The sequence below is a fragment of the Carcharhinus amblyrhynchos genome, chromosome 23, assembly GCF_965287045.1.
Source record: "Carcharhinus amblyrhynchos chromosome 23, sCarAmb.v2.hapA, whole genome shotgun sequence".
Classification (NCBI taxonomy): Eukaryota; Metazoa; Chordata; class Chondrichthyes; order Carcharhiniformes; family Carcharhinidae; genus Carcharhinus; species Carcharhinus amblyrhynchos.
Genome location: NC_137346.1, coordinates 2,499,773 through 2,621,668, shown reverse-complemented (window position 1 = coordinate 2,621,668; position 121,896 = coordinate 2,499,773). Strand labels below are relative to the sequence as shown.

At 45.3% G+C, this 121,896-nt stretch overlaps 2 protein-coding genes across 2 annotated transcripts; one reads left to right on the top strand and one right to left on the bottom strand.

Annotated features, from left to right (window-relative positions):
- The first annotated feature begins 576 nt into the window (after positions 1-576).
- unc119a1 (unc-119 lipid binding chaperone a1) lies at positions 577-38,604 on the top strand. Its single transcript, XM_080210770.1, has 5 exons — positions 577-902; positions 27,399-27,512; positions 29,028-29,130; positions 33,718-33,890; positions 37,444-38,604. Exons 1-5 carry the CDS (start codon positions 725-727, stop codon positions 37,554-37,556), a joined length of 681 nt encoding a protein of 226 aa, XP_080066896.1. The 5' UTR covers positions 577-724; the 3' UTR covers positions 37,557-38,604.
- Positions 38,605-44,226: 5,622 nt separating this feature from the next.
- LOC145357567 (forkhead box protein N1-like) lies at positions 44,227-78,630 on the bottom strand. The gene is made up of 7 exons (XM_080211043.1): positions 78,526-78,630; positions 71,056-71,192; positions 70,057-70,185; positions 66,143-66,239; positions 52,408-52,615; positions 49,627-50,100; positions 44,227-44,474 (listed from the first exon to the last, which is right to left on the bottom strand). The coding sequence occupies exons 1-7, from the start codon at positions 78,628-78,630 to the stop codon at positions 44,227-44,229; spliced, it is 1,398 nt and encodes a 465-aa protein (XP_080067169.1).
- Between the last annotated feature and the right edge of the window lie 43,266 nt (positions 78,631-121,896).

Below are 121,896 nucleotides of genomic sequence, written 5' to 3'. Positions count from 1 at the left end.
GGTTGACGGAACTGCGAGTTTGGGACAGTTTAGGTTGAGCAAGGTGGGAGGCTGGCCAGGAGAGCATGTAGGTCCTCACCTGAGATCCAAACAGGCACTTGCCAGCAGAGAGGGCAGTGCCCAGTAGTGGGAGCTCTGAACAGGGAGCCCAGATTAAGGCAGCTTGGGCTGCCAGAGATGCCAGTCTCTCCATTTGCACCGTCTTCCACATAACTTGCTGCTATCCTTGCAACAGGCCGCATTTAATTTATAATCTACTTCCCCGAAATGCATTTGCCATCGCTCAGTTTAAAAATCTAAAGTAACAAAATATGAATTAAAGCTGGTTTGTTTTTGAATGAATTCTCTGCCCAGGTAGTGCAACCGGGTCGTACCAATTGCTAGGAGAGGAGGGGGAGCCATTGGAAGTAGCAGGTTGGAAATGTGAGGTATTGATGCTGGAAGGGGGGGTAAATCCCCCTCCATTTACTGTCGGGATAGAATTTTATGAATGGGATGTTTGCGGGGGAGGAGGGAAAGAGGAAGAGTCCATGTGGAGTGCGGGGTGAGTGTGTGTCCCCGGGGGCAGTGGTGGAGTCCGCACTGGATACATTGTAACGGTTTGATATCCGCTCCAGGTAAGAGTGGATCCCCAGCCGGAACCGAGCGGATCCCGCAGCAGCGGCGGGGCAGGCGGCGCCACAAGGAGCTCCGGGCACGGCGTGGGGCAAGGAGCCGGAGAGACATGAGCTTTTCTGGCACCAAAGCCCTGAGCAGCAGCGCCAAGAACCAGGACACAGTCGGCATGAAGGTGAAGAAGGCGCCGCCGAGCGAGGGTCTGGCGGCCACCACCGAGGAGGAGCTGCTTAAGAAGGAGAGTGTGACCCCCGAAGACGTGCTGGGGCTGCAGAAGATCACCCAGAGTGAGTATCGCCGCCTTTAAAGGGGCAAGTTGCACTACAACAGCAAGGAATGGGGAAAACTGCAGGGATAATCAGCCAGGGCTGGGGCGAGAGTCCCAGTACCCCAGAACCAGGCAATGTTAGAAGATGGGGTACATGGTACCAGAGCCCAAGTGCCCCAAAACCAGGTCCCCTTTCTGGGGAGAGTGGGTACAGTCCTTCAAGAAATCCTGAGTGTGAAAGTTTAGGGAGGAGGGATGGAGAGAGATTCTGAGAGTAGCTCAAACCCAAAAGCTTCAGGGGGCCCAGGCTTGGCAGGCTAAAGAGGAGGGGGGAAGACAGGCTTCAGACTATTTGAAGGGGTAAGGGGCTGAGATTAGAGTGACAGGAACCTATGGATACCCCAAATGTAGGCTCTCAAAACTGAGGGATGGTGGGAGAGGATTTACCTCCTTTAAACTCTTCTGGGCAGTCAGATTATTTACTGTTTATAGAGTATTCAGGGACCAACAGTCACAGGACTGAGACGGAATGGGGACCCTCGCAACTGGGCTGAGAAAACGGCCAACTCTGAGCCCAAAGTGAGTGAATCTGTCTGAGTGAAATGACATTGAAGAAATGTGTTTATTCCTGCTGTAACTGCCAGTTAGAATATTCAGGGTATGGTCAGTGTTCTGTGATGTCACCTAGCAAGTATTATTTTTCAAAACCTGACAATTTTGTATGTGTTGATTTACCTTTGATGTCATTCACACTTTTCCTGGAACTGCATCAAGGACCAATTCCTTAGTTACTCAAAACTGCAGCTAATTTATTAAACACGGGGGACAATCAGCAGCAGATCTGGAATCTGGGGCAAAAAAGGAATGTAATCCATGTTGCAGATAATAGGGGAATATGTACCCATTGTCTGTACGAAGCTGGATAAAAACTAGACAGAGAGACTCCAATGTCCCATCATAGTGCCAGATACATTGGTAAGTAAACATTCCAACCTGCATGGTGTGTACTTGATGAGTTTGTCAACACAGTGGGAGTGACTGTTATTCAGCCTTGTCTAATCCTTTAGCTTGTAATTTGAACTATTTTTGATTTCCACACAGTAATTGTGTTTTTTTTCTGTTGTCCGCTATGGTTTGTAACTCAAACTGGCTGTGACCTCTTGAATCCTAGAGTGATGCTCTTGCCCCATCCTTAGACTTAAAGTCTTAAAGAAGAAATATCCAAAAACCAAACATCAAATGGGAGCATTTAGTTTAACAGTTGGGAATGTATTTATCATGCAGCATGGACAAGTTGGGCCGAAGGGCCTGTCTCAATGCTGTAAACCTCTATACTGAATGTGCTCTTACTGGAAGTATCTTGTACGTTGTGACTGATTGCTTATATGCACAGTTATGGTACCCCCCTCCCATACTCTGCCAACTAATCCAACCTGCTTTTCAGCTCCTACACAGACCATTCCATGGCTACAGAAACTTTTGTTAACTAACTTCTCCCAAGGGAGCAGTTACATTCCATGAGCTTGCAGTTAATCAGAAACCCACGCCCCAAATGGGAGACACCTTTGTCTGACTCACTTCCTACCTAAACAGTTTCACCCTTGCCTTAAAAACCATCAGCCAATGAAGTGAGTTAAAACTGTGTTTCATTCAGGTGAAAGCAGCAGAATATGGGAAGTTTACTTTTGCCCAACTCTGTACGGTGTGTATAACCCACAAAGTGGTGGATATTGTGGGATAATTTGGTGTAGCAGGAGAGAATTGTTGGTATTGCAACGCAACTGTGTGATGTCAATGCCCCTTGTATTATCATTAAATTGGGTATCATATTATGGGATGTTTTAACTATTGTTTTCCAACATTAGGATTTAGAGAGAAGTTAGTTTTTTTTAGAAGAAGCGTATTCACTCCACATTTTAAAAAAATCCAGGCACCCAGCCAAAAGGTGATTAATACGCTAATTGCAGATGTATAAGGACCCAGGATTGTAGGCAATTGATTGCCAATATGCACTTTACACACGCTGACGTGGACCTTTGCTAGCCCTGGATGATCAGTGAGACTTTTCTACCAGCTGTGAGTAAAGGCATGTTTAGTGAACGCTGCAGTGCCAGCCAGAAAGCTGAAGATCTGTCAACGAGACAGAGTTTAGAAATGCAGAAGCAGTGTTAGAAATAATTTTACTGAATTGAATTAATTTGGTGAATTACAACATATTCATTTCTTTTACCATGATGTGAAAGTAAGATGGACTGATTGAAGTGAGTCCAATAACAACTATTGTTATGCTCAACTTAACTGAGACATGAACAGTCTTATCAATCCAGTTTGAACCTCATCTCAGCAAGAGTTTGCCTTGGCTGCTGATGGAGAGATTGAAGAAGCCCAGTTGAAGGCTCAAGGCATTAACAAAACACAGACCAAACTTCTGCAGCAAAACTAACAACTTTGTGGGTTAAGTGTTGATAAAGAAGCTGAGATTGTTTCAGCAGCAGAGTCAAGATTATAACATAGAGTTTACAACACAGTGAAATCTCAATCTGTTTGGATTGAAAAAAAGTCAGCAGCACAAGTTTGGATGCTACCATACAAACTTACGTTCTCAGTGCAGAGAATATTTTGGGCTGGCACTGGTGGGAACTGGTCTGTCGCTGTAAAACACTGGAGTACAATACCGGTGGGAACGGGTCTGTCGCTGTATAACACTGGGGTACAGTACTGGTGGGGATGGGTCTGTCACTATAACACTGGGGTACAGTACTGGTGGGGATGGGTCTGTCACTATAACACTTGGATACAGTACTGGTGGGGACGGGTCTGTCACTGTATAACACTGGGTACAGTACTGGTGGGAACGGATCTGTCACTGTATAACACTGGTGTACGGTACTGGTGGGGACGGGTCTGTCACTGTATAACACTGGTGTATGGTCCTGGTGGGGATGGGTCTGTCACTGTATGACACTGAGGTGCAGTACTGGTGGGGACGGGTCTGTCACTGTGTAACACTGGGGTGCAGTGCTGGTGGGAGACGGGTCTGTCAGTATAACATGGGTACAGTACTAGTGTGTCTATGTCCCACTTGTGTCTTTAGCATTGACTGACATCTGGTGTGATCAATGGAGAATTGAATTATTTGTACATTGTTCTGGTTTTATGGTTTGAATAACCCATCCTCGTCTGCTGTAACAGAAATAACGTAGCATTAAGTCTCTGCTCTTCAAGCACCTCTTCCATTTCCCTCCTTGTAACTATTACCACATCCTTTCATTCCTTTCTCATTCATCCTGGTGCTTGTTGAAAGTGTGAGGCAGTCTGCCATGTTTGGGAGCATGTACACATTTTCTGAAACATCTGAATTGTAACTGTGGTATAGTGGTTAGCACTGCTGTCTTACAGTTCCAGGGACCTGGGTTTAATTCCCAGCTTGGGTCACTGTCTGCGTGGAGTTTGCATGTTCTCCCTGGGCCCACATGGGTTTCCTCCGGGCGCTCTGATTTCCTCCCACTGTCTGAAAGATGTGCTGGTTAGGATGCACTGGCCGTGCTAAATTCTCCCTCAGTGTACCTGAACAGGCGCCTGAGTGTGGCAACTAGGCGATTTTCACAGTAACTTCATTGCGGCGTTAGTGTAAGCTTACTTGTGACACTAATAAATGAACTTTAAATTTTCACCAAAAAGAGAAGTATTTTTCTTACAATGTCTTAAAAGTCTGTATAGCACAGAAACAGGCTGTTCAGTCCAACCAGACCATGCTGGTGTTTATTCTCCAAACAAGCCTCCTCCCATCCTCCTTCACTCTCTCTTATCAATCCATCCTCTTTAATACTTTCTCAAGTGTTTATCTAAATTCCTCATTAATGTAGCAACACTATTCAATTCAACCACTCCCTATGGGAGTGAGTTCCGCATTCTACCCCACTCCCTGTGGGAGAGAGTCCCACATTCTCCCCACTCCCTGTGGGAGAGAGTCCCACATTCTCCCCACTCCCTGTGGGAGAGAGTCCCACATTCTTCCCCCACTCCTTTGTGGGAGAGAGTCCCACATTCTCCCCCACTCCTTTGTGGGAGACAGTCCCACATTCTCCCCCACTCCTTTGTGGGAGACAGTCCCACATTCTCCCCCACTCCTTTGTGGGAGACAGTCCCACATTCTCCCCCACTCCTTTGTGGGAGACAGTCCCACATTCTCCCCCACTCCTTTGTGGGAGACAGTCCCACATTCTCCCCCACTCCTTTGTGGGAGACAGTCCCACATTCTCCCCCACTCCTTTGTGGGAGACAGTCCCACATTCTCCCCCACTCTCTGGGCAGATGTGTTTCTCCTAAATTCCCATCGGATTTATTCAATCCCTCCCCTAGCACATCGCCCATCCCCATTCCGGATAATAACCCTCCCTCTGGCATAACACACCGCCTGTCCTATTCTAGTCTGAACTTGTTATAAAATGATGTCTCGGAGGAGGGGATCATTAGGCCCATTATCCCTGTGCTGACTCCTGGAAACTGCTACTTAATTTGTCCCACTTCCTTGCTGTTTGCCCACAGCCATGCGTGTTTTTCCTTTTGTTTTCCCAATCCCTTTTGAAAGGTATTGCTGAATCTAATTTCACTGCTCTGACACACAGCACGTTCGAGATCGCAGCAACTCGCTATGTAAAAATAAACCTCACCTTCCCTTTGCCCCTTCTCCCGGATTCCTTTGCTAATTACCTTGAAGCTGTGCCCTTACTGGCTATCTTGCCTTTGAGAACAGTTTGTCTATATATATTTTAGCAAAACCTTTTGTAAGTTTGTACATCTTTTAAATCTCTGAACCTTATCTGCTGAAAGGGATCTTTCCCAAATCCTTGGTACCATCCTGGTCATTTGCCTGCCTCTTGAAGGCCTTGATTCCCTTCCAAAAGAGTGGTGGACAGAAGTGAGCAGAATACTCCAGCTGAGGCCTGCCCGGGGTTTATGAAAATTTAGCACAAGTTCCTTCCCTTGTACTTTTAGATTGTTTCTATTTATAAAAACCCACAATCTCTCTGGAAAATGAATCATCCTTGTTCTGAACCTGCCCTTCACAACAACTTTTTAAACTGTGTCTATCTCTGTTGCAAAAGGCAGTGAGGACTGGGAGTTCCTGCCTGTTGTAAGAGAGGATATGCAGCTGTGTTCCACAGCAACCTGGTGTTGTCCATGTTTACGGGAATGTTGAAGTTATATTGGAATTATCCAAAGACTATCAACTCAAAGCACATCAGAGAAACAAAGAGGGATTATGAAAAAAGACTGGCAGCCAACAGAAAGAGGAGTCCCAGCACATAGATCGTAAAAGGGTGGTAAAGGAGGAGTAGTGCTGATTAGGGACCTAAAAGGGAATTTTTGCAGGGAGCATGGCTGAGGCATTAAGTGACTATTTAGCATTTGTCTTTACCAAGGAGGTAGTTGCTACCCAGGGCATGGTGACAGTAGAAACTCTGCCATTGAAAAATACAGCATTGTTAAGGAGGTGTTGGATAGACTGTCGGTGCTAAAGTTAACAAGGCACTGGGACCGGATGTGATGTATCCAGGGATATTGAAGGAAGTGAGAGTGGAAATTGCAGGAATGCTGGCCATAATCTTCCAGTCTCCTCTCGACTCAGGAGGTGCCAGAGGACTGGAGATTCGTAAATGTTACCCTTTGTTCAAAAATTACAGACCAGTCAGTTTAATTGGGGCAGCTTTTGGAGTATGAATACTCATGAGGAAAAATGTGGATTGATGAGGAAGAGCCAGCATGGATTTCTGAAGTGGAAATCCTGTTTAACCAACTTGCTGGAGTTTGTTGAAAGTGAGGGGAAGGGTTGATGCGGATAGTATTGTTGATGTGGTGTACATCGACATTCAAAAAACATTCGATACAGTGTCACACAGCAGGTCTGCGAGAAAAGTTATTGTTCATGGAATAAAAGGGACAGGAGCAATGTAGGTATAAAATTGGCTGAGAAATAGGAAACAAAGTAATTGGTCAATGGATATTTTTTGGGCTAGGGGAAGGTTTGTAACGGGGTTATCAGAAGCCGGTATTGGGTCCCATGCTTTTCCTAATATATATGAATGATCTGGATCTTGGTGTGCAAGGGATAATTTCAAAAGCTGGTGGGTGACACAAAACCTGGAAGTATTATAAACTGCAAGGAAGACAATGTAAATCTTTAAAAGGATGTAGACAAGTTGGTGGAGTGGACAGATAGGTGGCAAATGAAGTTCTGAGATGATGCATTTTGGTAGGAAGGATGTAGAGAGACGAAATAAAATAAAGGGTAGAATTCTTAGAGATGCAGGTGCATAGATCATATGTGCATAGAATATTGAAGGTTGCAGGACAGGTGGAGAGAGCAGTCAATAAAGCATGCAGTATCTGAGCTTTATTAATAGGGGCACAGAGCACAAGAATAAGGAGGTTATGCTAAATTTGCACAAGACTCTAGTTAGACCTCAGCTGGAATATTGCGTAGTATTCTGGGTGCCACACTGTAGGAAGGATGTGAACGCATTGGAGAGAGCGCAGAAAAGATTTATAAGAATGGTTCCAAGGATGAGAAACTTAGAGGTTGGTACTAAATTGCTTTGGAAAGAAGACTTAAGAGAAAATTTGATAGCAGTGTTCTTCAAGTTTGCTGCAACACCACGTAGTGGATTGGATCTCAAACAGTGATGAGACAGAGTACAGGAATGAGATAGAGAATCTGGTGAACTGGAGGCAACAATAATCTCTCCTTCAATGTCAACAAAACTTCAACAAGTGTAGTGGAGAACATGTCCCTGTCTACATCAACGGTGATGAAGTGGAAATTGTTGACGACTTCAGGTTTCTAGGTGTCCAGATCACCAGCAAGCAGTCCTGTTTCCTCTACACAGACGCTATAATTAAGAAAGCTCACCAATGCCTCTACTTTCTGAGGAGGCTAAGGAAATTTGACTTTTCCACTACGACTCTCACCAATTTTTACGGATGCACCATAGAAAGCATTCTTTCTGGTTGTATCACAGCTTGGTATGACTCCTGCTCTGCCCAAGACTGCAAGGAACTACAAGAGGTTGTGAATGTAGCCCAATCCATCATGCAAACCAGCCTCCCATCCATTGACTCTGTCTACACTTCCCACTGCCTCAGCAAAGCAGCCAGGATAATTAAGGACTCCATGCACCCAGGACATTCTCTCTTCCATCTTCCGTTGGGAAAAAGATATAAAAGTCTGAGGTCACATACCAACCGATTCAAGAACAGCTTGTTCCCTGCTGCCATCAGACTTTTGAATGGACCTACCTCATATTAAGTTGATCTTTCTCTGCATCCTAGCTATCTCTGTAACACTACATTCTGTACCTTCTTTCCTTCTCTATGATCGGTACGCTTTTTATAACACGCAAGAAAAAATACTTTCCACTGTATGAGAATATATATGACAATAATAAATCAAATCAAAATCATGAGGGGGCTGGATAGAGTGGATAGGGAGAAACTGTTCCTGTTTGTAGAAGGATCAAAACTCAGAAGCACAGATTCAAAATGACCTGAAGAAAGAGAACATTTTATGTGAGAGAACATGAGAAACATGTTGGATCAATTGAGGCATTCAAGAAGGCATTTTACTTGAATAGATACAATGTGCAAGGAAAAGGCAAGAGAATAGCACAAAGTGGTCTAGTGGTATTGTCACTGGACTAGTGATCCAGAGGCCCAGGGCAAGATGGTGAAATTTGAATTCCATGAAATCTGGAATTAAAAAGTCTAATGATGACCATGAAACCATTGTTGAAAAATCCCAATCTCCTCTGGGGAAGGACCCGGTCTGTCCTACACATGATTCCAGAGCCACACCAGTGTGGTTGATTCTCAAATGTCCTCTGAAATGGAGGGCTGTTGGGAATGGGCAATAAATGCTGGCCCAGCCAGAAATGCCCGTATCACATAAATGAATAAAAAGGTAATTTGGAGAGATGGTGCAGATACGATGGATTGAATGGTCTCTTTCTGCGCTGTAACAATGCTGTAATTCTGTGAATTCAAGTTCCTCTGTGGAACTTTGAGACTTTGGTTTCAGTTGAAAAATAAAAAGCCAATAAATGTAACAGGCACTTGGATTATAATTAAATACTTAGTTCCTTTTTAGGGAAGGGAATCGCTGTCCTTGTCCAGTCTAGGTCCAGACATGCTTCCAATCTGATTGACTCTTAACTCCAAGCAAACCGCACAGTTACTTTCTCAGGCCTCTGCACAGCATCTCACAGACCAACAACCATACATTCCGAGAGTTGATTTTTACAAAGTACTCAACATGCGCCTGAGAGACATCAGAGGGACATCAGTCAGGAAAAGTTGAGTGAGTCACCAGTAATTATTGGCCTTTCCTCAGCACCCTGATAGATTGTCATTCTGTAACTGAGCTACAGGGGAGGTGATGGCCTAATGGTATTATCCCTAGACTATAAATCCAGAAACTCAGCTAATGTGGGGCCCCGAATTTGAATCCCATCATGGCCAATGGTAGAATTTAATTCAATTTTGAAAAAAGGTCTGGAATTAACCTACTGATGACTATGAAACCATTGTCGATTGTCGGAAAAACCCATCTGGTCAGTAATAGCCTTTAGGGAAGGAAATCAGCTGTCCTTACCTGGCCTGGACTACACGTGATTCCAGAGCCACAGCAATGTGGTTAACTCTCAACTGCCCTCTGAAATGACCGAGTGAGACACTCAATTCAAAGGCAACTAGGAATAGGCAATAAATGCTGACCAACCAGCAACGCACATGTCCCGCAAATGAACAAAAAAAACACATGGAGTCGGAAAGTTCAAGGTAAGAGGTTCCAGGATTTCCCATGCTGATTATTACATAGTTAAATTCTGCCTGAAAATGAACTTGTGCTGTCCTCTGGTCAGTGACAATTGGTCATCCCAAATCAGACATTCATGGGGTGGGAGGAGGCAGCAGCAACAGGACAGAGGCTCAGCTATGCCCTCAACACTGACTGTTAATGCCTGACTATTTTATACTAACTACACAGGAAGGTTCTGAGGCCTTTTGCTCCTCGATTCAGCAAAGGCTGGGAATTAAACCCGGGCACTGCCGGCTGTGACATTAGCTTATTGAGTGATTGGAAAGCAGTCCAGATCACCTGGGCAGTTGAAGCTGTGGCAGATACAAGAGGAGGGTGGTGGGTGGGGGGGAAGTGAGAAGATCTTCCAAAGGTGGCTGCAAACTTTCATCTGCTCCTTAGCTCAGTGACTGATACATCTGCCTGTATGGGATGGAGAGAGGGAGGGGGTGGAATTGAGAAATAGGTGGGTAAAATCAAGTGAAACAAAGGTGTATGTGTGCGTGCGTGCGCAGGGGAGTGCATGTGTGTGTGGGGGGGGTTGGATGTGTGTGCATGTGGGTGGGGGGGTAGGTGTGTGTATGTGGGTGGGGCATGGGTGGGGGGGTGGGAGTGGATGGGTGGGGGTGTGTGTTTTTGGGTGTGGTGGGGAGGAGTGTGTGTGTGTGGAGGGGGGTTTGTGTGTGCGGGAGAGCGGCTGGGTGTGTGTGTGTCTGTGGGGGTAGGGGTCTGTCTGTGTCTGTGGGGGTAGGGGTCTGTGTGTGTGTGTGACTCCGTTTGGATCAGGGTACAAACAAGGCAGAAATGCTTGTGAATGACTTTCACTGAAGTGGTAAAAAATAAAGCTCCTTTGTATACTGAAGTGGAAAGCTTCAGCAGCTTCTGGGAATGTGAGCAGAATGCAAACTACTCTGCAGCCACTGCCAGAATGTTTAAAGCACTGAGTGACTGTCAAAGGCACAGTAAAGTTCCACTCCTATCTGGCTTGCTCACACCCCATATTCCATGCAAACTGCTGCACTTTAGGTGCTGTGATTGCCTTCTGCTCAGAGGCAGCATCCATTTTGGGCACAGCAAGATTCCACAAGCAGCAACAGCAAATTATTGTCCTTTTTACAAGAGGTGAGTGGGTGAGGGAGTAGTACTGGCGAGGGCAACAAGACAACTGCAGTGTTTTGAGAAGGGACCTGGGTTCAATTCCCAGCTTGGGTCACTGTGTGGAGTTTGGACACTCTCCCTGTGTCTGCGTGGGTTTCCTCCCATAGCCCAAAGATGTGCAGGTTGGGTGCATTGGCCATATTGAATTCTCCCTCTGTGTAACTGAACAGATGCCAGAAAGGGGTTTACACATTAACTTCATTGCAGTGTTAATGTAAGTCTACTTGTGACCCTAAAATTAAACTTAAACATTTCTATCCTGAGAAAAAGATTCCAACTATCCATTCTATCCGTGTCTCTCAATTTTGTAAACTTCCTTCAGGTTGCCCCTCAGTCTCAGACATTCAGGTGAAAACAAACCAAGTTTATCCAATCTCTCCTGATAGCTAATCCCTTCCATACCAGGCAACATCCCTCCAAACCCACCACGTCCTTCTGGTAATGAGCTGAACAGAACTGGAACAAATGTGGAATAAAATTCCAGATTTGGCTAACCTAAGTTCCATAAATCTGCAGTATGACTTGCCAATTTTTATACTCTATGCCCTGACCTGTACCTTCTTGACCACCTTACCCACTTGTGTTGCCACTTTTATGAAACTATGGACCTGTATGCCTAGATTCCTCTGTACGTTAATGGTTCATTTACTGTATACCTCCCTCCTGCATCACCTTGCATTTGTCCAGATTGAATTCCACCTGCTATTTCTCTGCCCAAGTCTCCAGCTGATCTGTACCCTCTGGCAATCCTTACTATTCACAGCTCCCTAATCTTTGTGTCGTTTGCAAACTTACTAATCAGACCACCTACTTCCACCTCCCGGTCAGTTATACATGTTACAATGAAAAGGAGTCCCAGCATCAATCCCCGTGGAATACCACTTGTCACAGATCTCTAGTCTCTGTCATCTATGACCAAGCCAGTTCTGTATCCATCTTGCCAGCTCACTGCAGATGCCATTCTGAATCAGCATTCCATGTGGGACCTTGTCAAAGACCTTGCTAAAGTCCATGTAGACAGCATCCACTGCACTGCCCTCATCAATCATCTTTGTCACTTCCTCAAAAAAGTCAATCAAGTTTGAGAGACATGACCTCCCCCCCCCTACATACAAGCCATGCTGCCTATGACTAATAAGTCCATATTTTTCCAAACATGAATAAATTCTGTTCCTAAGAATCTACTCCAATAATTTCCCCACCATTGATATAAGGCTCACTGCCCTGTAATTTCCCACATTTTCCTGTTACCCTTCTTAAACGAAGGAACAACATTGGCTATTCTCCAGTCCCCTGTGTCATGTGAGTGTACCTTTAAGAAAGGTTTTTTAAATCATAAAGCTCACAGCTTCAGTGATGTCATTGGAGGTGGAGCTCAGCTATGGCAATCAGGTGATAGGGGTTTCAGTTTGGTTTGTGACAGTCAGGTGGTAGGTGTTCTTTCCTTTGGGCTTGCACTTTCATTTTGGGCAGTGTGTTTTTGGAAGTGTGTTAGCAGCAAACTCAGAAGTAGTTTCTTTCTCTCTTTTTTTTCTCTTTGGTTCTGCCTTAAAGAAATTGTGTTTTGGGAAACAGATTCAACTACAACCTCTTCTGAGTTTCTTCACAAGGAACTGTCAGCACTCAACCCAGGATTCCTGTAACAAGTGGGCATTAACTTAAGTTGTATTGTGCTTATTTGGATGGACTTCAGTTATTTACTGATTGGGGATTCTGGGGAGCAGAGGAATGATTGGATAGAGACATTCCAAATTAGAAAGAAAGGGAGAATTTGTTTCCATGGCAGGAGGGTTGGTAAGGAAGGCAGTGAAATTAACACTGGACTAATAATCTAGAGCAAGATCTGGAGACCTGACAGACGGTAACATTTGAATTCAGTAAAGATAAAGGCTAATGATGACCGTGAAACCATTGTCGATTGTTGTAAAAATGCATCTGGTTCACTAATATCCTTTAGAGAAGGAAATCTGCCGTCCTTACCCGGTCTGGCCTACATGTGACTTCAGAGCCACAGCAATGTGGTTAACTCTCAACTGCCCTCTGGAATGGAAGTTGGGAATGGGCAATAAATGCTGGCCCAGCGAATAATCCCATAAATTAATTTTTAAAACCAGGACAAGGATTTAATGGTAATTGGATAAAGACCCAGAGCAGTGGGTGTTGATTCCTTACGTAGTGACTTGTGATCTGGAAGGCACCACCTGAACGAGCAGATTCAGTAGGAACTTTCAGAAGAAAATTGGATAAATACTTAAATATTTCACAGGGGTGTTGGGGAGAGAGAAAGAGTGAAACTCATTAAATTGCCCTTTCAAAGGCTTAGCACAGGCATGCTGGGCTGAATGGCCTGTGATGTGGAATTCTGTGGTTGAAAAACTATATTCAAATTCTCAAACTGCTGAGGGTGATATTGGATTTCTATTATATGGATGACTGCTTCAATAATAGAACCAGTTAGTCACCCAGGCGTCCCTTGCTGATGAAGCCTAGGTTTTCACTACACGAGGGTTAAAGCAGAAGCCCCCCTGCTCCGCCCCATGCCCCATTTCTGTTATCAGAGATACCTTTCCTCCGTATGAGCAAATCCACACCTGCTTCATTTAAGATTAGCGTGAGCAAGGGGATCCAATTTACAAAGAAAATGACTGACAACACTCAAGAGGACCCTGCAGCAAGAGGCAAGATTATTCTTTCAAGTATCGAAGCACCGTGCCAGTACATCAGCATAAACTGATTATACCTCTTGCTCTCAGAATAGACTGAAAGGCAGAGGAATTAACCTCCATTCTGGGCTTCTCTCCAGCTCCCTGTTTATGTTGAGGATTTGGGGTAAGCTGCGCTGCTGTCCGGTACGCTGGGATAGACTGCTCAAGCTGTGTTAATTCTCACATTGATAAACCCCAACCCTGAGCCCCTGTCCTGACAGAAAAAATAATTATTGCCGGGAAGGGAACTTTGGCACGTTGACGTCCATCATCCAGTCACCCTTCCACCCAAACTATCAAAATACAGACAGTTAAAACTGAACAACTCAAATACTCATTCAAAAACTGAGAACTTTGCAGGGTCACCAGCATCTTGAGCATGTTTATTATTCAGTGACAACCACTGGGAGGAAAAAGAAGCTGGAAATATGCAGAACATGAGTATCAAAAACAAAACCATCAGTGCTTCAGAATTTCAATTGTCTCACATTCAATCTCACTCGTGGTTCAGTGGGTTTTCCCATCTCTCGATTCTGTAGGTTGTGTTTTCAGTTCGAATCCAGAGACTTCAACACACAATCACCGAATAAAGTGCTGAGGGAGTGCCGCACTGTCAGAGGGTCAGTGCTGAGGGAGTGCCGCACTGTCAGAGGGTCAGTGCTGAGGGAGTGCCGCACTGTCAGAGGGTCAGTGCTGAGGGAGTGCTGCGCTGTCGGAGGGTCGGTGCGGAGGGAGCGCTGCGCTGTCGGAGGGTCGGTGCCGAGGGAGCGCCGCGCTGTCGGAGGGTCGGTGCCGAGGGAGCGCCGCGCTGTCGGAGGGTCGGTGCCGAGGGAGCGCCGCGCTGTCGGAGGGTCGGTGCCGAGGGAGCGCCGCGCTGTCGGAGGGTCGGTGCCGAGGGAGCGCCGCGCTGTCGGAGGGTCGGTGCCGAGAGAGCGCCGCGCTGTCGGAGGCTGTCTTTCAGTGAAACATTAAATGTAGCCTCTTCCCACTTGGATGAGCTTTAATAAAATATTCATGTTTCTCGAGTGTCTTTCAAGACCTCAAATGAACTGTTGATTTCTCAAAAACCCAGTAATTAATCATAACTACAAAAGGTCGTGAATGTAGCCCAGTCCATCACGCAAACCAGCCTCCCATCCATTCACTCTGTCTACACTTCCTGCTGCCTTGGCAAAGCAGCCAAAATAATTAAGGACCCCACGCACCCTGGACATTCTCTCTTCCACCATCTTCCATCAGGAAAAAGATACAAAAGTCTGAGGTCACGTATCAACCGACTCAAGAACAGCTTCTTCCCTGCTGCTGTCAGGGTTCTAAATGGACCTACCTTGCATTAAGTTGATCTTTCTCTACACCCTAGCTATGCCTGTAACACTACATTCTGTATTCTCTCCTTTCCTTCTCTATGAACGGTATGCTTTGTCTGTATAGCATGCAGAAAGAATACTTTTCACTGTATGTTAATACATGTGACAATAATAAATCAAATCAAATCAAATCAACAGTTACGGATAAATCAAACTGCGATGCCCAAGGAAACTGGGGTAATTATCTTGAGTGCAGCTCACCCATTGCTATTTAAAGACAAGAGGTTGGATGAAGCAGGAATATAATCTGCAGGAGGACTTATTTATAAATAACAAATACTTCTCAGTGAGATTAATCCCCTGTTGTTCTGCTAGGTTAATAGACTGTCGCCAAGACTTAGCAAGTCATGCTGAGAGACTGGCCACACTTTTAGCGTTGAGGTTAGTGTTGTGTCAGACACAGCAAGCAGATTTCACCCTGAATCTACCGCACCCCGCCCCCCCTCACCCCCCTTTCTGTGTCTGTGAGGCAGCAGTACTGAGAGGCGAGAGCTTCAAGTTTTTAGGTGTCCAGATCACCTGGACACCTGATTCCCCCCCCCATGCTGACGCTATAGTTAAGAAAGCCACCAATGTCTCTACTTTCTCATGAATCTTAGGAAATTTGGCATGTCAGCTATGACACCAACTTTTACAGATGCCCCATTGAAAGCATTCTTTCTGGTTGTATCACAGCTTGGTATGGGCTCCTGCTCTGCCCAAGACTGCAAGGAACTACAAAAGGTTGTGAATGTAGCCTAATCCATTACGCAAACCAGACTCCCATCCATTGACTCTGTCTCACACTTGTCTCTGCCTCGGCCATGCAGCCAGCACAATTAAGGACCCCACACACCCGAACATTCCCTCTTCCACCTTCTTCAGTCGGGGAAAAGATACAAAAGTCTGAGATCACATACCAATCGACTCAAGAACAGTTTCTCCCCTGCTGCTGCTTTTGAATGGACCTACCTTGCATTAAGTTGATCTTTCTTCACACACTAGCTATGACTGTAACACTGCACTCTCTCGTTTTCTTCTCTATGAACGGTATGGTAAATATCTATATTTACCATTTATATCGATGATCTGGAGGAGGGAGCCGAGTGTAAGGTGTCAAAATTTGCTGATGATACAAAGGTAAGTGGAACAGCAAATTGTGCGGAGGGTGTAGAAAGTCTGCAGAGGGATCTAGATAGGCTGAGCGAGTGGGCGAGGACCTGGCAGATGGAATACAATGTTGGCAAGTGTGAGGTTATCCACTTTGGTAGGAATAATGGTAGGAAGGACTACTACTTACAGGGCGAAAAGCTGCAGCATGCTACGGTGCAGAGGGACCTGGGGGTCCTTGTGCATGAGTTGCAAAAACCCAGCCTACAGGTGCAGCAGGTGGTCAGGAAGGCAAATGGGATGCTGGCCTTCATAGCGAGGGGGATTGAATATAAAACTAGGGAGGTCTTGCTGCAACTGTACAGGGCACTGGTGAGGCCGCAGCTGGAGTACTGTGTGCAGTTTTGGTCGCCGCACTTGCGCAAGGATATTTTGGCCTTGGAGGGAGTGCAGAGGAGGTTCACGAGGCTGATACCGGAGTTGAAGGGGTTGAGCTATGAGGACAGGCTGAATAGACTGGGCTTGTACTCGTTAGAGTTTAGAAGGATGAGGGGAGATCTCATTGAGAAGTATAAAATGATGAAAGGGATGGATAGGGTAGAGGTGGAGAGGTTCTTCCGGCTCAGAAAGGACAACAGGACTAGAGGGCACAGCCTCAAGATAAGGGGGGGTAGTTTAGAACAGAGTTGAGGAGGAACTTCTTCACTCAAAGGGTGGTGAATTTCTGGAATTCTCTGCCCGTTGAAGTGGTGGAGGCTACCTCGCTAAATATACTTAAGTCACGGGTAGATAGGTTTCTGACAGACAAGGGGATTAAGGGTTATGGGGAGAAAGCGGGAATGTGGAACTGAGCCACTTCAGATCAGCCATGATCTTATTGAATGGCGGGGCAGGCTCGAAGGGCTAGATGGCCTACTCCTGCTCCTATTTCTTATGTTCTTTATATGCACAAGAAGCAGTACCTTTCACTGTATGTTAATATATGTGACAATAATAAATCAACCCAAAAGCTCCCAACTAAATGACAAACCAGCACAAATCAAGAAGAGATTTAAACCATGCAAACCGACCTATCGGGAACTTCTCCCATCCTATTCCACATTTATGTTTCCAGCTTCCTGAAAAGGTTTCCAGCTCTTTTGACATCACGATTCCACCTGAAATTGATATAATCTGTGACAATCAGTCCCTGACGGCCACTACTGAGTGCCACACTGTCAGAGGGTCAGTGCTGAGGGAGTGCCACGCTGTCAGAGGGTCAGTACTGAGGGAGTGCCGCACTGTCAGAGGGTCAGTACTGAGGGAGTGCCACACTGTCAGAGGGTCAGTACTGAGGGAGTGCCACACTGTCAGAGGGTCAGTGCCGAGGGAGCGCCGCACTGTCAGAGGGTCAGTACTGAGGGAGTGCCGCACTGTCAGAGGGTCAGTACTGAGGGAGTGCCACACTGTCAGAGGGTCAGTGCTGAGGGAGCGCCGCACTGTCAGAGGGTCAGTACTGAGGGAGTGCCACACTGTCAGAGGGTCAGTGCCGAGGGAGCGCCGCACTGTCAGAGGGTCAGTACTGAGGGAGTGCCGCACTGTCAGAGGGTCAGTACTGAGGGAGTGCCGCACTGTCAGAGGGTCAGTACTGAGGGAGTGCCACACTGTCAGAGGGTCAGTGCTGAGGGAGCGCCGCACTGTCAGAGGGTCAGTACTGAGGGAGTGCCGCACTGTCAGAGGGTCGGTACTGAGGAAGTGCCACACTGTTGATGGCTGTATCACAGTGAGGTTGAGGGTAATGTGTAATATGTTGAGATAAAACTGGGGGAAAGAGTTTCCAAAGCTCGTGTTGGTGTGAGGAACCGGAACTAGGGAGGGAAATGATGTAAGTTGCTGAGAGTCTGCAGAGTGATGCTCCACTGTCTTGGAGAATCATATCTGGAAAAGCTGAAGAGTGAATTGGAACGTTATGTTCTGGTGGTGTCTTGGAATTTCAATGGGCAGGTTATGATTTCAGGCCAGGCTGACATTCGCCTCGATCCCAGAACAGTGACCCCCAGAAGCCGCTGTCTTCATTTGAGTTTGTTTTCTTTCTATCATTCAGAACTGGATCTCTGTGGGAGTCCGTGGCCCAGTGGGATGGAATGTAAAAGTAAGGAAATCTTGCTGCAATTATACAGTGCATTGGAGCACTATGTACAGGTGTAGTCTCCCCATTAACAAAGGAAGGTTCAATGAACTGATTCCAGGTGTATGTGGAGTCTGCATGTTCTCCCCATGTCTTCATGGGTTTCCTCTGGTTTAGTCCCAGTCCAAAGATGTGTCAGTTAGATGGATTAGTGGGACAAATACATGGAGTTATAGGGGGTGAGGCAGGGGATGGGCCTTTCGGAGAGTTGGTGCAGACTTGATGCCTGAATGGCCTCCTTCTGCACTGTTAGGATTCTTTATCACTGTGGGTCGCATGTAGGCCAGACTGGGTAAGGATGGCAGATTTTCTTCCCTAAATACAGTAATGAACCAGATGGCTTGTACAACAATCGACTATGGAGTTATAGTTAGACTTTTAATTCCAGATTTTTTTTGATTGATTTCACCTTTCACCATCTTCCATGGTGGGATTCAAATCCAGTGTCCCCAGAACACTACATTAGGTCTCTGGATTATAGTCCAGTAATATTACTACAATGCCACTGTCTTCGGAAGCAAAGGTAAGGAACAAAGTTGTTATCGTTCAGTCAAGATCTGATTGGATGGAGGTGTAAGCTTGTGGGGCTGAATGGCCTCTTCCTGTTCCTTATGGAGGAGAATCTGGAAAGTTGTTAGTCAGAGAGGGAGACGGATAGGACTGTGTTTCTGACCTGCAATAATCGCTGCTGTCAGCTGGATATATCACTGCTGCCACTGAGAGAAGAACAGGACAGAGCGTACTTGACAGCATCTTCCAAGCATAGGAAATAGGAAGAGGAGTAGGCCATTCGACCTCTCAAACATTGTCCACCATTCAGTGAGATCATGGCTCACCTTGGATTCTTGTTAGGCAGGGAAATCTGTCCTTAACAATATTCACTGACACCGCCTCAACTGCCTTCTGAGGTGGAGAGTCGCACAACCCTCAGAGAATTGTTTTTCCTCACCTCTGTCCTGATAACAGTGCTCCCAGGTCTGTACTCACCCACAAGAGGAAACATCCTTTATACTAAAATAAAGACAAAATACTGCTACAGGAGAGGCTGGAATCTGAAGCAAAGACAAAAAATGCTGGAAAATCTCAGCAGGTCTGACGGTGTCAGTTGAGAGAGGATAGAGCCAACATTTCGGATCCGGATGACCTTTCGTCACAAGACAACCTACGCATTCCTGTTAGCAATCTAGTAAACCTCCTCTGAACCACTCGCCTTCAGTACATTTCCATCATTCCTCAAATAAGGAGGATTATTGGAGCAGATGGTCAGGTTAACAATCTCATTGCTGTTTGTGGGATCTTGCTGTTCACAAATTAACTGCTGCATTTCCTACATTACAACAGTGAATAATTTAGAAAAAAACCATTGGTGCCCTGAGTTCATGAAAGGTGCTATCGAAATGCAAACTTTTCCTGTTTTGTTGGTACCGTTAGCCTCAGTCTGGTGAAATTAAAAGGACACAGTGTCAACGGCAGGAGATCGGGGTTGGGGGGGCGGGTGTTATTTATCCTTACGGGACAGCCACACTGCAGCACCAGCTTAAACCACTCAGCAATCTCATTATCGCCTCGCAATCTGCTCGGCATTCCAATTGAAGCAGAAACTCAATGCAGGACACGTGATGTGAAATCAGACTTCCTGTCTTCATACTTGGACACACACAGCTCCTATTTCCTCTCCAAATAATGAAATGCCACAGTGTAAATTCCGGATGTATAGCTTTTGCTGGAGAACATTATTAAACAGGCACAAGGATGCACCCACCATTCTGGACAGTTCTGTGTATGTGTGTGTCAGTGTCCATATGGGAGTGTGTGTGAGTCAGTGTCCATATGGGGGGTTGTGTGTGTTTCAGTGTCTATATATGTGTCTGTGTTTCAGTATCTATATGGGTGTGTGTATGTGTGTGCGTGTCTATATGAGGGTGGGTGTATGTGTGTGTGTGTGTCAGTGTCTGTATGGGGGTGGTGTATGTTAGTGTCTATGGGTGTGTGTGTACGTCAGTGTCTGTATGGGGGTGTGTGTGTGTCAGTGTCTGTATGGGGGTGTGTGCGTGAGATTTGTTTTCTTATTGTCACATCTATTAGTATACAATTAAAAGTATTGTTTCTTGCACACTATAAGACAAAGCACAACATTCATAGAGTACGTTGGGGAGAAGGAAAGAAGGTGCAGAATATAGTGTTGCAGCTATAGGTTTGATGAAGAAAAAGATCAGCTTAATATATGATAGGACCATTCAAAAGCCTGATGGCAGCAAGGAAGAAGCTGCTCTTGAGTCAGTTAGAACCTGTTTTCAGACTTTGGTATCTTTTTCCCAATGGAAAAAGATGGAAAAGTGTATATGCTGGGTGCGTGGGATCATTGATTATGCTGACTGCTTTTCTGAGGCAGCAGGAAGTTTAGACAGAGTCAAAGGATGGGAGGTTGGTTTGTGTGATGGATTGGACTATGTTCACAACCCTTTTTGTTTCTTGTGGCCTTGGACAGAGGTTGAGGGGCGACCTGCTAAAAGTCTACAAGATTATGACGGGCATGGACAGAGTGGATAGTCAGAAGCTTTTTCCCAGAGTGTAAGAGTCAGTTACTAGGGGGCACAGGTTTAAGGTGCGAAGGGTGAGGTTTAAAGGAGATGTACAAGGCACGTTTTTTACACAGAGGGTGGTGGGTGCCTGGAACGTGCTGCTGGGGGAGGTAATGGAAGCAGATACAATAGTGAGTTTTAAACGGCATCTGGACAAATACATGAAAATAATTGGAATAGAGGGATATGGTCCCCGGAAGAGTAGAGGTTTTAGTTCAGTTGGGCAGTGTGGTCGGTGCAGGCCTGTTCCTGTGCTGTAGTTTTCTTTGGTCTTTGGTCAGAGCAGGAACCAAACCAAGCTGAGATAAATCCAGATAGGATGCTTACTAAAAATTAGTGAGAGTCGTATTGTAGGCATGCAGAATTTCCTTCACCAACTAAGAAAGTAGAGGTGCTGGCGGGCTTTCTTAACTATAGTGTGCCTTGGACGGACTAGGACAGATTGTTGATGATCTGAACACCTAGAAACTTGAAGATCTCGACCATTTCCACTTCAACCTGATGTAGGCAGGAGCATGTCCTCCATTACGCTTCCTGAAGTCAATGACAATCTCCTTCGTTTTACTGACATTGAGGGAGAGATTATTGTCATTGCACCATTTCAGCAGATTCTGTGTGTGTGTGTGAGAGAGAGAGATAAGGGAGTGTCTGTGTCTGATGGGGGAGTGTCTGTGTGTCTGTCTGATGGAGGAATGTATATCTGTGCAAAGGGGGAGTGTGTCTGTGTGTGTGTATCTGTTTTAATGGCCTTGGAGGGAGTGCAGAGGAGGTTTACTAGGCTGATGCCGGAGTTGAGGGGGTTGAGCTATGAGGAGAGGCTGAATAAACTGGGCTTGTACTCGTTAGAGTTTAGAAGAATGAGGGGAGATCTCATTGAGACGTATAAGATGATGAATGGGATGGATAGGATAGAGGTGGAGAGACTCTTCCCGCTCAAAAAAGACAGTAGGACTAGGGGGCACAGCCTCAAGATAAAAGGGGGGCGGTTTAGAACGGAGTTGAGGAGGAACTTCTTCACTCAAAGGGTGGTGAATCTCTGGAATTCTCTGCCCGTTGAAGTGGTGGAGGCTGCCTCGCTAAATATTTTTAAGATGCGGGTTGATGGGTTTTTGATAAGAGAGGGGATTAAGGGTTATAGGGAGAGGGCGGGAAAGTGGAACTGAGCCACGACAGATCAGCCATGATCTTATTGAATGGTGGGGCAGGCTCGAGGGGCTAGATGGCCTACTCCTGCTCCTATTTCTTATGTTCTTATGGTTGTGATTCTTTAGCCTCTCTGGGATGATTTGGCACAAGCCTGAAATCCACCTCTTGAAATATTGTAGACAACTGGAGCTTAGAAACCTGGCTAATTGATCAGCACGTTTATCCATGGTTACACAACCCACACTCTTTAATTCTAACCCTCAGCAATAATGTATACTTCTCAATCTCAAACTTCACACACAGTTGCTTCAGGGACTGGGAATATTATGGCAGTTTGACACAGTCATGGTGTATGGTTTTAGTGTCTGCAGCCCTGTGCTCTCTGTCATCCTCCCCAGTGACACCACAACAATTTTTATCCATACAGTGCCTTTCAAATGCTTTGAGACACAAACCAGAATGTGGTGATCTGCTCTGGCAACCACCATCAAGGGGAATGAATTGAGCTTGGACAGGGTAAAGCAGGTTCTGATCTGGGGGCTAAAAGCATTAATTTAACAGGTTTAACTATTATTCCCATGAAGCCCACCTACAAACTCCATGACTTGGGCCTCAACACCTCCCTCTGCGACTGGATCCTGAACTTCCTAATCTACAAACCACAATCAGTAAGGATAAACAACAACATCTCCTCCACCTCATCCTCAACACCGGTGCCCCACAAGGCTGTGTTCTTCACCCTCTGCTGTATTCCTTATACATCTGTGTGGCCAAATTCCCCTCCAGTTCAATATTCAAGTTTGCTGACGATACCACTGTAGTTGGTCGGATCTGAAACAATGATGAGACAGAGTACAGGGATGAGATAGAGAATCTGGTGAACTGGTGCAGCAACAATAATCTCTCTCTGTGTCAACAAAACGAAGGAGATTGTCATTGACTTCAGGAAGCGTAAAGTAGAACATGCTCCTGTCTACATCAATGGGGAAGAAGTAGAAAGGGTCGAACGCTCCAAGTTTTAAGGCATCCAGATCACCAACATCCTGTCCTGGTCCCCCCATGCTGACACTATAGTTAAGAAAGCTCATCAACGCCTCTACTTTCTCAGAAAACTAAGGAAATTTGGCATATCAGCTATAACTCTCACCAACTTTTACAGCTGCACCATAGAAAGCATTCTTTCTGGTTGTATCACAGCTTGGTATGGGCTCCTGCTCTGCCCAAGACTGCAAGGAACTACAAAAACTCGTGAATGTAGCCCAATCCATCTCGCAAACCAGCCTCCCATCCATTGACTCTGTCTACACTTCCCGCTGCCTCGACAAAGCAGCCAGCATAATTAAGGACCCCACCCACCCCGGACATTCTCTCTTCCACCTTCTTTTATCAGGTAAAAGATACAAAAGTCTGAGGTCACATACGAACTGACTCAAAAACAGCTTCTTCCCTGCTGCTGTCAGACTTTTGAATGGACTTACCTTGCATTAAGTTGATCTTTTTCTACATCCTAGCTATGACTGTAACCCTACATTCTGCACTCTCTCGTTTCTGTCTCTATGAACGGTATGTTTTGTGCAAGAAACAATACTTTTCACTGTATGTCAATACATGTGACAATAATAAATCAAGTCAAACAGATTGTATTCACTCAAGTTTAGAAGATTAAGGGTGATCTGATTGAGATATTTACAATGTTGTTGGAGTTGATGTCAGGAAGCATCTCTACCCAACGAGCATCATGGACATCTGGAACTCCCTCCTCCAAGATTCTGTGGATCTATTGGAGCTTTTCAGATTGAGGTGAATAGATTCATATCACAGGAGATGGAAGAGAGATGGAGATGAGGTACAGTTGAGCCATGGTCTAATTGAATGGCTGTAATGATGCACATTAACAAACTTCATCAAGGTTGCTGTTCTACTTTCAGTTTGTACTCTGCAGTGCAGAGAACATCGCTTTCAATAAATCTGTTAGTTTGTGTCGAGATGTGCAAACCACATCCTTTTCTTAATTAAAACCCACAACAACTAACATAGTTAGAACATTACTAAAAGAAAATTGACAACAAGCAGGACTTTGTTTCATCAGGAGCATCGAGAAAAGATCCTAATTAGAGGAAAGAAAATCAACGTAGGGCCTCACACTTTGAATATTAGGAGACTGGGGAAAAGCAACAACTAGATTAAAGATTGAAGGACCAGTGAAGGAAGGAAGTCAGAAAAAGCTGACTGAGTGGTTTTAAAAGAAGGGCCATTTTTCCAATCAAAGAAGAGTGAGATTTCAGGCAGTATCTGGCATGTTTGGAAAGAGTGACTGCTTTGCTGTATGGCTGGGGCCTGATTTAGAAAAAAAACAAATTCATCAAGTATCCAGAGTAAAACAGGCCCTGGGAAGACAGTCTTAAAAAATAATATACTGAGCAGTCCGTGCAAGAGAAACGATGGATCAGTTGGAATCCAGGTCCTTTCAGTGAAGATACTGGATTATGGAGTTCCAATGTAGAGCATTTTCAGTAGAACAAGGACAAAGAAAAGTACAGCACAGGTACAGGCCATTCGGCCCTCCAAGCCTATGCCAATCATGATGCCGTAACTAAAGTAAAAAAAACTTTCTGCCCTTACTCAGTCTGTATTCTCCTTTTCCCTCCTTATTCATGTACCCATCCAGATATCTCTTAAATGTTGCTAATGCCCCTGCTTCCACCACAACATCTGGCAGCACGTTCCAGGCACCTACCCCACCCTGCACTTCCTCCACACATCTCCCTTAAACTTCCCCTCCTCCCTTACCCTGATCCTGTGTCTTCTTGTAATTGACACTTACGCCCTGGGAAAAAGCCTCTGACTATCCACCCTGTCTGTGCCTCTCATAATTTTGTAGACCTCTATCAGGTCTCTCCTCAGTACAAGTGAATAAAATTTCAAACTAGTTGCTCATACCAGTTATTCTCGGTACAGTAGGAATTAAAACCTTCAATTTGCTCTGGAGTTTGGTCCATCCAACAAAGCTAGGAACCCAAAACCTGCGATAACTTGACAAAGATCCTTGAAGAACATTACTCCCCAAAGCCCCTGATCATCACAGATCGGTTCAGGTTCCACTGAAGGAATCAAGTGGAAGGTGAAAACATTGCTTGGTTTGTGGCAACTTTTAAAAGGCTGACATTGTAGATTTGGCGAGTTATTAAGAGATTCTCTTTAAGATTGTCTGGTTTGTGGTCCCCAAAATGAGGCTATCCAAAGACAATTGCTCACTGAAAATGCTTTGATCTTAAAGACAGCTGTGGAAATCGCACTGTCAATGGAACTGGTTGCTAAAGAGGCTTCACAATTTGGTGCAGGAATGAAGATCCACAAGTTGGGAACTACCCAGAAGAAGTCAAAACAGCAACAGCATGTTACAGGACAACCCATTAGGATGGAGGTTGAATCTGGTACTGGTGTATCTTTAATTCCTGAGACTACACACCAACAAAAACTGAAGCATCTTCCTTTAAAACCAGCTGATGAGATTTTAAAGATATATAAATGATTGTGCCATTAAGAGGTTATATCATGATCAACGTGGAGCTGAGTGGACAAAAAACAGAGTTGCCTCTCCATATGGTCCGTGATAATTTTTCAGTCTACTTGGGAGATCATGGTTGGGGAAGATAAAGAGATTGTTCCATTAAAAGGTTACATCATGACTAATATAGAGTGGAGTGGATTGATGAAAATGTGGGACAGTGTCAATCTTGTCATAGAATCCCAAGTCCACAATGAGTCCATTCGGCCCATCAAGTCTGCATCGACTGACTGAATATCTTATCCTGCCTGTCTCCCCCATCCTATCCCCGTAACCCCACAATCTACCATGGCCACTCCATCTAATCTATACATCTTGCAACATTAAGGGGCAATTTAGTATGGCAAATCCACCTAACTGATATGTCTTTGGACTGTGGGAGGACGGAGGAAACCCATGCAGACACAGGGGAAAACTCTACACAGACAGTGACCTGAGGCCGGAATTAAATCCGGGTTCTTGGTAGTGTGAAGCAACAGTACTAACCACTGTGCCACCAAGCTGTCCACGGTGCAAGAATATGAAATACGCTATCATTGTCTCCTTTAACCCTAGGGAGTGCCCTAAAGCATCATGAAAACCTTTGCAGGTAGATGATGTTGCAAAATTTCTGACACAGTTCAAACTGACGATGAGCTGGTTTGGTGACGCCATGCTGACCAATTTTATCATCTCAAAATGATCTCTCTGAATCATCTCCAGAAACACCAATTTCTTTAGTTCCTGGTGTTGTGAACACTACCACGGGAGATTTGTTGAATCTAAGTTGCCTGATTATTATTTTTATGTTATTATATCGAGTGAGAATGATACAGAATTGCTTCCAAGAGACAAAGTGTCTGTTGAAGTTCCAGTCATACGTCTAGGATCCAGGACAGCTAAATTCCAGAACATTGTCTACAACCAAAGAGAAAGAGACAGCCTCCTGATTGACTTTCTTATTGACTGTGTATAATGATGGATGACACACCGTACTGTGTTTGGAGAATGATTGACCCTGCTCCCTGACTGGCTCCCTGGGTCATGTGAGCCTTACTCTGCAGACTGATCCTCAAAAACGACAAATCGCCACATCCCTCCCCCTCTAAGTCCTTATTTACAAATCTCAATGCTCAATTTACACACTCCAAGATAATTAGATATTTAGTACATGATTTAACCAATTAAAATGTAATCTTTCAGGGGTTTCTGAATCTTGTGGAGCAGTGTAACTGCCCTGTCTGGGACACTCCCACAGGAATCACAGCGACCGGCACCTCTTCAGGCTCAGGTGGTTCAGTTCTATCTGTTTCCATGGAGAGGTAGGCAGTGTCTACCACAGGACGATGAGAAGCTTCAACGCTAAAACAGTCGGCACCATTTCCATACGGCAAAACTGGCTGCATATCACCTAACTTGTCAATGATCCCAAATCAAGCTCTACTCTGCAATCCCAGGCAAACATTCAAACCGCAGAAAACTGCATTAGTTCAGATTAAAATCAACACGGTATCAATTGTACTGCCTCAGTAACAATAAAGGACACTGGCTACAGACAATACAGTACTGACAAAACATCCTGCAAAAAAAAATTAAAATGCATTTCTTAAAGGCACAGTCCATCACATGTGGGTGAAAAAACATGGGAAGAGGAGGTTCCAGGTGATGGGACCTTGAGGAGCGGGTACTCGGGGTGACGGGACTTTGAGAAGAGGGGGTTTGGGGCAAAGGGGCCTTGAAGAGTGAGGGCCCAGGATGTTGGATGAGAGCAACTTGAGGGTGTTGGAGAATGTGTGGAGTTGGGGCTTTGGCTTTAACTCTGCCTGCACTTGTGCTTTCGCTTTGTTTCTTCCTCTTGGGTTATGATGTAACTGAATAATTTCTGTTTATTTGCCCCCAGATTATTTGTGTGCTCCCGAGGATAACGTTTACCATATCGATTTTACAAGGTTCAAGATTCGTGACATGGAGTCTGGGGCCATCTTATTTGAAATTACCAAACCGCCTGCCTCAGGTGAGTCAAACAGAGATCCCACCAGTCAGCTCTTTACACTAATCCCATCGAGGGCTCATTGGGTATCGGAGTAATGGGATATTTGATGTACCTGGGGATGACGTGGGCAGATGAGCAAGTGGGAAAGCTCGGGGCTGGGGATGCATCCTGTCCGTTAATGATCACTTTCCTAGTGTTTGCAGTTCATTAAAACTGGTTCACAACTGATTAGCAAGACGCAATACCATCTCTCTCCCTCCCTATCCACCTCCCTCTCTCCCCATCCCCCTCCACCTCTCCCTATCCCCCTCCCTCTCCATCTCCCTCCCTCTCTCCCCATACCCCACCCTCTCTCCCCGTACCCCTGCCTCTCTCCCCATCCCCCTCCCCATCCCCCTCCATCTCTCCCCATCTCCCTCCCTCCCCATCTCCCTCCCTCTCTCCCCATACCCCCCTCTCTCTCCCCGTACCCTTCCCCCTCTCCCCATTTCCCTCCCCCTCTCCCTCTCCCCATCCCCCTCCCTCTCTCCCATCCTGTCCTCCTCCCAGTGCTGGTACGGTGGCACAGTGGTTAGAACATAAGAACATAAGAAATAGGAGCAGGAGTAGGCCATCTGGCCCTTCGAGCCTGCCCCGCCATTCAATAAGATCATGGCTGATCTGTCGTGGCTCAGTTCCACTTTCCCGCCCTCTCCCCATAACCCTTAATCCCCTCTCTTATCAAAAACCCATCAACCCGCTTCTTAAAAATATTTAGCGAGGCAGCCTCCACCACTTCAACGGGCAGAGAATTCCAGAGATTCACCACCCTTTGAGTGAAGAAGTTCCTCCTCAACTCCGTTCTAAACCGCCCCCCCTTTATCTTGAGGCTGTGCCCCCTAGTCCTACTGTCTTTTTTGAGCGGGAAGAGTCTCTCCACCTCTATCCTATCCATCCCATTCATCATCTTATACGTCTCAATGAGATCTCCCCTCATTCTTCTAAACTCTAACGAGTACAAGCCTAGTTTATTCAGCCTCTCCTCATAGCTCAACCTGCTGCCTCACAGCGCCAGGGACCCGGTTCGATTCCCAGCTCGGATCACTGCCTGTGTGGAGTCTGCATGTTCTCCCCGTGTCTGCGTGGGTTTCCTCCGGGTGCTCCGGTTTCCTCCCACCATCCAAAGACATGCAGGTTAGGGGGGATTAGTGGGGTAAATACGTGGCGTTACTGGAAAGGGCGTGGGTGGGATCCTCTGCCAGAGAGGTGGTACAGACTTGATGGGCCAAATAGCCTCCTTCTGCACTGTAGGAATTCCAGGATTCCCTCCTCCTCTCTGTCTCCGTCTGTCTGTCTCTCTCTGTTTGTCTCACTCTCTCACTTTCTCTGCCTCTCTGTTTCTCTCTGTCTCTTTCAATGTCTCTTTTTGTCTCTCTCTCTCTCTGTCTCTCTGTCTCTGTCTCTCTCTCTCTCTCTCTCTCTCTCTCCCTCTCTCTTTTCATGTTGTCTCTGTGTACTGAGCTGTTTTCAGTTGATTTGGGAGTCTTTCTGTTACAGAGCGTGATCAGGGTGATAAGAGAGAGGTGGATGCCAATGCTGGTCGGTTTGTGCGCTACCAGTTCACCCCGGCCTTCCTCCGCCTGCGCCAAGTTGGTGCCACGTGAGTTCTGAGAGTCTGGAAGGAGCACGGGGGTGGGGGAGGGGGTGGTGTTCTCACGCATTGGGGGAGGGGCATTCCCACATGGACTGGGGGAGGGGGGGTGTTCCCACATGGACTGGGGGAGGGGGGTGTTCCCACACGGACTGGGGGAGGGGGGGTGTTCCCACACGGACTGGGGGAGGGGGGGCGTTCCCACACGGACTGGGGGAGGGGGGTGTTCCCACACAGACTGGGGGAGGGGGGGTGTTCCCACACGGACTGGGGGAGGGGGGGTGTTCCCACACGGACTGGGGGAGGGGGGGCGTTCCCACACGGACTGAGGGGCGGGGTTTTCCCACACGGACTGGGGGAGTAGCAGTGTTCCCAAATGGGCTGGGGGGGAGGGGTGTTCCCTCACAGACTGGGGGAGGGGGGGTGTTCCCACACAGACTGGGGGAGGGGGGGTGTTCCCACACGGACTGGGGGAGGGGGGGGTGTTCCCACACAGACTGGGGGAGGGGGGGCGTTCCCACACGGACTGGGGGAGGGGGGGTGTTCCCACACAGACTGGGGGGGAGGGGTGTTCCCACACAGACTGGGGGAGGGGGGGTGTTCCCACACAGACTGGGGGAGGGGGGTGTTCCCACACAGACTGGGGGAGGGGGGGTGTTCCCACACGGACTGGGGGAGGGGGGGGTGTTCCCACACGGACTGGGGGAGGGGGGTGTTCCCACACGGACTGAGGGGCGGGGTTTTCCCACACGGGCTGGGGGAGTAGCAGTGTTCCCAAATGGGCTGGGGGAGAGGGGTGTTCCCACACGGACTGGGGGAGGGGGGGGTGTTCCCATATGGACTTGGGGGGGGGGGGGTGTTCCCACACGGACTGGGGGAGGGGGGGTGTTCCCACACGGGCTGGGGGAGGGGGGTGTTCCCACACGGGCTGGGGGAGGGGGGTGTTCCCACACGGGCTGGGGGAGGGGGGTGTTCCCACACGGACTGGGGGAGGGGGGTGTTCCCACACGGGCTGGGGGAGGGGGGTGTTCCCACACGGGCTGGGGGAGGGGGGTGTTCCCACACGGACTGGGGGAGGGGGGTGTTCCCACACGGGCTGGGGGAGGGGGGTGTTCCCACACGGGCTGGGGGAGGGGGGTGTTCCCACACGGGCTGGGGGAGGGGGGTGTTCCCACACGGACTGGGGGAGGGGGGTGTTCCCACACGGGCTGGGGGAGGGGGGTGTTCCCACACGGGCTGGGGGAGGGGGGTGTTCCCACACGGACTGGGGGAGGGGGGTGTTCCCACACGGGCTGGGGGAGGGGGGTGTTCCCACACGGGCTGGGGGAGGGGGGTGTTCCCACACGGGCTGGGGGAGGGGGGTGTTCCCACACGGGCTGGGGGAGGGGGGTGTTCCCACACGGACTGGGGGAGGGGGGTGTTCCCACACGGACTGGGGGGGGGGTGTTCCCACACGGACTGGGGGAGGGGGGTGTTCCCACACGGACTGGGGGAGGGGGGGGTGTTCCCACACGGACTGGGGGGGGGCGGTGTTCCCACACGGGCTGGGGGAGGGGGGTGTTCCCACACGGACTGGGGGAGGGGGGTGTTCCCACACGGACTGGGGGAGGGGGGGTGTTCCCACACGGGCTGGGGGAGGGGGAGGGACATTCCCCCACGGAGTGGGGCAGGGGATTCCCAGGTTCCCATGCTGACTGTATGATGTTCCTCAGAGCCTTTTGGGTTGGTGGGGGGAAGTACGGGGGGGTGGGGTGGCTGAGATACGGCTAAACCTGCTGTGTGTATCTCAAACCGATAGCATCTAATCTGTTATTATTCCAAAGTTAAGGAAGACGTCCATTTCTTTAACACCTTTGTTGACCTGAGCAAGTCCCGTGGCATTTACAGCCAATAGAATCCTTCTGAAGTGTGGTCCCTGTTGTTATGGAGGAAACTCTGCAACCTCTGTGCAGGTCAGTGCACAGAAAGATCCCACAAACAACGATGCGACAGTGAGCAGGAAATCTCATTTTGCTGAGAGATTGCTTACCTCCACCTGACAGGGTAGATCAGACCTTGGTGTAAAGTCCACCTGCAGGAGACAGGGAATAGGTGAAGGAGTCACTGGGATCTGGAACCTTGTCCTCCATTCAGTAAAACCTTTGCCAGTCTGATCGTGAACACAATCCCATCATTTAGCATCCTTTCTCAATTAAAAATCTAACTCCTCCCTGAACAGTCCCTACTGCTTGACTGAATTCCCAAGGGATGGAAACACTTTACCTTTAATCAGAGCCCATTCATTCTGGATACATCCACAAGGGGAAGCATCCTCCCAGCACTGGTTCCTCAGAAACTTGAACTTCAATAAGATCATCTCACATTCTTCTGAACACCACTGAGCAGAGGCCAAACTGAACTGTGAGAAGTCTCACAACACCAGGTTAAAGTCCAACAGGTTTATTTGGTAGCACGGGCTTTCAGAGTGCTGCTCCTTCATCGGATGAATGGAGGATTGGGTTCACAAACTGAGCATACATAGACACAGACTCAATTCACAAGATGATTGGAATGCGACTCTTTACAGTAATCAAGTCTTTATAGGTACAGACAATGTGAGTGGAGAGAGGGTTAAGCACAGGTTAAAGACGTGTGAATTGTCTCCAGCCAGGACAGTTAGTGAGATTTTGCAAGCCTAGTACTGCCCCTCTGACAGTGTGGCACTCCCTCAGCGCTGCACCTCTGACAGTGCGGCACTCCCTCAGTACTGACCCTCTGACAGTGCGGCACTTCCTCAGCACTGACCCTCTGACAGTGCGGCACTCCCTCAGCACTGACCCTCTGACAGTGCGGCACTCCCTCAGTACTGACCCTCTGACAGTGCGGCACTCCCTCAGCACTGACCCTCTGACAGTGCGGCACTCCCTCAGCACTGACCCTCTGACAGTGCAACACTCCCTCAGTACTGACCCTCTGACAGTGCGGCACTCCCTCAGCACTGACCTCTGACAGTGCGGCACTCCCTCAGTACTGACCCTCTGACAGTGCGGCACTTCCTCAGCACTGACCCTCTGACAGTGCGGCACTCCCTCAGCACTGACCCTCTGACAGTGCGGCACTCCCTCAGTACTGACCCTCTGACAGTGCGGCACTCCCTCAGCACTGACCCTCTGACAGTGCGGCACTCCCTCAGCACTGACCCTCTGACAGTGCAACACTCCCTCAGTACTGACCCTCTGACAGTGCGGCACTCCCTCAGCACTGACCCTCTGACAGTGCGGCACTCCCTCAGCACTGACCCTCTGACAGTGCGGCACTCCCTCAGCACTGACCCTCTGACAGTGCGGCACTCCCTCAGCACTGACCCTCTGACAGTGCGGCACTCCCTCAGTACTGACCCTCTGACAGTGCGGCACTCCCTCAGCACTGACCCTCTGACAGAGTGGCACTCCCTCAGCACTGACCCTCTGACAGAGTGGCACTCCCTCAGCACTGACCCTCTGACAGTGCGGCACTCCCTCAGCACTGACCCTCTGACAGTGCGGCACTCCCTCAGCACTGACCCTCTGACAGTGCGGCGCTCCCTCAGCACTGACCCTCTGACAGTGCGGCACTCCCTCAGCACTGACCCTCTGACAGTGCGGCACTGCCTCAGAACTGACTGTCTGACAGTGTGGCACTCCCTCAGCACTGACCCTCTGACAGTGCGGCACTGCCTCAGAACTGACTGTCTGACAGTGTGGCACTCCCTCAGCACTGACCTTCTGACAGTCAAGCACTCTCTCAATACTGCTGTGGGAGTGTTGGCCTGGAATGTGACTCAAACCTACAACCTTGAGATATGGAGGCTCCTCTGTGCTTCCCCCTTTGCCACAGCTGGAGCTGTGTGAAGGTTGGGCAAAGTCTTGGGGGAATTATTCACAGATCCCTGAAGTCAGCAGAGCGCTTGAATAGGTTAAGAAGGCATACGGGACACTTGCTTTTATCTCTCGTGGCATTGAGTACAAGAGTGGGGAGATTATGTTGGAGTTGTACAGAGTGTTGGTTAGGCCACAGTACGAGAACTGTGTACAGTTCTGGTCACCTTGCTGTATGAATTAAGTGATAGCACCAGAGGGGGTTCAGCAGAGGTTCACCGAGAAATATAACTGGGATGATTGAGCTATAGGGAGAAACTGAATAGGCTTGACTGATTTTCTTTAGAGCAGAGAACGTTTAGGGGGGACATGATTGAGGTGTATAAGATTATGAGAGGTTTGGATAGAGTGAGAAGGAAGCAGCTGTTCCCCTTGGTTAAGGAGTCAATTACAAGGGGGCAGAGTATTAGGGTGAGGGGCAAGCGATTCAAAGGGGATCCGAGAAAATATTTTTTCACTCAGTGGGTGATGGGAATCTGAAATGCACTATCTGGGAAGGTAGTGGAGGCCGGAAACCTTACAACCTGTAAAAAATATTTAAATAACATCAAATATAAAAATAATATTCAAGGATATGGGACATGTTGGAAAATGGGATTAGTGCATCTTTAATGGTATTTGTCAATGCAGATTCGATGGGCCTTTCCTGCACTGTGTGACTATGGTACGAATATCAATCACAGCTTCCTTCTGTCTGCAGGGTGGAGTTCACAGTGGGCGATAAACCCATCAACAGCTTCCGAATGATTGAGAGACACTACTTCCGTGACCAGCTGCTGAAGAGCTTTGACTTTGAGTTTGGTTTCTGCATCCCCAGCAGCAAGAACACGTGTGAGCACATCTACGAGTTCCCACAGCTCTCCGAGGAACTCAGTGAGTATGGCTTCAGCCTCAGGAAGCCCTTACACTCTTTGACGTTGGTTACCTCTGGGGCAAGTTTCTGGCTTCTTGTTGGATTAGTGCCATAACATTAATCACTCTGATTCCACATCTTGCAATATCCTCCCAATGACTATCTGTTTTGAAATTTTAAATTGGCCCCATCACCCCAACCATAAACACTTTGTGGGGGGCAGTGGGGGTATATTTTTCCTGACGTTGCCCCAAAATGGCCTGACTCTCATCTTGACCTTTAACCCCATGTTGTGGATTCTCCAACCAGAGAAATTATTTCTCTCTCTCTACCTTATTGAATCCTTTAATTATTCCAAATACTTCAATTCTATCAGCCTTTAACAGTCCTTAACTGTGGGAACACAAACCTTGTCAGTGCACGTGATAGGCCTGTTCAATATCGTCAGGGGTCTGTCTGGACAGGGAGAAACTGTTCCCACTGGTGAAAGGATTGAGAACGAAAGGGCGCAGATTTGAAATAATTGGCAAAAGAAGCCAAAGCAACATGAGAAACTTTTTCACACAGCGAGTGGTTTAGCTCTGGAATGCACTGCCTGACAGTATGGTAGAGACAGGTTCGACTGAGGCTTTGAAAAGTGAATTAGATTGCTACCTGAATTGGGGAAGAATGTATACTGGACTATTTTCTCTAGAGCAGAGAAGGCTATACTTGGTACAAGTGAATAACATTTCAAATGAGTTGCTCGTACCCGCATTTCTCAGTACAACAGGAAGTAAAATCTACAATTTGCTCTGGAATTTGGTTCATCCAGCAAAGCCATGATGACTTGATAAAGATCCTTGAAGACTATTATTTTCCAAAGCCACTGATCATCATGGAACGGTTCAGATTTCACCAAAGGAAACAGGTGAAAGGTGAAAGCATTGCTTAGTTTGTGGTAACCTTAAAAAGGCTGGCACAACATTGTGAGTTTGGTGAGTCATTGGAAGATGCTCTTTGAGATTGTCTAGTTTGCGATCTCCAGAATGAGGTTATCTAAAGAAGACTACTGACTGAACATAACAACAACCTTAAAGACAGATGTAGAAATCAGAGTGTCGCTAGAACTGGCTGCGAAAGAGGCTTTGCAATTTGGTGCAGGAATGAAGATCCACAAGTTGGGAACTGTCCACAAGGAGTCAGAACAACAAGGATGTCACTGATGTGCCAAAATGGGCCATTCAGCAAGTGAATGCTGGAGTAAGGATAGTCAATGCAAGAACTATAGCAAAATGGGTCACAATGTGAAAGCTTGTTGGGCTAGACCACCTTCCCCTGACAGGAATGTTCAGAAGAAGAATCTGAGTATCTTCAAGAAGAATAAGTTACGTGCTGTAAAAAGAATTTACAACATGGAAAAATTATAACTGTGAAGAAGGGATGAAGAGATGAAGATCTCTAACTGAATGTTTTATCCATACAGGGTGGATCACAGAGATTCTGAGTGATTCTAGTGTTAAGTGGACAGTCTATTAGGATGGGGATTGAACCTGGTGCTGCTGTATCTTTAATTCCTGAGACTACACACCAACAAAAGCTGAAACATCTTCCTTTAAAACCAGCTGATGTGATTTTAAAGCTATGTAAATAATTGTGTCGTTAAAAGGTTACATCATGGTCAATGTGGAGTTGAGTGGACAAACAGCAGAGTGCCTGTCCATGTGGCCCCTGGTAATTTTCCAACTGTATTTGGGAGATCATGGTTGGAGAAGATAAAGCTTAACTGGAGTGCTGTCAATAGATTGGTCAATGTCAAAACAGATCTACAGCATCTTCTGGATAAATATAAGAGGGTATTTAAAGATGCTTTGCAGAAATCTGAAGTATTGGTTCACAGAAAGTACAAGCGTTTTTAGTCCCTGGTGTTGTGAATACTACGGAAGACTTGGTTGAATCTTAGTTGCCTGATGATTGTGTCTTTGCTACAATACTGAGTGAGAATTAGCTCCAAGTGAAGAAGTGTCTACTGAAGCTCCAAATCATACTTCTAGGGTCAAGGATAGCCAAATTCCAGAGCGTCACATACAATCAAAGAGAAATAAACATCCTCCTGATTGACTTTCTATTGACTGTGTATAATGATGAATGATGCACCATATCTGAGTCTGGAGTTATTGATCCAATGTGTAACATTGTAGAGGAAAACGATGTTATATATTTATAAGGGTTGCATGAATGCTTTAAGAGCTGATAACATGATTTGATAGTGATGTCATTAGAGTGTTGCACAGGTTGCTCTCTGCCTATAACCTCTCGCCTCCCCATGTCTCTCTGCCTGCCCATGTCACTCTGCCTGCCCATGTCTCTCTGCCTGCCCGTGGGTCTCTACCTGCCCGTGGGTCTCTACCTGCCCGTGCCTCTCTACCTGCCTGTGCCTCTCTGCCTGCCCGTGCCTCTCTACCTGCCCGTGCCTCTCTGCCTGTCCGTGGGTCTCTACCTGCCCGTGCCTCTCTGCCTGTCCATACCTCTCTGCCTGCCCGTAACCTCTCTGCCTGTCCGTGGGTCTCTACCTGCCCGTGGGTCTCTGCCTGCCCGTGTCTCTAGCTGGAAACCTTCCAGCCGGATCTCATGAGCTTGGTTCGCTCTATCTGGCATTCCTTAACATTGGTCAATGTTCTGTAACTACAAAGCTATAAATATAAAACTTCATATTTGAAGCTTCAATCTCACTGAGGAAGTTTTGGGATTATCGACATCCAGTAACCTGCTCTGAAAACTCTGCTGACATTTTGACATCTGTGACAAATTCTACTTTAGCAGCTGAGACCATTCACGGCATTCTAAAAAAGGAAGTTAATGCAGCCCATCACCCACATTAACAATCTTTTAAAACATTCCAGGAACTGGATTCATATCTTCACCAAAGACTAAACTGTCCTTTGAACACCCAATCTGTTTACCATGTTGCATTCATTTGTTTTTGAGATATATTGTTTACAGGTAAACAGATTAACAGCAATATCATTACCTCTACTCACCTGAGGCAGCAATCATTTTGGAAAGATCCAGAGGTGATTTGAGGAAAGAGTTATTTACATAATGAATTTTGGTGAACTGACAGAGCCAGTGGACACCAAATCTTTCAAAAAGTAACTTTCAAAAAGTAGCCATGATGAGGAGATGTCAGTGTTGGACTGGGGTGGACACAGTAAGAAATCTCACAACACCAGGTTAAAGTCCAACAGGTTTATTTGGAATCACGAGCTTTTGGAGCGTCGCTCCTTCACTCACCTGATGAGGGGGCAGTGCTCCAAAAGCTCGTGATTCCAATAAACCTGTTGGACTTTAACCTGGTATTGTGAGACTTCTTATTGAACTTTCGAAAGGGAATTGGATAAATTAATTGAAAAGAATACAAGGCTTTGGGGAAAGAACCAGGGGAGTTGGACTAATTGGAAAGTTCTTTCAAAGGGCTGGAATATGCGTCATCGGCAAGTGGCCTTCTCTGTGCTGTTTGATTCCAGTATTCTGTGAGAAGGTCCTGACGTGATGGATTCCATTTAAATGTAACTTCTTTCCTTTTCCCCACAGTTCGGGAGATGGTGACTCGACCCTACCAGACCCAGTCAGACAGTTTCTACTTTGTAGACAACAAGTTGGTGATGCACAACAAGGCTGACTATGCCTATGGGAATGGGCCATGAGAAGGTGACCAGGTCTTTACTAATTCCGACTCCATAGCATCACCTTGGGAAGCCAAGTCTGCAGAACGCCAAGAGCATCAATGGAAATGCCAAGACTGTGACCCTCTGGTTAACCAAATCTCATTCCTAACTTGACTAACTCCGCTTCTATCTGCGTGCTAACTCAAACCAATCAGGATAATCCTTCAAATGTCGCTCCCATCTCATCGTGAATATTATTTTGAAATTACCTGCATATTAAGATTGAGGGTCTGAGTTTACATTCCAGCACTAACCAGTCCCTCTCCTTCATCCCAGAGTCATCAGCCTGCTTCCCTGCGTGGGGGATAGGGGGATGGCTTCACAATAGCTGAGAGTTTGACCCATCAGTCTCCTCCTATCTCCCTGTGTGTCTGCTGGAAACGATATTCAAAGCCCACCCCTCCCCAAACCTCATTCCTGGAGACATGGGTAAAGAAGGGAAACTGTTTGAAATAAATTACATTTGCACACCTTTAAATCTTAGCCCAGAGATGCGTCTGTTTCCATTCTTGTCTGATCCCAGTTTTGAGGCAAATTTGTATCGAGCATGTCTTTATTTAATTTGGGAATCAGTCCTCGATCAACACTGGGATTTAAACTGAGATTGGTGTTTAGTTCTCCAGTAATCTGGCCAGGAGTGAGCCTGCAGCTTTCCTGTTTGGTGTTCTCTGTATACGTTTGTGTGTTTTATTTAATTTATGATAAACTCGACCCGACAGCAAAGCAGCCACACGAGCAGTGCGGGATCGAGCATTTAGTGTTTTCCAAGTGCTCCGTCGTGACCCCTGTTTCCAGTGCTTCACCTTTGAGACTTGAATTAAATATTTATTTTTTAAGTAGAACTGAATGAGGAGGAAAGAAGTCAGTTTGTTTTCCCAATCCTTTGTGCTGATTGTTTTTTTGTCAGTCCGTGAGGATTTGTTGAGATCTGTAATATTATATTGAATTTCTCGCTCTCTAATGTTAAGATGTTGAATGCAGTGTCATCTGAAAGATTTCTCAACATATGTATAAAAAGAACTTTGAAAAAGAGGCATCATCCAGTGCTGTGTTTTGTAGCTTTGTCTTTATCCTGACTTTCTGTTCAATCTGCATCCCATTGGTGAGGAAGGGCTGAACTCAGGGCTTGGGTCGGGGGAGATCTCTCTCCAGATCACTCCAGTTATACATCAGGAATCCCCCCTCTCTCCCATACTTGGGTTCATGCTAAATTGGGTGTGGTACTCGAGACACACAATCCTTGAAGGATCTCTGAGGATCAGACAGATCTGTGCTCTGTTGACAGTGATAAGACGGTGATAAGGATGTTGCACGTCTGTCTTAACCCATGCTTTTCGAAGCAATGGTCAAAGAAACTGCCAGCATTCGCAATTCAGGTTAATAAGTGCTGGGCCAGACTCTGCAACTGAGACCGGCTCCCTCCACATGGTCCATGGGACAGACTCTGAGCTCTCCTGCTTGGGTTGTGTACACATTCAACGTATAGACTAGTCACTGTCAGAAGTGAGTTTAAATGAGTCCCTTTGACCTTGCAATGTCCCTTTGGCCCAATGATTGCAGAGAAATGACATGTTTCCTAACTCAGTCTTATTGCCAGAGATTTGCCATCTGAATCACACCCTTTAGTGGCCCAGTGGAAACAGCTCTGACGATGAAGGAAGCGCCAAGAGTGGATGGGGAGTTGGATGGAATCTCTCACTCAGAGTCTGTTTCTAACCCTGATGCCCAGCAGGACAGAATTACAATGCATTGGGAATCAGCTCCCGGACTGCGGACTGGAGCCTCCTGTATGATCCCGAAACCTCACCTCCTGCCCGCTGCCGCTACCCTCTGACCCTCTGTCTGGCCTCTGGCCCCCCCTGCTTCCTACTGCAGACATTCCAGGAGAGAAGAATGGGATAATGTTGGGTTTCCTGATCTGTCTTTGCTGCTTGCACTCACTGTACACACGGCACCTCCTGCATCACACATCAAATGGCAAGGTGCAGAAACTCATCAGATTACTGCAGTAAATTAATCACCTTCACCGGGAAATCTTCCTGAATTCTCAACCCCCCGAGAATTAACTAGCTACGAGCAAATTGAAATTATACCACGGGGATGAGCAGGTTAAAGCAGAGGTTTTAACTCACGAAAATAGCAAAAAGAATTTTCAGCTCATTCTGATCCTTGTCTGATTATAGGGGCATCCGTTCCTGCACACATGGACATGGCTGCATGTGTGTGACTGTAATCTTACATCTGTACACAGTTCCCAATCCATTCTGAAATGCAAATATCCTCATATGTAATGTAATCAGGGTTACTGCCCCCCCGTTTGGAAGTCACACAATTCCTATTTTAAATGTGGACATAGGGATTTATCTAAAAATTAAAAATATAGGCAATGTATAACTTTAGGTTTTTTTTATTCGTGTCACAAGCAGGCTTACATTAACACTGCGATGAAGTTGCTGTGAGAATCGCCTCGTCATCACACTCCGGTGCCTGTTCAGGTACACTGAGGGAGAATATAGCACGGCCAATGCACCCTAACCTGCACATCTTTAGACTGTGGGAGGAAACCGGAGCACCCGGAGGAAACTCACACAGACTGTGAGTCAAGCTAGGAATTGAACCCAGGTCCTTGGCGCTGTGAGGCAGCAGTGCTAACCCCTGTACCACTCTTGAAACAAGCTCAATTGCTCTGTTATATTTGAATATTAAATGTTCAAAATTTCTGTGTGAAAGCAGATTAACTAATATATATATCAGTTTAAAAGTCTCTTTCTCCTTTCTAATTGAAACGGGGAAAATCTTTGAAAGGTTTTTGAGGATCTTGTTATCGATTTGTTGTGGTTGCTGATGTCACACATTGCAGCGATGTGTCCTCCACCTGATGGGTATCTTATCCCTAAAATTTCCCTGCTTTATCTTTAACCAAAATAATGAATTAATTCCCATCAGCTTCCCCCTACCACAGGCTGTAACCTCATGGCATTGTTGAGACCCAAACTTCATCCCAAATTCTGGGGCAGCTTGTTTTCTGTGAAATTTCGTACTGTCAGAGTGGATCCATCCAAAAGAGAGGGACAGAGAGCATAATTAAAAAGTTCCACTAGTGTTTTACCCTTATCTCACCGTCTCATCATTCTCTCCTCCCTCCCCCCTCACATTTCACTTCCAGTGACCTTTCACCCCCTCCTCCCATCCTCCCTCCTGACCTCTCCTCCCTCTCACTACAAGTTTGTTCAATGTGGATTTAGTGAATGAAATGATGACAAATATCCCAGAAATTTCCACGTCTGTAAAGTTGGTTCATGCATTGTAGGACATGCAGTTGTACACAGGGTATGATCTTGCACTGTCCGACACATGCAGTTACACATTCATGCAGACATGTACTGTCGCACATGCAGTGTTGAACACACATTCATACATGCACTGTTGTCCTTGCAATCAAACCCCCGCCTGTCACATGCAAAGGTGCACTTTCAGACAGATAGTCACCTAAACTGCCACATGCACTGCCACACATGCACACAGTATACTTGTACAACCACTTGTCTACTGACAAGTGGGGCCAGATTCTCCAACCTCGCCCATGCCTGGGGTTCTCCAGTCCTGCTGCAGTGAATGGAGTTTTGGGTGAGCGGGGAGGGGGTGCATGAACAGCTGGAGAATTCCAGCCATGTATTTTCATTCTGACACACATGCACCTCCACAGACAAGCACGTAAACAATGACACAGGATCAGTTATTTTAGTCTTTATGGAAGACATAGAGAAAACTTTTTCCCAGTAGTAATGTGATAATTGTACAGTGATATGGGGTCCTCATACCTGGGTATAGTGACAGAGTTTGAGCTAACTGCAGATACTGCTCTTACATCTAAATGGGAGTTTTTGTCTATGTAACAGCTGCCACTACATTTTTATGAAGTAGCTTGCTGTGATAGCTGGTCTGTGAGGTTTCAGCAATGTGATAATACACAATACAAAGCATGGACTGAGCTCATCATTTCCCCAGCTCCAAGGTTAACTCTCTAACTTGTGCAGAGAGTGTAAAGGTCAGAAACAGCAGATGGACAAATAGCAAACTTTTGGAGCAGAGCGGGGCATACAACTTGCTGTCATTAATCAGCAAATAGCAACCAATAAAAATAAAATGAGACTTGCTTCTTATACAGGTCAGCTCCCTGTGAAATATCTCAGCATTTCAGACAAAAACAAATACAACGGACACATCAACACATAGAAAGATGCTGCATACTACACAGCAAGATCCCACACATCACAGTAAACTCTTACACACTGGTGAATCTGTTCTTGATGATGTTGTCTGAGAGAGAATTCCAGCTCTACACCCAGAGATTCTTTACGTCCGCTTGGCCGGACAGACAAAGCTTAATGTTTCATTTCAAGAATGTCATCGCGGATCTTGAGTGCATTCAGAAAGTTTATGTTGAGTATTTCTAGGATATTTGTTAACGTAAAGCACAGAACGAGGACTTCTTCCCATAGAATTGTGCTCCAGAAACATGAAGAAGTGTTTCATTATGGAATGTTTTAAATAAACCGTTCCTCACCACCAGTGCTTAAAGCTCAAAGCAATCTTTCCAGGATTCATTATCAATTTTGACCATGTGGGAACTTAAGGACACTTGTGTTAAGGGACTGTTTGTGTAGGAAGCATCTCCAGTCGTCGGAAAGCTCAGGCTTTCTGAACATAAGGAGGGAGCTGGAAACATTAGAGAGGATGAGTGTTTGTGGGGATTGTAGGTTCCAGGAGCTGATCACCCCATAATGAATAAAAGCATCAAGAAGAGTTGGAAGAATCACGATGGAATACTTGATGAGTATTTAATAGCGGTGATTACGAAAGGATACTGACAAGATATTGGCAGAGATGGAAATGGTAGTGGTAATAGATAGAGAATAGAAACGATGAACTGGAAAGACTGGCTGTGTTTAAAGGGGAGAAGTCGCTGGTCTGGATGTCTTCATTCCCAAATTGTCAAAGGAAGTGGAAATGGAAATAACGGAAGGGTTTGCCATAATCTTCCAATCTTCCCTAGACACGGAGGAGGTACCAGAGAATTGGAGAGCAGTCAAGTGTGACACCCTTGCCCTAGAAAGTGTGTAAGGACAGCCCTAGGCCAGTCAGTTTGACATCAGTAGTGGTAAGATCTGAGAAACATTATTTGGGAAAATATCAACAGGTTCTTGGAGAGGTTTGAGCTAACTGAAACTGGATTGAAACCTTTAAGGTGATGGGGGGTATGGACAGGGTGGATGTGGAGAGGATGCTTTCTCTTGTGGGAGAATCTAGAACAAGGAGCCACTGTTTTAAAACAAAGGGTCACCATTTAAAATGGAGATGAGGTGAAATGCTTTTTCAGAGGATTGTGAGCCTTTGGAACTCTCTGAGAACTGTAGAAAGTTACAGCACAGAAGGAGACTACTCAGTCCATCTTGTTCATGCCAGCCCAAGGTCACCCTTTCTAATCCCATTTTCCTCCACCCGACCCATACCCTGTAACTTAGATACTGCAGATCCAGGAACTTTTTAAAAGAGTTTTGGTTCTCTGCCTCCATCACTAACTCAGGCAGCGAATTCCAGACCCCACTCCCCTCTGGGTATAAATGTCTTCCTCATGTCCCCTCTATACCTACTGCCACTTATCTTGAATTGATGTCCCTGATTCTGGAATTCTTCATCACAGGAAGCAATTTCATTTTGTCCACTCTATCTCCTCCTGACAAGGCGGTGGCCCAGGTCACTGAATCTATTCAAGAAAGATCTAGGTGGGGAGAAAGTGGGAATATGGGATTGATATCGAGGATCAGAGATGATCATATTGCACGGCGGAACAGGTTCGAAGGGCTGAATGGCCTACTACTGCTCCTAGTTTCTATGTGAGGGCCCTTGAGAGGGTACGGAGGGAGTCTTACCCAAATTGTTCTATGACTGAAGCATTTAAGATCCTAGGTCAGGGTTGGAGAAGCTGGGGTTACTCTCCTTCGAGAAGGGAGATTAAGGGGGGATTTGATAGAGGTTTACCAGACTGGGATAAGTTTAGATGCAGGAGACAAAGAAAAGTTGTTTCCCTTGGCTGATTTTACACACGAGTGGACATGGATTTAAGGTTCTGGGCAAGAAATGCAAAGAGATTCTGAAGAAGGAGCGAGTAATAATGACCAGGATCTCACTGCGGATGAAGATGATTGAAGCTGAGGTGATTGAATGGGCGGACAAGGGAAATATTCCAGGCGATGAAGAACATTCTGATTGGATTGCTTCACAGAAAGCTTCACCCAATAGGCTGGAGAGCTCCTCATGTGAGATAACCAATCAATCATTCGCTGATTGGTTAGGACTGTGGTCAGTGTGGAGGTCTGAGTGTGGGGGGGAGGGGGAGGGGGGGTGTGGGGGGGTGGGTGTGGAGGTCTGGGTGTGGGGGGGTGGGTGTGGAGGTCTGGGTGCAGGGGGGGTGGGTGTGGGGAGTGAGTCGGGGGGGGTGGGCTGTGGGGAGTGGGGGGGGGGCGCGGTGGTGGGGGCGCAGTTAGGTAGCAGGGAATCATTTATTGTGGATTTGACGATTGCTGGCTAACACTGTGACACTCAGTGCTGTAATGGAGATGTCTGCTCACTGTTGTATTCTCCCCAATCAGACCAGTTCTATTGGTGTGGAGCTGGCTTTCCTGTCCAAAGTGATAGGGCTGGTGTAGATGCCAGTTAGCTGCAGGTTAGTCAGGCTGTGCTCTGGGCTGCTCCCGCAGTTAGAGACTCCGTTGCTGTCAGGCAGGGAGCTGCTCCAGCAGAAGGGAAAGAAAGACAGGCCTTGTGGAGCTGCTGTCACTGGGGCTGCTGGATATGGAGGTAAACTTTCATCTGTCAGCACCTCCCACAGATTACCTGCAATTCAATCAGAGATTCCGTTTGTAAAGCAGCAGAAACTGTCAGCAATTTTCCAGCTGAGGTTCAGACACTGATTATTCCAAACTTCCCACAACATTTCAACTTGCAAAGAATTTCAAATCAATTAGTTTTGTAAAATGAGTTACACAATACTGATTGCTCCTGATCTGCACCACAACTCCCAGACTGTGCTCTCTCCCAGACTGCGCTCTCTCCCAGACTGCGCTCTCTCCCAGACTGTGCTCTCTCCTAGACTGCGCTCTCTCCCAGACTGTGCTCTCTCCCAGACTGAGCTCACTGCCAGACTGCTCTCAGTCTCAGACTGTGCTCAGTCTCAGACTGCTCTCAGTACAAAAAGTCAGCACCAATATTCTGCCCTCGATTGTACAGATACAGCTTAAAGTTTATTTAGTAGTATCACAAGTAGACTTACATTAATGCTGCAATGAAGTTATTGTGAAAATCCCCGACTGACCACACTCTGGCGCCTGTTCGGGTACATTGAGGGAGAATTAACATGACCAATGCATCTAACTTGCACGCCTTTGGAGTGTGGGAGGAAATTGGATCACCCGGAGGAAACCCATGCAGACACAGAGAGAATGTGCAAACTCTACACAGACAGTGAACAAAGCTGGGATTTGAACCCAGGTCCCTGGCAGTGAGGCAGCAGTGTTAACCACTGTGCCACCGTGCCACCCTGTGTCACAAATTCATTTTGAAGCAGACTGCCTGACAATCGATGGAAGGGAGCAGATGCAAAGACTTTTTTCAACTTTTGAATGCAACTTTTGTAGAAGTTTGGCTATCAGTCTATTTAAATCACAGCACAAAACATGACAGCAGAGGCTGGAAGAAACTTTTTTGCTTTTTATAATGATAAATTGGAAAAGTAGCGTGCCTTTGCAGGATATATGCTACATTAGCTTTTATAGAAAGAGGTTGGAACAAAAGAGTAAGGAAGTGCTAATGCAATTGTGTAGGGCTTTGATAAGATCACAGCTGGAACACTGTGTATGGTTTTGATCCCTTTACCTAAGGAAGGATCATCCTGGCTTAGGAGGAGTTCAACAAAGATTTACTGGACTGGTTCCTGAGCTAAGGGACTTTCCTATGAGAAGAGATTGAGTAGAATTCATTGACATTCCCTGGATTTTAGAAGATGAGAGGTGATCCAATTGAAACATGTGAAGTTCATGAGGGGCTTGACATGGTTAATGCAGAAAGGATCTTTTAAGTGACTGAAAAGTCTAGAAGATGGGATCATTCTCTCAGGATAAGGGTTTGGCTGTTTAGGAATGAGAAATATTTCTTCATTCAATTATCGAATGTATTCAAGACTGAGCTTAACTGATTTTTGGACACTAAGGGAAAGAGGAGAAAAGGTGGAATTTTCCCTCCCCATCCCCACAGGGACGGCTCACTATTGGCTGCCAGTGTGACCCCCTGCAGATGTCTGCGCTGTTTTGTACAGCTCACCCTCTGTGGGGGGTCACCTTCAACTGGACTGGAACATCTCACCAACAGGAAGTCCTGAAAATCCCGCTCTCTGAGATCACGTGGGGAAGAGAAGTTGGTGCAGACGTTATCTTATTGAATGGGCAAGTCAAAGGCCTCCTTATTCTCCTACAACAGGGTGGCACAGTGATTAGCACTGCTGCCTCACAGCGCTGGGGACCCAGGTTCAATTCCAGCCTTGGGTCACTGCCTGTGTGGAGTTTGCACGTTCTCCCTGTGTCTTCATGGGTTTCCTCCGGGTGCTCTGGTTTCCTCCCATAATCCAAAAGATATGCTGGTTGGGTGCATTGGCTGTGCTAAATTTTCCCTCAGTGTACCTGCGGGAGCGTCTGGCGACTAGGGGATTTTCACAGTAACTTCATTGCAGTGTTAATGTAAGCCGGCTTGTGCCACTAATAAATAAACTTTAAAAAACTTTATACTGTCGGTTTCAGTCAATGTAGATGGAAGCTTTTGCCATGGCAGCTATAACTATTATGAATGCTTGGTTGGGTTTCAAAAACTATAAATGGCTCATCTCAATATATGGATATTGATCTAAGAATGATTTAAGTTTTAAGAGGCTGTAACAAGAGAGTCTGTCTTGGTTGTGCTTTCTTGTTTATTTATAAACCTAATAGGCATTTAGAGGGTTACAATTTTTTTTGCATTAGAATAATTTATCTTTTCAGTATCAATAATATTGTGTTTGAATCAGGATTCTAATAGATTATTAGAGGTTTAGTTCTTGTTCAATGATTTGACTTGTCTGGTTCCTGAGGACTCTGTATACTGGATGAGTGATTATGGAGGATACCTGGTATGGGGTATTTGGAGGATCATGTGGATTGTGTGGAGGATGAGGGGGTGATCTGGGAGCATGGGCTGGCGAGAGTTATCTGAGGAGGTGGGATGGCATGACAGACCCACCTCTACACCCATATTCCCACTATGATTCACAAAACGCAAAACGAACACTGTGAAAAGACTAGATTCCTGGGGTAAAGTCGCACGTGGACTGGGTGTGTAAAACTGACCAGGTTGGGGTTCTCCCAAGCCCACATCCTTTTGACAGTTTACTTTCTTCCTTGTGACTTTCAGTGGCCTCAGCTAAATCTTTGTGATAGAAAGGGTGTAAATGGGTCAAATATTCATTCCTGTTAGTCACAGCCTGTCAATCCCAAAACCACACCTTCACTCCTATTCTATTTTTGTCTGTTAATCAGTCTTCAATCCTCACTAATATATTACCCTCAATCTCATGAACCCTAATTTTCTGTGGCACTTTTTTGATCAGGGTCTGGCTTCACAACAAAAACAGTTCTTGAGAAGAATCAGGGTTTGGCTGCAGCTGTCCTGGGGGAGTCGATGTTCTCAGTGCAAGTGGTTTTGAGGGACAGATTAATGATGACATTATTTACAGGAATAATCCATTCAAAATTGTTTATAATGATGTTAGATTTACAGAAGGCAGCAGACTCAGGCCCAGAATGTTTGTTAAGGTTCATTATTTATTTGTACCCATGACCTGAGAAACAGGTCATGGGTACAACAGAGAAAATGGTTCCACTTTTGGGGGAGCGCAGAATTAGAGGCTAAAAGGGCAGCACAGTTATTAATAAATTCAACACAGAGTTTGGAGAATGCTCTTCAGCTGAAGAATGCTGGAAATTGGAACCTGCTCTCGAGACAGCCGAGGAGAATAGCTGAGGCCAATAACAGCTTCATTTCGGGAGAATGCTGATAGGCTGAGATGAAGAGGGGGTGGGAGGAGGCTCAGGTGCAGCAGAAACACCAACATGAAACAAGTGGGCAGAATGGCCTGCTTGTGTGTTGGACAAGCTATATAATTAAATGCACGTTAAAAATTAATGGATTAAGGTCAAACTGTTCTCATTTTGGAAACAGGGACAGGGATCCAAACATAATTTAACATCTGCAATTCAATCTTCAACACATAGCTTTAATGTTTCGACTCTGCATTTCAATAAGAGTTCTAAGAATGTATCTACATGATCCAATCATTTGAATAATAATCAGTATTCCAAGAGATTGTAATAGTTGCTGCAGTCTGTCTGATTGAATAAACACAGTAACAATATTCCTCAGACAGTCACTAAGGCACTTGGAACAAACCCTCTTTGCATATTTTAACCTTTAACACTGGCTTGGAGAAATAGACTGTGTGCTCAGCCGTAACGTATTAAACAGATATATCAAGATAGAGCCCGTCATAATCTCTCTCCTTTTCAGTGAAACTACAGCTGAATAATACGAAAATGAAGGTGCACAAGATTAACATCACATCAATAATTATTACAGCCACAAATACTTCCTTTATCGATCTCTACACCAGAATAATAACCAGGCAGAATGTTAGACTTTGCAATTTGTGATTGTGAGAGCTGCATTACAACAACAACTTGCAACTCGAGAATGTCTTTGAAATGGTAAAACCCTCCAAAGCACATCACAGAACCTGTATTGAACAAGCTCTGAGAAGGGCTTTACACAGGGATTAGTTCTGTGGATATCTATCCAAGTACAACTTCAACACTTCCTTTCTTCAACTTCTACCAAAGGTCCTCCCCTCGGAACTCCCTCCTGACTCCCCCAATTCCTGCCAGTAATCCCGACTGCTGGAATCTCAGCCAAAGAGCTGCCTTTTCTGCTTGAACATCGACACTGGGTATTGGGAGGAGGAGGAGATTTGATTTGGAATCCCAATGACTACTGTGATGCTACTGTGCCTTTAAGAAATGTATTTTAATCCTGTTTCTTTGCAGTTTTCTTTAAACAGGCCCTGGTTTGTTCTATTATTGCCATGATGTCTGTTGAAGGAATATAACGGATATTTTGGTTATTTTTAATTTGGGCTTAATGCAGTGTCCTAGAGTTTTATGACCCTTTTTGAATTGTTCGGAGAAAACTGATTGATAGATCAGGTGGTATCTTGAGACAGTCTTTTTTTGTTACAGGAGGAAATCCACAGGTCTTTACTTTCAGTTTGACAGAAGCTGTTGGGAATACAGACAGAAAACAGTGTTTGTGCGTCTCTCCCTGGTATTAGAAATCCAGTTCTTGTCGGCTGGCTTGTTAGGAGTTAGCGGTAAGTGGCGTCCCTGCCTCTTGAAATGTAGTGAAAATTCCAGGGAAGAAAAGCCTCAGCTTTGCAATTCCATATCCAAAGGATTAATTCAGCAAGTGTTGCAAAGCTGCAAAATCCAGCATCACGGGAGCATACTTGCTTTCTGTGCTAAGCCTAGAACAGTATTCTTAGCTGTTAAGGTTTACCCAATGTTATCATTGTGCTTTTGTAATTGGTAAAATTTATTGCTAATTTTCTTATAATAGTTTAACTGTGTTCTGAAATAAACTTTGTTTGATAGAAGCTTTCTCATGGGTCACTTGAATCGTACCTGGAGTGTAACATCTCATGCTTACCCGCGCCAAATTCAAAATGCAAAACCTGCAGTCTAGGCTGACTTCATAAAACACCTTGGAGTTTCTGACCTGGAGTAGAGCATTATTGACTGGCCAGTGATCAGGAAGAGTTATTCTAGTTCCAGACTAGGGCCATTGAGAGATTATCAATAGTTTCTACTATCATTCCCATTGAGAGTCATTGACAGCTGGAGACTGAGAGGCTTACCTTGAAGTTCAAAGTCGACAAGACTAGGATTGAGTGCATCAATATCAGTGCTGATATCTCCTTCTACAGAGATGTCATGTATATCCTTGGCCAGGGAATTCTCTGGAAGCAGCTGGCTGCTGATGTCAGGGATTTTGTGGACTGCTGGTCTCTGTCCTGGAACAGACTCATCTTGCATGGGATTGGATTGTGCTCTGGTTTGTCTGTAGGGATGAGGCTGACAGAGTGGAGGTTGTGATAATGTACGATGTGAGCAATCCTGGTCAGTGTTTACCGGCATTCTCGACTCACTGTACGGCTGAAACTGAGGGTGGGGAATGACGCCTGCAGTTTGAAAGTGTCCCAGTTGTTGGGAGTGTGACTGATCTTGGTGTTGTAATGGAGACAGTGTGGTTTGTGGATAGAGAGACGGTGACAACGTCATTGAAGATTTTGTTTTATCAGGTTTTTCTCCAATCAATCTTTCCAGTTCATCTGTCAAAATAATGTTGAATTTAGTTGGTTAAGATTACACTGTGCGAATCGCAACGTCCAGTCGCTCACTGCCCACTTGCTGCTCACTCCCAGTGTCCACTCATTCCCAGTCTCCAGTCACTCACTGCTCATTCCCAGTGTCCACTCACTCACTGCTCACCCCCAGTGTCCACTCACTCACTGCTCACTCCCAGTTTCCACTCACTCACTGCTCACCCCCAGTGTCCACTCACTCAATGCTCATTCCCAGTGTCCACTCACTCACTGCTCACCCCCAGTGTCCACTCACTCACTGCTCACCCCCAGTGTCCACTCACTCACTGCTCACCCCCAGTGTCCACTCACTCACTGCTCACCCCCAGTGTCCACTCACTCACTGCTCACCCCCAGTGTCCACTCACTCACTGCTCACCCCCAGTGTCCACTCACTCACTGCTCACCCCCAGTGTCCACTCACTCACTGCTCACCCCCAGTGTCCACTCACTCACTGCTCACCCCCAGTGTCCACTCACTCACTGCTCACTCCCAGTTTCCACTCACTCACTGCTCACCCCCAGTGTCCACTCACTCAATGCTCATTCCCAGTGTCCACTCACTCACTGCTCACCCCCAGTGTCCACTCACTCACTGCTCACCCCCAGTGTCCACTCACTCACTGCTCACCCCCAGTGTCCACTCACTCACTGCTCACCCCCAGTGTCCACTCACTCACTGCTCACCCCCAGTGTCCACTCACTCACTGCTCACCCCCAGTGTCCACTCACTCACTGCTCACTCCCAGTTTCCACTCACTCACTGCTCACCCCCAGTGTCCACTCACTCACTGCTCACCCCCAGTGTCCACTCACTCACTGCTCACCCCCAGTGTCCACTCACTCACTGCTCACCCCCAGTGTCCAGTCATTCACTGGTCACTCTGGCTCATTCTCAGTGCTAACTGTGTACTCAATACTACTTTATAGCAGGGAATATAAAACCTCAGTACCTGTAAAGCATGTTGGGATAGGCTGAGTTTATAAAAGGTGCTATAGAAATGCAAATCATTCTTCAGCAAAATAAAATACTGCAGATGCTGAACATCTGAAATGCAAACTGGAAATTCTGGATTTGTCCAGCAGATTTGCAGCCGGTGTCAGCGTATCGATGAAGGCATTGGGCAAAAAGTTTATTGAAATGGACAGAAAACTGATTGGCACACAAGAGAGTAGGAATAAACAGGTCATTTTCCGAATGGCAGGCAGTGACTGTTAGGTACCACAGGGATCTGTGCGAGGACCCCAGCTATTCCCTACATATGTTAATGATTTGGAAGAGGGAACTAAATGTAATATCTCCAAATTTGCAGATGATACTAAGTTGGGTGGGAGGGTGAGCTGTGAGGAGGATGCAGAGATGCTTCAGTGTGATATGGACAGGCTGAGTGAGTGGGTAAATGCAGGGCAGATGCAGTATAATGTGGATAAATGTGAGGTAGCAAAAACAGGAAGGCAGATTATTATCTGAATGGCGATAGATTGAGAGCGGGGAATGTGCAGTGAGACCTGGGTGTCCTCATACACCAGTCACTGAAAGTAAGCACGCAGGTTCAGCAGGTGCTAAAGGCAGCAAATGATACATTGGTTTTTATAGCGAGAGGTTTGGAGTACAGGAGCAGGATTGTGTTGCTGCAATTATTCAGGGGCCTTGGTGAGGCCACACCTAGAGTATTGTGTGCAGTTTTGATCGACTTTTCTGAGGAAGGATGTTCTTGAAATAGAGGGAGCGCAGAGAAGGTTTACCGACCGATTCCTGGGATGGCAGGACTGACAAATGAGGGAGATTGAGTCAGTTAGGATTATATTCGCTGGAGTTCAGGAGAATGAGGGGGGATCTCATAGAAACTTATAAAATTCTAACAGTGTTAGGCAGGGTCAATGCAGGAAGGATATTCCCGGTGGTGGGAGTCCAGAACCAGGCGTCACAGTCTGAGGATACAGGATAAACATTTCAGGCCAGAGGTGAGGAGAAATTTCTTCACCCAGAGAGTGGTGAGCCTGTGGAATTCACTAGCACAGAAAGCAGGTGAGGCCAAAACATTGGATATTTTGAAGGAGTTAGGATAGAGCACTTGGTGCGAAAGGGATCAAAGGATGTGGGTGGGGGGAAGGTGGGATCAGGCTATAGAGTTGGACAATTAGCCATGATTGTAATACACGGCCTACTCCTGCTCCTATTTCCATGTTTCTATATTTCTATATAAACCCACATTTTATACAAAACAGGTTGCTGGGTTGACTGCGATGGCCAACGAGCCGCTACCCACTCGCCTGGTTTCGCCATGCTCTTCCTCACTGCACCAGGATCTTTCCGCCTCCACTTGTGAAGCTCTTCCTGCATCTTCTGGATCTTGGTGGGGTTCAGGGTCCACAGACAGCCTTTCCTCGATGCCCCTCCAGACTTGTTCTCCACTTTCTCAAAACATTTATTCAGGGACAGGTTGTGTCGCACTGAGTTTTTCCAACCATCTGGTGCATTCTGCAACAAGGATAAATATTTATTTCAGCAGTTTCTGCCTCCCCCATTCTGAGGATTTGTGACTCTGAGACGTCAGTTCCACGGGGGTTGCTGCTCCTCTGAAATATTCAGTAAATTGAAGCTCAGAGGGAATGAAGACATTTTAACATCACTGCGGTCCCCAGTCCAGGACCCTGCCCTGTGTCACCAGGAGGTGATGATTGTGGTAACCTACCCGACACAAAGATTTCAGATCAGTGGAGGGAGGGAGGGAGGGAGAGAGGGGAGAAGGGAGGAAGGGAGAGAGGGAGGGAGATAAGGAGAGAGGGAGGGACGGAGGGAGAGAGGGAGGAAGGGAGAGAGGGAGGAAGGGAGGGAGGGAGGAAGGGAGGGAGGGGTCACCGGAATGGTGGCGATTCCCGGTGGGTGGAATGATGGGGAGATGGGGATCTATGATTCTATGATTCACTCAGTGAGTTTATACGGGTGTGTAAAGCTCCAACGTCACAAACACGGTGAAAGCAGCACCAGCCCAGCCTCGCTGCTGGTTCAGGGGGAAACCAGGCCGAGAATGGGATGAAACCAGGACAATCGCCCTGGTGTAGGGGGGGTGGGGGGGGGGATGACACTCCGTCAGCCATTCTTTACACCGCTGGCCAGCGACGGATCCCTTGTCTCGGATGCGAAGGGCCATTCCCGAAACCACTGCACTGCCCTTTTCCCTCCGGATCCATCCAGTGAGAATGCCGATGGAGTTTGGTGGGTGGACCTGCTGCAGGTTGGCCTGGAAGCCACCAGGAAGCTCCATTGCTCTCTCGGGAAGGGAGTGAGGCTGATTTACATATTCAGTACCCGATTTAAATATCATTAGTGAGCCCGGACACAATCTCCTGGGCCTACCTGTCCTTACTGGCTCACCGGTGGGACTGGAGGCCATTGAGAAGCCCCCGGGTGCCCCGTTGGGCAATGCCAGCCTAGGAACCTGGCACTCCTACCCATCAGGCACTGGGCAGTACCAAGGGGATGGGGGGTAGGGCCATAATAGAGAGTCAGGGGGTGGGGAGCACTGTAGGGGTGAGGTGATCTGCATCAGGGATTGGCCAGGTCAGTGATCAGCCGTGGAGTCAGGATTGGGGCAGCTATTGGCTGGAGGAGGGGGGTGAGGGGATGGCTTTGGGACAGCGAGCGGCTGGGGGGGGGGGGCGGTCAGTTGGGGGAGTGCTGAGAGTGACAGCACGGTGCACTGGGAGATCAGAGATTACTGAATAGAGGGATCCTCCCCCTTTAACGTCAGGCACCAGGGGGTGCGGGGAGGGGAGGGGTGGAGGGTGTTGCACACAGCGGGGTGTGTGGGTGGGGGTGGAGGGTGTTGCACACAGCGGGGGTGTGGGTGGGGGTGGAGGGTGTTGCACACAGCGGGGGTGTGTGGGTGGGGGTGGAGGGTGTTGCACACAGCGGGGGTGTGTGGGTGGGGGTGGAGGGTGTTGCACACAGCGGGGGTGTGTGGGTGGGGGTGGAGGGTGTTGCACACAGCGGGGGTGTGTGGGTGGGGGTGGAGGGTGTTGCACACAGCAGTCCCACATAACCATGAACTGCAGCGGTTCACAGTCTGGTGGAGTGTGTGTGGGGGGGGGTATGTGTTTATAGGTTGTGTTCTCGGTGTGTGTTTAGGTTATAGGTATGTTATAGGTATGTGTTTATAGGTTGCGTTAGACTGCGCCCCCTTTTTAGTTATTTAAAATCCTTTGTGATGGTTTTGTTTGTACCTCAGTCACACGCTGCTGACCCCCAGGTGAGGGGGGGGGGGGGGGTGTGAAAGGAGGAGGAGGTGAACCTGGGTGTGGCCAAACTCACCATCTACACGTCCAGCCAGTGGGCGACTGAGGGCATCATCTGACCTGACTGTCTGCCCCTCTATCCTGTGTGTGGCAACTTGCGAATCTTCACAGTAACTTCATTGCAGTGTTAATGTAAGCCTACAAGTCTAATAAATAAATTTAAAGTTAAACCCTCCCAGGCAGTGCATTCCAGGCCATCACCACGCTCTGGGTAAATCTCAGTCAGTGGTTTGTATGGTTAATGTTTTAGGTTTTGCTGGGCTACGTTAACCCTATAAAACCAGCACAGTATAAACAGAGATTTCTTTATGTGGGGGGTCGCACTGAGTTTATTTAATAATCATAGAAACCCTACAGTGCAGCAAGAAGCTATTCAGCCCATCAAGTCTGCACTGACAACAATCCCACCCAGGCCCTACCCCCATATCCACCCACTAATCCCTCTAACCTACACAGCTCAGGACACGAAGGGGCAATTTAGCATGGCCAATCAACTAACTGCACATCTTTGGACTGTGGAAAGAAACAGGAGTACCCGGAGGAAACCCACACAGACACGAGGAGGGTGTGCAAACTCTGCACAGACAGTGACCCGAACCGGGAATCGAACCCAGGACCCTGGAGCTGTGAAGCAGCAGTGCTAATCCTGTGCCACCAGGCCACCCAATGACAGTAAGGCCATCACTGGATCACTTTGTGCCATTCTGGGCTCTGCACAATCAGAAGGATATTGAAAATAGAGAAGTGTGGAAGGGAATTTTAAATTAGCTAGTTAGATTTACTGACAGATGTAGTCTTACAGTGACAGATCGATAAAATTGGTTAAATGATTCTATCTAATGAGTTAATGCTCATGTCTGAATGCAATAACAGTATTAAACTGACATGAGCATGATTTTAAAGTATATCTTGAAGTATTCAATGTATTTTTAATATAAATGTATTATTTGTCTCAGTCAAAAATGGGAATGCAGCAAAATGTAATGGTGAGGTTAGAATTCTCTCTTGGGAATTCATTAGTCAGCAGAAATAAGCATTAGAAGTTTCCAGTCCCCGACAAATAGCTTGTCCTGGGAAATAGAGGTTTACAGCACGGAAACAGGCCTTTCGGTCTAACTTTCCATGTTGTTCTTTTTTAAAAAATGACTAAGCTGGTCTCAATTGCCCATGTTTGGCCCATATCCCTCCATAACCATCTTACTCATTTAACTGTCCAAACGCTTTTTAAAAGACAAAAATTGTATCCATCTCTACTACTACCTCAGGCACTTTGTCCCAGACACTCACCACCCTCTGTGTGAAAAAATTGTCCCTCTGGACACTTTTGTATCTCTCCCCTCTCACCTTAAACCTATGCCCTCTAGTTTTAGACTCCCCTACCTTTGGGAAAAGATATTGACTATCTTGCTGATCTGTGCCCCTCATTATTTTATAGACCTCTATAAGATCACCCCTCAGCCTCCTACACTCCAGAGAGAAAAGTCCCAGTCTATCCAGCCTCTCCTTATAACTCAATCCGTCAAGTCCCGGCAGCATCCTCGTAAATCTCTTCTGCACTCTTTCTATTTGATATTATCCTTTCTATAATAGGATGACCAGAACTGTACACAGTATTCCAAATGTGGCCTTAACAATCTCTTGTACAACTTCAACAAGATGTCCCAACTCCTGTATTCAATGTTCAATGTCTTACAACACCAGGTTAAAGTCCAACAGGTTTATTTGGTAGTTCAAGCCACTAGCATTCAGAGTGCTGCCCCTTCATCAGGTAAGTGGGAGTTCTGCTCACAAACAGGACATATAAAGACACAAACTCAATTTACAGAATAATGGTTGGAATGCGAGTCTTTACGGGTAATCAAGTCTTAAAGGTACAGAGAATGTGAGTGGAGATAGCATTAAGCACAGGTTAAAGAGATGTGTATTGTTTCCAGACAGGACAGTTAGTGAGATGTTGCAAGTCCAGGCAAGTCACGGGGGTTACAGATAGTGCGACATGAACCCAAGATCCCTGTTGAGACCATCCTCATGTGTGCGGAACTTGGCTATCAGTCTCTGCTCAGCGACTCTGCGCTGTCGTGTGTTGTGAAGGCCGCCTTGGAGAATGCTTACCCGAAGGTCAGAGGCCGAATGTCCGTGACCACTGAAGTGTTCGCCAACAGGAAGGGAACAGTCTTGCCTGGTGATTGTTAAGCAGTGTTTGTTCATCCATTGTTGTAGCATGTGCCCTGTTTGTGAACAGAACTCCCACTTACCTGATGAAGGATCAGCCCATCTCAGGAACCTCCAACTGAGAGTGACAAAATGTTAGACTCAGTTCCCCTGGGGTAACAGATAGAAAACCAGCTCACAACCAAGAAACAAACGTCAACTTCACTTTCCCAGGAAGTTCTTTAAAACTCGGAAGGAAGGAGTAACTAATGTTTTGTTCCTTACATGGAGAGGGGGCACATACACATGTTGTACCTTCATGAATGTAATGACTGTGGACCTCTTCAGATCTAGTTGGATTTGGGTGTTGGCAATGATCTGTAATTCCCGCCGGCCATTCATTCATTCAGTGTGTGGTAACTCAGCACTCTCAGCTGGTCACTGTACCTGACTGCAGGCTGCTACCCTGTTAGCCTACATGTTCAATGTGAAGTGTGTGTGTGTTATAGACCTGTCACTTTGAGCTGCAGCTGAAGCAGGGTTGATGCAATATTCTGAGTCTATAATTAGTTAGTAATTTCAGAGAATAGCCAGAGGAGTGGATACTGATTAATTGCATGTAGCAGCTCGAGTAATTATCCTATACTTAAAGCTGCAATGCCCAGAACGTCCAGATGGCAACATTCACACTGACACATGTTCCAGGATAAGAGTGAATGAACACTGTACAACGCTGAGCTGTTGTTCAAATAGGCCACATTACTCACAGATTAACGTTCTGGCCCCTGGTACTCAGCGAATGAGTGAGGGAGCTGCACAGTTTCTCACTGTCTCTACATTTACAACATGTCTTGACACATAACGGCATTGTAGAAATCTTATGACAGGAATATTAACTTTATATTAACAGCAGCCGTGTGCTCCAATCAGTCACTCTCTTACCTGCAAGTCAGAAAGATTGGGGATTTAATTTCCACTGCACAGGTTCGAGCACAAAATCCAGCTTAACTGTGGAGCAGCTCTGAGGCACTGTCAGAGGGTCAGTGCTGAGGGAGTGCCGCACTGTCAGAGGGTCAGTGCTGAGGGAGTGCCGCACTGTCAGAGGGTCAGTGCTGAGGGAGTGCCGCACTGTCAGAGGGTCAGTACTGAGGGAGTGCCGCACTGTCAGAGGGTCAGTGCTGAGGGAGCGCCGCACTGTCAGAGGGTCAGTGCTGAGGGAGTGCCGCACTGTCAGAGGGTCAGTGCTGAGGGAGTGCCGCACTGTCAGAGGGTCAGTGCTGAGGGAGCGCCGCACTGTCAGAGGGTCAGTGCTGAGGGAGCGCCGCACTGTCAGAGGGTCAGTGCTGAGGGAGCGCCGCACTGTCAGAGGGTCAGTGCTGAGGGAGCGCCGCACTGTCAGAGGGTCAGTGCTGAGGGAGCGCCGCACTGTCAGAGGGTCAGTGCTGAGGGGGTGCCGCACTGTCAGAGGGTCAGTGCTGAGGGAGTGCCGCACTGTCAGAGGGTCAGTGCTGAGGGAGCGCCGCACTGTCAGAGGGTCAGTGCTGAGGGAGTGCCGCACTGTCAGAGGGTCAGTGCTGAGGGAGCGCCGCACTGTCAGAGGGTCAGTGCTGAGGGAGCGCCGCACTGTCAGAGGGTCAGTGCTGAGGGAGTGTCGCACTGTCAGAGGGTCAGTGCTGAGGGAGTGCCGCACTGTCAGAGGGTCAGTGCTGAGGGAGTGCCGCACTGTCAGAGGGTCAGTGCTGAGGGAGCGCCGCACTGTCAGAGGGTCAGTGCTGAGGGAGCGCCGCACTGTCAGAGGGTCAGTGCTGAGGGAGTGCCGCACTGTCAGAAGGTCAGTGCTGAGGGAGTGCCGCAGTGTCAGAAGGTCAGTGCTGAGGGAGTGCCGCACTGTCAGAGGGTCAGTGCTGAGGGGGTGCCGCACTGTCAGAGAGTCAGTGCTGAGGGGGTGCTGCACTGTTGGACGGTCACTCCTGTTTTGTGTTGGTGGGCTGTATTGAGTGAGCTCTGAACTGACTTGGAACTGTTTGTTACTCTGACAATGTTGCAGTTGAAAAAAAGTGAAAATGCTGCAAAATCCCAGAGATAATAGGTGGAATTTTACTCCATCCATCGCGTGACAGCTGGAATATCAGATCACGCCCAATTTCACAACTTTGCAACCTTGTGAGAATCGGATTTCTGGTGAGGTCAGTCTCTCACTGGAAATGGGCGAGAGGCTGATTAATTTAAACATATTTAAATGTTAATTTTAATCTGTTTAGTGAGCCTGTTACTCAATTGTTCGGGGTCACTTGCATTTACACCCTCACAGGGAAAGATTCTCTCCAGCAAGGAAAATTCCTGCTCCTCATAAATGTTGGCCCTGCCAGTGGAACTGGAGGCCATAGATGGCCCTGAGGAAGGCTGATGACAAGGGGAGTGCTCCTTGGGCAGTGTCAGCCTGGCACCTTGGCACTGCCTGGTGGGTCCGCTGCACACTCTGCAACAGGATTGGACGGGTGGCCAATTGGTCTGGATGGCGGGGGCTAGATGCCGATGTGTTGTGGGGCTCAGGATCAGGGCGGGGTAATTGCAGTGGGGTGGGGGAGAGGTGGGGGGAGCTGATTGAGGCTACCTGCAGTAGCAGGTGTCTGACAACTCTGTCTGTCAGCGCTCTGCTGTTGCTATTGAGCATGTGCAGAATCAGAGGGTGGTGCAGTAGCGCTCGCTATAGGCTGGCTGGCAAATTAAGCCCCACCCACTGCCTGTGACAGCTGGAAACAGCTGCTGGGAAAGTGGTCTTGATTAAGTGCATAAGATCGGGTGTGAAAACTCACCCAAAAAACCGATCAGGAACTATCCCAATCCCGTAAAATTCTGTCCAGTGTTCCGAGTCTGGATGACTCTTTGCCGGAGGTGGAATTGAGTTGATCAGCGTGTTGAAAGCAGCTTCAAATCTCTAGGAAATATCAGGAGGACCAGGTGGGAAATGTGGACTCGGATTTACCCTTTTCCTGTTGTTTGGTGTTGTGAGTTAGAGCAGAAACATCATCGGAGCGAAAATCCCATAGGTGGCCCCGAGTGATTCAGGAAACCAGGAATGAGACATAAAGCTACATTCTGAAAGCTTCTTCTGTGTAATGGATTCCACAGTTAAATGGAGGAATCTTAACTCCCTCTTTTCTCCTCACCTATCAGTGAGATATTCCATAAAGATTTATCAGATTATTCTATTCTGTAGCAGCGGTGCTGGGTCAGATTTCTTAATTCCTTGTGATTTATATTTTATTTTTCTCTGATCTGAATTCTTGGGTAAACATAAAGATTTGTGATAAACACAAACACAATTGCTCAGGGACTCAAGTTTTGATTCTGTTCCTTTACCCTTTTGATGTCCTTATCAAGTACTGATTGGTAGTTATCGCTAATGGACAGATCTGTGCTTTCTCTACAACCTCTTTACACAAATAAACTGCCACAAGAAATCAATTCAGTCTGCTGAAAGTTTTCTGGAAACAGATGGTTTGGATGTACCGCGACATACAAGTGGGAGACACACTGAACCCTCACACGGTAAACCACGCTACATGTGGTCTTGGGAAAGGACAAAGCCAGCTGGATCTCACTATCCAGAACTAACCACGGCGATGGTTCCAGGAGGAAAAGTCTGGCTACACGTTGATTATTTTCTTTCAAAACAAGCTGTTTCACAGATCAAACTATAACACTGGAACCTGGTGTTTTGATTTCAGCAATATATTTTAGGGAGCGCACTCTTGCTGTGCATTTATACATTGACATATGGACATGGAATTTCTCTTTTACAATGTCTGCCTCTCCTCCCAGGAAGACATCTAATTCCAGTGGTTCCGAAACAGTGAGCATCAGCAGGTACGCAATGGCGTACAGAATAGTCATTACTGAATTGGACAAGTAATCCAGACACCTGGACTAATGATCTAAAGATACAAATCCCAACACATCAGCTGGGGAATTCAGATTCAATTAGACAAACCTGGAATAAAATAATGCTGATTTTGAAATGATCGACTTGTCACAAAAACCCACCTGATCCTGTAGAGGCTTGTTCACCAGATTAGGGAAAACACAACTCATTTATTTACAGTTTAAAACGATGCGGAGGCTGGCAGTTCCCAGGATGACTGAGTCCAGAAGCATGAGAACCAGGATGAACATAAGAACATAAGAACATAAGAAATAGGAGCAGGAGTAGGCCATCTAGCCCTTCGAGCCTGCCCCGCCATTCAATAAGATCATGGCTGATCTGTCGTGGCTCAGTTCCACTTTCCCGTCCTCTCCCCATAACCCTTAATCCCTTCTCTTATCAAAAACCCATCAACCCGCTTCTTAAAAATATTTAGCGAGGCAGCCTCCACCACTTCAACGGGCAGAGAATTCCAGAGATTCACCACCCTTTGAGTGAAGAAGTTCCTCCTCAACTCCGTTCTAAACCGCCTCCCCTTTATCTTGAGGCTGTGCCCCCTAGTCCTACTGTCTTTTTTGAGCGGGAAGAGTCTCTCCACCTCTATCCTATCCATCCCATTCATCATCTTATACGTCTCAATGAGATCTCCCCTCATTCTTCTAAACTCTAACGAGTACAAGCCTAGTTTATTCAGCCTCTCCTCATAGCTCAATCCCCTCAACTCCGGTATCAGCCTAGTAAACCTCCTCTGCACTCCCTCCAGGGCCAAAATATCCTTGCGCAGGTGCGGCGCCCAAAACTGCACACAGTACTCCAGCTGCGGCCTCACCAATGCCCTATACAGCTGCAGCAAGACCTCCCTACTTTTATATTCAATCCCCCTCGCTATGAAGGCCAGCATCCCATTCGCCTTCCTGACCACCTGCTGCACCTGCAAGCTGGGTTTTTGCGATTCATGCACAAGGACCCCGAGGTCCCTCTGCACCGTTGCCTGCTGCAGTTTTTCGCCACGTAAGTAATAGTCCTTCCTACCATTCTTCCTACCAAAGTGTACCACCTCACACTTGCCAACATTAAATTCCATTTGCCATTTCCTGGCCCATTCGCCCAGCCTATCTAGATCCTTCTGCAGACTCTCCACACCCTCCGCACAATTTGCCGTTCCCCCAATCTTGGTGTCATCAGCAAATTTCGACACCCTGCACTCGGTTCCCTCCTCCAGATCATCTATATAAATGGTAAATAGCTGAGGCCCCAGCACCGACCCCTGGGGCACCCCACTAGTCACCATCCGCCAATCCGAATAGCACCCATTGACCCCCACTCTCTGCCTCCTATTTGACAACCAATCCTCTATCCACGCTAACACCCTACCCCCAACTCCATGTCCCCTGACCTTCTGCAATAACCTCTTGTGAGGTACCTTGTCAAACGCCTTCTGAAAATCCAGAAAGACCACATCCACCGGCTCTCCTCTATCCACTGCCCTAGACACATCCTCATAGAACTCCAGTAAATTTGTCAGACACGACTTCCCTTTAATGAAACCGTGTTGCGTCCGCCCTATCAAGCAATTCCCTTCAAGATGCCTCGCAATTTCCTGCTTAATGATGGATTCTAACATTTTACCTACCACAGACGTTAAACTAACCGGCCTATAATTCCCCGCCTTTTGCCTGGCACCCTTCTTAAACAACGGCGTAACATTAGCCGTTTTCCAATCTTCCGGCACTTCCCCGGAATCCAGCGACGTCTGGAAAATAACCACCAAGGCATCCACTATCACCTCCGCCATTTCTTTCAGAACCCTCGGATGCATTCCATCCGGTCCTGGGGACTTGTCCACAATCAGCCCCTCCAGTCTGTCGAGCACCACCTCTCTAGTAACAGTAATGTCATTAAGACCCTCCATTCCTACCACCTTTCCATCGCTAACACCCGGCAAATTATTCACGTCCTCCTCCGTGAAGACAGAAACAAAAAAGTTATTCAAGACCTTCGCCATATCCCCATCCCCTACCACTAGCTCCCCTTTCTCATCCTCTAAAGGACCAACGTTCACCCTAGCCAGCCTCTTCCTTTTTATATATTTATAAAAACTCTTGCTATCCTTTTTTATATTAAGTGCTAGCCCAGCCTCATAGCTTCTCCTACCCTCCTTTATCAACTTCTTTGTCAATCTTTGTTGACATTTAAACCTTTCCCAATCCTCTTCTCGCCCACTGCTCTTAGCTACTCTAAATTCCTCCGCTTTTAATTTAACACTTTCCTTCACCTCCTTCGTTATCCACGGCTTATTACCTCTCTTCCTACTGTCCTTTTTAACCATCGGAATAAATTTCTGCTGAGCACCAAGAAAGATCTCCTTAAAGATCCTCCACTGCTCCTCAGCAGACCTACCTTCCAACACATTCCCCCAGTCCACATTCGCCAATTCTTCTCTCATCCTACCATACTCCCCTCTATTCAAACAAAGGACGCGTGTCCGGGAACCCACTTTCTCCTCCTCCATCTGCACCAGAAACTCCACCATACAATGATCACTCTCTCCAAGAGGATCCTTCCCTGCTCCCTGACTGTCTCCCTGGGTCCCGTGAGCCTTACTCTGCAGACTGACAAATTGCCACATCCCTCCCCCTCTAAGTCCTTATTTACAAATCCCAATACTCAATTTACACACTCCAAGATAATTAGATATTTAGTACATGATTTAACCAATTAAAAATGTAATCTTTCAGGGGTTTCTGAATCTTGTGGAGCAGTGTAACTGCCCTGTCTGGGACACTCCCACAGGAATCACAGCGACCGGCACCTCTTCAGGCTCAGGCGGTTCAGTTCTATCTGTTTCCATGGAGAGGTAGGCAGTGTCTACCACAGGACGATGAGAAGCTTCAACGCTAAAACAGTCGGCAACATTTCCAGATGGCAAAACTGGCTGCTGGAACAACTCTCCATTTCTCAAATGCTCTGTGTTCTCAGACGATCGTTCCTTCTACGTCTACTTAAATGGACCCAGTTTTGGAGACAATTCCGGGGACCCAAGTTGACCCATTCCCAAAATTCCTCACATAAACGGCGTCATCCATAAACAGCCGTGTTGGCTGACAGCAATCATGGTTTGTCTCCTGGCTGCTTTGGCTGCCTCTCCCCTCCCCAACAAATTTGGAAACTTGAAGCTCAGTCTGGTTCCTTCAGCCCCCCACCCTGCTCCCTGACTGTCTCCCTGGGTCCCGTGAGCCTTACTCTGCAGACTGACAAATTGCCACATCCCTCCCCCTCTAAGTCCTTATTTACAAATCCCAATACTCAATTTACACACTCCAAGATAATTAGATATTTAGTACATGATTTAACCAATTAAAAATGTAATTTTTCAAGGGTTTCTGAATCTTGTGGAGCAGTGTAACTGCCCTGTCTGGGACACTCCCACAGGAATCACAGCGACCGGCACCTCTTCAGGCTCAGGCGGTTCAGTTCTATCTGTTTCCATGGAGAGGTAGGCAGTGTCTACCACAGGACGATGAGAAGCTTCAACGCTAAAACAGTCGGCAACATTTCCAGATGGCAAAACTGGCTGCTGGAACAACTCTCCATTTCTCAAATGCTCTGTGTTCTCAGACGATCGTTCCTTCTACGTCTACTTAAATGGACCCAGTTTTGGAGACAATTCCGGGGACCCAAGTTGACCCATTCCCAAAATTCCTCACATAAACGGCGTCATCCATAAACAGCCGTGTTGGCTGACAGCAATCATGGTTTGTCTCCTGGCTGCTTTGGCTGCCTCTCCCCTCCCCAACAAATTTGGAAACTTGAAGCTCAGTCTGGTTCTGAGACGCCGGTTCAGTCCTGCTGATAGGACTCCCATTCTGGTGTGTGAGGTGGACCAGGAGCCCGGAAGGAATGCTGAGATTCTGGTCTCCAGGATTCCTCCTGATTCCTTCTTTAGGGCGGACTTAAAGAATTGGATAAATCATCCAGCTAGTCCGTTCGATTCTGGGTGTCAAAGCACCCTCCTAATGTTCTCATTACCACTGAGGGGAGTGACATTCTGAAACTCAGCCCTCATGTCAAACACTATGACATCAGGTATTCCATGGATGGAAAATCATTGGCGTAATCTTTCAACGGTAGCATGCGATGAAGGAGACTTCACCTCAGAAATGTCCGTCCACACAGAGAGAACATCAACAATGAAGGAACATTGTGCCAGTGAGTGGACCAACATAACCAGAGCCAGGCAGTGGATGCTGTGTACATGGACTTTAGTAAAGCCTTCAATAGGTTCCTCATGGCAGACTGATGCAGAAGGTGAAGTCATATGGGATCCAAGGTGAGCTGGTAAGATGGATATAAAACTGGCTTGGGCATAGAAAGCAGAGAGTAGCAGTGGAAAAGTACTTTTCTAACTGGAGGTCTGTGACAAGCAACGTTCCACAAGGATCAGTGCTGGGGCCTCTGTTGTTTGTAATATATAGAAATGATTTGGAGGAAAATGTAGTGGTCTGATTAGTAAATTTGCAGATGACACAAAAATTGGGGGAGGAGTGGATAGTCAGGAGGATTGTCAGAGGATACAGCAGGATATAAATCAGCTGGAGACCTGGACTGAAAGATGGCAAATGGAATTTAACCTGGACAAATGTAAGGTGATGCGATTCAGAAGGTCTAGTGCAGAAGGAAACTATGCAGTAAATGGTAGAGCCCTTAGAAATATAGGCATGCAGAGGGATCTAGGCGTGTAGATCCACAGTTCCCTGAAGGTGGCAACTCGGGTGGACAAAGTGGTCAAGTAGGCATATGGCATGCTGGCCTTCATCAGTCAGGGCGTTGAGTGTAGGAACTGGACAATCATGTTGCAGCTGGATAAGACTTTGGTTAGGTTGCATTTGGAATATTGTGTACAATTCTGGTCACCACACCACCAGAAGGATATTGATGCATTGGAAAGGGTGCAGAAGAGATTTACCAGGGTGTTGCCTGGATTGGAGAATATGGGCTACAAAGAAAGGTTGAACAAACTTGGATTGTTTTTATTGCAGCGTCGGAGGATGAGGGGAGACCTGATAGAGGTTTACAAGATTATGACAGGCTTGGATACAGTGGATAGTCTGAGTCTTTTTCCCAGGGTCAAAGGGTCAATTTACTCAGGGGCATAGATTGAAAATGAGAGGGGGAAAGTTTAAAAGAGATGTGTGGGGCAGGTTTTTCACACAGAGGGTGGCGAATGCCTGGAACATGCTGTCGCAGGAGGTGGTGGAAGCAGATTCTATAACAACGTTCAAGAGGCATCTGGATAGACACATGAATAGACTGGGAATAGAGGGATAGAGACGACAGAGAGGCAAGAAAATATTAGAGAGGGATCTGTGTGGGCACAGACTGGGTGGGCCGAAGGGCCTGTTCCTGTTCTGTACTGTTCTTTGTTCTTTGTGCAACTCATGGCAGTCCCTACAGCAAACTCTTCATTTTCCGCTGAAAGATTGCTCAAGCTGAAGGCATGCCAAAAGGCAGGCACGTATATCAGAACAATCCTTTGTTTGTTGTGACATAACGCAGGAAGTGTAGTTTGTAAGAAGGATCTTCCTAGTGAGATTGCTAAAACACTGAGGAAATGGGAATTCATATTTAACGTACCTTAAAGTAAGGGAAATGTTCCATCATGAAATTGTAGATCTCACTGACAGGCAAGCTTCCTGCTTTGCTGTTCTTCAAGGCCATGTATATTAAAATGCTGGAGAGAGAAATGTAGAGAATTGTTTTGTTATTTATTACAGTTCAGATTCATATTGCTACTTTAATACAAAATACTGCTCCAAATCTGAATAGAAACAGGAAGTGCTGGAAATATTCAGGTTGGGCAGCACCTGTGCAGAGAAAGCAGCATTAATGGGCAGAACATGCATCTGGCAGGAAACATCCTTCAGCTGTAATCAATAAATAACTAACTTCACAAAGTAAATCAAAGGAAAAGATTTAATAAAGAAACTTCATTGCACCAAGACTCAGGCCACACCCTGGGCCCCACAAACCCCATCTGCTTTCTACTTCTCACTCTGTAGCCAATGGTAACATTGGAATCTGTTACAGCACCTTACCATTGGTTACATTATAACAGATTCCTATGTTACCATTGGTCACATAATCACACAGGAGTTTACAGGGAGTGAGTATCAGTCAGGCTGGTCAGTCTTTAATGTCCAGCGGCTAAAGGAAGGCCAGCAGGAGTGAGGGTCAGAGCAGGTTGGTGATGGGGGAAGGGTCATGGTCAGAAGCAGCCACCAACAGGAGCTGTAAAGAGATCCTGTGGGTGAGATTCTGCTGTGAGGGCTGTGGAGGAGAAGGTAGGAGTGCAGTGCAGAGGCAGGCTCAACCCCGCCAACCCCATTGCTTCTGACACCCTGTGAGCTCATGGAAGCTTTGGCACTGCAAGGGCTGATCAAGCGTCAATCACAATGTTCCAAAAGGTTCCACCTGCAGGTGCAGCAGGTGGTCAGGAAGGCGAATGGGATGCTGGCCTTCATAGCGAGGGGGATTGAATATAAAAGTAGGGAGGTCTTGCTGCGGCTGTATAGGGCATTGGTGAGGCCGCAGCTGGAGTACTGTGTGCAGTTTTGGGCGCCGTACTTACGCAAGGATATTTTGGCCTTGGAGGGAGTGCAGAGGAGGTTTACTAGGCTGATACCGGAGTTGAGGGGGTTGAGCTATGAGGAGAGGCTGAATAAACTAGGCTTGTACTCGTTAGAGTTTAGAAGAATGAGGGGAGATCTCATTGAGACGTATAAGATGATGAATGGGATGGATAGGATAGAGGTGGAGAGGCTCTTCTCGCTCAGAAAGGACAGTAGGACTAGAGGGCACAGCCTCAAGATAAAGGGGGGACGGTTTAGAATGGAGTTAAGGAGGAACTTCTTCACTCAAAGGGTGGTGAATCTCTGGAATTCTCTGCCCGTTGAAGTGGTGGAGGCTGCCTCGCTAAATATTTTTAAGAAGCGGGTTGATGGGTTTTTGATAAGAGAGGGGATTAAGGGTTATGGGGAGAGGGCGGGAATGTGGAACTGAGCCACGACAGATCAGCCATGATCTTATTGAATGGCAGGGAAGGCTCGAAGGGCTAGATGGCCTACTCCTGCTCCTATTTCTTATGTTCTTATGTTCTTATGTAAAATAACAAAGGAGCATTTACAGACAGCTCCATAGTTTAATGATGATGTGCTGTGGGTTCTGTCCACCCTGCTGTCAGCAAGCATGGGATAACAGGAGGAAATCTCCCCAACTGATAACAAAAGTGTGGATGGAAGTGGCCAAAACCATGGAGATGAGAGTTAGACACTGGCTGCAACGCAGGGTAAAGGTGAGTCACATTTTACTGACAATAATGGTGAGTGAGGAAGCTGATAGTGAGATTGTACAGGTAAGGTAAGCATGTAATACGTGTGGGAGGTGTCTACCAGAGAGGGGGATATATGAACCCCTGCCCCCCTCAACACTCTCGATGCCATATGGAGGAATCCCGGCACCCTGCTAGATTCCTTGTGACTGGACAAGCTGTTCTGGGTGAAATACCTACAAGGGGGGCAGTGCAGAAGGGCCAAAGATAATGGTTCATCCAGATATGGAACTCAATCTCCCTGGGGACTACAGGAGAAGAGGGCCCTCCCCAGGCAGCTGGTGAAGGACTGAACTTGGCGATGAAAATAGGAGAGGACATTCTGCATCTAACTAGTCAGCAGTGGGTCAGACTGACTGCAAGGGAGAGGTCAGGGTTCTTGGAAATAGCAGTGACAGTGTCTGGTGGAGACAGGGGATGGGGTGTGTGTGTGTGTTTGTGTGTGTGTGTGTGTTTTTGTGTGTGTGTGTTTTTGTGTGTGTGTGTTTTTGTGTGTGTGTCTGTGTGTTTTTGTGTCTGTGTGTTTTTGTGTGTGTTTTTGTGTGTGTGTGTGTGTGTGTGTGTTTTTGTGTGTGTGTGTGTGTGTGTTTTTGTGTGTGTGTGTGTTTTTGTGTGTGTGTGTGTTTTTGTGTGTGTGTGTTTTTGTGTGTGTGTGTGTGTGTTTTTGTGTGTGTGTGTTTTTGTGTGTGTGTGTGTGTGTTTTTGTGTGTGTGTGTTTTTGTGTGTGTGTGTGTGTGTGTGTGTGTTTTTGTGTGTGTGTGTTTTTGTGTGTGTGTGTTTTTGTGTGTGTGTGTGTGTGTGTGTTTTTGTGTGTGTGTGTGTGTGTGTGTGTCTTTGTGTTTGTGTGTGTGTGGTTACTTAAATCCTCTTCCTCATTGTTGGGTTTGTTATTTCTTCAGCAAGTCACTGGCTTCTCCGAGGGACAGCCCTTTACCTCGGAGAAGGTGAGGGGTACTCGAAGGATGCATCGTCTCATCCTACCCAGCGCCAGCTCAGATACTGCAGTTTGGTGGGTTTGTTCTTCAGATTCCCTGCTGCAATCCCAATCTAAACTTGCAACCTGTGCAACACCTCCCCCCACACCGCCCCCCCCCCCCCCCCCCCCACCCCACCACCGCCCCCTCCCCACCCCACTGAAAGGCCCTGGAATTCTCTCCTTAATCTCCACCCTGCCATCTCTGCAACGGATGGTGAGCATTTAATAAGGTTGTTTAATGGTAGTTTTTAAAAAGGAATTTGGTAAATACTTGGAGAAAACTAACTTCAGGGCTTTAAGACACGCTGGGAGAATGGAAGTAACTATTCTTCAAAAGACTCGATGGACCAAATGGCTTTTCTGTGCCACATTAACCTATGGATCCGCACTGTTTAAATGTTGGCTTCTTTTCAATCCTTTGCAGTTAGGTACAAACTGGAAGCAGGAGGAGGCCACTCAGCCCTTTGAACCTGCTCCACCATTCAGCTTCATCATGGCCGATCATCAAATTCAATATCCTGATGCCCTCTTCTCCGCGTGCCCCCCACAACCCCCAAATCTCTTGATCTGTTTAGCCCCAAGAGCTACATCTAATTTCTTCTTGAAATCAAATGTTTTGGCCTCAACTACTTTCTGTGGGAGTGAATTCCACACATTCACCGCCCTCTGGGTGAAGAAAGTTCACCTCACCTCGGTTCTAAAAGGTTTACCCCTTATCCTCAAACTCTGACCCCTACTCCTCCCACCACTGGGAACATTCTATCTGAATCTACCCTGTCTAATCCTGTTAGAATTTTATAAGTTTCTATGAGATCCCCTCTCACTCTTCTAAACTCCAGTGAATATAATCCTAACCCACTTAGTCTCTCCTCATATGACAGACCTGCCATCCCAGGAATCAGCCTGGGAAACCTTCGCTGTGCTCCCTCTATAGCAAGGACATCCTTCCTCAGATAAGGAGACCAAAACTGCTCACAATACTCCCAGTGTGGCCTCACCAACACCCTGTACAATTGCAGCAAATCATCTCGATACAATTATAGTTACATAGAATAGCCCAGAAATAGGCTATTAACCCCAAATAGCCAGCACCATCATGTGGAGGTCAGGCTTCTGTGTTGCAATTAGAATCAGCTATCACACAGGAAGGATTTGAAGTTGGTGCCTGGGTACAATGGACTTTACCTGTATGAGTAAATGGGTTTAGGGTAGATCAGATAGTGTGATTCCTGGGCCATGTGAGAGGTCATCCTCTGATTGGGGAACTGGTCAGAAGGAGGGCAGCTTCGGGGGTACTGCAAAACAAATACAACACTGTGAAGAAATAATTCTGGGCTAAATAAAATGACTTTGATCTGCATGGATCCGTATAACACGATTCTCAACGGGAATCTCAAAATCCTTCACATACAACAAATGAGTCACTTTGAAACCTCGTCTATGTCTTTGTTATCTCCAGATGGCACCATTCAAATGCCCTCTTGGCCAACCTCCCATTTTGCCCACACTAAGTTTGAGATCATCCAAAACTCTGCTGCTTGGATCCAACTCACACCAGGTTCCATTCACCCAGTGCCCACCAGGGCCCGGGAGAGAAACCACGGGCCCCAGACTTCTCCAGTTTCCACACTACCCTCTTCAATCATACATGAGGACAGAGATAATGCTCCAAGTTTCTAACCAGGAGACCCTGTTCTCTCTCCACAGAAGCTGTCAGAGCTGCTGAGATTTTCCAGCATTTTCTGTTTTTGTGGAAGTTGGTGCCTGGTAACAGGTCTGGAATGGTGAGGTATCTGGGAAAAACTTGCCAATGTTTTCATGGTGCAAACATCTCCTGGTCCTTGACCAATCTTAGACTGATGTCTTTAGATAGATGTAAACTATTCTGAGGGATTTTAACACCTATTTGTGGCAGCCATCGAGCCTGTTTGGTGTTGGATGTAGTTTAGGTTCCCTTGAACATAGAATGTGGAAAAATGAAATTGGATTCTTGTGATCCTGTTTCAGGGAGAAACAGATGGAATAAGGTTCAGATTTTCCCTCAATTTGTTCCAAATTTCCAAAATGAACATGATCATTTTCACGGGCAAAGCCAGCAGAAAAACTGCAATTTTTTCTGACTATTTCCTAAGAATATCAATGGGTTGGGATTGGCTCCTTTGCTCCTGGTTTCCACTGGATGACCATACCTGCTGCTGGCTAGGCGGAACAGAGCAGTAGAGATGCTGTGGTTGTGACTGATGGTACAGCATCTTGTGTTGTCCAGTCTGCTCAAGCACACACCCTGGTAGGCTGTTGGCTTCATACTTGGGGTTCTGTATCTGTGTGAGACCAAGAACAAAGAACAACCAATAACCAAGATAGAGGCCGATTGCCTGATTAATGAGAGGTCTTTCCCCTGAGGAACGGATGAGTCAGGGGGCAGTACTTTCATTAATGTTTCTGTACCACCGTTATGTATACATTGACAGCCTCAAGGCTGAACCAAATAAGGAGACCCCTGTGTTTTATATCACACAATTACAGCAGCACAACAGGACAGCTTTGACTGAATTCCAATAGCTTAATTTCTCTGCTCTCCCCCTTTATCCCGCACCAACATGGTTTGTGGGCTGCCTGTTAGAGGTAGAATTATCGCACTGACCTCTGACCATCCACCAGTTTAGCAGCTTGTGTCTGAGGTCATAAGATGATTGGCACATTCACCCTGCTCCTCGAGAATCTTACATTCCTCGTCAAGCAACCATTTCCTTAGACTGCCTGGAACCACTTACAGAAATATATCCCTCCAGATTAGGTAACACAGATCATTGTAATCTTTTACATTTTCAGTTTCTTGCCAAAGTTTCCAAATGCTCTCCAGTTCAGAATCCGTACTAAACGCATCTCCCATTAAATTCTCTACATTAAATACACTGAGAATGGCCTCATAGTAACAAATATATAACCTGCAGTCTGCCCCAGAATGACCAGCAAAAATATGATGTGAATGTTTCAGTGCTCTATCCAACGGGGAGCATAGAATCCCGTAGAATCCCTGTAGGCCGTTTGGCCCATCGAGTCTGCACCGACTCTCCAAAAGAGCATCTTACCCACGCCCACCCATTATCTCCATAACCCTCTGGACTGTGGGAGGAAACTGGAGCACCCAGAATAAACCCACACAGACACAGGGAGAACGTGCGGCTCCATACGGACTCCACACATTCCTAGGCTGGAACTGAACCCAGGTCCCTGGCACTCTGAGGCAGCAGTGCTAACCACTGTCACCACAAGTCAATAGTTTTGGGGATGTTGCAATTACCCATCAGTTGGCTGTATATCAGTTTCTCTTCCGATTTTATTGGATTAGCTTTCACCACATTCCCCAAATTTTGGGACTTATCGGATTTTCCAAAATCACATGGGCCAGTGACAGCTAGTTAGGATTGGAGCTGGATTATATAATTTTACAATGTAACGGCTGGGTTCTTTGATTTGTTCTTCACTGTTACTGGCTTGGTTCCCATTCCGGCTGATACAGACTTGGGACCTGCCACCTTACCCTGACTCGGAAAATGGAAGCTTGTGGCAAACTGTTATATTTTATTTTCTTTAAGAGCCAATTATATGATTTGACGGTGATGTTACTGGGGTGTTGCACAGACTCCGGTTTAGGTTCACTTTGTATTTTGTACAGGCAACAATAAACTGTTGTCATTTTGAATCTGTGTGTGTGTAAATACATCTTTCTATTTCTGTCTAAAACCCACATAAAAGAAGACAAAAAATTCTGTAGCCTCTCTGATCTGCAGAGTGTGTTGCAGTGTGGAGCGGCAGAGCCGGAGACTCACTATGCAGTTGAACTAAAGAGTAGAATTTCTGTGTGTGGTTTTAAGGAGAGGTTTTTTCTGGTCAGCGAAGGCTGAGATTCCAGGCAGTAGCTGGAATATTTGAAAAGGGATGCTTTACTGTACAGCTGGGGCCGTTTGAGAAAAACAAGTCAACAGTCTCCAGGATGAAAGGAGAATACTGAGAAGACAGTAAAAATCTATACTGAGCAGTCTCGAGCAGCTGGTGCCTGTAAGGGCAATGCCGGGTCAATTAGAATCCACATGGCCTTTCAGTGAAGAAACTGAAAAGAGTTCCCCTGCAGTGTCTCAGTACTTGGTAAAAGTGAATAAAATTTCAAACAAGTTGCTCTTACCAGCTTTTCTCAATACAATAGGAAGTAAAACCTTCAATTTGCTCCAGAGCTTGGTCCATCCAGCAAGACCCGGAACCAAAATGTACAATAACTTGACAAAGATCCTTGAAGAACATTGCTCTCCAAAACCACTGATCATCATGGAACGGTTCAGGTTCCACCAAAGGTAACGGGTGGAAGGTGAAAGCATTGCTCAGTTTGTGGCAACCTTAAAATGGCTGGTACAATATTAGGAGTTTGGTGAGTCATTAGGAGATACTCTGAGAACAATCTAAAGAAGATTGCTCACTGAAAATGCTTTGACTTTAAACTCAGCAGTAGAAACCACAGTGTCACTGGAACTGGTTGCTAAAGAGAAGTCACAGTTTGATGCAGGAATGAAGATCCACAAGTCGGAAACTGCCCGTAATTCAAAACAGCAACAAGGATGTCACAGATGTGTCAAAATGGGCCATTCAGCAAGTGAATGCTGGAGTAAGGATAGTCAATGCAAGAATTGTGGGAAAATGGGTCACAATGTGAAAGCTTGTTGGGCTAGACCAGCTTCCCTGAGAAGAATGTTCAGAAGAAGAATCTGAGTATCTTCAAAAAGAACAAGTTGCATTCTACCCAAAGAATTTACAACATTTACAACATTATAACTGTGAAGAAGAGAATGTTCAGAAAGATGAAGATCTCTAACTGAATGTTTTATCCATACAGGGTGAATCACAGAGACTGATTCCAGTGTTAAGTGGACAGTCTGTTAGGATGGGGATTGAATCTGGTGCTGCTGTAACTTTTAATTCCTGAGACTACACACCAACAAAAGCTGAAACATATTCCTTTAAAACCAGCTGATGTGATTTTAAAGATATACACAGAAGAGATTGTGTCGTTAAAAGGTTACATCATGGTCAATGTGGAGTTGAGTGGACAAACAGCAGAGTGCCTGTCCATGTGGCCCCTGGTAATTTTCCAGCTGTATTTGGGAGATCATGGTTATAGAAGATAAAGCTTAACTGGAGTGCTGTCAATAGATTGGTCAATGTCAAAACAGATCTACAGCATCTTCTGGATAAACATAAGAGGGTATTTGAAGAGACACTGGACTCAATGAAGGGAGTTTGAGTGAAACTCATTAAATCTAATAGTCAATCAAAAAGTCTCAGAGCAAGAGCTGTATGCAATTCATCCCAAAGTTGAAGAAGAATTAGTATGACTTGTTAACACTAGTGTGTTAGAGCTGGTTACAGTGAGTGACTGGGCTACCCCCATTGTGCCTGTGATGAAACCAGATGGTTCAGTTTGTATTTGTGGTGATTATAAAACAATCATAAATGCAGTGTTTTGTGCTGATCAGTATCTGCTTCTGTTAATTGAAGATTTGTTTGCTGGGTTATCAGGTGGACAGAAATTCAGCAAGATTATCTTTCACAAACATACTTACAGATGTGTACAGCTGCTGAATCATAACCATTGCTTATCATCGTTACTCATAAAGGACTTTTTTATTTAAAATATTGAATTTTGGAATAACATCCACACCAGCCCTATTCCAAAGATCAATTTTAAGTGGTCTCTCTGGTGTACAGTGTTACCTGGAAGATATTCTAAATACGGGGTCCAGTGAACAGAAGCACTTGAATAATTTAGAAGAAACTTTGGAACTTCTTCAAGCACATGGTGTGGATATTAAAATAGAAAAGTGTGACTGTTTCCAGATATCAGTCCAGTATCTGGGTCATGTTATTGATAGTAAAGGCCTACATAAAGCACCTAAAAAGATGGAACGTATTTTAGAAGCACCACATCTGACAAATGTGACAGATTTGAGATCCTTTCATGGATTAGTAAATTATTATGGCAAATCTTTTCCTAATTTAGTAAATTACAGAATGGTTTCAAGAATGTGTGAAACAGTCATGGGACTGGAGAATAAAATGTGAGAGATGTCAAAGATGTTTTGCAGATGTCTGAAGTATTGGTTCATTTTAATCTGCTTGCTTGCAATGCTTCGCCTTATGGAGTAGGGAGTAGATTGGGAGAAGTTTTTGTTTCACATACTCTGATTAGTGCTGAATCTAACTGTGCTCAGCTAGAAAAGAAAACATTGAGTATAACTCTTGGTGCATGATGGTTACTTGTACGGTTGTTATGTGGATTTTGCTGGTCCGTTTGAGAGTTATATGTCCTTAATCATAACTGATATACCCTCAAAAAGTGGCCAGATGTTGTTGTCTTGAGACATCTAATTCTTACCCCACATTGACTAAAATGCCAAAAAACTTGTTGAAACTTTTGTGAAATTTGGTAAACTGGATTGTTGGTGATATTTGTTCACTGTTCACTCCACAAGAAATCTCAGGTTGATGGAGCGCTCCAAAAACACGTAATTCCAAATAAGCCTGTTGGACTTTAACCTGGTGTAGTGAGACTTCTTACTGTGTTTACCCTAAACCAATGCCGGCGTCTCCACATCACACTTCACAAGAGTTTGAGGATTATCTCAGGGTAGGGGGTATTTGGTGCATAAAATCCTCACCTTACCATCCTGCAGCCAGTGGATGTTGTTCTGTTGTTGAACTGTTGTTGTTACTTTGTCCTTTTTGTTTAAAACCCACAACCCCTAACATAGTTACAACACTACACAAGCCATCATTGACAAAACCTGTGAAGACAATGGCTCAGGAAGATGCATCGGTAAACACTGAGCCTTCGGACAGCGCACACATACCATGAGGAAATTGGATAATTTTTTGTGCGCCCAATAGGTGGATGCCCCTAGTGTGTGGATTTAGAGAGTTAGCGTATTTTCCACATTTGTATTCTAGATTGTTTCTCATTTCCAGCCTATGCTGCTGGCTAGCAGCAATGTGAGAAAGGAGAGCCAAAAGTGGGAGGATGGATCTGTCAGGCAGAATGATTTGTTTCTATGTTGTAAATACGATATACAAATGTTACATCCAATAGTTTTTGGGGCGAGAGTGAATAACTGGATATTAGTAGATTACAAACTGATAAGGGAGTTGAGGGAGATTGTTCAGTTCACCTGTGATTATCTACCAATTAAAACCATACAGTTCCTGCTGCTATAGACTGTCAGTTGTGGCTTCACCCTCCTCACTGAGTTACAAGGTGGAAGGTTCAAATCCCATTTCGGGACTTGAGCAGGATAAAAATGAAAGCTACCACTGCAGTGTAGTGCTGAGGAGTTGCTGCCTTTCTGGGAAGATGTTAAACTGTCCTTTCTGGTGAATATAAAATAACCTATGGCATTATTTCAGAAAGGAACAGGATTGAGTTATTCAGGGTGTCCTGGCTGATACTCATTCCTCAATCAACATCACTGAAAAATTGATTATCTGACTGTCATGACGTTACTGTCATGGGGGCTTCCTGAACACAAATTAGCTGCTCTATTTCCTACAGTACACGAGTGACTACATTGGCTGTAAACTACATGATATCAAGTGGTCATGTAAAGTGCCATATAAGTGCAGGTCTTTCTTTCCCAGTGGTATTGTATATCAGCAAGTTCTGTTTGTGGTGGACCATGCAATCAGCCACAACTCTGTCATTCGATCCATCGTGGAGAATGAAGCTGTGACAATTAACTCTGCAGCAGTAGTTTCACTCTAGGGCCCTGATGTATGCACTGCCTCCTTGCTGTGAGCTATGACAGGACATCCAGCCTCACTGCAAGTCACTGCTCGCCCTCACTCTGCAAATGTCCACATTATGTCATTGCTTTATTGCCAAGAGACTCTTTTCTGTAAAAGCCCCATTCCACTCTTTCCCCAAACTATACTTCTCTTTCTTGCTCTGTAACTGGAACTTGTACAAACACAACAAATTTGTTCAAGCCAAAAAAGGGTCTAACATTTGTACAGAATAATGTTGCTTTTATAAAGGACTCGAAGTGACGGCATTGAGGATTTTTTTGCCTTAACGGGAATCTGACAGAAGCTGAGCTCCCGTCAGTGAGAATTTCCTGGGTCTTAACACTTCATTTGTGTTACTCAGTTTGCTGGTCCCGGCCAGACGGAAGACGCCACCTTAATGCTTATTCCAAAAGTGACTCACTCGAAGTGGATTTCATGTTGCAGATACTGAAGGCGAGGGGTAAATCTCACCATTTACCATGTTAGACTCTACTCCAGGAACAGAGTAAAATACTTCAACTACACTACCGCACAGCCATAAATTATAATAATTAACCACTGGCTTATCCACTTTCATTTAACCAGTAACAACGAGAATATATACTGTGTCACTTGTAAATAGAAATCATTTGCCCTCCTTATAATTCTAGCATTCAATAAATGTTAATAATAACACATCACAATCTAAGATATCCAAAATAGCATTCCTTTATCCTCTAATATTCATTACCGAGTTAAAATGGTAAATGTATGTCATACAATTGTATGAAGCAGTCATGTGTTATCTGAAATATCATTTTTAGCCTCTACTTTGTTGTTCCTTTAATTGACGTTGTAGCTACCCCTCCAGTAACTGGGGATCAGAAGAACATGAGAACCAGGAGCAGGAATCAGCCATCTGGCTCCTCGAGTCTGCTCCACCATTCAGTAAGATCGTGGCTAATCTTCTGAAATCAGATGAAATTGCTCTGAGTAACGAGGGAATGTTTACTTTCTCTGTCATTTTAACAACTCATTAAAGAAATTACATCCTCAAAAAGTAGAATTCAAAGTCACAACTTTCTGCAGTTTAATCTGTTGAGAATAACAGATGTCATGTTTTCAGTGGGAGTGGATTTTTGGGAAACTAATTAGATAGAAAAGGATTTTAAAACCGCTTTTCACATCCTCTGGACATCCCAAAAATGCCTCAGATCAAGTAAATACTTTCTGAAGAGTAGATGCTGTTGTGGGAAGTTCTGCAGCCCTAACCTGGCCTGAGGCTCTGGGTTCAAGTTTCACATCAGGACGTGACAGACACGGGGGCGGGGGGGGGTGTTCTGATTGTGGCCAAACTGGGTGAGTCTCAACCTGTGAATCTTCCCAATATTCCAGATAGTGGGTGGTAAGAGCAACCTCAGTGATGTGCTCAAGTCTGCAGTGGGGCTCGAACCCATGACATTATGACTCAGAATTCAGAGGATGCGCTTGACCTAGTCTGAGTTGACACCATGAATTAACAAATACAATTGTGTTAAAGAATCAGATAAAAATGGGTGATCATATTGGTGCAAATGCACAAGATCTTTAACAAGTCCAACGCCGGTTAGATTTCCAGTTTGAATCATGTGAAGTGCTGTTAGCGATACTGTGAGGTCAGTATCTCACTGGAGCCCAGCCAATGGGGAAAATACAGTTGGGACATCTCAGCATGTGGAACTGCTGCTGTGTGAGCGTCAGAGAGACAGCCACATGACTGACACTGATGGCATGGCTGATCACAGAGGTAGAGAAGGAATTGTGAAAACGGAACTGTGTGCAAAATACATAAAGTCAAGAACTCACTGTGTGAAGAAGCTGGAGTGGCAATTCCATGGAAGCCAGCTGACTGTCACCCTGTTGCTGGATTAGGACTGAGTTGTTATCTAGTGATCCTGGCGTGTAGTTCATGTCTATTCGATCGTGGGATGCAGCATTCAGTACCGGCCACTCATCACTTCCGCTTCAGGAAACCTGTTATTGAATAAGAACCTGGTCACTTTTATGTCTCAGACACACTTTTTTCTTCAGGCCAGTTTTTTCCCTTTGTCTTCCATTTTCAAATGTATTTATTGCTTCCTGGGACACACTGGGGAGGCATTCTGTCACCTTATCTAATCGGGCACTATTCTAATGTCAACATATTTGACTACAGCAAGCAACAAACTGGAATAATATTTTGTCCTCATCCAATGGATACATGTGCATTTCCAAGCAGGCTCATCAAGATTGGGTATCTTGGCTAATTGTCAGAAGTTAGGGACTATAAATATGTAGTCGCTGATAAATCCAATCAGGGATTCAAAAGAAACTCCCCAGAGCCTGCTCACCACCTACAAGACACAAGTTAGAAGTAAGAGGTCTCACAATACCAGGTTAGAGTCCAACAGGTTTATTTGGAGGCATGGATGTGAACCCAACTCTCCACTCACCAGCTGAAGGAGCAGCGCTCCAAAAGATCATGTTACCAAATAAACCTGTTGGACTTTACCCTGGTGTTGCGAGAATTCTTACTGTGCCTACTCCAGTCTAACGTTGGTATCTCCACATCAAGTTAGAAGTGGGACGAATACTCCACACTTACCACCCGCATCAACAATACTCAAGAACTCAGCACCATAGAGGATAAAGCACCCCGCTTGATCAGTACCCCAGCAATCCCTTTAAACATTCATTTCCTGCACCATCAACACACAGTGGGGCAGTACGATACATTGCAGCAACTTACCAAGTCTCTCCTTTTCATTATTCATTCTAGGAATGTGGGCATTGCTGGCTAAGCAAGCATTTATTGTCAATTCCTAACGACCACAGAGAAGATGGTGATGAACTGCCTCCCTCAACTGCAGTCCATGTATACAGTACACCCACAGCGCTGTTAGGGAGGGGGGTTCCAGGATTTTTACCCAGTAACAGCAAAGAAACTGTGATATATTTCCAAGTCATGATGGTGAGTGGCTTGGAGGGGGAATTGTGTTTCCAGGTATCTGCTGCTCGTTCTAGGTGGTAAAGATTGCTGGTTTGGACGGTACTTTTCCTGGCGTGTTGTAACAGTACATTTTGCAGATGGTGCATGGGGCTGATACTGTGCAATGCCAGTGGAGGGAGTGAATGATTCATAGAACGTGGAATTTACAACAGTACGATGTTGTGCCGAGCCAGGTCCAAAACCTAGATCAAGCTATCCCACTCCCTATCATTCTGGTTTGCTCCATGTGCCTATCCAATAACCGCTTGAAAGTTCCTGAAGTGTCCGAATCCACTATCACAGCAGGCAGTGCATTCTACACCCCAACCACTCTCTGAGTGAAGAATCTACCTCGGACATCCCTCCTATATCTCCCACCATGAGCCTTATAATTATGCCCCCTAGTAACAGCTACATCCACCTAAGGAAATAATCTCTGCACGTCCACTCTATCAATCCCTCTCATCATCTTATAAATCTCTATTAAGTCGCCTCTCATCCTCCTCAGCTCTAAAGAGAAAAGCCCCAGCTCCCTCAACCTTTCCTCATAAGACCTACCCTCCAAACCAGGCAGCATCCTGGTAAATCTCCTCTGCACTCTCTCCAATGCTTCTACATCCTTCTTATAGTGAGGTGACCAGAACTGCGCACAATATTCTAAACGTGGTCTCACCAAGATCCTGTATAGTTGCAGCATAACCCCACAGCTCTTAAACTCAATCCCCTTGTTAATAAACGCTAACACACTATAAGCCTTCTTCACAGCTCTACCCACTTGAGTGGCAACCTTCAGAGATCTCTGGATATGAACCCCAAGATCTCTCTGTTCGTCCACATTCCTCAGAACCCTGCTGTTGATTCAGGTGGTGGATGGGGTGCCAATCAAACCAGGCTGCTTTGCCCTGGATGGTGTTGAGTTTGTTGAGTGTTGTTGGAGCTGCACCCATCCAGGCAAGTGGGGAGTCCATCACATTCCTGACTTGTGTCTTGTAGCCTTTGGGGAGTCAGGAAATTCCACAGCATTCTCAGTCCCCAAGCTGCTTTTGTAGCCACAGGATTTATATGGTTAATCCAGTTCAGTTTCTGGTCAATGGTAACATCCAGGATGTCGATGGTCCTTAAACAGTACTTGTCAACAGCTGCCCTTTGACAGCACCTTCCAAACTTCAACCTGTGCCATCTCGGACAAGGGCAGCAGATGCATGGGAACATCTCCATCTGCAAGTTCCCCTCCTAACCGCACACCGTCCTGAGTTGGAAATTTATTGCAGTTCCTTCACTGTCACTGGACCCTCCCTAACAGCATTGTGGGTATACCTACACCACAGACAAGAAGGATTCAAGCTGGCAGCTCACCACCACCTTCTCAAAGATAGTTACGGATGGGTAAAAATGCCTACCTTGCCAACAGCGCTCATATTCCATCAAAGAATGGCAAAACCTTTTACTTAGAGAGTAGTGAAATACGAAACTTGCTACAACAGGAAATGATCAAAGTGAATAGCATCGATACATTTAAGGGTTAGATAAACACATGAAGGAGAAAGGAACAGAAGGGTATACTGGATGGGTGAGGTGGAGGCTTGTGTGCAGAATAAATACAGACATGGATTATTGGGACTAAATGGCCTGTGCTGTAAAACCACAATTTTACTTCCCTGTGCTAATATCCACCATCTCAGTGACCGGATGTTCCTGGAGGATTTATCAATTCATTAGTGAAACTCACGGAGTGACTGGTATAACAAACACCATTTCTTCATAGACAAGTTCCAGTTAAAAATAATACAGCAAGATCATAACTTCTGTGTACTGCGTGTGGAATTAGGTTTATTCATTACAATTGGTCCTGGGCACTTTCTGCTAAGTAGGAAGAGTGGTAAAGTAGCATGAATTCTAACTGCTTCTCACGATTGACAGACTCCTGTTACATCGAAAATACAAGCAGGAATAGGCCATTCAGCCCATCGAGCCTGCTCCGCCATTGATCAGGATCCTGTCTGATCATCAAATTCAATCTCCTGATTCCCCCCTTATCCCTTTAACCCCAAGAGCGATATCTACAGAAACATAACAGCCTCTGGAGTGAAACTGATTGTAGAATCCCTACAGTGCAGAAAAAGGCCATTCAGCCCATCGAGCCTGCACCAACATCAATCCAACCCAGGCCCTATCCCCATATTTACCCTGCTAGCCCTTTTGACACTAAGGGGCAATTTAGCATGGCCAATCCACCTAACCCACACATCTTTGGAGTGTGCGAGGAAACCAGAGCACCTGGAGGAAACCCCAGCAGACACGGGGAGATCGTACAAACTCCACACAGTCACTCAAGGCCAGAATTGAACCTGGGTCCTGGCGCTGTGAGGCAGTAGTGCTAACCACTGTGCTACCATGCTGTGATACTCTCTGTGAAAGAAAGGCTTGCATTTATATAGCGCCTTTCCAGCCTCAGGACATCCCGAAGTACTTTATAGCCAATTAGATGGTTTCAAAGTGTAGTCATTATTGTCGTGTAGGAAACACAGCAGACAAATTGTGAACAGCAAGATCCCACACACAGGAGTGTGATAATTGCCAAACCATCGATTTGGGTGATGTTGATTGGGGAAAACTCCCCTGCTCGTATTCAGAATTGAGATCCTATATGTCTGTGTTAGAGAGCAGCCAGGGCTGGAGTTTAACATTTTATCTGAAAGCTGACCCATGGCAGTGCAGCACTCTCGCTGTATTGCACTGGAGTGTCAGCCTAGAGCTTCCTGCTCTAATTGAGCCCACAAGCTCCTGAGTTGGAAGTGAGTGTACCACCAGCTGAGCCATGCCTGCCACCACTGGGTTAATATAAAGATTGGCCGCCTGGGAGGGGTATTACAGACCTTCTGGGCACCTGCAGAGCGAAAGCCATGCTCAAGGAGGGGAGAGAAGAGGTTGCACGGGGTGGGGAGGGAGTGAAACAGAACACTGCTGTAAAAATTATTGGCCAAATGACAATACTAGATCAGCACTGAATGATTTGCAATGCCTAATAGCCATTTGGTAATGTGCCAAGTGAGGACAAAGATGTGGTTTATGCACTCCTGTCCAACGATATCTGATATTGTGCAAACTGACAAACGTTTCATAAACCGTTTACAGCCATTCTAACCAAACACCAAGTTCGTTTTAAGCTCCCCATGATGAAGATCATTCTCAGCTGCAATGTATTGTATTTCTAAGATTTTGACTTGAGACCAACTGGTAATTTAAGAGCTGAGCCTTAATTAATTTTACGAGGATGTGCTACTTGCTTGATGTCAGTAATTCTGATACTCCATCCAAAGATGAACCAGGCAGCGTGCAGCTTCTCAATCATTTCCACGACGATAGGTAGGAGAATGGAAACCCAATATCATGTAGTCTCATCAATTAAATCAGATAGCAAAATGCAGATGGTTAGCAAGCTGAATCTCTGCTCTGGACTCACATGGACTTGAATCACTAACTCTGTTTCTCTCTCTGAGCTTTTCCAACATTTTCAGTTTTGACTCCAGATTTCTGCCTGATTAGATGAGACTCCCGTCTGCAAATCACTCTTTTGAATGATAGAAAAACAGAGCACAGAAAAAGACCACTGACAGTCTGAGCCTGCACCGGGTCTCAGCTCCACTCCCAGTGCTGATCACTCACTGCCCAAAGAAGCTTTACAGTTTTCTCAGTCACCTTTAACATGTGCCCTCGGTTAATTGACCCTTCTGACTTTAGAAACAGTTTCTTATTTACTTAATCTATCGAAACAATTGGGGTGGCACGGTAGCACTGTGGTTAGCACTGTTGCTTCACAGCTCCAGGGACCTGGGTTCGATTCCCGGCTTGGGTCACTGTCTATGTGGAGTTTGCACATTCTCCCCATGTCTGCGTGGGTTTCCTCCGGTTTCCTCCCACAGTCCAAAGATGTGTGGGTTAGGTGGATTGGCCAAGCTAAATTGATCCTTAGTGTCCTGGGATGCAGGTTAGAGGGATATACGGGGATAGGGCCTGGGTGGGATTGTGGTCGGTGCAGGCTCGATGGGCCAAATGGCCTCTTTCTGCACGGCAGGGTTTCTATGAATTTCTTCTATGAAAAACCTTTCATGATTTTAAACCCCTCTTCTTTTAAGTCTTCTTTGCACCAAGGCGAGCAATCCTAACATCTCTAGTCGACCCACATCACTGATTCCAGGGATGAGGAATTACTTTACAGTAAAATCCCTTCAAAAGCCTCTCCACAATGATCGTGTCCTTCCTGATGCCTAGAATTGGTGCAATGATCAGAATTTTATCATCCCAAGCACCCCAGGAATCGGAGCGGGCGAGAGGAGGACCATGAGAAGGTCTGTTGATCTTGGGAGGGATTTTATGGTTTTGGGGTGAGTGAGGTTATAAATTGCACCCAATATCCCAACTGCCGATGAACTAGTATTTTCGAAAGATTTGCTACAAAGTCTTGGCTTTTTCACTCTCTGCCTCTGTCAATAAATATGAGGATGAACGTATCAACGTGGAGAAAGTGGAATCGAGGCAAAGGAGCAGCTGTGACCGTATTGAATGGAAAAGCAGACTGAAGGGCCATAGCCCTGTGACAATATGGGTGAAGGCTCATTGTTTTTTTGGTTAGGTCATTGCTTTTAAATGAACAAGTATTGCGGGGAGAGTGATGGTATGGGCACATGTTCATGGGGGGCATTAACAAATATTGAGGCAATCACTGTACATAAATCCAGCGAGAATCTAACTGATTACTGAGGAGAACACTATCCACCACCTCACTGAAGCTCACACCCCTGGCACACTCACACCAAGCATCGAATGCATCTGTATGAAAAAAGGGAAGCTGTCTTCACAGAAACACAAAACCACAAATTCAAAAGGTGCAATGAAACAGCTGCATCACTCAATCCTGGAACAGAATTAACTGATAACAACAAATGAGAAATTTTATTTTCTGTTGTATACAGGAATAAGATAGAGAATCTGGTGAACTGGTGCAGTGACAACAATCTCTCCCTCAATGTCAGTAAAACAAAGAAGATTATCATTGACTTCAGGAAGTGTAAAGGAGAACATGCCCCTGTCTACATTAACGGGGACAAAATAGAAAGGGTCGAGAGCTTCAAGTTTTTAGATGTCTAGATCACCAACACCCTGACCTGGTCCCCTCTACGCCGACACTATAGTTAAGAAAGCCACAAACGCCTTTAGTTTCTCAGAAGACTAAGAAAATTTGGCATGTCTTCTCCGTCTCTCACTAATTTTTACGGACGCACCATAGAAAGCATTGTTTCTGGTTGTATCACAGCTTGGTCTGGGCTCCTGCTCTGCCCAAGACCACAAGGAACTACAACAGGTCGTGAATGTAGCCCAATCCCTCACGCAAACCAGCCTCCCATCCAGTGACTCTGTCTACACTTCCTGCTGTCTCAGCAAAGCAGCCAGCGTAATTAAGGACCCCACGCACCCCGGACATTCCACCTTCTTCCATTGGGTGAAAGATCTGAAGTCACATATCAACTGATTCAAGAACAGCTTCTTCCCTGCTGCTGTCAGACTTTTGAATGGACCTACCTCATATTAAGTTGATCTTTCTCTACACCCTCGCTGTGACTGTAACACTACATTCTGCACTCTCTCCTTTCCTTCTCCCTTATGTACTCCATGAACAGAATGCTTTGTCTCTATAGCTTGCAGAAGACAATACTTTGCCCTGTATCCCAGCGTATGTGACAATAATAAATCAAATCAAATACTGACACCAGCTGTGGGCCATAATCTGTTGGTCGGGAGGATTTGGCGCAGATAAAGTGATCCAGTTGTCAGACTAACTTTTGATGTAGCTATGAATTACTCTACCTCTAATTTTATTTGTTTAGATTCATAGGTCTTTGAAATTTTTTGGGAGAATTGCTCCCAATATCATTTTAAGTGTGGTCTCTGGCAGGAAACTCGGCATGGTCCCGATTGTAATCCACTCACCCTTAGACATTCTTTGGAGTTTGGGGTGATTTGCACCATGAATGAGATGTATGAGACCTAATGACACTGGGAGGGCCAGCTCCTCAGAGATTATACTGTCAATGATACCCTCCCAATCACTGGCATCAGCCCCACTCCACCCAAAATCATCAGTACTAGTACTCTCCTCAGTAACTAGTATCTGCTAAGGTGTTGTCAAAGGCCCCTTCAAGCCCCACCCCTTGGCACTGCCCTCTGGCACCCTGGCAGTTACAACTGGCATTGCCAAGGTGCAAGAGGGCAGTGCCAAGGCACTGTTCAGCCATGCCTCTGACCACCCAGGTGGCTACCATGGCCTCTGAGACCCCCGTGTGGTTATCACGTCTTCCAGAGAATTCAGCAGTGGCTCCTCACTGAGAAACACCTGTATGTCTGAGTGATGCCAGTTGCTTATTGGATGGAAACCAGCCTCCCGTAAAGGCACAAGAGGTGTGAGAAAAGCCCCTTTTAATAAATGCAAACTCAGTTGAGCTTTCCAGGAAAGAATTAGTGGATAGTGAAGTGCAGTGTAAATAAACAATCACTATTCCTCCTTTGAAGGAGCCAGCAGCTGAACTCTGAGGACGTGGAAAGTTTAGCTTGAAATGAAATGTAAACAAAGCACTTCAAAGCTTTTACAACAAGCAGAGAGCAGACAAGTCACCCGACCCCACCCTGGGGGAGACCCCCCAACCTGAACCCCTCCAGCCTTGGCTGAGCCCCCACAACCCCAGCGCCTTTGGCAGTGGGTACTTTGGGCTGGGAGGTTCTGGGAGTCCACTACATTCGATTGGAATCTCACTAATGAGAGGAAGGTGTTTGCAGAGGAAGTCAAATCAGGTTCTTGCCCTTTCTGGATGAGATCTGGATCACGCTGGCTGTAACAGGCCTGGGGCCGATGGAAACTAATTTATGCCCAGCGCAAATCCTGTTTTAGGCTCCTTGCCAAATTCACCGGCCCTGTAGGGTTTACGCTGGGATTGGTGAATCACTCCCTTTGTGAAAGGTTAACGAAGAACGTGTAATGAAATATAAAACCTTTTTTGCTATTGCAATTCCAAAATTATTTGACTGTTTTCAAATTTGCTCAAAATATAGCATGAAGCCATTCAGATGCTAAACTTTGTATTGAATAATTTCAAACTTATAATTATGAAATATTACTGAAACAACTCGAGACCAACAGGCAGGTGTAGGCTCTTTGAAAGATCTATTGAAATTAGTCCCAGCCCCTGTTTCAGTCTTCCCACATGATGGAAGCCCCTCATTCCCACTCATGGTTCTGGTAAATCTCCTTGCACACTCCCTCAAGTATTGTCATCCTTCTAGATGTGAACATTATCGCAGTAATCTTATTCAAAGTCTAATGTTAAGTGAAATTGTGAGAATCAGATGATTTATAACCCTTCTGAACAGGTAAGTGTTTTGAATGGATGAATTCATTTTTACAATAATCCTTTTGAAGCATTTTGCAACCTATTTCATTTGCTTGAAAGGTATCTTGTGAATCTCTTTTTAACTCTGTTTTTGGACCCAGATCTTCTGTCTTTTGCTTGGCATCCTCTCCCTGTTCTAAAACATTCCGATTGCTCAGCTGAGTGGTATAGTATAAAGCAGTTGTTGTGGAAACACTGACAATGTTATTTATTAACTCAGTAAAAGAGGAAAACTGTCCGAGTCCTCCAAATATGTCTAACTCTCTGTCCGGTCTTGTTAATATGTCCAATCACAGATGTATTACTGGCTCCACCTTTTCAAGGGCAGTTAGGGATGGGCAATAAATGTTGACCCAGCCATTGATACTAATGCCTTGTAAAAGAATGAAAAATGTGTTCTCTTATAGTCCCATGGTATTGACTATTTGAGCTGTGAATGTTATTCCAGACGTGCACCAGCTCCCTGGCAATGTACTCATGCCCATTGAGAACTGGACTGAGACTTTCCCATCTCGCTTCACAAACAAACCTGGCACCTTGCTGACAATGCAGATTTGACCCCAGTCGGATCAGGGTTCAAAGGTCACGACAAGAGGTGAAAGGCGGTGTTGCAATCCACTCTTGTCCATGAGACTGTGAGCAATGTATCATTTAGAATCGTACAGCACCAAGGGAGGACTGTTCAGCTCATTATTTCTCTGCTGTCTGTCTGAAGGATCCAGTGCACCGATCTCCACACTTGTCCCTAACCCTGGCAGTTCTTCATCCTGAACTATCTGGTCTAATCCTCGTTCAAAAATTATAAATCACCATCTTTTCAGGTGTGGCCTTTCACATCGCAGCAACTCTGAAAAATGTTTCAGAAGATCCCCTCTGGACTTTTTGTTTATGATTATAAACCCATTCCCTCTGTTTATTGACTCACTCAGCAGAGGGTATCGCTTTTTCCGAACTATCAAAACCTCTCACTGACTTTAAAACCATTTCAATCCTCTCTGAATGTATCTGGTCCCAAGAGAACTGCTGACTTTTCCAATCTCTCCTCCTGACTGAAGTTTGGGTTGAACAGAAGGTGATAAGTAGAGCAATGTGATCAAGGCATCATTTTCACAGATGAGGCCAGATTTAACCATGCACTGGGCAATAACTCTCCTCTTGGTTACAGTTGGCACTATCACAGTTCCAAACTGAGTTGATAACAGCCTATAACTAATGGACCAGAGCTACCATTAGTCCAAATCACAAATCTTTATTATTACTTGCATGTTTTCCAGTTGATTTGAAAGGAATGTGAAGAATGTCTGGAATACACAGTGAACACAGACATTCCAATTTTTCCTACTTTCTGGCAATATATGTATCCATTCAGGTGCTGAGCTTTGTTTTCAGTTTATTTAAATGTTTTCTTTAAACAGGCAGTGAGACAATGAGAGATAATAGATGGTGCAATGGGTTAGGACACAGGCCCAGGAGCAAATCTAGCCCCTAAAGTACAAATAAGAAAGTTATGCTAAAGCATTGTAAAACATTGATTAGACTGAGCTGGAGTAGTTTGGCTTTAGGTGTATAGACAGGAGATTTCTGAGAATTGTCCAGTGGATAAGGGACTTGTGTAGAATTTGGAGAAGCTGGGGTTGCTCTCTACTTATCCTTTCACGGGATGTCGCTGGCCAGACTGGCACTTTTCTCCATCCCTCATTGCCCTCTAGATGGTGAAGCTGAGCTGCCCTTTTGAACTTGCCTGAAGGTTGTTCAGAACTTTCTGCATAAGGACACAGACTGCTTCATTATCTGAGGTGTTGTGATGGATGGTGACAATAGTTTAATCACCAGGAAGCATCCCCAGTCCTGACCTTATGGTGGAGGGAAGGTTATTGAAGGAGCAGCTGAAGATGGTTGGGCCCTCGGACACTAACCCTGAGGAACTCCTGCTGTGATGTCCTGGAATTGAGATAATGAACCTCTGACCACCACAACCATCTTCCTTTGTACCAGATATGACTCCAACCAGCGGATTTTTCCCCAATTCCCATGGACTTTGCCAGGGCTCCTGAATATCACATTCAGCCAAATACTGCCTTGATGTTGAGGGCAGTCACTTTCTCCGAGACTTCAGCTCCTTTGTGTTTGGAACAAAATTGTGATAAAGTCAGCAGCTGAATGACTCGAATGGAAATCTTCAGTAATTAGAGTTATTGCTGAGTGAAAGCGCTGTCAACAGCCCCTTCCATCACCTCCCTGGTGATTGTGAGTAGGTTAGTTGGTAGTTGGCCAGGTTGGATTTGTCCTGTTTCTTGTGTACAGGACAGTTTTCCACATTGCCGGGTAGATGCCAGTGTTATAACTGCACTGAGGGACAGTTTGGCTAGGTCTTGGCACGTTCTGGGGCACAAGTCTTCAGCACTATTGCCGAATATCACCAGAGCTCATCGACTTGGCAGGATCCAGTACCTTCAGCTGTTTCTTGATTTCACATGGAGTGAATCAAACTGGCTGAAAAAGTCATCCGTATTGCTCAGGAGATGACTCAAGTCGATCATTCAGTTAGCAAGTCTAGCTGAAGATGGTGCAGATACTTCAGCCTGGTCTTATTCACTGACCTGCTGATTGAGGATGGAGATAATTGTGGATCCCCTCCTCCAGTTAGTTGTTAAATTGTTCACCACAATTCATGTTTGGATGGAACAGGAGTGATGTGGATGTGCCGACGTTGGACTGGGGTAAACACAGTAAAAAGTCTGACAACACCAGGTTTAAGTCCAACCGATTTATTTGTTAGTAAACTCACAAGCTTTCGGGGTTTGCCCCTTCATCAGGTGAATGGAGGGTTCTGGCCTTAGACAGTATATAGCAGCACAGACAGTTTACAGATTACTAATTAGAATGCGAATCTTTACAACTAACCTGCTATACAAGTCTTAAAGATGCCGACAATGTGAATGGAAAGAGCATTATGCATAGGTTAAAGAGGTGTGTATTGTCTCCAGACAGTAAAGTAAGTGAGATTTTGCAAACCCAAGCAAGTCATGAGGGTTACAGATAGTGCGACATGAACCCAAGATCCCTGTTGAGACCATCCCCATGTGTGCGGAACTTGGCTATCAGTTTCTGCTCAGTGACTCTGCGCTGTCGTGTGTCATGAAGGCCGCCTTGGAGAATGCTTACCCGAAGGTCAGAGGCTGAATGCCCGTGACCACTGAAGTGTTCGCCAACAGGAAGGGAACAGTCTTGCCTGGTGATTGTCGAGTGATGTTCATTCATTCATTGTCGTAGCGTCTGCATGGTCTCCCCAATGTACCATGCTTCGGGACATCCTTTCCTGCAGCGTATCAGGTAGACAATGTGGATGAATGAACATCGCTCAACAATCACCAGGCAAGACTGTTCCCTTCCTGTTGGCGAACACTTCAGCGGTCACGGGCATTCAGCCTCTGATCTCTGGGTAAGCGTTCTCCAAGGCGGCCTTCACGACACACGACAGCGCAGAGTCACTGAGCAGAGACTGATGGCCAAGTTCCACACACATGGGGATGGTCTTCATCTTCGGTAGTGTTCTTTCTCCATTCATAGTAAGTTGATGCACGGTGCTCTGTACTTCAATAGGTTGGTGTTTTAAAACCCACTCTAATCCTGGCCTACTGTAAAGGTACACTTTCATAGATTCCTTAGTGAACACAAAAGGTCATTATTTATTGACAAAAATGGTACACTGGCCTTGTGACTGCCGCCAACTCCCAAATGTCTCTTTACCCAAGAAGCCTTTCTCATCATGAGGGGATTCCACACAGAGTCCTGATTGGTTGCACAGGCCATGTGACCCTAGCCAAAGGGCAATCACCAAATCACCAAACAGATTGCCTTAAATAACTTTACAACGGGGCAGCCCAGTGGTTAGCACTGCTGCCTCACACTGCCAGGTTCGATTCCTGGCTTCGGTCACTGTCTGTGCGGAGTCTATACATTCTCCCCATGTCTGCGTGGGTTTCCTCCAGGTGATCCAAGGACCAGTGGCTTCCAAAATCAAATCACATAATTTGAAATTAAATGCGCTGCTTTCCCATTATTTGATCAATTTTGGCTATTTGATTGTGAACAAATGGCTGTTTTATTCTTGCATTTTTAAAAATCCCTACAGTACAGCAGGAGGCCATTCAGCCCATCGGGTCTGCACTGACCACAATCCCATCCAGGCCCTATTCTTGTAATGCCACATATTTACCCTGCTAATCCCCTGACACTAAGGGTCAGTTTACCATGGCAATCAATCTAACCCATGCATCTCTGGACCGTGGGAAGAAACCAGAGCACCCGGAGGAAACCCACATAGACACAGGGAGAATGTGCAGACTCCACACAGACAGGTTGGAATTGAACCCGGGTCCCTGGTGCTGTGAGGCAGCAGTGCTAACCATTGTGGCACCGTGCTGTCCCAGTATCCTGAGTTCTGGATTACTAATCCAGTGACAATATCACTACACCACCATCTCTACCCCATTGTGAATGCAGAATAATCACACAGCACATGATGATGAACAGAACAGCCAGTGCATCAGATTTGGACTCCCATAACTAAATATCTATAAGCAGTTTAAAACATCTTTAAAATGGGCTAGGCTCGTCACTTTTATTGCAATCACCATTAAACAGGCACCAACAGGTATCACTTTTCTGAACACACAGTTTTCACTCCCATTACCACTCTGGAAATTACTATTTTATGTTATACAAAGATACTTGTACCAAATGTTGTGTCTGTTATTCTAATGGCAGTACTAACCTACACCAACTGTACTGACATTAGCTTCTACTCTTACCTATGATATTGATGAATGACAGCATTAAAGACAATTTCTCCACAAAAAAGGTAGTTAAATTGTCACTGGAGCCTGTTTCTGCACTTCAGTAATATTTATCATCAGTCAATGGGACAATTACATAAATAAGAGCAGTGCTCAGTGGAAAGACTAACTACAGATTTGTGCAAGTTGCTTGTTGTAATCATATTCATTAAATGATTTAATGATTCCCATTGAAGAGAAGCTGGTTTCTCGGAATCTTGACCCTGAGGCTTGTGTAAGCCTCAACACGGCCTGAATTTACATATCAATCCCTGGAAACTCCACTGATCATCATCCTTTCTGAGTAACAGTGAGAAAGCTGAATTGAGGCCATCAACGTGCCAGATAACTAGTGTGTCAGCCTGAGAAATGGCAACTTAACAGGAGAGAAATCAGACTGATTAATCTGCTTTACATTTCAAAGGATTTATTGTGCAGATGTTCCCTGCGGGGAGGACAGAAACATCTTTTCTCTTTCAGTGAAACATCTTTGTCTTTTTATAATCTAATAATAACTTGATCACTGAAATTGCAATGACTTATTACGCAGAGAGATATGGTCACTATTTCACATGCAGTTGAATCACACAAACCACAAGGAGTAAAATCCTATCAAAAGGGAGAACGCTGGAAAATCTCAGCAGGTCTGGCAGCATCTGTATGGAGAAAAAAGAGCTGACGTTTCAAGTCCAAATGATCAAAAGATTGTCTGGATTTGAAACATCAGCTCTTTTTTCTCCTTACAGATGCTGCCAGACCTGCTGAGATTTTCTAGCGTTTTCTCTTTTGGTTTCAGATTCCAGCATCCGCAGTAATTTATTTATTGAGGAGTAAATTCCTTCATTGCTTAACCTGTTTTTGCCCAGGAGAAGAATATAGGTCACAACACTTCCCTTTTTTCAAATTCCATCATTTGCATTTGACAAATAGACAAAGGAAATGTAGAGATAATTAACTGGATAATAACCTTGCAACTTTTAATTTCCAATATTTCTTTTCGATGTTCAATAATATTAATGGCTTCAAACCAAATATACTGCCCTTTACGGTCAGTTTTCTTTGCACTAATCGTTGAACTCTCGTACTTACGCAGAGAGGACTGCTGAGGGTAGTGTGGTTGATGTTGTGTATATGGACTTTCAAAAAAGGTGTTTGTTAAGATACCACATAAATATGTTACAGCCCATGAGAATAAAGAGACATGGATACAGAATTGGCAAAAGTACAGAGAGCGGAGTATTGGTGAACCATTGGGGGATTCTCTGCCTGCCCAGCTGCATGTTTCTCGGTGGCAGGAGGTGACACGCTGTTCAGTGGCAGAGCGATTCTGTGGCATTTCCCATTGATGTCACCCTGCAATGCTGCGAAACCTAGAGGAGGGGGCCCTCTGCCAACAGGACCAGAGAATACCACCGCCAAGAACAGCCGAGAATTACCCCTTTGTTTTTAAGACTGGGGGGAAGTTGTCCAGTAATCGATAAAGACCACTCTGATTTTCAAGATGTATTAGTGAACTGGACTGGATAGGGTAGGGTTTCAAAATTTGAAGATGATACAGAACAAGCGGCAGACACACCTAACTGAAATACTGCGGAAAAGAGAGAAATGTTGCTGAAGATTTTCATTTTGCACTCATGTTCGTATGTTTATGTTCTTATGACAAATTTAAAACAATCACAACAATTTATAATACAGGAGAAAATAGTGCTGATTGTTTGGCAAGTTATCCCTGATTGGTATTACCATGGAGAATACAACAGAAAACTAACTATAGGCTCCACAAACTCAAAGGTAATTCAAAAAAGGCATGAGGCATGAACATATTCCTTTTGTTTGCACAGAGCCAGGTCCTCGTGTATGGATGCATGTTGCTTATTTCCATAACTGGAAATGAGCCCTATTACCACTTTGACTGATTATCTTAAATTGGTTGTTTGTGTAGTGATTAGCACACTCGGCATTGTACAATCAGTGCTGCACAATTACAGAATCACATTGTTTTGGGTATTGCAAGCACTGGCTGGCTGGGTACGGTCTGTACTCTGCCAGTTATGAACAATTGGAGGGAAATACTGTTTGATTCAATCAGCCAATTGCTGGGATATACAAACTACAGATATATCATCACACCGGCACTGAAATTCATTAATAATGTTGCTCAGTTATGTGAGAGCCAGAATGGATGGACAATGGCAGCATCCAAACCCCTGGCAGTGGAGGGAGACTTTTGATTTATATAAATCAATTAAGATCACTATTAAATCTACATTAGACTTGCTATAGTGCAGAAGGAGGTGTTTCACCCCATTGAATCTGCACCAACTCTCTGAAAGAACATCTTACCCAGACCCACCCAGTCTTCAGGCAATTTGTTCACTTTATGTAGTATCGAGAAATTGCTGAAGATATTGGCTCCTGCAATGGCAATGGACCCTGACAACTTTCCAACAATAGAACTGAAGACTGTGCCCCAGAACCAGCTGCGCTCCAAGCCAAACTGTTCCACTACAGAGAAAAGGCTGGCATTGAACCAACAATGTGAAAAATTGCCCAAATATGTCCTGTCCAAAAAAAACATGATAAATCCAACCCATCAATACATTCTTGATCAGCAGCAAAGTGATGGAAGGTGTTGTTGACAGTACATCAAACAATAATTACTCGGCAATAACCTGCTCAATGAGGCTCAGTTTGGGTTTCACCAGAGCTACTGACCTCTTCACAACCTTGGTCAAACATGGACAAAGAACTAATTTTAACAGATGGAGTGAGAGTGACCATGCCTGACATGAAGGCATTTCTTGACCAAGTCTGGTATTATAATGCTGTAGCAAAACTGGAACTCTGGGAATCAGGGGAAACCCTCCACTGGTTGGAGTCATACCTGGCACAAAGGAAGATGGTTGTGTTTTTTGGAGACCAATCATTTCAGCCCCGGGGCATTGATGCAGGAATTCCTGTGGCCAGTGTCCGACACCCAAACACCTTCAACTGTTTCAATGACCTTCCCTCCTTCATAAGGTCAGAAGATAAAATGTTTGCCGGCGGTTGCACAATGTTCAGCATCATCCATGACTCCTCAAAAATGAAAGCAGTCCATGTCCATATGCAGCAAGGATCGGCAACATTCATTCAGCTGTAGGTTGATAAATACCATAAAACCTCCAGGCACTGACCATCTTCAACAAGAGGGAATCGACCCATGTCACCTTGACATTCATGACATTACCATGGCTGAATCCCCCACAGGAAGTAGGGGAGGCCAAAACATTGCGTGATCTCAAGAAGAAATTAGACATGTTTATATCACTAATGTTTCTCCATCCCATTGTAAATTTATAGATAATTTCTTGTACTATTCAGCTCTATATGACTCAGATCGTTTGGGTGATAAGGCTAGAATAAACAACAGAATAGAAAGTTTGCCCTAAGCTGAGTTGGCTTTGGGACAGAAAGACACGGTGGTCAGAGATGAGGTGAATCCTGTCTGTCAGTGTGCTACAACAGGAGGCTCGTAACTTGACCTGGGAAAGTGATGGATAATTGCACAGGGCAGGGTGGTTTTGCACCAGTAAATGTGTCATTGCACAGAGCCTTCCTAAGGACATGTCTAACACTGATGTGTAATTAAGCTGCAAGGTAGATGCAATGGAGCCGCACATGGCAGCCTTCAGCCTACAGGCTGTATGAAGCAAACAAGACAAATAGTGAGTTTGTAATCTTGGCAGTGCCACTGGGGAGAAGTGTATCCTTAAAAAGGACAGGAAGGATAATACTGGCCTAGCAATATATGACATATTCTCATCATTGCCCAAATACTATGTGTGCATTCTTCCTGCTCTTCACTCCGGTGGGATCTTCTGGTCCCACTGACAGCGCACCCCTGCTGTGTTTCCCAAGGATGACGGATCCGAAAGGATTTGTGGAGACTTCACGATCACCATGAATCCAGTGTTCGATGCAGAACAGAAGCTGCCACTCCACATTGAAAACCTGCCCGTGGGATTGGCAGGAGACTAACCTTTCAGCAGATTAACCTGAGCCAGGCTCACTTACACATGAATGAGGACAAACAGTCACAGGAACTTCCGACAATCAGGACACAAAGCCTTATTCCAGTATCGAAGATCGCTGTTTGCTATCACCTCAGCTCCTGCACTATTTCAAAGAGCAATGGATCAGATCCTGAGCGGACTGAGTGGGTTCACTCTATCTAGGTAACATCCCAGTCACTGGAAGAGACAAAGAGGAACATCTCTGAAACTTGGATGCCAATCTCCAGACGTTGGAAAACTGGCCAGAACCCAGAAGGACAAGTGTGAGTTTTTTCAATTCCCTTGAGTATTTGGGATATCTGATTGACATCACTGGTCTTCGCAAATCTCCTTCAAGGAGTAAGATTATTACAGAGGTGCTCGCACCTAAAATACTAACTAGTTATGGTTCTCTCTGAGATTGCTGAATCATTGAGGCCAAAATGTTGTCTGGTTTCAAGAAGAAATTAGTATCGCTCCTGGAGCCAAAGGGATCAAGGCATCTTGGGGGGGTGGAGGGGGTGGAGGGTGGGGGTGGGGTGGTGCGGGGGAAATCAGGTTATTGAATTTGATGATCGGCCATGATCAAAGTGAATGGTGGAGTAGGCTCAAAGGGCTGAATGGCCTCCTCCTGCTGAGATGTGACCCTTCCTGTAATCCCGATACCAGCAGACACAGCAGAGGGAAGCAGCACCTTGTCTGCTCTGCGGTACCCGTGTACTCACTGGAAATGACAGCATAAACTCCTAGTGGGAAACAGGCAGGAAAAAGGCAGCCAGATAAGAGAACACAGCTGTGAATAAAGTTTTAACCCCACCACGTTCTCCAATATACAACAGATAGAAATATGAACAGGAGAGCGAGATGCTGAGTTAAAATGGCAGTGACAGGGAGGTCGGGGTTATGGCTTGTGGACTGAGTGAAGCTGTTCTACAAAGTGGTGAACCAGTGTGTGTTTAATCTCCCCATTGTACAGGAGATCGTATTGCCAGCAGTGAGTACACTGGAGTAAATTGAAATAAGTTCTCTGCTTCAGTTCTGGAATGGGGGCTTCAATGGTGAGGAGGGAGGAGGCAGGGGGCAGATGGCATAACTCCTGCGATTGATGGAGAGGGATAAGGAGTTGGGGGTAATTGAAGAATGGGCCGGTGTGTTGTGCAGAGAATGGTTCCTTTGGGATGCTGACAGAGAAACCATAAACCTCCTGGGCCTGGGTTTGAATCAACGACAGCAGATAGTGAAATTTGAATTCTGTGAAAAACAAATCTGGCATTAAATATTAAATTATGACCATGAAACTATTGGCTTAAAAACCCACCTGGGAAGGAAATCTGTCATCCTTATCTGGTCTGACCTACATGTGACTCCAGTCCCACAGTGATGTGGTTAACTCTAACAAACCACTCAGGGCAATTAGGAAAGGGTAACAGACTCTGGTCCAATCAGAAATATCCACCCCCTGTCAAATTCTGTATTTTTAAAAAGGGAGATTGTGTTTCACCAGTAGGAAATGTTGTGTTATCCTTCCTTTCTGGCAATCCCTCTAGATCAGGGATGTCTTGCTTCTGGTCTGGGGAGATAGGGGGTTCTGCGGTGACTGGAGCTCAGGCTCTGCCACAAGATAGTCAGTGAGTGTTTGATGAGGTGGCTGGGACGTTCCAGACTCACTGCTCTCTTTCCACTGTTTACATTTGGCCTTTGCTTGTTCCACCTGGTGACACTCGAAGTGATAGCTACCTTGATGGGTGCAATCTCGCCAGTTCTATGGCAAGCAATTCCTGCGCGTCGATGGAGATGTTACATTTATTTAGGGAGGTTTTCAGAGTTTCTTGTAGCATTTCCTCTCCCCTCCTATTGATTGCTATTGTGGAACTTGGAGTAGAGCACTTGTTTCGAGAATCTTGTGTTGGGCATGTGGCCCACCCATTGTGGCTGTCTGAGTGTGTCCAGTGCCTTGATACTGGGGATATCGGCCTGGGAGAGGACGTTCACATTGCTACACCTGTCCTGCCAGTGGATTTGCAGGATTTTGTGAGGACAATGTTGGTGATATTTCTCCGAGGATTTGAGGTTTCTGTTGTACGTTGTCCATGTTTCCAATGCATACAGGAGGGCGGGGACCACAGCTACTCTGTAGACCATGAGCTTGGTGCTGGATTTGAAGTCTCAGGCTTTGAACACTCTGCTCCTGGAGTGTCTGAAGATTGCACTGGCACATTGGAGTTGATGCTGGATTTCATTGTCAATGTCTGCTCGTGTTGGGAGAAGGTTCCCGAGGAACGGAAAGTGATCCACATTGTCCGGGGTCTCACTGTGGAAGCTGACAATGGTCGTTGGATTGTAGTTTTGGGTGGCAGAAGTGGACTGGTAGAGAACCCATGTTTCCTAGATGTTTAGTCTAAGGCCCATCCTCTCATATACCTTGGTGAATGCATTAACAATGGTTTGTACTCAGCCTCTGAGTGCTTTCACACACAGGCTTCGCCTGTGTACCGCAGCTCGATGACTGAAGTTGGGGTGGTCTTGCTTCTGGCCTGGAGATGTTGGAGTTGAACAGTTTCCAGTTTGTCTGCTAAGTTAGCTCCACTCCAGTGGGAGTTCAGGGTGATGGGGTGGAGTTTAGCTGTAGAGAGGATGAAGAGTATTGGTACAATGATGTGGCTTTGTTTGACATGTATTGGAGTCTGTGGTGGTTCCATTAGTGAGGCTCACAGCTTGCACATCACCGCAGAGCAGGCAGAGAACAGTGACGAGTTTCTGCGGGCAGCTGAATTTGAGGAGGATGTTCCACAATCCCCCACGGTTGACAGAGTCAAAGGCTGTTGTAAAGTTGAGGAAGGTTACTTACAGAGCCTGATGCTGCTCCTTGTACTTTTCCTGCATTTGTTACGCGCTGAAGATTGTGTCCATTCTGCCTCTTGATGGGTGGAAGCTGCACTGAGCCTCGTGAGGAGATCTTCAACCACTGGAGGAAGCAGTTGAAGAAGATTCTCCCCATGACCTTACCCGTGGCAGAGTGTAGGGAAATCCCTCTGTAATTTCTGGAAATGGCACTAACATTGTTACCAATGTACCAGAAAATAGGTGAGGGAAGGGACATGAATAGAACTGCCAGAGAGCTGTGGGAATGTACAATACACTGCCCCAGAAGCTATTTCTGAATGTTCAAACTTTTTAGAAGGGGAAGTGAGAGCATTAAAATATAAGAAGAAAAAGCAAGATATGGGAACTTTGAAAGAATTATATATGATTTACAGCACAGAAACATTCAGCTTAACTGATCCAACTTTCACCCTCCCACATTATTTCATCAAACCTATCAGCATATCGTTCTATCCCTTTCTCCCTCGTGGTTATCAAGTTCCTTCTTAACTGCAGCCAATGGTTAATCTCTTCCCCAGCAGTTTTTTATGGATTTGATGATTAACTGTCCTCATAATTTACATATTACCTTTTTCTTTCTTGGAGATGATCTTAATAAAGGCGTCGCTGAGATTTCCAGCGAGGGTGCTGAGATTGTAGATTTTGTGCAGAGTGTTACCACCACCCATTGAAACAAGGTTGTTCTTTTGGTATATAAACAGAATATACTGGAAATCCTCAGCGGTCAGTCAGTATCTGATTTTGGATTTCCAACATTCACAGTATTTGGCTTTTACATTATTGTTGCTTTAATATTGGGATCGAATCATTGAATAAATTCAACACAAAAGGGGGCCTTTTGGTCCATTGTGCCTATGATGGCTCTTTGGTCAAAGTATCCGATTAGTCCCACTCCACTGCTCATTCCCCAGAGCGTTGTCCCCCTTTTAGTGTGGGAAACTTCATAAATTTGCGTTGCTGAGCAGTTATGGGTTTGCTGTTCAAACCTGTAACAATAAAATTCCAGGTCGAGACAGGAAATATTTTGCTGATTGTATCAGCCAGCTCCTGATGACAGATGGAGGAGGTGTCAATACTGCTCTGAAACCATGATATAAATGCAATGCATCAAAACTGTTTACCCGGATTGTAAATTATAAGGACAGATATTGTCAAATCCATAAAAAACTGCTGGGGAAGAGATTAACCATTGGCTGCAGTTAAGAAGGAACTTGATAACCACGAGGGAGAAAGGGATAGAACGATATGCTGATAGGTTTGATGAAATAATGTGGGAGGGTGAAAGTTGTCAGTTAAGATGAATGTTTCTGTGCTGTAAATCATATGTAATTCTTTCAAGATTCTCATATCTTGTTTTTCCTCCTTATATTTTAATGCTCTCACTTTTCCTTTTAAAAAGTTTGAACATTCAGAAATAGCTCCTGGGGCAGTGTACTGTACATTCCCACAGCTCTCTGGCAGTTCTATTCATGTCCCTTCCCTCACCTATTTTCTGGTGCATTAGTAACAATGTTAGTGCACTTCCAATTGTGATCCTGAGCTTAACTTTGCTTTAAATTTAATATTTAGCTCTCCCTCACTTCACATGGTCCTTCTCTCCTCTTCCTTTCCCAACTCTTCTATCACCAACTCCAGGATCAGTCTGTCTACGTTTTTAATGCAATCCCACTGACTCCCGCAGTTACCTCCTTATACAAGGACTTCATTCCCCCTTCCTCAGGTTCAGTCTGCTGCACCTGCTCTGATGATGCCAATCGATTCTGATCAAAGGCCATTTTCCTGCAAAGTTAACCCTCCCTCTCCGTACAAGACATTGTTGGACTGTCCTGCTGAGTAAAACCAGAATTCTCTGTTTTTATTTTAAACTTCCAGCACCTATCCTATTTTGCTTTTTAATGAAGCTGTCACATAAAGTCTGTATTTGGCGTTGGATCTATCTTGTTCACTAGCAGAGTGCCTCTTCTGGAAATCTATACGATAAATAGAGCCACAATAGCGGGCCTGTGTGAAGAAGGATCAGAAACTCAATTGGGTGGGTCTAAGAAGATTAGACAGTCGCCTCCTAATTCCCAAATGAAACTCAGCATTATGAACAGACTGTCCATCACAATGACCCTGCAGGAGCAATTGTAGAGGGAGCTGGTGGGCAGAGTGGTATTGTCATTGGACCAGTAATCCAGAGACCCAGGAAAATGCTTTGGGCACCCAGGTTTGATTGCCACCACAGCAGATGGTGGAATTTGGATTCAACAAAAATTTGGAATTAGAAGGTCTAATGATGACAATGACACCATTGTCGATTGTCGTAAAAACACATCTGGTTCAATAATGTCCTTTAGGGAGGGAAATCGGCTGTCCTTACCTGGTCTGGCCTACATGCAACTCCAGAAATGTGGTTGACTCTTAACTACCCTCTGGAATGTCCTAGTCAGCTACTGAATTCAAGGCAATTAGGGATGGATAACAATATTGGTCTTGCCAGTGATGCAAACAACTCGTTAATGAATTTAATAACTCCAATTTAAATGATTCCTGTTGTGTTTTATTAAGAAGCTGGTCTTGTGAATGTGCAGTTTATCCATTTGTGGAGACTGCTAAATGCTATTTATATAATGTAGCTATTTTCACCAGGCTCTGCTGTTGTGTTCATTTTTGGAAGTGGCTGGCAGTTGTCCTGATGCTCAGTTCTTTAAATCAGCGAATGACTGAGCCACACATAAATAGGAATTTCAATTTTCAGACCCTAAACTTAGCTGTATTAGTCAGTCAGCTACAGTTTGGGTGCTACAATGAATTAACTTCAGCATGTTGGAATTATGATAGGACAACCTGGATCCTTCCTCCTGATCACAATGTAACAACTCCTGTTGCTAAACCAATGGCCTGAGGGTGAAAACACTTTGTGAAAGTGTAGATTGAACACCCCATTTCCAGGCTCAGTGATAATGATTATGATTGGTTGTGCCAGCAGGAGCTGAAACTGGCAGACCCAAAACTCCAGAAATTCAACGCAGGAAAATAGGAATTAGGAGCAGAATTAGGCAAATTCAGCCCTTTGAGCCTCCTCTCCCATTTAATCAGATTTTCTTTTATTCATTCACGGGACATGGACATCACTGGCTGGGCCAGCATTTATTGCCCATCCCTAATTGCCTGAGGGCAAATGAGAGTCAACCACATTTCTGAGGCTCAGGGGTCACATGTAGGCCAGACCAGATAGATTTCCTTTCCTAAATGACATTAGCAAACCAGATAAATCCAACAATCCACAATGGTTTCCTGGTCATCAGTAGATTCTTAATTCCAAGTCTTTTATCTATAATTAAATTCAAATTCCACCAGCTGCTGTGGAACATTAACTGAGTTTCGGGATTAATTGTCTATTGATAAATCACTAGACCAGGGCCATGGCTGATCTCTCCCTGCTCTCCAATGCACCTCCCCATTATTCCCCACCTCCCCTTAACCCCTTTTTTTTATTAGAAAATACCCATCTTCTTCTTGAAACCATTCAACACAGCTCCTGCCCTCTGAAAGGGGCACGCAGCTCCTGGGCAAGTAGGGATGGTTAACAAATATTGCCCTTGCCACTACTGCCCACATCCCAGAAATAAAATTATAAAAGATGAGGAACAGCAGCACACACTCTCTTGGATGAAATGCTCAAGAAAATTTCTGGAATAAATATTGATGGAGAGTCAGTAAAGTCTGGAGAAAATGTCCCAGGAAGTCTCCAGGTATGTTTTAAAAACTCTTTCAAATCTTCCAGCAGCAAATGGACAATGAAAAGTGATAAATCTTTAAATAACACTCAAAATACCCTGCCCCAATGTCTCACTCCCAATCAGCAGGTCACTGGTTGGACAGCGGTTAGATTAACCTCCAGTTTTCCAAATATCCTACTAATGAGTGACAACGTGAATTTTAAATGGCCACCGGTTGTTTGACGGTGGCTGTTCTGAAGAGGATTACTCGTGCTAAATGTGAGCTGAATTGGTTCATCAGTTTAAGACCCCAGCCTTGGCTACCTCAGAGGAATTTTAACACTTAAGGTATCCGGGGGAAATGGCACTGTGCGTGTGGACATCGTAAAAAGTCTGACAACACCAGGTTTTAGTCCAACCTATTTATTTGATAATATTCTCACTAGCTTTCGAGGGGACAGCCTCTTCGTCAGGTGAATGGAGAGTTCTGGCCTCAGACAGAGCATATAAAGCACAGACTTTTTACTGTGTTTACGCCAGTCCAACGCCGGCATACCCACATCGTGTGGACATCAGCAGAGGATAAAATCACTGAGGCAGATTCTAGGACATATGTCAATACTTGAGAAAAAAAATTACTTGTCTTTGGCTGTATCCTCGGGAATTAAATTGAATTGTGAACTGTCCAATTAAGGCAAATGTCAGGTACTGACTGCCCTCAGGAAAGGGAGCAAACAAAACTTTTTAATCATCTAGAAAGTTGTTTTTGATATAAATGCAATTATAAATACATGGTAATACCTAGCTCTCTATATTCACCCATAAGCATTCTTGTAAATATTTTTAAGAAGCTTTTGCATTTAAGCTGTGAGTAAGCTTTAGGCAGAGAAACTGAAAATCTCTATAACCTCCTAGTTCCAACTTTTTGCTGAAAGTTATTCCCAAAGTTCTTTTTTGTTCCAAATCCTTTATATTTTCACAAGAAACAGAACTAAGCTTTCTGCACTATGAAAGAATTCATCAATTACAGAAAATGCTTTATTCAGTTGCTCAGAATATTTCTCCTTGAAATACGGCCTGTTTTGCTGATCTTCCAAATACTGAAAGATCTTAAAAATTAACAGGTTTTACCTCTGCCGGGCAAAATTCTCAAAGGCAGTTGATACTCCTGATCAGTTAGAACAAGTTACAATATTGTTATGTAATTTACTTGCCTGTGGATAAGATAGTTTTTAAACTTCCAGAGATTAAATAAAAACAAGATGTGACATACTGTGCAGTCTTAGTCCCACCAGCTTCTTATTTCCTGATCACCGTTCCAAAGTTACTGCTGTCCATTGGCAGATAACACGTATCAGAGTGTCCAGAAAGAGCTTTTTGGCATCTTTCAGCTCTGCAAGCTGGCTGTCCCCAGTAACATGCTCTCACCTCTCCTACTGCTTGGCTGCTTTTATATTTAATACTGCAGGTAAACTGAGCATCAGCTGACCACGTTTACTGTGCCTTGAGTTTCAACGACTTCAGAGCAAAGAAAATGACAACATTTCCTCTTACCTTTTCCCACTGACCCCAGACGACAATGTAACTCCTCCAGCCCGCGTGAGGGAATGCCATCGAGCAGCAATGGGAGGGGAAACGTTGTTACATCAGGTGGATAAGGGTAGCAGCTGGGAGCAGTAAATATGAGCTTTTATGTCCCCCAGGCATTGCTACATGAGAAAAGGTGAACACATTGTTATATTTGCATTCTTTTGTGTGGTGTTGGAGACAGCTGGGTATAACTTGACTAATTCCTCAGCTCTTTAGGTAGATGAAGCAGTGATTCCTTACTCAGAACTTCTCCTTGACCATGACGGAATAGTCTGAGTGACCACACGATCCTCTGGACATTGAAACAGTTGTCTCGCTGGTTGATGCTGATTGGGTATTTGGGTCTGTTTTCCCCCAGCTCCAGCAAAGTTGTGCTATCAGCAATGAGAGCAATTTTGCTCATAAAATGTTAACCTTTCCCTTTCACTGACAGAGCCAACGAAAGGAGTTGGTTCTGTTAGGAATGCAGTCATCTTGGAGTCAAACAATTCTGGGTTCAAATCCTGCACCAGGGTCTGAATGAATAACTCCAGCTGACACAATGGGATTATATAAAAAACTTAAAAGTTTATTTATTAGTGACAAGTAAGGTTTACATTAATACCGCCCTGAAGTTACTGTCAAATTCCCCTATACTACAGGTGACATTAAAATGAGGCCCTGTTTGCTCAGGCAAAACAATATCGGGAAGACAGTGGAACAGGATTGCAGTTATTGACAAATGATGTTTGATTTTCTTGTCTCTTCCATTTATATCATTCTCTTCTGCATTTCCAATCAGCTCTGTATCCAGTCCCGTACTCCCCCTCATCTCCCATAAATTCCCAAAGACTTTGTTTCTCCCTCAGTCCAGTTGGAAAGGATTAGCTTCACCTGTTGCTGAAACATTTGAGATATTTTATCCTTCCAGGATAATCTGAGGTATTTCAGGAAAGAAAATAGTGGCCTTGGGCCCATTCATGTAAAATACAGCAAGCAATGACCTGACCAGGGTGACATTATCTTTCAAGATTACTTTGATGCTCCCAATTTCAGCTTTAATCTTTGCAAAGTGAGTAAATGGCTAAGGCCCTATTTACAATGATGTCAATCGTGGAACTGTAGGAATCCTACTGACTAATGAAGGTAGGCTTGTAGTAGACTGTGATAGAAAACTCCTGGCAGATTCCTCAACTAGTACATCAAGGAAGGGAAGCTCCTCTGACTATTCCATATTAAAGGTGAATTTGAGAGCCAGACAGAGGCCATTAGGTGTGGATGGAAATTCTTCCATGCAACTGCAGATTCAAATGTATCATCGACATATCGGAAATATGCAAGGGGTGGGAGGCTAAGTGTCATTTCAACTTGTGGAACCCAGCAGAGATGTTTGTGAGAGTTGGGCCCGGAGGGGATCTCAGTGACACATTGGGCAGACACGGTGTAATACAATCTGCACTCACTTTACTCAGCACTCTCTTCTCACTAAGTAGAAATTGTTAATCCTTACTTAGTGAGTAAGAGTAATACTTATTTAGTATTCTTACGGATGTCTTGATGAGTGCAAGACAAAATTCTTCAACATGTGTTTTTTTTCAGCTGGAATTTGTTTGCAGATCAGAAACAGATATTATAGAAATCAAGGAAAGGTAAAGCTGCCATAGTCCCAGACTGGTGGTGACTTTAACCTGACAGTCACCACACCTCAGACAAGGGGCAAGTTGAGAAGGCTGGCCTTCAAAAATAATAAATAAAGTACAGAGACAACAAAGGCATGGATTAGGATTTTGGAGGGAGAGAATTAGGGGAGAAATGGAAATACTTGGCTCATCCTCAGAACTAGATCGCTAAACAACTGCAAAACAGTACGGTAAATGCTGAGATCAAGCCAGCAGAAACTAAATACAAGATCCAGTTGATATCAGATACAGATATAGCATCAGGCAGTGAGGTGAGTAATAAAGGAAAATGATCTGTGGCATGTTGAGAATAGAGACACGCAGCTGTGCCGTAAGGTACTCTGGCAGGCACAGAAAGTGGCACCGATTTGATCCCAATTGTTGCATCAGTTAATTTCAACGTTGCATACTTTGCTGCACCTGGCATTAATGGCTTGCTTGTCATGCTGGAAGTGAAGTGTTTTTTCCACAGCGGTAAGTGCAGGATAGAATTTACAGAGACTTGTAGCGTGGCTGCATTAGATTCCAATTTACAAACATTACATCAGAAATCAAATGATTTTAATGCACATCAGACTATTAATTCCCTCATCACCACCTATCCATCCAGCTCTGGGGCTGATGTTTAAATTTAGCTCACACTGATAGATACTGTCTATAAAGTCTTACCTAAATGCCTAGACAGCTTTAATCTAATGTTAATGTACATGAGCCCAAACGTTGGCCCTGCATTGGAACCTCGCTTGGAATGTGCATGAAATATGTGATTCAAACTGTTTAGAGGGAGCTTTAATTTGTATCTAACCAGTGCTGAACCTACCCCGGGAGTGTTTGATGGAATAATGCAGAGAGAGTTTTGCTTTCGATCTAACTCAGTTCTGTACCTGCCCTGGGAATGTTTTTGATGGAGCAGTGATGAGAAGCTTTACTCTCTATCTAATCCCTACCTCCTCTGGGAATGTCTGATGTGAATACTAACGCTCCAAAATGAGAGAGTGCTCTGCCCTCATGTTCCTCACCTGATAAACACAAAGTTTTGCACAGAAGGAAAGTTATAAAAACTGTGAAATAATCCGAGCTTTGTTGCCTGTTTCCAAACTCCTCAGTGATAAAGTCCAGAATCCTTTCACCAGTTATCTGTCAACATATTTCCAGCATTGTCCTTCACCTGTCACTGCAGAGGTTTCAATTTATCCAGGTAAGTGTCGGAATACTTCTCCAGAAAAGGTTGATGTCAGAGAGTGAGTTAAAAGCTGAAATTTAATCTTTAGCTTCCGAAAGCATCCATAAACAACTGAAGCATTAATCTAAAGGCAGCTATTTTTTTGGTAAATTGAGCTCCCTGGAGGTATATTGACTATTGGTAATGGAGTATGATAGGTGATTTCAGTTCATCCGTGCTAAGTGGCTGCAGACTAGAATGCCTTCCTGAACTCTTTCCAGTCCAGTCGTGTTGTTAGCCACTGTGTTAAATGTGCTCCTTCACAATCTATGAGAAAGGTGGATAGGGGTGGCACAGTGACACAGTGGTTATCACTGCAGCCCCAGACTGCCAGGGACCTGGGTTTGATTCCTAGCTTGGCTTACTGTTTGTGCAGAGTTTGCATGTTCTCCCCGTGTCTGTGTAGGCTTTCTCTAGTTTCCTCCCACAGTCTGAAAAACATGTGGGTTAGATGCATTGGCCATGCTAAATTCTACATCTCATGATAGTTCAGAAAATTATTTAAGAACTGGTGAAGGTACCAACCTATTGGAAGTCCTGGATGTTTTGTTTCAAATGGAGAAGAATCCCATTACTTGTTGAACAAAAGAAGAATTTGAAGAGCCACAGGAGCAGTTCAATCATTGATAGTGTCCAATGATATCATTTTTATTCCAGAAAGTTTTATGAAGGAATCATATTAATAAAAGATACAAATGGAATGGGATGAATCTATCTTTTGTGTTAAGTTAATTTAAGAGGTAATTTTGTAAATTGAATTGTTACGGTGGGAATTATTCCCAAATTACCTATTGGAAGAATAGATTCCATCCTCGGTACTGATTTGGCTAGTGGAGACAGTAATGTGATCATAGCTGTGAGTTGATTATGGTGATCTTATCAAACTTTCAAAAACTACTGTGGACAAAATGTAAACTTGTTGTGGGTAACAAGTAATAACAGCAAATGATTAACACAGAAAATCAACTCTCACATACGGGAAAAAGAGAATTGATGCAAACAATTGAGAGTCAGTCAGGGAAAGTGAAACATTTGATAGAGGATGTGAACTGTCGAAATGATGCAGAAAACTTAGCAGAGGTTGATCATAGAATAGAATCATAGAATCCCTACAGTGCAGAAAGAGGCCATTCGGCCCATTGAGTCTGCACCAACAACAATCCCACCCAGGCCCTATCCCTGTAACCCCACAGATTTACCTTATTAACCACCCTGACACGATAGGACAATTTAGCATAGGCAACCACCTAACCTGCACATCTTTGGAGTGTGGGAGGAAACTGGAGCACCCGGAGGAAACCCACACAGAGACAGGGGGAATGTGCAAACACCACACAAGCAGTCACCCGAGGCTGGAATTGAACCGAGTCTTTGATGCTATGAGGCAGTAGTTCTAACCAGTGTGCCACTGTGCCAGAGAGGCTTATAGCATGGAAACAGGCCCTTCACCCCAATTTGTCCATGCCACCCTTTTTTTTAACAGTTATGCTAGTCCCAGTTGCCCGTGTTTGGCCCATATCCCTCTACGCCCATCTTACCCATATAACTGTCTAAGTGCTTTATAAAAGTCAAAATTGTACGCACCTACCTCTGGCAGCTTGTTCCAGACACTCACCACTCTCTGTGTGAAAAAAGTTGCTCCCTCTGAACCCTTTTGTATCTCTTCCTTCTCTCTTAAACCTATGCAGTCTAGTTTTAGATTCCTCTACTTATGGGAGGTGCAAATGTGCCACCCCAAATGCTAGCTCTGTTCTTGAAACGTTGGCTCTATTCTCTCTCCACAGATGCTGTCAGGCTGCTGAGATTTTCCAGCATTTTCTGCTTCTGTTTATGTTACTGTCTCCTTATGTGGCTGGGTGTCACGTCTTGTTTGACAAAACTCCAGTGAAGGGCCCTGGGATGTTGCATTGTGTTAAAAGGTGTCATATAAATCCAAGTTGTTGTTGTGGACCAACATCCCAAGCCTGAGACAGAGTGAGGAGAGGGTGAAGTGCTCCCCACCTCAGCACCATGAGAAAGAGGATTTGACTGGCTATGGCAGTAGGGTAACTCCTGAAGGTGAGAGGGACATCAGTGTGGGTTTGAACTCTGCAGATGCCTATCGACTAAGATCTTCTCAAAATATAATCCACTCCCCCTCCCCCCAAGTTCAGCAAAGAATTGATCCAAGTAATATTACTGAAATATCAAAGTCAGTTATATTAAACTCCCGTTTCCAGATAGGGGAGAATACTTAACAAAGGAGAACTCAAGTGACTGAGACTGAAACCTGGTCAGTTTCACAGGGGAATATTGAGACAGACTTGGCGTGATTTCTTAGCTGGATAATGAACAAGAAATTTATACTCATGTCCCACTCTTCCCAAACTCCCATTCCCTCTTGCGATCAATAATCACCACTTTGATCACACCTCTTCAGCTAAAACTTGGTGAAGTTCAAGCAGTATTTATCAAGTGTTGTGGAAAATGCCTTGTACAAGGAAAGGAGATTCTGATAATTCAGAATGTTTGGGTGAATGCAGAATTAAAAATCTAATGAACTGTTAGAACCTTGTCATGAGAAAGACAATGAGATTTTTAATTTCAAAGTAAAATAGAGGAAATGAGGACGAACATTGGATAAAAGCAAATTACTGCAGATGCAGGAATCTGAAACTGAAAGGATCATCTGGACTCGAAACATCAGCTCTTTTCTTGCCTTACAGATGCTGCCAGACCTGCTGAGATTTTCCAGCATTTTGTCTTTTAGAAATGAAGAATATGGAGTGTCACAATTCAAAAGTTGTTCCTGTGAATAAAAACTCATTGTCAAATAGTAAACCAGTTCAGCAAAGAACTGATCCAAGTCATACCATTGGTGTATTAAAGTCGGTAATGGACAATAAGAAAACAGTCAAAGTAGAAAGTGGAAAGAAACTTAAGCAAGGAGTAAGAAAGGTTAAAAGGGGGTCATGACAAAGCATTGGCCAGCAGGATTAAGGAAAATCCCAAGGACTTTTATACATATATAAAAAGCAAGATAGTAGCCAGGGAGAGGGTTGGCCCACTCAAGGACAAGGGAGGGAATCTATGCGTGGAGCCAGAGGAAATGGGTGAGGTATTAAATGAGTACTTTGCATCTGTATTCACCAAAGAGAAGGACTTGGTGAATGATGAGTCTGGGAAAGGATGTGTAGATAGTTTGAGTCATGTTGAGATCAAAAAGGAGGTGGTATTGGGGTTCTTGAGAAACATTAAGGTAGACAAGTCCCCAGGGCCTGATGGGATATACCCCAGAATACTGAACAAGGCAAGGCAGGAAATTGCTGGGGCCTTGAGAGATATCTTTGTATCCTCACTGGCTACAGGGGAGGTCCCAGAGGATTGGAGAATGGCCAATGTTGTTCCTTTGTTTAAGAAGGGTAGCAAGAATAATCCAGGTAATTACAGGCCGCTGAGCCTTACATCAGTGGTAGGGAAATTATTGGAGAGGGTTCTTTCAGATAGGATTTATTCCCACTTGGAAATAAGTAGACATATTAGTGGGAGGCAACATGGTTTTGTGAAGGGGAGGTCGTGTCTCACAAACTTGATTGAGTTTTCTGAGGAAGTGATGAAGATGATTAATGAGGGTAGGGCAGTGGATGTTGTCTACATGGACTTCAGTAAGGCCTTTGACAAGGCCCCTCATGGCAGACTGGTGCAGAAGGTGAAGTCGCATGGAATCAGAGGTGAGCTGGCTACGTGGATACAAAACTGGCTCAGTTAAAGATGACAGAGGACAGCAGTGGAAGGGCGCATTTCTGAATGGAGAGCTGTGACAGTGGCATTCCTCAGGGATCAGTGCTGGGACCTTTGCTGTTTGTTATGTACATAAATAATTTGGATGAAAATATAACTAGATTGATTAGTAAGTTTGCAGATGACACAAAGGTTGGTGGATTTGCGGATAGCGATGAGGATACAGCAGGATATAGATCAGTTGGAGACATGGGTGGAAAGATGGCAGATGGAGTTTAATCCGGTCAAATGTGGGGTAATGCATTTTGGTAATGCATTACAGATAGGAAATATATGGTAAATGGCAGAACCCTTAAGAGTATTGATAGGCAGAGGGATCTGGGTGTACAGGTACACAGGTCACTGAAAGTGACAATGCAGGTGGAGAAGGTAGTCAAGAAGGCATACAGCATGCTTGCCTTCATTGGCCGGGGGGCACTGAGTTTAAAAATTGGCAAGTCATGTTGCAGCTTTATAGAACCTGAATTAAAGCGCACTTGGAATATAGTGTTCAATTCTGGTCACCACACTACCAGAAGGATGTGGAGGCTTTGGAGACGGTACAGAAAAGATTTACCAGGATGTTGCCTGGTATGGAGGGCATTAGATATGAGGAGAGGTTGGAGAAACTTGGTTTGTTCTCACTGGAGCGATGGAGGTTGAGGGAAGACCTGATAGAAGTCTACAAGATTATGAGGGGCATGGACAGAGTGGATAGTCAGAAGCTTTTTCCCAGGGTGGAAGAGTCAATTACTGGGGGCACAGGTTTAAGGTGCGAGGGGCAAGGTTTAAAGGAGATATACGAGGCAGATTTTTTACACAGATGGTAGTGGGTGCCTGGAACTCGTTGTTGGAGGAGGGAGTGGAAGTAGATACGGAGTGACATTTAAGGGGCGTCTTGCCAAATACATGAATAGGATGGGAATAGAGGGATATGGTCCCTGGAAGGGTGGGGGGTTTTAGTTCAGTCAGGCAGCATGGTCGGTGCAGGCTTGGAGGGCCAAAGGGCCTGTTCCTGTGCTGGAATTTTCTTTGTTCTTTCTTTGTTCTTTGTATTTGTAAAATAGATAATTACAAATTGTCAACCAGAAGGACTGAAATTGCAAAGTAATCTTTCTGAGTGAATGACCAGAGGCATTGATTGAAAAATGCTGATTGATGCTATTCCACCAGATGTAGTGCGCAGAGTGAAGGCAAGTGAAGAGTTTGCCAAAGACCATTCAAACCGTGTGGAGAACTGGGCTGAGATAATTCAGAAATTGTGCAAAAAGGTTGAAGGGTTACAGCAAGTTCTGAAATTCAGAGAAAGAAAATGCTGAACGTGACTCAAACAGAATTAAAAGGAAATGGTTTGAAATGGGACTGGGAGAAACAACAAGAACACAGAAAAAAATCAAAGAACAAGCAAAGCAAGGGTACCTTACTATTCTGAGTAAGAAACAACTTAACGTTCATGAAGCAGCTGAAAGAGATTGTGACAAGAGAAGAAATGAGATGGTGATGCACAAAGATGACATTTTCATTGTTAAATCAAAATGCAAATTTACCACATGTGAATTTGGAAAGTGGGCTGAGAGTGGAACTGTGCCTGCAAATGACAAAAAGGAGAATTGCATTGTATCCTATCAGAAACATTCTTCACTGAGTTAAAAACTGGAAATCAGAGGAAAAAGAAACACAAGACTTGAGTTATGATAATGTTACCAGTATAGATTCTTATGATATTATTTTAAAGTTACTGGGTGGAATTTTCTCAAAAAAATTCAAAGTACTGAATGAGAGTGAAAACAATAAAATGAAACAGTTTGAACATGAAAACGAAATGAAAGGGTTTAAATTGTGATTAAAAGCAGCAGAAAATGTTCAATGGAGACATGTGAATTACGTGTTCTGCATCCTGGATTTCTCTCCCCCCCTTGTACTGAACCTTGTGTCCTGTTTTGTAGCTATAGACCCGGATGGCCCAGGACCATCAGATAGATAGTCTACAGTATATTATACACGGCTGGCTCTATCCAGTACATGATGTGGAGATGCCGGCGTTGGACTGGGGTAAACACAGTAAGAAGTTTCACAATACCAGGTTAGAGTCTAACAGGTTTATTTGGTAGTAAACGCCACTAGCTTTTGGAGCACTGTTCCTTCGTCAGGTGAGAGTTCCACTGAAGTAAGCTGGAGAACCAGCAGAGGGTGCAATTTGCATTCTTTATTTTAATTCAGTATTTGAGCCAGTGACTCTTCACAGCAAGTCAAACAGCACTTGTGATTGTCAATTAAAGCTTCTTTGCCTTTCCCCAGCGAGCTGTGAGAATGTGGATCTTGGAGCAATGGGTTCAGCATTTAAGAGAAACCATGACAACCAAATGAGGATAAGAAGTAGTTAAAGTTTATTTATTAGTCACAAGCGAGGCTTATATTAACACTGCAATGAAATTACTGTGATATTTGCATAGTTGCCACACTCTGGCACTTTTTTGGGTCAACGCACCAACAGCACATCTTTTGGACTGTGGGAGGAAACTGGAGCACCTGGAGGAAACCCACGCAGACATGAGGAGAACATGCAGACTCCACTCAGACAGTGACCAAGCTGGGAATTGAACTTGGGTCCCTGGTGCTGTGCTAACCACTGCGCTGCCCTCAAAGGAACATGGAGTTTTGTTGGTCAAGCAAGATGAAGTGGATGTGAGTTCAGTGCGCATAAACTGACCATTGCATTTTCTACATTAAAACAGTGAGCTGTTGTTATGGTGAGCACAAAGGACACGGGGTGATTAATTGATCTCCCAATGGGCTTTGTAGAATATGAGTTTCTCTGTTGAGCGGGAGGGAGTTCACCCAAAGAGAAATGAGCAGTGGGAGGTAACCCCCACACTCAGCCTGGACCATGGGTTACGTAGGCCCAGAGCACAGACCTTAGTTTGTTGTAAGTTGCAGTCACAGCCTTCTTAAAGCAGTGTTGAACCTGAGGACTGGCCTTGGCGAGGTTATTACATTGGCAACGAAGGTGAACAAGATTTTCTTTTCTTCTGCTGGTAACCTTTATATCAAACAGAAAGCAATATTTCCTCTCTGGTTTAAAAAAAATCAAAAATGCCTTTCTTTGGTGAACTCAAACCGTTTGATACAAATGGAGAAGATTGGCCTCGGTACATAGAACACACGCACTCCTTCTTCCTGGCAAATAATATTGAGGGAAGTGATAGTATGGGCAACGGTCTTACCAACTAGGCTTGATTTGGATGTGCCGGTGTTGGACTGGCGTAAACACAGTAAAAAGTCTGACAACACCAGGTTTTAGTCCAACCGATTTATTTGATAATATACTCACAAGCTTTCGGGGTTAGCCCACTTCAGGTCTTGAACTGCAGGTTAGGTGTAAGGATTCAAATTCTAATCAGTAATCTGTAAACTGTCTGTGCTTTATATGCTCTGTCCGAGGCCAGAACTCTCCATTCACCTGACGAAGGGACTAAACCGAAAGCTTGTGAGTTTATTATCAAATAAATCCGTTGGACTAAAACCTGGTGTTGTCAGACTTTTTACTGTAACTAGGCTTGACACAGAAGTAGACAATCTCAATTAAATAGCGGTCAAAAGCTTAGTAGCCAGGCCTGATGGGAATTCAGACAGGCCAAGTTTAAAACACAACCACAGGTCAAAGGTGAGCAGCAGCAAGTAATGTGGGTGTGGGGATGGCCTTGGTGAGATGTTCACCTTCATCAATGGCATGTCGAAGGCTCTGAAGATGATGTTGTAGTTTCTGTGCTTCAGGAAAGTACTGGATGATGAAGAGTAGCCTGCTGGTCGTGTCCCATGTTGTTTGTCTCCTGAGAAGGTCGATGTGGTTTTTCACTGTGGTACATCGGAATTGTTGATCGATGAGTCGAGCATCATATCCTGTTTTTAAGAGGGCATCTTTCAGTGTCTGTAGGTGGCTATTGTGATCCTCCTCATCTGAGCAGATCCTGTGTATATGGAGGTCTTGTCCGTAGGGAATGGCTTCTTTAATGTGTTTAGGATGGAAGCTGGAGAAGTGGAGCAACGTGAGGTTATTCATGGGCTTGCGGTAGAATGAAGTGTTGAGGTGCCCGACCATCACACGTGAGAACACCACCCACCAGGTACACAGCACATACTCAGGTAACTTGGCCAGCGTTGTCGATCTCATACGCTGCAGGCAAGGATATTCTGAGACGTGTACATCGGTGAGACCGTACAGACCATACAGACACTACAGACACTACAAAAATGGATGAAGGAACTGTGCGGCAACCACCAGGCAGGATTGTTCCCTTCCAGTTGGAGAACACTTTAGCAGTCACGGGCATTCAACCTCTGGTCTTTGGGTAAGCGTTCTCCAAGGTGGCCTTCACAACACACAACAACGCAGAATCGCCAAACAGAAATTGACAGCCAAGTTCTGCACACATGAGGACAGCCTGAACTGGGATCTTGGGTTCATGTCACACTACATGTAACCCCCACCATTTGGCCTGGGCTTGCAAAATCCTGCTAACAGTCCTGGGTTGAGACAATTCACTCCTCTCTAACCTGTGATTATCCCTCTCTCCACTTGCACTGTTGGTACCTGTAAAGACTTGATTACTATAGAGACTCGCATTCCTGCCATTATCTTGCAGTTGTTTCTCTGTCTATATATGCCATGTCTGTGAACCCACCTCTCCACTCTCCCAATGAAGGAGCAGCGCTCCGAAAGTTCTTGATTTCAAATAAACTTGTTGGACTTTAACCTGGTGTTGTGAGACTTCTTACCAAGCTGGATAAATCAGTCCACACTTGTGTGGATTCTAGGTTAACAGTCAACCAGGTCTCTCAATTAGATTAGGTACCTGATGCCCACAATTGAAGATCAAGTTAGCTGGATAGGAATCATGCTTATCTTGAATTCAAACGAGATGAAGCATTCCTAAAGTGCATAAATATTCACAACGGCTTATATAAATGTACCAGCCTGCCCTTTAGGATCTTGTCATCATGTGCTATATTCCACGGACAACGGAGAAAATACTTCAGGGGTTATCGAAAGTGGCTGTCTGCTTGGATGATTTTTGAGAGCTGGGGAACGCCTAAAGAGAGACAAGTTTGTCTTTCAAGTAAAGAAGGTGATCTATTCGGGTCATCTAGTGGTTACATCCTGAGGGAATGGGCCATCCGGGGGCTCCAGCCCCGAAAAATACCATGGAGTTAAAATCCTTGCTGGGATTAGAGCATGATGGCACAGCAGTTAGCACGCTGCTGCCTCACAGCGCAATGAACCTGCCTACGTGGAGCTTACAAGTTCTCCCCATGTCTGCACGGGTTTCCTCTGGGTGCTCCGGTTTCCTCCCACAGTCCAAAAGTTGAGCAGATTAGGTGGATTGGCCATTCTAAAATTGCCACTGTTTCAAGATGTGTAGGTTTGGGTGATTAGTGGGTCAAATGTATGGGGTTAAGAGAATGGGGTGAAGGGTGGGCCATGTCAGAGAGTTGGTGCAGACTCGATGGGCTGAATGGCCTCCTTCTGCGTTGTAAGGGTTTTATGGTTCTATTGTTCTGGTGGATGATTATGGGAAATTCATTCTGGATTTGGATAACTTACTCGCCTCTTTATGTCCCCTGTTGTGGAAGCATCAAAGATGATTGTGGAAGGCGCCCCAGGCTGAGATCTTTAACAAGGTAAAATTACAATTATTGTCATCAAACCGGTTAGGCCGTTTTGATCCTAAGAAGAAACTCATCTATACGTGCAGGATTGAGGCTGTGCTTTCACATCATTGAAAAGATGGAAGAGAAAGACCCATAGCATATACATCCAGGACTCTCTCAAATAACCCGAGGAGGTTCTTGCAAAATGGGATTAGCGATTGTCTTTAGTATAAAGAAAAATTCATCAGTACATCTATGGTAGATAATTCAAAATAACAGCAGAGCACAAACCTTTACTATGGCCATTCATTGAGGGTAAGACAATTCCCCCTCTATTGCCCCCACTCGAATAGTGTTGAGTGGCGCTGCTTGCTGCTTACCATTAACCTTTTACAGCACCGCTCTGGGATCCGAATAGCCAATGCCAATGCTTTGAGACGCTGCCCGTGAGTCCTAATCCACTGACTTTAAATGTTTTAGAGATCCTGCTGGTAGACGCAATTCAAATTAAGATCTTACGAAGCGATCAACAAGTGCCATGAGCAGCTGAAATCTCTTATTAAATTTGTCTCTCTCTAATGTTTTATTGGATTTCAGGTTGAAATAAACATCAAGGATTTTAAAACTTCATCAGCATCAACTCTTTCCAATTGATAGAAATGATTTGAATGAAGGGACCAAAGGCATGGTTGTTAAATTTGCTGATGACACAAAGTGAGGTAGGACAGTGAGATGTGAAGAGGACATAAGGAAGCTACAGAAAGACATAGGTTAATTAGAGTCATAGAGGTTTACAGCATGGAAATAGGCCCTTCGGCCCAACTTGTCGATTCAGCCCTTTTTTTTAACCAAGAAGCGAGTCCCTATTGCCCGTGTTTGGCCCATATCCCTCTGTACCCATCTTATCCAAATAACTGCCTAAATGCTTTTTAAAAGACAGAATTGTACCCGCCTCTACTACTACCTCAGGCAGCTCGTTCCAGTCACTCAGCACCCTCTTGTGTGAAAAAATTGCCCCTCTGGACCCTTTTGTATCTCTCCCCTCTCAACTTAAACCTATGCCCTCTAGTTTTAAACTCCCCGCTTTTGGGAAACGATATTGACTATCTATCTTGTCTGTGCCCCTCATTATTTTATAGACCTCTATAAGATCACCCCTAAGCCTCCCTACACTCCAGGGGAAAAAAAATCCCAGTCTATTCAGTCTTTCTGTATAACCCAAACCATGAAGTCCCAGTAGCATCCTAGTAAATCATTTTTGCATTCTTTCTGGTTTAATAATATCCTTTCTATAATAGGGTGACCAGAACTATACACAATATTCCAAGTGTAGCTGTACCAATGTCTTGTACAACTTCAACAAGACGTCCCAACTCCTGTATTCAATATTCTGACCAATGAAACCAAGCGTGCTGAAAGCCTTCTTCACCACTCTGTCCACCTGTGATTCTACATTGAAGGAGCTATGAACCTGTACCCCTAGATCTCCCTGTCCTATACCTCTCCTCAACACCCTACCATTTGGGGCAGCATGGTGGCACAGTGGTTAGCACTGTTGCCTCACAGCACCATGGACCCGGGTTCGATTCCTGGCTTGGGTCACTGTGTGGAGTTTGCACATTCTCCTCGTGTCTGCGTGGGTTTCGTCTAGGTGCTCCAGTTTACTCCCACAGTCCAAAGATGTGTGGGTTAGGTGTGGGTTAAATTGCCCCTTAGTGTCTGGGGGATTAGCTAGAGTAAATGCATGGGGTTATGGGGATAGGGTCTGGGTGGGATTGTGGTCGGTACAAACTCGATGGGTCGAATGGCCTCCTTCTGCACTGTAGGATTTATGATTAGCTCAGTAAGTCCTGCCCTGGTTTGATCTGGTAAGAAGTCTCACAACACCAGGTTAAAGTCCAAAGAGTTTATTTGTCAGCACAAGTCACTAGCTTTCGGAGCACTGCTCCTTCATCAGGTGAGTGGGAGTTCTGTTCACAAACAGGGCATATAAAGACACAAACTCAATTTACAAAATAATGCAAGTCTTTACAGGTAATCAAGTCTTAAGGGTACAGACAATGTGAGTGGAGTGAGTATTAAGCACAGGCTAAGAGTATTGTCTCCAGACAGGACAGTTAATGAGGTTTTGCAAGCCCAGGGAAGTCACGGGGGTTACAGATAGTGTGACATGAACACAAGATCCTGGTTGACGCCGTCCTCATGTATTTGGAACTTGGCTATCAGTCTCTGCTCAGCGACTCTGCGCTGCTGTGTGTTGTGAAGGCCGCCTTGGAGAACGCTTCCCCAATGATCAGAGGCTGAATGGTTTGATCTACCAGCATGCATCACCTCACATTTATCTAAATTAAACTCCATCTGCCATTCATCAGCTCACTGGCCCAATTGATCAAGATCCCATTGTAATCCTATCTAAGATCTAATCAATCCTTCTTCATTGCCCTTTATGTCACCAAGCTTAGTGTCATCTGCAAACTTAGTAACCAAGCCTCCTAAATTGTCAGCCAAATCATTCACTTAAATGACAAATAACTGGATCCAGCACCGATCCCTGAGGCACACCGCTGGCCACAGGTCTCCAGTTTGAAAAGCAACCCTTTGCAACACCCTCTGGCTTATGTCATCAAGCCTATTTTGTACCCAATTGGCTACCTCACTCTGGATCCCATGAGATTTAACCTTATGCAACAACCTACCATGCGGTACCTTGTCAAAGGCCTTGCTAAAGTCCATGTAGTTAACATTAACTGCACTGCCCACATCTACCTTCTTGGTTACCCCTTCAAAAAACTCCATCAAATTTGTAAGGCATGATTTCCCACTCACAAAGCCATGCTGACTGATTCTAATCATTTCTTGTGTCTCTAAATGCCTGTAGATCCAGTCTCTCAGAAAACCTAACAACTTACCCACTACAGTGTTCGGCTCATCAGCATGTAGTTCCGATTCTTTTCCCTGCAGCTCTTCTTAAACAAAGGCAGAACATTTGGCACAGTTCCAATTCTCAGGCACCTCACCTGTGGCTGTTGATTCAAATATCTCTGCTAGAACCACAATTTCCTCCCGAGCCTCCCACAATATCCTGGGGTACACTTCATCATGTATCAGGGATTGATGGGCTTTAAAACTTCCAGTATCTCCTTCTCTGTAATACGTACACTCCTCAAGACATCACTATTTATTTCCCCAAGTTCCCTCACATCCATGTCTTTCTCAACAGTAAATACTGATGAGAAATATTCATTTAGGATCTCACCCATCTCTTGTAGATCTGCACATCGATGACCTTATTGATCCTTAAGAGGCTCTAGTCTCTCCCTAGTTACTCTTTTGCCCTTTATGTATTTGTAGAAGCTCTTTGGATTCTTCTTTGCTTTATCCGCCAAACGAAACTTGTGTACCCTTGATGCGCTCCCGATTTCTCTCTTCACTTTGCTCCTACACCCCCTATACTCTCCAAGGGATCCGCTTGAACCCAGCTGGCTATTCCTGTCACGTGCCTCTTTCTTCTTGACCAGGGCCTCAATATCCTGAGTCATCCGGGGTTCCCCACTTCTATCAGCCTTGCCCTTCACTCTAAAAGGAATGTGCCTACCTAAACCCTGGTTAACACACTTCTGAAATTGAGTGGGCCGAGATCGGCAAATAAAATATAACATGGAAAAAGTGAAATTGTCCATTTTGACAAGTAGAGTAAGAAAGAAACAAATTAGACATAAGTCGACAAAATCTATTTTTTATTGTTCAGAAGCCAGTTGTTGACTTGCGGTGGAGATTGGGATGTGCGACAGGTTTCATTCAAACAGCATTTCTGACTGAATGAATCAAGCGATTTCTTCGGACTGCCTATCCTGCAGACTGGGAGATACGCTTGCTGAAGGTGGATTTCCAAAGGAGATTCAATGGAGTATTATGCTGGAGTAAAATGTCTTTTTTGCTGCTAGGTTCCTAACTCTCGAGCTTCATCTCTCTGTCTATCTTTAGTTGGGAGTTTGTTTCAGGTCAAAATCTGTTGAAGATGTTTTAAATTTATTACCCTGTATTTTTATCAGGATGAGAGGTTTTGGTCCACACATTGGCAGCAGGACACTGTGGAACAGGCTTCCTGGTCTGGTGTATATTAACAGTAAGTCTTTATTAAAAACACATTGATCCACACACACCCAAATATCCAAACATACCCTCATACATGCTGTCACACGCAAGCACCCATACGCACCCAAACACACACCCACACAAGTATCCTCACACGCACATCCACAAACACACACCCCATCCCACACACCCTTACACAAACAGCTTCACATGCACCCACACAAACCCACCTACACCTCACACCCACATATACCTCATACCACCACACACCCAAACGTACACACACAGACACACACCTACCCTCATACAAACACACTCAAACATGCATGTACTTCAGACATGCAGTAATACATCGAGCTTCAAGAGGGCATTTGAACCCTCTCCCATGTGGGGTGTGAACTGTGAGAGGCAGGTTTGGGGGACAGGTCAGGAGGTTAAGCAGACTGAAGGAGTGGACACAAGGTTGGTCCAACTTTTCCACCATTCTAACACTTTATTTTTTCTTGATTCAGGCAGTGAACTGCTTTCTGGTGTAGAGCAGAGAGAGTTTAATTTCGATGGAGAATAAATTTGGCCATGGTGTTATCTGAGCTGTCAGATCTTCTTAGTATCTTGCAATATTTATGCCAGTCTAAATGATCTGTGTTATGATTCCTGATTTATGCACAGTTATACTGAAACATTATTTAAATTTTTCTCAATCTGCAAATAGCCTTTTCAGCAACGCTACACTGTTTCATTTCAGGAATAAGTGCAGTGAATGGCTGTAAGCAGTATCTGAGACAGTCTCTGCAGAAACTCTTCACTCACAGTTACCAGTAGCAACTCAAGGTAAAGAGGACAATTTACAAATCCATGCTATTAGCCAATCACCCAACAACTTCTTCCATTTCTATAGTAATATTTAACTTAGTAACATTCAGTTTGACAGATTGGAGAGAACAATAGTTTCAACTATGTAAGACCAGGAACAGGCTGGGTTTGTCTTTTCCAGAGATTATGGAACTTCTGAAGTGTGTTACCAGCTAATGTGCTGGGAGCTGACTCGCTGTCTTTGAGTATATTGCAGTAAGTACATATATTAGTACTTATATATTGCTATATTTATATAGTAAATATATACAAGGCTGTGTTCTCGGCCCCCTACTACACTCCTTGTACACCTATGACTGTGTGGCCAAATTCCCCTCCAATTCGATTTTCAAGTTTGCTAAGATTCACCGTAGTGGGTCATAGAATCATAGAAACTCTACAGTACAGAAAGAGGCCATTCGGCCCATCAAGTCTGCACCGACTACAATTCCATCCAGGCCCTACCCCCATATGCCTACATAT

What these genes read in the sequence shown, in the direction of transcription:
- unc119a1 (XM_080210770.1), top strand. Translation starts at nt 725, where the DNA reads ATGAGCTTTTCTGGCACCAAAGCCCTGAGCAGCAGCGCCAAGAACCAG. An exon ending in GCTGCAGAAGATCACCCAGA is followed by an intron (nt 903 to 27,398) that starts GTGAGTATCGCC and finishes ATTTGCCCCCAG; the next exon opens with ATTATTTGTGTGCTCCCGAG. An exon ending in TACCAAACCGCCTGCCTCAG is followed by an intron (nt 27,513 to 29,027) that starts GTGAGTCAAACA and finishes TTTCTGTTACAG; the next exon opens with AGCGTGATCAGGGTGATAAG.
- LOC145357567 (XM_080211043.1), bottom strand. Translation starts at nt 78,630, where the DNA reads ATGAACTACACGCCAGGATCACTAGATAACAACTCAGTCCTAATCCAG. An exon ending in AACATTTCCCTTACTTTAAG is followed by an intron (nt 52,616 to 66,142) that starts GTACGTTAAATA and finishes TCCTTGTTGCAG; the next exon opens with AATGCACCAGATGGTTGGAA. An exon ending in TGTCGACTTTGAACTTCAAG is followed by an intron (nt 44,475 to 49,626) that starts GTAAGCCTCTCA and finishes ATTGAATTGCAG; the next exon opens with GTAATCTGTGGGAGGTGCTG.